The sequence below is a fragment of the Ctenocephalides felis genome, unplaced genomic scaffold (assembly GCF_003426905.1).
Source record: "Ctenocephalides felis isolate EL2017-DRISC unplaced genomic scaffold, ASM342690v1 CF-g0.4_SCAFFOLD_00845, whole genome shotgun sequence".
NCBI classification, from domain to species: Eukaryota; Metazoa; Arthropoda; class Insecta; order Siphonaptera; family Pulicidae; genus Ctenocephalides; species Ctenocephalides felis.
The window spans coordinates 45,666,042-45,810,220 of NW_020536999.1; the positions used below are offsets into that span (position 1 = coordinate 45,666,042).

Genomic DNA, 144,179 nt, shown 5'->3' on the forward strand with positions numbered 1-144,179 from the left:
AGCTTTTTGATAAGTATTTCCGCTGAAAATATCCAGTGACAAATATCAGTTTCTATTATAAGTTGAGAAAAAAAAGCATGAAGCTTTTTAAGTTAAGAATAAAGAAATTGGAGAAGAATTGTGAATGTAGAGAACGCAGTGATTTTTGTTTTAAATAAAGAAAATATATATAATAAAGAAATTATTCATTATATAATTAAAATAAATAAAACAATATATTTAGCATAAATAATTTTGCCTAAATATGCATTTTATATAAAAAATTTGAAATAAAAATAATTCTTGATAATTTTTAAAATTTTCAAATATGTCACTGGAAGGCTTTTTTATAAACATTTTTGTTTTTGTATAAAAAAACATAGAACCCCTGATCTAAATTGGAGCTAATTTGCTCCAGTCACAAAAATATAAAAATATTTGATAAACAAAATAAAAACCTTATACTACATTATAACCATATTTTGATAAAATATTTTTAAATTGTAGCCTCATAACTATTTTTTATAAGTACACAAATGTTCTAATCAAACATAAAACTTGCTATTTTCAAACTGCTGCTAATGAATAAAAATTGCAAATCACTCGCTCTAATTAAATTAATTTGTTTCTGTAAAATAATATGAGAGCTTGAAGCACTAATAATATTTTCATTAAAAAGCACATTATATTTACAAGGTTATTGTAAATATTATGTATTTTTATAGCAGTACGTTGAAAGATTTACGATACAGTATAAAAAGCACTAGGGTAGATTTTTTACATAAAATGCTTGACCAAAGCTTCGTGTTAGTACACCGGTCAGGGTCACCACCAAACAAGGTGGGTTGGGGATGGTAGCAACTGAATGGTTAATCGGAGGGCTGCAGGGGAAAAATCAGTCAAAACTGGTAGACAAGAAAATTCAAGTATTCAATTAATCTTTTGACTTTTCAATTTTTCAATATAAGGCTTAAAAAATATATATAAGCTTTCATAAAGAGTTTCTAGTTAGTTAGTATAGCTATAGTACAGTTGATTTTCAAACTGTGATAAACTTTTAATTTTGTTTTAAAAGTGTATGTTTAAACTATTTTATTCAATATGTATAGACAACAAAATTCAGCAGATATAAACAAAAATCAAGCCTATTAATCAAATAGATCACTCATAATGAGCACTAGAAATATAAGAATTTTAGCATAAAAAAGTTAATGAGTTAGCATTATTCAGTTTCAGTCGAAGAAAACAGTCAATAAAATTGCAAATACATAAAAAAATAAATGCATATCAATAAATATATCAAAATATTTATATAAACTTAATATTATTTTATAATTATTCTTGCATTTATGAATACCAATCATTATATGATGGAATTCACGTTTTGTCAACAAACGTTTCCCAAAAAGAGTTTAACAATAGCACACACGTAAAAATATGTTCATATTAATATATTTTATTAATATATTTTATTAGCTACTTTAAACACAAAGGCTAGATCGAAAGATAATACATCATTTTTTAAAAATATGTTAAATCGTTCTATTTTCTTAAAAAAATCATGATATCTAATGACAAAAATTAATAATATTAATATCAATATTATTCTTATATCAAATCGAATATTTCAAGCCATTTAGAAAACGTATAAAACATTTAACTTACAATTATCAAAGATCATTGTAAAAATTATAGAAAATAAATTAGTTAACAATAATAACCATAAGCCTAATGGGATAAAAATTGTGCTTGGAAAAACAGCTGTAACTATTTTTTTTCCAAAAATCTAATAAATAATAAAATTTATATATAAACATATATTATACATATATATATATATATATATATATATATATATATATATATATATATATATATATATGTATATACATACAGCGTGTCCCAGACCTTGACGTCAAGCCGAAACGAGGTGAAAAATCTCACGTTGTTTGGAAATTTCGAGCTTTTAAGCGCAACGTAGAGCTTTGGTGAAATTATGACCATTTTTCGGTTATTGTTATGTACTAGCAAAAATAATGTCATTTTTGGGTTTTTATTTTTTCATACAAAATTTTTCAATAGTTAAATCCTAAAAATGCATTTTACATAGCAAATTTAAAGACAAAAATATTTCTTGATTCAAAATTCAAAGATATCTATGAGAAAAGTGATATTATTAAATATGAAGACAAAAAAAAGGAGTTCTTATATATTGCTCCAACATGGTTTCTCAACTCTCCGTCTAAATTTGTGTGGGGTGAAATGTGAAACTAAAAAGCTTTGCATGCCGAAACATTCTATTTTCCAACTAATGACGCTATTGGTGTACGTCTAAGCCGAGAAATATGATTCTTCGGACCATATCGAAATCCTTGACCTTTCTGATAATCATGCGAAAATGGAGGAGAAATCAGGATATGAAGGAAAACGATAAAGGCAATTAGAAAATGATGTATGAAATAGATAAAACTGGAATTAGCTATTATGAAAATTACATCCGCTGAAAAACATGATAGTCATATAAATCAGGATTTACAGGGATACTGTTCAGTAATTTATGATGAAAAGCTAACCTATTGGTGCAATATAATCAATGATGTATAAATAAGTATTGCAATATATTTTTGACTGAAGTTATAAAATTGATTTTTTGAAAAAATTTAGTTAAACCAAAATTTTTGACAATTGAAAATAGCTCCTTCTATATATAAATATTACAGTAATTATGTAATTAATTTCATGTAGTATGTCATTAAAAATTCGTTTCTCGAATTTTAGCTTAATGTACGAACTTTGTATTAATTGCGATAACAAAAAAACATATAATTTATTTGTTTGGCGAAACTATTGTCTAATTTTGGGCATGTAAATCAAACAATCTATTCATAAGCAATGTATATAAATTAACAAATAAAAGTAAGTAAATAAAAAAATTGTTTATGAGCTATATCAAAAAATTCGTTCTGAAACAAGGACGTATTGGAAATAATTCATTATATACATTGCCAAATAAACTGTTTCAAACATAACTTTTGATAAAAAAATTTGATAATGTTTTTAACTACATTGAACTTAGTAATTGCAGTAATAATATGAAATTGCTAGAACTTCCCGTACCAAAAATTATTATTTTTTTGAAAACGATTAACATTTTTGAAAAAATTTTACTTCGAAAAAAATCAGATTTCTGAGAAACTATGAATTTGACACAAAATTACTTTTTTTGAAAAAAAAAAAATTATGGAAAAAAAATGTTTTCTTTATTTTGACATATTTTGGAAATTCTGAACTTTTTTTCAAAGCAATAAACGAATAAACCGTCTAACGGATAAACATTGGTACGGAGCCCATAGGAATGTAAACAAAATTTATACTTATTGTTAAAATCTCTATAAAATACGTGATAATTTGATGTGCATATGTCTAACGATCATTTTTGACCGCCAAATGGCATTTTTTTTACTTTTTTTTATTAGATCTCCGAAACCGCTAAACCTGCCTTTATGAAAATTTGATCAATTCTTCATCTTGTCAATACAAGTAAAACGAGACTTATTAAAATTCGACGATCCGTTCTCTTAAAAAATAAGTTACCATTTTTGGCACTTTTTGCCCCGTATCTTCGGAACGGCTAGACCTGCCTTCGCCAAAAACTAATCAGCACGTCTCCTTATCAATACAAATCGAATGTTTTTTGAATAATTCAAATCGGTTGATCGGTGTTCCCGAAATCGTCGACGAAATTTTGTATACGCACACACACACACGCAACCTTTAAAACGAAAAGATATATAAAATTTTTCATTTTCGATTTTTTGCGATTACTATAACTTACCCTACGGAAAGTTAAAAATAAAATTAGGTAAAAATAATTCATTAAAATATTATTTATAACATACAAACATAAACTTTCACATTAGTTGAAATTTAATATTGAGTCGGTTATGTTCAGTCATAAAAATAAATGCCTTTTAAATAATATATTTCTGATAACTGAACTCGAGGTTATTGCCATTGTCAAGAATCGATTGACATAAATTATTAATTTTGATATCACTATATATGAACAGCAAAGAACACAATAAATTAAGTCTAACTATGAGTCAATGTCACGATTACAGTTATTTGGAGGAAACTTTTAAAAAATGATAAAAAATCAATAAAACAAAAATGTAGAACGTATGCATAATATCGATAAAATGTTATTATCTCATTATAGAAAGGCAAATATTTCTGCAAAAGGCAAATTGCAATGAGGACAAATAAAAATCAATGATTTCATCCAGACAAAAACATTTATTATTATGCTGATAGTCTATATTTTGTACTCTATATAAATTAATGCTTTTTTTATTCAATTTTGGTCAAAATTGTCGATGCATTTTTCAGATTCGAGTGAATGGATTTTTTTTCAAAGCCCATTGCTAACAAAATATTATCTTTGTGAGTTCAAGAAAAAAAAATTAAAGGACAGGTAAATAGACCTGCTATTAAATGTAAAGCAAAAGATAAAAATGGTTAAGAATGAAACGCTGGAAACTAAAAATTCACCAATCACTTATCAAAATGAAAAAAAAAACAAAATTAAAGCTACAAATTGTAATATTTACATGCTTCATAAAATATTACATATATGATAATTAGCGTTCAATTATCGACTTGAAATTAATTTACCTGTACCTACCCTTAGAAATAATGACGCAATAAACGGTCAATTCCATTGGATAGTACGAGACATTAAAATAAATCGATTGAAGGTCAAACTAACAAACTTTGTGGGCATAAAAATCATTATCCATGCCTTTTTAATGTGTCGAATCACGAAACCCGATTGATTACCATAATGTGTTAGATCGCCTAGTGTTATCACGAAAAAATAATAGAAAGGGTAATTTCCAACATGAAAGGAAAATAAAAAAATCAACCAGTTTGTAAAGAATTTAGCTTATTCGCATTTGATAAATAAAACATTTTCCTTTCGTGATGTAGCGAGGAAAGAATCCGAAATAATGATTTTGTTTATTCAAAAATTATATATGTACATATATATATATATATATATATATATATCTACATATATATATAAAAATAAGTCGGGTTTTCCTTCCTGACGATATAACTCCAGAACGCACGAACCGATTGGTTGTTGCTAGAACTTCACGCACCGTATTAATTAAAATAGTAATTAAAAATTCGAGTAATGACATTAGTGAGAATTATTAGAATTATGCTTGCAATCAAGTCAACGATCAAAGCAGTTCCAAATCAAAGCATCAATTAAGTCAGACCAAAAGTTTTAGGTTTAGTTTTTACCAAAGAGCACTTCAATGAAACGGATAATTTGCGGATTCATTTTCATTTACTTAGAGAAGTTCAACTAAAAAACACTTTATTTATATAATCGAAATAAATTCATTACTGTTGTGTAATAAAATCAAAATTTTCTTTTTCAAATATAAAACAAACAAAAAATTTCTTCATCTTTCTCACGAAACCATTTAGTGGCAAAACGGAGTTCGTCGGGTTTGCTAATATATATACATACATACATATATATATATATATATATATATATATATATATATATAATAGCTGAATTAACACCGTTGAAGGTGGATTTATTAATATCTGACCGTGATATCAAATAATATTCAATGTTAATACTACTTGTTACCTGCAAATAGAAAATCTATAGCTAATATTCTATATAAACCTAAAAATACTTGATCATATAAAGGTTCCATATAAGAATAATAGTTTTTTTCATATAAAAATGTCAAATTGGAAACACATAAATGAATGAAACATATATGTTTTGTATTCTTCAGATAACTCTCAGTAATAAATTTGATATGCAAAGTAAAAGTAATGAATTTGCATTGCAGTATGTAAATCGACTCATTTTTGTTTGCTTTTGAATAGTGATGATTCTTCAGATATTTAAAATGTAAAATAGCGCCTTCTTGATTACATAGCAATTACACACAAATATTTACACGATTGAATTTTTTTTTAGCAGAATAACTGCTACCTTGTAAAGGGCAAGAGTTGTAAATCGTTCGGCCTTCACGTCAATCTAGTCATTCATATACACTCGAAATTCCTAATTCTTGTATCAACAGTTCAAGGCACGAATTATTTAAAGTGCAATTCAGTTCAAATGCATTTTAATGCTCTACATAAATGAGCAATGTTCTAATTTAAAGTATTGCATGCATACATTAACCTGCATAAGGCATTCTAACATTTTCCTTTTTTGACAGAAATCATTGGAAAACTTTGGAAAATTGCAAAGTTATGATAAGTCTTGCAAGTCGCAACATTGAATTATTCAAAAAATATATAATGAACCTATATTATAATAAACTAAAAGAATTGTTTATACTGTAATTCATATTTAATATTGTTCTTATTTCTTTTGAAAAGATATGGTTGAACCTCAAAAGATCTCAAACTTGCTTTCAGGATGAAATAATTTTAGTTGATTTTCGTTTAATTTCGATGAAGTGTGATACTGATTAGATTAAAAACTCAAATCAATTAAAATAAAAATGAATATAAAAATATTTTTTTGAATCATATTTCAATAAAAAAAGATCAATATCATATCTGTAAAAGGAGTATTGGCTATCGTCAAATGTTGTGATGTAAATCTGTGATATTGATTTTCTATTAGAAAAAATCACAACCGAAGTATAAGTTTCTTTTGTAATTGATGTCATTATGGGAGTTGATTCTCTTTGATTATAAAATGATTGAAGTACACGTATCTTGAAATTTTTATAAAGAAAATATTTGTAAATTTAATCGTTTATCTAGAAATGTTCAAGAAGGCAAATATACGGTAGTAACAAAGCCAAGAAATGATATGAATGAAGTTCAAATAAATTTAATTCTAATTTTATTCAATTATATTATATTATTTATACATCTGCTCCTTAGATATACATTAAAGCTTATAAAAGTTTATAGAAAAAAATATTTTATGTAGATATAACTATAACTTTAAATCACAGAATAATTCCTTTAAAAATGCATTTAACAAAGCATCGTAGTGCAACTTTTATATCTTTCACTCCAATTGATAAAATGATTCGATTTAGAATGTCGTTTTAGTCCTGTGAAGTCACGAAGCATTTAGATTCAGGACAAAGATTAGAACCAGCCAGAACACCTACTTAAAGTTTCTTATGTACTAACGTGCTTGGTAAAGTGAAAAATAACATGGCACTACTTCAGAAACTGGGCAAGGAATCTTAACCCTGACCCTGTTTTTAAGGTATAAACGAAAAAATATTATACATAGAAGATTTCACCATATAGTGTACCATAGTAAATAATTTACCTTCATCTTATAAGATGTACAAATTACAAATGTATGATGTAAATGCAACACTACTTCTTTCATGTCAATTTTTTAAAATAATATATCAATAGAGATTGTCTAGTGATTCAATAAGGAATACTTAAAAAACTTGTTACTTATTGCCTATTAATTTTCTTAAAAAAACTTAGAAAGGCTAATCATCTGATTCTTGGAATTGACAAATTTATTGTGCTTTAAATATTGTGAAAACTATTCCTAAAACTGAATATTGTTTATTGCACACACATATATATATATATATATATATATATATATATATATATATCAAGATTATTTTCATATTTAGGTCATACAATATATAGTTGATTTTTATTATCAAGAGCATTTATGGGTTAAGTACATAAAATCCTAGTATTCATTTTTTCTGTACCCATAATAAACTATGACGTGCAAATTGCATAAGAAAATGTGCAAAGAACTAGGACATTCATGTGTACCTTATATTCTTTCCTACAGGTATATGTACATAAATCATAATTACGATAAAAGAATATAGTTTGGCTGAGAAAATAAAAGTTTTCGTATTTAATTGCAATAATTTCAATTGTTATGGTATTGTAAAACATGGAAAAGTTCACGTAGCTCGTGAAACAAGTTTGAGAATTGCTGATAAATAGGATTGAATGATTTCCTATTTTAAGTTAATTTTTAGAAAAGATATTTAATTCATAATAAAATCTTTCGCATTTTATCAATTATATATACCTACACATAAATAAATATATATTATATATATATATATATACGAGTATATATATATATATATATATATATATATATATATATATATATATATATATATATGATGGTAGTTTTGTCGACGTTGATACATATTTGTAATATTTTTGCAGCTCAATCGTCGAATTAAAAAAAATAAATAACAAAATTATTTATTCTATTAAACGTTTCGACACTTGATGTGTGTCATCATTCAGTAATCTAAAAACATATAAATACAAAGTTGATGATAAATATAAATATATAAAAAAAGGAGAAAATTATGCATACCAAACCAGGAAAAACAATAGAAAAATTTAATTATGATGTAAAATTGATTGAACACTAAATTTGTGTGAAATAATAAAATACTATTATATTAGGTTGTCAAATATCTCTCTTCCGCTTTTTTGCTCTTGGTTTATAATACAAAAAGGCGGAAGGGAGATATTTGACAACCTAATATTAAAAAACGAGAAATTGAAGGAGCACATATTGCTCTCCTATGTTTTATGTTATATTTTTTGTTATATATATAGAATATAGGAGGGCAATATGTGCTCCTTCAATTTTTCGTTGGTTAATATAATAGTATTTTATCATTTATGAATGTGCATATAAGTTTTTAGCTCACCACCCTCCCCCAATCTCTCAAACATTCTAATCCAACCCGGATTTCATGCAAAAAAATATGGTCACCTTAATTTTAGTTAAAATATATTCAATATATAAATTAAAAAGAAAAACGTTTTATAAAATTCGAGTCAATCCGAGACCAAAGCTCTGAATTCGGGATAAGCAGATATAGCTTAACAAAAAATCCGGTAAGTAAGGTAGAAATCCGGGACTGTAATTGATTCTCAACGCCAATTGAAAGAATTTTCCGGTAACGTTTTACCTGAGTTTCACTCTAGCGTTGCAATTGTAAACGAACATCAACTAATGCATTTGAAATGCACGAACCAGTTCCCTTCTCTATCGGCTACCATAAATTTTCATATATTTCTGGTTATATTAGTTCAACTAAAACCCGGTAGGAAGCATTTCTGATATACGTTTTTCTAGAAAAAAGGAAAATAAATAATAAACTATTTTCTTTACGGATAATGAAATACTCTCTAATCAAAGTTTTTCCCAATACGCGTATTATAAGCAATGGTCTATTCTAATATATAGTAGTATTTTATAATAATTGGTATCTATTGTTAAACCCCCAATTGGTCATATTACGATAGCTGAATTTTCTAGGCGATCCTGGTTGAGCAATGGTCGATCAAAATATAATGTTTTACGTGAAGTTTAAAGCTCCGGTATTTTTTTTGCTTTCAAGTTAATTTAAATAATATTTTTTAATTGAAAAATATATGTATAATTGCTTGAGTTTAATACTCACAATTATACATCCGACACCTTGCCAAAGTGTTTCAATTATACCCTCTTATAAGTAGAAATAATTATTACACAACAATAAAAGTAATTGATGCATTATTATGATTTTAGCCTTCAAATAATTATTGTGCTGTTATTATGAAATCACTAAAGAAATTATTATATTGTTAATTTTATAATAATATTTATAATAAGTATTGTGAAGGTAATAAATGGTCAGACAGATCTATACAAGACCTTATAATTTCATTATTGATTGATTGACCAATACTGTGTTTATGAATGCCTTCCTTTACGTATGGAGCAATCTATTTTTACCGAAAATAAACACTTCTGTCGATTCTACGTAATATTATTCCAACACAATTTTGGGCATGTAAATCAAACGATCTATTTATAAGCAAAGTATATTGGCTAAGTCAATAAATTTATTCCTGCTTTTAAGCAACAAGGACGTACTGGAAATAATTCCTGTGATATATACATTGCCAAACAAACTGTTGAAAGATAACTTAAAAAATCAATCTAAACATAATAAAAAGAAAATTACCAACTTGAATATAGCAACTTAAATAATTGCAATGGTAATATTAAATTTATAAAGTATAATTTATTCATTATTCATTATTATAATAATGACAAAGCAAAACGATTAATGAATTATATGGATATTATTGCATCGATCCTTAGCAAAAATGTAATCAGAAAAACACCTCTTCTGATAATATTATACGAATAGAGAATGGGCAATTATGCTATGAAATATTTCCTTACTTGCTTTTCATTTGAATAAAATTCTTACATAAAGAAAATATATAAAAATAAAATATTTATAAATACCTAAGTGTTATATCAATATGATATGGGTTATATTAGATCTGGAATGGGCGATAAAGCACCCATGGTACCGATTATAATTCTGAGCCCCATAGAGAATCACGCAAATGCGAAATTATTTTTAAACATTATGGCACCGACTAAGCCTATTCGAAAAAATAACACTTTATATCACATATTTATCATGATACTTCGAAATTGTAGCCATATACTTTTTTTGATATGATTATAGCTTTAGAGTTGAGTCTTTCAAGAAAAATATACCAAACAATCTATAACAAAATTACATTTTGCCCTGCAAAATTCTATAAACACCTAAAACAAAATAAAAAACGGATTTTTAACTTCCCGTAGGGTAAGTTATTGTAATCGTCCAAAAATCGAAATTGAAAATTTTTACATTTCTTGGCGTTTTGAAGGTTTCTGAACATTTTGGCATACCTCAGAAAAATGGATGTGTGTGTGTATATACATACACTTGGATACAATTTTTCGGTCACATTTTCGGGCGCACGGATCAATCGATTTGAATGGTTCAAAAAACATTCGATTCCTATTGATAGGGAGATGTGCTGATTAGTTTTTGGCAAAGACAGGTCCAGCAGTTACGGAGATAAACAGCAAAGAGTATTCGATTTGAATGATCTAAAAAACATTAAATTAGTAATGATTGAGAGAAGTGGTTATTAGTTTTTGGCAAAGGTAGGCCCAGCCATTTCGAAGATACAGAGCTAAATGTTAAAAATATAAAAAAAATTTATACTTTTAATATACTTTAAACAAATAATCTCAACTTTGCAATTCAGTTTATATAATTCTTATAAATATTAGACAATGTTACAATATTTATAATAATCTATTTGAAAACATTCAGTATTCCTTAAGGCACGATGCCACACACCCCACTAGTAAAATTATTTGGTTGTGATGTTAATAAAGTAAGTTAAGTAATCTTCATATAAATTAATGTCATTGAATTTATAGGTAATAGGAAATAAAAAAACCTAACTAAACTTATAAGATTTGAAACGTAAGAAACAAATTCCAGGAATCCAGGTAGTAATGACACCGAAGCTTTTGCAACTGTTTTTTTTTCTAAATTGTTCTTGAACCGAAAGTTGTTGTGATGAAATCCTCCTCAACTACGAGGCTTTTTAAAAAGCTGTAAGTGATTGTCCTGCTTCTAATAGTGAGAATATATTGATAATTTTTTACTAGAAAAGGCTATTTTATTTTGAAAACATATTTTGATCTATACATAATTTCTAGTGTAAATAAATATCACAACTGCTTGATTGTCCGAAAAGCAATTGTCATATCAGCAAAATGTTTCTACATAGAATTTCAATGATACGACGATTTTATAATTATTTTTGATTACGTTTAATCAACACTAAGTTGATTAAGATTAATTAAAACGCTTATACCTATGTAGACATTATTTGAGAAAAAAAGTATGATCTATAATCTTATAAATTGCAGAACAGATTTTGATCTATACAGATTTTCTAGTGTGAATAGATATCACAACTGCTTGGTTGTTCGAAATGCAATTTTCATATCAGCAAAACGCTTCTAAATAAAATTTCAATGATACGACGATTTTATAATTATTTTTGATTACGATTAATCAAAACTAAATTGATTAAGGTTAATTAAAACACTTTTATCTATGTAGACATCATTTGAGAAAAACAGTATGATCCATAATCTTACAGATTGCAGAACAGACAAAACGGTTTATCCATGAGTCTATCGTATGAAATAGTCTTTTTAGTATTTTTATTATTAGAGGAATAGTCAAATCGTGTTTGGGTCATATTTATCATTTATTTAGTCATCTCATGTGCGTGCGACAAATTTCTGTTTAGATTAGTCACGCGTCATAGTGATTCATTTAGAACTTTATTGTTTGAAAAGTTATCGTGTCGAAGAGGTTAGAGCACTACAAACAAATTAATCGGAAAACTTAAGTAGGCATTATAGATATACCAAAGTGTTACCAATTAAGATGTTAGCAATGATTTTATGCCAATATTTGCAATTTGTTTTGACACTATAATTGATGTATTTAGAGGGTCGTTAGGAAGTACCTACGAATAGTAGTTGAGTAATACAAACCTTTATTGGTTTTAACTATCAAGCAATATCTATCTTTGTCTTATTGCTGGTTTATGCTCTAATATGTCTTAAATACTTACGAATTAATTGTCTTTTAATTTATTTATGACTTTAAAAAACATATTAATTTGTAGCGTAAAAACAATGGTGTGGCATGGATGTGCTTTTACTTATATAATATTAAATATTTTTGACCAATCACTATTTTAAACCGGCACACGCATAAATTTAAAACAATTGATGTGATTTACAATTAGTATACCTGAAACGAATAATTACAAAAAAGGATATTGTAGTTTACCTAAAAATAACAAATAAATACCAGATTAACTTTGATTAATTAATATATAACAAGCTTTGCTTAACAATTTATTTTAAGTGCTCTAATTTTATTCAGATTAAATTAAAGCTCTAATGTATAAAAGTTTTTGCTACAATAATAAATATAAGGAACAGCAATTTTCATTCCAGATACATTTTTATTGCAAGATATATATGTGTTATATGTTAGAAAAAAGGTAGCGTTCTAGACTTAAAGGTTACATCTCCTTCAATTGTTAATATGAAATTAACGAAAAGGTCAAGTTCAAAAAATACTACGATGAAAATACTAATATGTTTTCTTTTAATTAGGAAGTTACTTACTCATTGTAACAACTCGCAAATAACAAAATAATATTATACTATCTCACAATAAACTCTGATAATGCACTCACTAATTTTAAATATAGAACTTAAGAACCTTAAAGAAAACACATCATTTTCATGTTGAAAACAAGCTTGTTTTAGTGTTAGTCTATATAAATTAATAAAAATACAACTTGCATTGGCAACATTTCTTGATCAACTATTTATTTGGCCTAAAAAATTGATTGATTGATTTGATGATTATAATTCCAGTTAAACCGGATTAACCGGATCAGTCATGGATGACCACCCTGGATTTATTCAGGAGCTTTATATTTGCCTCGATTCAGATTTTTGCCCCAGAATATACAAATTTTTGAAGATAGTTTCATTATCAATATCTATTTAACTAGAATTATTTTTATAAAATTGGAGCTGAAACCAAGATCACTTAATTTACGTTTTTCCTTAAACCGTAATAATAAATTTAATCCAAGTCAAACGGATCAGTTTTGGATTTCCACCTTGCATCCTAATTTTTTTCTGGAGCTATATTTGCCCCGATTCAGATTTTTTGCCCAGATTATCCCAATTTTTTGAAAATGGTTTTATTATTTTTATTGTTTAATTGTTGACTCTGTATACATCTTTACACTTTTATTTTATTTGCTTGCATAGTGCACCATATATCCTTTTCTTCGTCAAAAATATTATAAAATTGATTGGGAGGGAGATTTTTTTCCTTACTATCTATTTGCTTGCATAGTGTACCATATATCCTTTTCTTTGTCAATAATATTAATTGGGAGGGAAATTTTTTTCCTTACTATCTATTTGCTTGCATAGTGTACCATATATCATTTTCTTTGTCAATAATATTATAAAATTGGTTGGGAGGGAGATTTTTTTCCTTACTATCTCATTCCATAGTTCTTGCCTAGACTTTTCTCATTTTTTGCACTCCATAATGGCTTTATTACAAATGGTTTAATTATCAATATGTATTCAACTGGAACTGTTTTTACAGAATTTGATCGAAAAAAGCAAGTCACTTAATTTACGTTTTCCATAAAACCGTAATAGTAAAGTTGACCGGATCAGTCCTGGATTTCCACCTTGCTTCGTGATTTTTTCTAGAAGCTCTATATTTGTTACCAATTCAGCTTTTGTCTCAGAATATACCGAATTTTCGAAAATGATATGAAAATAGACACACGGAAATCGTTATTATGCATCCCAAATAGCTAAAAAAATTCCGCTATTTTGTATAGAAGTATCAAGTTCTCGTAATCAAATTTTCCATTTCCCGAAGCAGATACAACTAATAAATCAATAAAATTTTTATAAATAGTATTACATTGTGATTTACATTAAACGGATACGTACGTCTGCTAAAAATATTAGTAATAAAATCGGCGGAATACATCGACATCTGCATAGATGAGGCACATATGTAATAGGTTTCTAAATGTCTGACGTGCTTACTATATGTATGATGCGGTCGATAGTTTGTATGCTAAAACAACTTGTAAATTTTGTCTGGGAACGGAAAACCGCAAATCCATTCATGCCTCAGTAAATTAACGAATTCGAAGTGCTTTTGATTAAGGAGGATAATTTTGTTCTGCAAAGTATTTATTCTACTTAGAACAATTTAAACAAAATTATTAGTATAGTATTTATTATAAATGGATAATAGTCAAAATTCATGTTATGTTTTTTGATATACTGTCGATTGATTGCTGATTTATATGAAAAATACAGTATATATTACACATTTAAAGAGTTACAGATTTTAATTGCGCTGGTGATAAAAATATAACCTGCTATATATAATTTCATAAAATGGAGACCACATTCCCGTAGGGTAAGTTATTGTAATGGGCCGAAAATCGAAATTGAAAATTTTTACATTGCTCGACATTTTGAAGGTTTCTGAACATTTTGGCATACCTCAGAAAAAATGGATGTTTGTGTATGTATGTATGGATACAATTTTTCGTCCACGTTTTCGGGCGCACGGATCAACCGATTTGAATGGTTCAAAAAACATTCGATACCTATTATCGAAAATGTTACAATATTTATAATAATCTATTTGAAAATATTCAATATTTCTCGAACATTTCGTTACGGTACGGGAAGTTCCAGCAATTTGCCTTAAGGCACGATGCACCCCACTAGTTTTACTTTTATTTAAACTGCCTGAGAAAATCTCATATATAGGTATTAAAAATATGTTCTGCAGACTAACAAGGGTAAAATAGAATGAATAAAAGGATTAGGAGAAGAAGAATGCAGACGGTTGACGATTTACGCAGGAAAAAAAATACAAAAAACTGAAAGCCGAAGCACAGAATCAGAAAGTTTGAAAAGGAAAATACATGAAAAAACTATGGACCTTCGAGCAGACTTCCATTTATTATTATTATTACAGACTAACTACAAAAAAGGGTTATTTGCAAAATAACACAAAAAAGATAGACATGTAGAAGCCCAAGGCCTTCTACCATAATGGTTAAAAAAACTAACTAACTGACTAATTTTATGTTTTATATACATATCTCAATTTGCTTGAAATTTATCAAGCTTTGATTAAATGTAACATACGAGTTATATAAATGTACTAGCAAACCCGACGAACTCCGTTTCGCCACCAGTTGGTTTCGAGAGAAAGATGAAGAAATTTTTTGTTTGTTTTATATTTGAAAAGAAAAAAAAAAGATTTTATTATATAACAGTAACAAATTTATTTTGATTACAAAAATGAAGTGTTTTTAGTTGAACTTCTCTAAGTAAATGAAAGTGAATCCGCAAATTATCCGTTTCATGGAAGTGATCTTTGGTAAACCACATTTTTTGTTTTTTTGGTCTGACGTTAACACAAACAAAGCGGATGCTTTTCCAACTCGTGAACAGGCAACGTATAACTGCCCGTGTGAAAAACAATGATTTTCTAAATAATCTATTTGAAACTTATCCAGCAAACATTAAGCGATTGGCCTTGCGACATGTTATTGTGAACGCAAGGCGAACTGGATATTGCAATCGTTTGAAGTCAAACGGAAGACCAGTCAGAATCTTTCGTATGTCACCAAATCGCCAGCAATTTTTGATTGAATGGTGAAATTCAGGGCGTGTACATCATTATTCTTTGCGGCAAGAATTGCTCGTTGACTTAACCAAGCATAATTCTGATAATTCTCACTAATGTCATTACTCGAATTTTTAATTACGGTGCGTGAAGTTCCAGCAGCTTGCATTAAGGCACGATGCCATGCACAACTAATTTTCTTAGCTATAAACCTTGCGGAGCCCGAGACCTTTCCAACGAATGCAAAATTGTCGAAATCGGTTCGTGCGTTCTGGCGTTATTTCGTCAGGAAGGAAAACCCGACTTATTTTTATATATATAGAAGATAATACTCGTATTTTATGATTGCAGATCTGTATAAATAGTTATCTTGATTAATGTAAAAAAAATCACACCTGGGGTTAGTCGAAACAAAACCTTGGGGCTAGTTGTACCATACAAAAATTATTGGAAGGTTAAATGTAATTTGTAAGACGTGAGCACATGTAAATTGTGTTACAAGAAACATTATATCCTTTATTTGTTTTATATTAATTGTAGTTTACGCTGATTTATGATAAAATGAATGATACGGTTATATAGTTTGTAACATAATTTGAAAAAAAATGAAAAGAATTATGCAATTAACTTGGTTATTTTTTTCAAACATATTTGTAATTTCGTTGAACATATTTGTAATAATATAGCGGCCATCTCAAATTATAAAGTTGAATAAATAATGACAATTATTTATAATTTTATAATTATAATTTTTACATGTAAATATATAATCTTTATTAAGATATATTGATTATTTAAAAAAATAATCATTTTCCAGACATGTTTCCATTAAATATTATATTTATATATATATAGCACCGCTCATATAGTTGTATTTAATAATAGCGTAAAAAATGTGTAGTTATATTTAATAGTGTTAAAACGTAATATTTTCTCAATCATGTCAATCAACTTAATTATTTAATATATATCATAATTAGCAATAATAAGAAGCTGTCAATAAATAATTATAAGAAAACAAGTCTTAGAAAATTGAGATCAATCAAACGTGTCAGGAAAACTCATAGCAACAACAATAAAAAGATTAATATTAATTGCTTCAATTATTGTAATGTACAACACAATAATGATGTACGTATTAACTTTCCAGAGACTTAATACATTCAACTTTTTATTGATTTCTTTTATTTTACGCGTGGTCAAACAAAGTCCGGCGGCCGGTATAGATTTTCCACGTGCGCCGTTCTACGCCCCAAGGAGATATACATCGAACCATGAATAATTCATAAAAGTTCTGAGAAAACATCATTAGGTTTGCCTTTGGATATTAAATGTATTTATGAGAAAAAATATTACTTTGAAAACTAACTGCAAATTTTCAAAAGTTTGGTCAAGAATGGTAGACTAAAATTGACTATGCTAGGGAAAAGTTATATAAAAATATATATTTTAAGTTTCAGAGAACTACCTATTATCAGAATAAAATTTCAAGTTTCAGATAAATCAGATAATAACTTAAACTATATATTTGCACATATTAATAACGCAGAAAATTAAAAAACTTAAAAAAATATATAATTTGAAAAAATGAAGTATTTTATGCACAGTATATTATATATTGGTAAGTATAAGCATATTAAATATATCGGTGTTTTGTTTATATTATTATTTACAAAAAACTGATAATACTATTTATTATGTTTAATCAATTTATATTATTAAAACTCTTATCTGATTTCAAAAATTATAAAGTAACTAGCAAACCGGGCGAACTCCGTTTCACCACCAGATGGTTTCATTTTATATAACATTTCGTTTGGTGATTAAAAGATGAAGAAAAAATTGACTGCTGTTGAAATTGAATAAAAATTTGCACAATAAACGTGATTGATTTAATGGTTTCCAATTGAAATGTTAGGAAACGAATAACTTATTTGTGTTACTTTTTTGCACAATTTCACAATGAACACAATGCCGGTTTGTCACATGAAATTAACTGAGCAGAGAACAATAAGTAGCTGTCAAACAAATGAGTAGCAGACAAACAAAAAATATTAGTTTTTAGTACATACTAAGTATCAGAGATGGCGCTGTATGTGAAAAAAGAAAAAAATGTATTCCGCTTTTCCGTTGAAATTTTTCTTCGATTTTCTTTGCTATAAACCTCACGGAGCCCGAGACCTTTCCAACGAATGCAAAATTGTTGAAATCAGTTCGTGCGTTCTGGAGTTATATCGTCAGGAAGGAGAACCCGACTTAATTTTATATAATAGATTAATTGCAAAAACTTGTTCTTATATGATTTTAAAATAATACAAAGTAATACAATCTTTGCTCATTGAATTATCGATACTTCAGATTAATAGAGGTCATTAATAATAACCAAAATTCCATCTTTTTCTTGACTATCCGATTTTATAAAATTGTATTAGTACGCATTCAAAATATTTATATTATTATAATCCATTATTAATATTATATAAGTTAATTAAAAATGACTAAATTTCCACTTATATGTTGACTGTCCTTTTTATTAACATTTTATCCATTTTTATTATTATAATATAGTATTATGGTAAGTCCGATAACAGCTATAGTCTCACTTAACCATATTAATATAATACTAGCCCTTTTAACGACACCTAATTTTCTATTTATCAGTATTATATTGACAAAATAGTTAAATGACAATTACCAGTATAATATAATTTCTTGACCATCTACAATATTATTTTAATTTTTTTTATTATTGTAATCCAAATTAGCCAACAGATTCAATGTAATTTGTATTTATTTTTCTTTATTTGCAAATCTCTCAAAGACTTTTTAGTTCAAAGACTTAACATTTCTTAAGAAATGTACCTAATATATTTTAAAGAAACTATTTAAATATGCATATAAATAATTTTTTTTAATGTTTTATGTGTTTTTCATAATTTCCTAAATAGCTTCTAAAAATTGTATAGTTTTTCATTGCTATTAAATTAATATTCAAGAAAATATATTATAATTAATTATATTGTAAGTCCCTTAATAGGCATAGTGTTATTTATCCAAAATAATATCCTGCTTATTCAATGACCCCTAACTTTCTTGTTATCAGTACAACCAAATTCCACCTATTTTTTAATTATCCGTTTTTATTAGTACGCATTCAAAATAATTATATTATTTTATTTGTATTGTACTTCCGTCAATAGTATCATTTACCCATAGTAATGAAATGCTATTTTAACAACGCCTAATTTTCAATTTCACAATAAAGTTCAACAATTACAACAAACATTGCATCTAATCCTTGAACATCCATTTTATAAGATTTGAGTAATATAATGCGCATTCAGAGTAATTTTATTATAATAATCCATTATATTGTAAGTCCGTTAATAGCCACAGTGTCATTGATCTACATCCCTAATTTAGTTCCCAGAATTAAGAGGGCCATTTGCCTTGAAATTTGTCCTCGCTGAGAATACTTAAAATGTTTTTGTATAATTTACAAAAGATAATTACTAGGATATTACCAGGAATTAGTAATTTGATACACAAAAACAAAAATATGAATAAATTAAACGGTAAAATAAATTTAAAATATTTGTTTGTGTATACATTATTTATACCTATGTGCAGGTGTCAGACTTAATGTAAAAATTAAAAATTCACATAATTTTAAGGTTATTCATAACTATATGCTAGAATGTATCGCATAGTTTCATTCTAATAAAGCATATTCACGCGATTTCATTTTAATAACTCTGATTTTAATGTGTTGTAAAATTCCTTCCAGTCATTATGCAGATACAACAGCGCATCAAACTTCATTCATTCAAACAATTCGCTCGAAAACGATAAACATCTAGCTGTTTATTGCTTCAATCTAAATTTAAATATCTTTGTGATATGCTGGAGTATTTTCACCAGTAATTGATGAAAAACATAAATGTATAACTATATATTTTAATAGCATAACTGCTGAGGCTAATTGCAAAATTCCTTTCAGTCAAAATAAATTAAATTGCATTGCAAAGTGTTAGAATTGATTTAAGAAAATTAATTAATAATAATAATATTTCTTCACTTGCAACAATATTGCAATAAAAACTTATATTTTTTTCGCTTCGTTCGAGATCCACAAAATAATTTTATGCAAAAAACAAGCGCATTTACGTCTTATCTTTAAAAGTTTAGAATAAATTAGTCATTCTACGTTCTACATATTTATAATTTCTTAAAGATAACGTACCTGTAAATGCCTTTTAAACAGAGTTTACGGTACACTATGAACTCATGTGACGATATATATTATTTTTTCATTAATTACAAAAACACACAATTATATTTTTTAAATTGACATACGTTTGTAGTGTAGCTTTACGAAAGTTATCATACAAGTTTGCACAGTATGATTAAAGTTAATCTAACTTTTTTTATAAAAATGTATAGGTCTCTTTAAATAATCTAGCAATAAAAAGAAAATATAAAATAATTCCCGTTTATGGTCTATTTGAAAAATAATTCGACCGAGCTTTTGGTCGCGAGCTTTAAGGACCAACTGTCGAATGGAGCTTTCCAAACCTCGTGGTCTTCGTAACCGTCAACACTGCGCGCGCGCTCCACCGGACATTGAGCTTTTTTCTCCAAATATTACTCGATTTATATGTATTTTACTAGAATTACCGATTGAAGTTCATAACATGAAGTTTAGATATGCGTAATAATGGATACAAACACGCACAAAACTTTGCAGATATTTGCATGATTATTACTACATTCAAGCACGCACATAAACAATAGTCTAGTTATGGATTATATCAGGAAATCATTAATGTAAAATATACAATATGTAATTAAAATGCTTTACTCCGACAAAAAACCTTTTTCGAAAAATAATATTAAAAGTAAGACATTTGTTCTAGATATAACGCGAGCATGTTTTTGATTTGTGATACTATAATAGTAAAACCTATTATTAAATATTGCAAAAGAATTATTTGATTTGATTGAATCGTTGCAAGTCAGGTGATCTAATATCTATTTATACGCTCATATATTAGTAGGGGGGTTTATTTATTCTTTATTGATTGAAATGTATATATTTATATATATATATATATATATATATATATATATAAGTGCTAAATATTGTTATCATAAAAATATATTATGATGAATACTCTGTACATATAAAAGACTAACTGTATTTTCTTTCAACTGTTGAAAGGTTTGGTATAATTATTATTTGAAATGCACTCATAGAAGTTTTGCCTAGTATTTATTTATTATGAAATGAAATAAAAATAGAATATCTGAGAGAAATATTAATACAGTTATATAAAAGTTTTATTATAAAAAAGTTTGTTCTCATGATACAATATTAAAAATTAAAAATATGATTTATTTATTAATATATTATGAGAGATTTAAAATACCTAATAAAACTTTACATTTAGAGATAATTTGTAACTTATGAAAACTATTCTTATAATATCAATACAACAGTTTTATGAGTAGTAAGTATAGGGTGGTAGAGCAGGCAAAACTATATTGACCTAGAATGGCCCCTGATCGCGGCCCAAAAGATATTTAGAAATATTTTTAATTTTATACTGATTTGCGCCAAATTTTTACATAGATTTCTTAAGAATCGATTCGGCATATACCTCGATAGAAAACTTAATTGGCGAACTCATATAAAAAAAAAGAGACAACAGTTTGAGATAAAAACCAAAAAGCTTTACTGGTTACTAGGAACTAAATCCAAACTAAGCGCATACAATAAGCTACTTTTATATAAAACTCTATTCAAACCAATTTGGTGTTATGGTATACAATTGTGGGGCAGTGCTCATAAGACCAATATAGATATTATACAGAAATTTCAAAACAAATTTTTGAAAATTGCCTTAGGAGCTCCAAAATATGTTCCCAACTGGTTGATTCATGCTGACACGAATACACCTACCATAAATGAAGTAATAACAAAAACAGCACAGAAGTATAGAATCAAGCTAATCAATCACCCAAATACATTAGCAAACTCATTGATAACAGAGAACTATCGTAGAAGGTTGAAAAGAAAAGCGCCACTGGATTTAAGCCTTCAACTCTCCTGAGAAATAAATGGAAATAACTTAATCATTATTTATAAGAAATTATTTAATAAGTAAATATTGTAAATTTTACATCGAAAAAACAACTACTGAGTTGTTTTTTCCAACATGTCAAAGTAGTATACAATGTACCTTTTCGGCGGACTATTGTAAATCCATCAAATTTACTGAATGTCCTATACTGGACAGTTGTAAATAAAAGAGTTAATAAAAAAAAAAAAAAGAATCGATTCTGTAAATGTGGAACGAGATCGACTTTTTTAGACTAACAATAAGAGAGGATAATTATGGCCAGAACTGGGACATAAACGACTTATAATTTAGTACGCTAAAAAGCCTCGAAGTTTATTAAAATAAAGCCAAGTACAACGTGGCGATTTTCGTTGATACGTCATGATCATGCCATAGTTATTCCACTGTTTATGAGCATCATTAAGATTATAATTTATCAGTAATTTATCATATTCCTTCAATCATAATAGTGTCAAGGCAGCTTTCCTCGAGCAATTTTCTTAACTCGATCTTATCGAAAACAAAGTGAAATTCTTGCAATATATCCAAATATATTTCGGTCTTTGATTGCATTGGGTTTTACCTTGACCCGTATACGTTAATGATACGGTCAAACTTTATTGATAAAGGTATGCACAGAAAAATTATAAAGAAACACCCAAAAATAGAGAACCTCTAGATCTCCAGATTACCAAAGGTTAGGGGTCATAATGAGAATACATGAAAGTCACAACATAATATAATTCTTTGCTAATATCAAACTTAGGTCTGTTTGATAAAATTTCGATTAGGGTTGTAACCGTTTGAATTTGCACGCGTTAGTCGATTATTATCACAAACGCAGTATTTAGGTCACGGGGTCAGTTCGGCAACATAAGGGGAAATAAAGAATAGATTTTATATTCCTTTTCTAAAACTTTGCTTTAGTATTTTTTTTAATTGCAATGCACACGCGTTTAACAGGATAATCAATATATTCTAGTAGACAAATTGATGTTGATGAATGAATAAAAATTAAAAAGAATAGTGTAATAAATTACTAACGTATCACAAATAAATTTAGATTATGTTAAATGTATAATATTATAATTATTTGTTGTTACTGTGTATATATAATATAATAATTAATATGAATTCATCATATTTGATATGAATCGCCGTTATTAGTTTTTTATATATAGCGAAGGAAATACATTTTGGCACCCATACTGGATCTTTTGTCTGGGTATGTCGGTCTCAATAGAGTCTAGGTATAATGCCGACTAAAACCTACGCTTATGTCTTGCCTCTTGTTCCCACATCCCGTTAGGCATGGGGGGAGAATCTAGAATGCCGTATGGTCACCTCATTATTAGTGATTGTTTTTATTTATCTTATATATAAAAATGGATCGCAAAATGTGTTGGTAAGCGCATAACTCAACAACGTCTGGACCAATTTGGCCAATTCTTTTTTTAAAATGTTCGTTGAAGTCCAAGGATGGTTGTTACGGCGAGAAAAAACGAATAATTGCCGGGAAAACCCTAAAAACAGCCCTTTTCTTCTTTAATCGAGTAGGCAACGCAATTTGTAAAAAAAAACAATGATCTATGTCATGACATTTTGTGTAGTTTTTGATAATCTAATTTTGAATATATTTATATAAACATAGAAATATCTTTCTATTAATCAAGCTATATTGGCAGCCAAAAACATTAATGTAAATTAATTAAATTTCAAAATTCAAGAACAAATTTCAGGCGAATCAGTTGATTCGGCAACTAACCAAGACGATCCACCGAAGTTTTTAAACTCGCTGGATTTGCTAGGATTGTCACCTCACAATCTTCAATTAAAGGTTGGATCGGCAATTACAATGTTGCAAAATATACCAACTATATTCAAAGGATAGTATAAAACAGAAGATGTTCTCGCACCATGCATCCCAATGCGTTTATGGTATCATTAAGTGTTTGTGGTATTAATTTAGAAAACCCATGTTTCTCACATGGAAAATTGTATGCTGTTTGTTCCCATATTGGAAAACCATCAGATTTGTTTGTCTATGCGCCAGGTAATCAAACAAAAAACATCGTTTATCACAAAGCACTACAATAAAAATCGAACTGATTTTTGAATTTTGATGTACATTATTAAAATTACTTACTTTTAAATGCTTATAGTGTTTTATTTAAATATTTTTAATTCACACCGAATGATTACCAGGGTGACGGTTCTGTTCAGGATAATTTTTTGCAAAGAATAGAAAGAAGGTAGGCACAAAACACCGCCATATTACAATTTTTTTTGACAGGACGAAGTCTGTCGGGCCGGCTAGTTGTAAATATATTTTTGTGTTTCATGCTTTTTGCTGTATAATTGAATATGAAATATAATATGGTGTTTGTTAGTTCAGTCATAAAATTGCATATTTGAAAATTTAGAAGATCGGTAGCATAAAAATATTAATATATCATGTTGTAAAAAAATTAATAATTAATACAAACAAAGTGCAGTGATTAATGTCTGACTCTTACAAAATCTGTCCTCAATGATCTTTTTTATGAAAAGTCGTGAAATGTTATGTATTTGTTAATAAATATTCTTTGTGAATTACTAGATTTATTTAGAATTAAGAGAATAACTTTTTATAAATACTGCGTTTTTTGGTGTTATAATCAATAACAAATATAAATGAAAACTACAACAATAAAATAATCTCGGTCATTGTACTTCGTTTATAATACAAATTCCTTTCTTACGCAATATTGCATCACGTTTACACAGATGCGATCATGACAATTCATCTTATGAGCAATGCGCACTATGTCCGGTTTTTTCGTACAAGCAAGGGGGCCCCTTCCACGAAGATTTTTAACAATGGCCTTGGAGCGTCTTTCCTTAGTCTCCGGACGTAAATATTAACATAACCAGTTGTCCACGAATAGTTGGCCAGGAAACTTTCTTTAATTGAGTTTATTATGTTGTCAAATCAGAACATAAATACGTGGAACAAAAATTTGTTCCAAAAATTTTAAGAATTTTTTAGTGTGTTCACCGTGATTTGTGATATTTGAAATATTATATTTGTTTCATATTGCATGCTGTAATTTTGTCTGATTAGTATCTGCAAGTCATGCATATCGATTATTTGACACGTCACAGTTGTTCGTTATCTTACATGGAAATTAGTGTTCATGTGTGTTAGGTACATTTTTATTGAATCAGTATTAGCCGGACGCTCAACAAGTCATGATGAATTTAACGTTATTATATAATAAAAATAAACAAGGTTAAATAAAACCGTTTGTAATACAAACAATTAAAATTTCAAAAATTTATTATGAGTGGGTGTAATTGTGTAAGTTGGTGGCTTGCCGCTACCGCTTTAGTTGTCGGATTTTTGTACTGGAAACTAAAACAAGCCTTCACGTTTTGGGAATCTAGAAACATACCCTGCGAAAAACCAACATTTATTGTTGGCAATTTCGGTGATGTGTTTCGTGGTAAAATTTCAATAGGAAATGCTGTAAAGAAAATATACAATGAGTTTAAAACCAAAGGACCTTACGCGGGATTTTACATGATGTTTACACCTAGACTGATTGTGCTAGATCCTGAAGCAATAAAAAATATATTGGTTAAAGATTTTCAATATTTCCAAAACCATGGAATGTTTTACAATGAAAAAGATGATCCCCTATCAGCTCATTTGTTCGCTATAGAAGGTGAAAAATGGAAGAGATTGCGTGTGAAATTATCCCCAACGTTCACATCAGGAAAAATGAAAATGATGTACGGAACTATGATCGAAAGTGCAGATGAATTAAAAGAATACATGCAGGAAACAGTAGCTAAGAATCCAGACCTTGAAGTTAAAGATATTTTAGCCAGATTTACCACGGACATTATTGGTTCTTGCGCCCTGGGAATCCAATGTAATACTTTGAAAAATCCAGATGCTGAATTTAGAGAAATTGGTAAAAGAATGTTCAGAGGTAGTTTATGGTTGACAATCAAGCGCGTATTTAGTGCTGCAAATCAAAACCTAGCACGTAAATTAGGAGTTGCATTCATAGACCCTATCGTGAGCAAGTTTTTCTTTAAAACAATTAGTGAAACCATGAAATATCGAGAAGAAAATAATATTAAACGTAATGACTTTTTACAACTCCTGATGCAACTAAAAAGTAAAGGATGCTTAGATGACCACGAGGAAGGAGAAATTGTAGACGACAAAACTGCGTTGACGTTAAACGAAGTTGCTGCACAAGCTTTTGTATTCTTTGTTGGAGGTTTCGAAACGTCTTCAACTACCATGAGTTTTTGTTTATATGAATTAGCTATAAATCCAGAAATTCAGAAAAAATGTAGAGAAGAAATCAATAAAGTTTTGGACAAACATGATGGGAAACTGACATATGAGTGCATACTTCAGATGGAGTATTTGGACAGAGTTATCTACGGTAAGCGCAATCACAACCAGAAAAATTCTATTTATATAGTGTATTCTATTTATAATTTATTGTATTATATTGTATTATTCTGATAGTGTGGTTATTACGAAGTAGATGAAGATATGACATCAGAATATTAACTAATTATTCAAAAATTAAAATTAATTGAAATTATTAATAATAATTATCAAACAATTGCGTTTATCTTCAATGAAACCCTTACAGTAAAACTTATTAAAATGGTATGAAGTTAATAAATTATTTGTATGATTTAATTTCCTTACAGAAACTATGCGTAAATATCCTATACTACCCGTGCTAAATCGCGAATGCAACAAAGACTATACTCTTCCGGGAACAACCACATGGATACCAAAGGGAACAGGTGTATTCATTCCTGTAAGCGGTTTGCATCACGATCCAGAAATTTACCCAGATCCAGAAAAATTCGACCCTGATAGATTCACAGAAGAAGCAAAAAGTTCACGTCACCATTTCACTTATTTGCCTTTTGGGGAAGGACCAAGAATTTGCATCGGAATGAGATTTGGTATGATGCAAACTAGATTGGGACTGATAACTATAATTAGGAATTATAAAATTGAACGAAGTGAGCAGACTCCGATACCTCTTGTGATAAATCCGCAATCGTTCCTTACAGCATCGGTTGGTGGAATACATTTGAAATTTGAGCCTTTATAATATAATTTATAATATATACTTAAGTATTAAGCTACTTAATTTATAATAAGTTATGTATTTTTTACATTTTGTTTATAAAAGTAAATTTACGACTGTTTTGGAATTTATGTTATAAATTTTATAAATCTACGTTATCTACATATGCGATATTGTTTAACTAAATTTCATTTATAATTTATTATTTTCATTTGTAATTTATTTTGTAATTATAGTTTATCAAATATTTATTCATATTCGTATTTGAAGCAATAGATACTTTTTTTATTGTGATATTTAAAGTCGATTTTGCTGTAAATATTAGTGAATGTAATTTCAACATTTCATATAATTAATCGCACCAATGAACAATACACAATCGCAACAAAAGTGCTTTTCGTAATAATATATAATTTATGTATATTTATAAATAATAATTGTTGTATAAATAAATATAAAGAATGATAATTGTTATAACAATAACAAATAAAAATATTAAAATATTTGTAACAACTATCATTTTTTTATTTCCTTGTATTTATTTATTGACTAATTTCAGTAAATATATAGGCATTACCGAAGAAAGTCATATTTAATATTTATGATGTTAATATACTTATGTATCAATTATATTTTATGAATAAATTTACAATGCATATTTATTTATTATATAATGTTTTATCAGGTATAGTCAGACAGAAGTATAAAAATAAGCTGACTAAACATTCTAATATTCCAGCAAGGAAGTTGTTTGATCAAGTTCATAAACAAAAGTTTAAAAAAAAAACTCAATGACCTATTTCAAGATTACTAATTAGGAAACATCCATTTTATCTTTTTTTTTCATTTTTTGGTACTATCATCACGGTGAGGTATTTCTCAATTAACGCAGTTATAAGATTCATTTTTTGTACTTTACCTAGTTTATATATTACATATTTTGTACATATGATTCAATATTTGCAAGTTCAAATTCTGGCATAGTTATTGATAAAACTAACATAGTTATTGATAATTATACTAAGTTGTTAAGAATTTATTATATATACTTTTGTTATAGGGTGGTCCTTCGTATGGACATTTTTGAATTTCCTTGCTCCCAATAATATCCTCTATAAGTTTTAGCTCTTAATATCGTCTTCTAGATAGTGCGCGATTCAGTCAAAGTTTTGTATGGAAATAGCATGGGAAAATTTTCAAAAATTTTAAAAACAATTTTTAGATATAACTTAGCGAACAAATAAATGAGTTTTATTGAAAATTCGACGCTCTACAAAACAAATTATAAAAAAAACTGTTTCGCAGAGCGTCGAATTTTCAATAAAAGATGACACGAATTGTTACTTTTAATTCATTTGTCGCTAAGTTATACCTAAAAAATATTTTTAAAATTTTCGAAATTTTTTCTGTGCTATTTCCACACGAAGCTTTGATTGAATTGCGCACTATCTAAACGTTAATATTAAGAGCTAAAACTTTTAGAGATTTTTTTTCTCTCTAAATAGGAGCAATAAAATTAAAAAATGACTATTAAGGACCACCCTAATATATATATATATATATATATATATATATATATATGTATGTATATATAATATTCAATTCGCAAATCACATTACCAAAGGCAAACAAACCCATTCAAACAACCCCCTGTGCGTGAGCGTTGCATTTCACACCTACTTAGATGTTACGAATACTGTAAGGTCTGAACTCGATAGGTATAAAATAGTGAAATAGAGTGTCTGATAGATCGATATCTATTAAAATAGCACCTAGCTAGGAAACCAGGGGCAACGATAATTTGTTTCACACCTTTTCGTACGCCAAAATTATTGCACACCTCAAGCAATAAGTTCATACTTCGGTCGTAAATCAAAAATTCATATTAACGCCTCTTTTAACCGCAAACAGTTGACATGTTAGAATAGAAAGGGAACGGGAGTATCGTAAGGGTAGTTTTATTTTGATAAATCGTTTTTAAATTAATATGGATGTTGAACCGGATTCCAAGAAAGGGGCGGCGAGTGACGACTCAGACCCCAGATTGGACTTTCTTGAACGTTACGTAACTAAAAGCCTCAGATTGAAATCTGATAAATGGCAGAAGATGCTGTCCATCGAAGATTATAAGGTATTATTAGAAATAATTATTCATTCAAATTATTTATAGATCTCTATTTATGCGTGATATATCTGTGCATTTTATTAGTACTTACATTTAACATTGTGCGAGGTCATACAGCTTATGTACAAACACTTATGAAATTATACACATATGTAGACACATGAGTCACATGTAATGAAATTCATAATTCCATATTACATAAGTATAATACACGATGACATACATAAATATTATTCTTGAATCATATATATGAAAAATATAAATATTAAATTACAAATTATTAATTATTATAGGAAATGATAATACAGTACTTCAGGAATCCAAAAACTCCGACTTTATTCTTTTACATTAATTCGACGGGATCATTGTGTCCCAGTTTTACTTTTCCAACTGTAAGCAGATCTAAAAGTTGCTATTTTGTTCGTGTAAACCCGGTAAAAATTTCAAGAGAAAACTATGATGAGGTAAGAGACAATAAAAATTATAAACAAATCATTGAAATGCGTGCAAGAGTCTCTAATCATTTCTTAGAAACGATTAATTATTGTAATAAAAACAAGTCATAATAATATTGCAACAAATCTAGTGGCATGTGTTGACTTTTATGACTTTGATTATATAATTGATATTATATTATTTTACACAAAAAGTAATGCACATTTTTTTTATACTGCCGAATTGTTACATTGTGTATGAAATACTTATATAGCGCCGATGGAATATAAGTAATTATTTACTTAAACAATCATTTACAGGAAACTCTATATTAAAGTAAATGAAGAATTAAATAAGATTTAATAAATTAAATTTATTCTACATATTAAAATCCATATTAAAATATATTGCAGTCTCTTGTAAAAAGTATAGAAAGAAATCACAACATTTGAATTGAATATCAGTCGTCTATGATTCATGCTTTAAACCAGCAATTATAAATAAAAGTTAATAATTGAAATTGATTAATTATTATTCAGATGATGGTTTGTGGAGATTTGAGTTCTAAACCGGTCGAACAACTTGGAGTATTCATTGAAGAAATTATAACACCATTATTAAGTAATAAACAGAATACGGAAACATGGCCTGAAGTAGTTCGAACAGATTGCAAATCGCATCTTAAAGGGATTCTGAATAGTGTTCATGAAGTAAATAAATATATTAATATTTTGTTAATTATATAATATCAAATATTACTATATTTTTCAATTTAAGTAAATTTCTATCGAAAATGCTATACAATTTTAGATTCGGGGATATGTGGAGAGCAAGACTATGTTGCCTATGCCACTTGGAGTCGAAAGTATACCCGACGATGAAAACCCTGAAGAGTATGTATAGATTGATTTATACAGAAATTTTAATTAAATATTAATAAATTAATATATATGTATAATAATATTATTATATATGATTTTTCTCTAGTTGTGATTTAAAATTGAAAGCTTCAATAGAAGGCGTCGTAATTAAATGGACACGCAGACTTGCAGATGTTATAGGTGAAGATTCTACAAAATTCTTCCAAAACTCAGCCAAATCAAGCACGATGCCTGATGAACCAGGACCTATCGCAGAACTAGAATTCTGGGATACCAGACTGGGAAATTTAGAGTATATCTACACCCAGCTTAGAGACCCCCGAATTAAAAAAATGGCAGCAATATTAGAAAAAACACAAAGTGTGTTTTATCCATGTTATATGAAAATGTTCAGAGATTGTGTTGCAGGTCAGAAATACAATCTTAATTCATTTTTTATAATATTTTTAAGTATCATTTCATCAATTATTAGCTCTTAACGAAGCACGAGAAATATGCATCTACCTTCATCCTATGCGCCCACATTACGAGAAATTCGAAGCAACACCATTTGCGGATTCTGGACCTCTTATAAAACCTATGCTTCACTGTACAACATTATTATGGGCCAATTGTCGCTATTATTGTAAAAATGCCAGAATTGTCACCTTACTTCGATTGACATGCAACATGGTGATAGAGCAGTGCTCGAAAGGTTTAGATACAAGATCACTGTTACGAGGAGAGCCGGACGATGGCCATCAGAAAATTGCGGCTGTCCTTAAGCTGCTGGATTTATTCAAGTATGTGATCATTACAATTTATATCAATTATGGATTCTATGAAACAATTATGAAATTTAAATGTGTTATAAAAACTTTAATTGAAAGTTAGTGATATATTCATATAAGTTTTCAATTAAGATCTAGTAAGGACAGTGGGTTGATAAACAATTTAAACCTGGTTTAATTTATCATCCCCTTAAAATAAAAACTTATAGCAATATTATATAAGTTTATTAACTTCCCGTAGGGCAAGTTATAGTAATCGCAAAAAAATCAAAAATAAATTTTTTTATATATCTTTACGTTTCAAAACCTTCTGAACATTGTGGCATACCTTAGAAAAAATGGATGTATGTATGTGTGTGTGTGGATACAAATTTTCATCGGCGATTTCGAGAACACGGATGAAGCGATTTGAATAATTCAAAAAAACATTCGATACGTATTGATAAGGAGACGTGCTGATTAGTTTTAGGCGAAGGCAGGTCTAGCCGTTCCGAAGATATGGGGCAAAAAGTGCCAAAAACGGTAACTCAGTTTTTAAGAGAACGGAGCGTCTGATTTGAATAATTCAAAAAACATTTTACTTGTAATAATAAGATAGAGAACTGATTTTCATGAAGGCAGGTCTAGCGGTTTCGGAGATCTAGTGACAAAAGAGAAAAAAAATGTCATTTGGCGGTCAAAAATGATCATTAGACATATGCACATCAAATTAGCAGATATTTTATAAAGATTTTAACAATAAGTATAAATTTCGTTTACATTCCTATGGGTTCCGTACCAATGTTTATCCGTTAGACGGCGACGCGGCGCTTACGCGCTTCTATATTTCGTCTCTATGCAGTTAAAGCAGTACGATTGCTTTGAAAAAAAGTTCAGAATTTCCAAAATATTTTAAAATAAATTTTTCTTCAAAAAGTTTTTTTTTTCAAAAAAAAGTAAATTTTTGTCAAAAGTTTATAGTTTCTCAAAAATCTAATTTTTTTAGAATAAATTTATCTCATTAATGTTAATCTTTATAAAAAAAAATAAACGAGAAGTTCCAGTAATTTGCTTAAGGCACGATGTAATGCGCCCCACTAGTTTTGAGCTGTAATTGTTAACTTTCATTGCTAATATGTTATTTTCTTTGAGAGGGTAACCTAGTGGTTAACTAGTCTTCTTCAATGCTCGCACAAGGCAGTTTTCACTATAGATTATATTTAAGATATATAACCTCAATTAGAAGTTAGATATCATGCTGCCTTATATAGAGCTTGACTGCGGTTGGGATCAAACTCGAGACTAGTTGGTGCTAACCCATCTTCTCACCGATTACACCACAGCTGGCTCTAATATATAATTATTATATAAGGATAAATTGTATGTTTCATAATGATTTATTTCAGGAAAACTTTCGAAGAGTATCGCGTCAACCCATGCGCCCTAGCCCGGACCCGCGACTTCAAACCGCCGAAGAGCGGCTGGACATTTCGCACAGACGCGGCATTTGAACGCTTTGACCGTTATTGTGAACGATTGCGATTACTGGACCATATCTTGGTAACAGCCATCGAGTTCTTGAAATTGGAGAAAGTGGAACTAGGAGGTGTAACAGGCCGACCGCTCGGGATGCGCATCGCTGAGGTGAGTAATCACACAGTGTCATTATGAATTTATATTTATTGTGTATATCAAATAGTAATTAAATTATGATTTTGTAACAATATTTATTTATTCGATGAATTAGTGTGGTAATTACATTTTTGGTATAAACTATTCCGTACTAATTCAGCAAACATTATTAACAATCACCCTAATTTTTTCCTTGTTATAAGATTGTTTATATAAATTTAAAAAAAAGCTCCTCAAAAAAGAATTAAAAGTAGTCAGGTTTATAGTTTTTTATTTATATATGAATTGATCCAGGCAACGTACTAGATCTATCTTGTGTTCTCTGTTGCCTAATCATGACAATTATAAAATGTGCATTCTGCCCACGTTTACCTCATCTCACCCCAATAGAAGCACTAATAAATTAAAAAACAACGTATCACTTTAAGTAGAAGAATGTGTTCTAATACATGAAATCAAAACATATTCCAAAATTCAAAACAAATCAGGATATTTATGACCATGAAACTAGACAGATAATTTATATGTTAAACAGTCGAAAGCCAAATGTAGACAAGCCAGTTTGCTGTATAACGGATAAAATAAAATGATCCATAGATTTAAATGAAATCAAAATTGAAGTAAAAAGCATATTGCAAATAAACAAAATTAATTATCGCCTTATATAAGAAAAAAATACTGTTATAGTTATTCTTTTTTTGCCTGTATTTTTGTATGTGTATATAGGCATGTGTATATTCATATCTTTATAAATAACAAATGTTAAATAAATTAGATAATCAACTATTATGAGCTATTTGTATAAATATTTACTGTGATCTCTTACCAGACTGTCAGATACAGTACGTTTCAAAATATATTTAATTAAATGGAAAAAAAAATTAAAATAATCTTATAGTTGATAAGATTCAAATTATATTATATTTATATTTCATATTTTACTTTTTCTTCCCATCCTATCGTTTATCGTTTTTTATTTTTGATTCTCCATTATAATTTTTTCAGATTTATGAAAATTTCACTACAATGTACGCGAATTTTGGGTCAGTACGTTACGATCCCTTAGATCCCGAATGTGAGAAATTCAAAGCAGATTTTGAAAATTTCCAAAGTAAATGCAGCGATTTGGATCGAAAGTTAGCCGCCACCCTCGAGCAAGCATTAGACGATATTTTTAATCTAGATAGTTTATTCAAGGTGCAATAATATAATAGACTATGTTCTTCTACTATTATATTTAACTATTTATGATTGAATTTCAGATAATATTTATTCTCGGTGGTTTACCAGAAAGGCCAATAATCCGAGAACGAATAGGCCACAAGTTCAATGATTTACTTATTATGTTTAAAGAGCAGATAGATCAAGTTCGCAAAATTTTCACAGAAGGATCCGCACTTTACGAATCTGATCCAAAGTCTTTTCCTGTTGATAAATGGCAACCTCCAATTACAGGTGCAATATCCTGGATACGAAAACTCAAAGCAAGGATAACTAAACCTAGAGCAGATTTTGATCATTTAGATGAACAGTAAGCACTGTAATTTATAATTTGTCTTCAGGTTATTTATTATTTAAACAAATATTTTACTCAGAATTTTGAAGTCTAAAAAAGGAAAGAAAGTAAGCAGAAAGTATGATGAAACAATTGCTATGTTAAATTCGTTTGAACAAAAGGTACTTGATTCGTGGAAAGTTCTTGTACCATCAATACTGGATAAAAAATTACCAAAAAATTTGATAATCAAAAAAGATAAAAAGATATTATCAGCAAATTTTGATGATGAGGTAAATGTTAGTTATTTTTTTATTTATTATAAATAACAATCACTGTTCGCGTTTTTCTTTTATTAGTTGATGGCTGTTTTACGAGAAATGCAATACTTATCAAGAATGGAAATTACAGATTTACCAGAATCTGGGAAAATTCTTTATTCCCGGAATGAAGAATTACAGGTAAGTAAATATAGAATAAATAAATAAATAAATATATATATATATCATAAAAAAAAAATAATATTATATATCTTAATTTATTATTTGTCGATGAAAGTAATATTTTTAGTACCAAAATGCACTCATTTGACATGAACAAAAACCTTTTAAAAATCAGATTTTTAAAATTATTTTAATATTAAAACCTCCCCGATCATTTATATCTATTTTATGAGAAATCTGTATCCTGTTCCTGATCCTGATCCAGAAAACTTATATTAGGAATGTTTGCATGTAGTATATATATGAGATATTTTATACAATAAGATTGTTCACCATAAGTTTTTTACGAGCAATGACTTACACGACACAAAAGTTCTCGACACTATTATCATAACTAGTTTTATGTGAATTATCAAAAGGTTGAATGATACTGATTCACGTGTTTATACAGAAACGTTAAATTGATAGAATGCAATCGTGATGCACGTGTTAATATTTTGAAATCACAGAAGTAATTTCCAGATGCCTCCTTGCAAAAAATAATTTATAAAAAACTGGCGAGACCATTTTTAGCTCTGTACGATATTATATTTATTAGTTAATAGTCAAAGTCATCAAATGACGCGGATGTTGTTCCAAGCGTTTGTGTTCGTTCTTCCAGTACGCGCCGATCATTCGGCGGAAGATAACGTGTATTTATTCGTCTATAGAAAAAAATAAGCACATAGTAGAAAATTTATAAAGTATTATTATGAGTGAGTGTAATTGTTTACGATGGTGGCTAGCCATATTGGCTTTAGTTATTGGTTTTATTTATTGGAGAACCAAAGAAGCATTCAAATTCTGGCAGTCAAGAAATATACCCCACCAAAGCCCATCATTTCCTTTTGGAAATTTTGGCAAAGTATTTTTTGGCAAAGCATCTATTGGAATGGCTGTAGAAGAAATATATAATAAATTCAAAGGCAAAGGCCCTTACGCAGGCTATTTCACCTTACTCAGTCCGACATTAGTTGTATTAGATCCAGAAGCAATAAAAAATATTATGGTTAAAGATTTTCAATATTTCCACAATCGCGGTGAATACTATAATGAAAAGGATGATCCACTATCCGCGCACTTGTTTTCCATCGAAGATGAAAAATGGAAAAGATTGCGTAAGAAATTATCCCCAACATTTACATCAGGTAAAATGAAGATGATGTATAGCACCATGATGGAGAACGTGAATGAATTGAAAGAATATATGCAAGAAACAGTTGCTGAAAAATCTACATTTGAAATTAAGGATGTTTTAGCAAGATTTACAACAGATGTTATAGGATCATGTGCATTAGGAATACAATGTAACACATTAAAAAATCCGGATGCTGAATTCAGAGAAATTGGCAGAAAAGTTTTTCAGAATAATATTTTCAGCATAGTGAAGCAATTATTTGCTTTTACATACAAATCTTTATCGCGTAGATTAGGTATCACCGTAATAGATAAAGAGGTTACGAAATTCTTTTTGGACCGAATTGATGAGACCATACAATTTCGTGAAAAAAACAATGTCAAATGCAATGACTTTCTACAATTGCTGATACAACTCAAAATTAAGGGCTATTTAGAAGACAATGAAGGAGAAGTAATAGAGGACAAATCAGCTCTCACTTTGAATGAAATTGCGGCTCAGGCATTCGTGTTTTATTTAGGAGGTTTTGAAACGTCTTCGACTACAATGAGCTTTTGTCTATACGAGTTAGCTGTTAACCCAGATATTCAAAAGAAATGTAGAGACGAGATCAATAGAATTTTGGATGAAAACGATGGCAAATTGTCTTATGATTGCATTCTTCAAATGAATTATTTGGACAAAGTCATTTATGGTTTGTATAGAATAGTATTTCTTTCTCTTCTACAAAACCTTAATAATTTCTTTTTTATATATAAATTTAATTCAATACGTTGTGCATTCATTTTCCATTAAATTTTTGATTGATCAAATGCTTTAACAACATTAAATTAGTACTACTTTCTATATATTCTAAACAATTTACAATAAAAAATAATACGAGAATAATAGTTGAGTTTGTAAGACTATATACGATTTCTTTATACGCACGTAAAATAAATGTATGTACAATTTTACGATTTAATAGCGAATAAGATACTGATTGTATTAATACTTATAGGATAATGGTACTTTCAATTTATTGAATTCTAAAAATTAATACAGCATAATAATAAAGCAAAATTACTAAAATTAATATCATAAATTTTCCAGTCGCTGGCTATTCACACAAAAGCTTTTCTGTTGTTATTTGCGAAATTAATTAATATTAAAATTCGAACATAAATTTTATCGATAGCACGCTTTACTTTATAGACCAATTATTTACATAAATATTTATTGTAAAGTAAAATATGAAATTTGTAAGCTTTTGGCAACTCATTCAGTTTGAAAGCTTTTAACAAAATTTAAATCTATTATATCAGTTTTATAAATACGACGCATCTAAATGATATTTTAAAATTACACGTATTTTAATTACGCGCACATACGTTAATTTTTTTCTTTTTTTCATAACAATTTATTTTTGTCAATCAAAATCTGAAACACTCTCATTAAACAAAATAGAGTAGAGAAAAAAAATGTAGAAGGTTCAATAAATTGAATATATAACAAAGCAAGAAAAAATAAATAAAACAACAGAAGACAAAAATAATAGAATAGTTGATGTTGATTTGAACTATAACCCGTTTCCTGGTAAATTTATTATATTAAAGATAAACATAATAAATATTTATTTCCCTAGAAACAATGCGCAAATACCCTACACTCCCTGTTCTAACACGAGAATGCAGCAAAGATTACACCCTCCCCGGAACAACATTTTGGATACCCAAAGGCACATCCGTGTTCATTCCAGTCATTGGTCTGCACAAAGATCCAGAGATATATCCGAATCCGGAAAAATTCGATCCTGAGCGATTTTCAGAAGAGGCTAAAAATTCACGTCACCAATATACTTATTTGCCATTTGGTGAAGGGCCCAGAATTTGTATCGGAATGAGGTTCGGTATGATGCAAACGAGATTGGGACTAATAACGATCATAAGAGATTATAACATTTTACCAAGCAATGAAACCAAAATACCTCTTGAATTGGACACCCGATCCTTCCTAACAGCTGCTGTGGGTGGTATAACATTGAAATTTGAATCACTTTGAAAATATATAAGTACAAAATTATTGTTATATGTATTGTATTATTAGCATGTAAAATTTAATAATTTATTATTGAATAAATATGTTAAAGTTGTTTATAACTGTTAGAACTTTGTTGTTGCATTTATTCTTTGAAAAAGATGCCGAATCCGATATAAATAAAATAATAAGTATTTAATTAGATTATCTAATAATTAGTTCATTAGAATGCTTCTGTACAATTTTTTTTTTTATTCAATTACCCCGCCGATAATCTGTTTGTCTATTTATAGATTCAATTAATGAATTGGAATTTCAATGAGAGAAATCACTTTCAAATTCACATAATTCACAATTCAAATAATTTTTATATTTCATTATGGTCACTAAACATCATGCGTGAATAGCTTTTGCATAATTATTCACTATTATTAGATCATTTTACGCATTAAACTATAATTATATTAATATATATATATATATATATATATATATATATATAGTATAATTTGTTATTTGTTGTTAAAACTATTACTGCAGTTAAATGTATTTTGCTTGATGTAATTAAAAATGTTAAAATAAAAATATTTTTTAAAAAGTCACGCTTTTACTTGATTGTGTATATGTGTTACAATAAGAAAAATTCTTCCCGATTTATATTTGTTACTAAATCACATATGAACTATATATATATATATATATATATATATATATATATATTTATACATATGGGTGTTCCATGGTGTAATGGTTAAGCTCATGGTTACTGTCTCTATTTATTATACGTGATGTATTTCTAAACACATTTCATATATTTGATTTACTGAAACTCCAGAGCACAACGATGAAAATAGATCGTATTGTGGAATGGTACAATGATTTAGTATCGAAAACCAATGAACAAGAATTCGATTTAATACGAGATGAGATTTCCGAAATTGACAAACTATTGGATCTGCCAATCAATAGCATGACATGGGAACGTGATCGTAAGCGAATTATGAATCATCATTATTATTATTGATACAAAAAAGTACAATAATAAAATATAATAACTATTAGTTAAAAATATATGAAATAATAATTAAGTTAAAAATTAATTAAAAAAATATTATATCAACTCTGTGTATGAATGTGATACCATAATTTTTCAATTCAGATACAGAACATTTGGAAGTTCTATATGAAAAACTAAAAGCATTACATAACAGAATAGTGACTTCCCAAAAAAATGTTCAAGAACTTCTTGGTAGAATGAGGCAGTGGGCTGGTTTGCCAATTTATACTCGAAAGGGCAACAAGAAGGATAAGTTATTAGCCCTCAATGACAGAAAGGATAATCTTTGTGCACAGTAATAATTATTATTAATTATTTTATTATTAATTTTCCAATTAATCATAAATTATTCTACATTTATAATTTCAGCAAAAAACTTATAAAACGATCCGTTGATGAAATTAAATTTGTCATGGACATGAATTATAGATTATTTTTAAATCTGCCTATTATAGAAAGAACAGAAAATGATGCTAGAGATCATGTGAGTAATTTTTATGCATTAATGAAAAAACAAATTTGAAATTTATCTACATAATTTATTTTCAGGAAGAGTCTCAATTGAAATTATTACCGTATAGTAAATTCTCTACAGATGTATTCGAGACTTCCATAGCAAACGATTTAAAACAAGATATAAGTGAGTTTAATTTTCTCAATTTATAAATTTATAACTAACTAAATAAATAAAAAAATAATAGAATAAGACGTAATTAAAAGTATATTGACAAACGTATAATTATATATTATTTTTGTTAGATAAAATTGTCCACAAATAAATGTTTTCAATGTTCATATTGTCACTCTGTTTATTATTTTATTTTAGGATTATTTAATACATATTTTTTTAAAAATATTAATATAAAAAACAAGCTATAATAAATATCTGATAATGCCTTTTTCCACAGGTGAATTAGATAACGCAAAAACCAAATCGACAAAATTCTCAAGTCTCACTCGAGTATTGGAAACAGTATTAGAATACCCAGGTAAACATATTAATTATATTATTCAAATTAAATTTCAATTTATTAATAATCATTGTTGTAGATCAATGCAATAAGAGAAAACAATCAAACGAAATAAGACAGAAAAACCTTGTCGAGTATCATAAAAAGTGGAGAATTTATGTGGAATATATTGACTCTTTAGTGGCAAATGAGTTAATGCATTCTATTTGTGTGAGGTATGATGTAGTTTGTCTACAATTATTATTTCCATGATATTTTTTGTAAATTCATCAAGAAATATAAAGCAACAAAATGATTATACAATGATGCAATTCTCATAAAATAATAAGATAAAACAATCTTTGTATTCAAACGAGCAACCATCGAGCAACCTTATGATTAATTGAATAAGACTCATAAACTAATATTAACGAGCAGACTTAAATATGAATTATTAAATAAAAATAAAGTCGTAAACTTAATCTGCTTTTTAATTGAAAATTAAAAAATCCAAATTAAATAACTTTATTCAATTTTATTTTTTCAGTATGTTTTATCTGAATAATGAGATGAGCGCTCTAACTAGCCAATATCCATTCTTCGAAATGGAAATGATGCTTACGGCGCCTGATATAACATTCAAACCGTCTCTAAGTTTTGAAGTCGACAATAATTTATACGAAATTTTTGAGAATTTGACAAACGATATCATGAACCAGTGCATGCTCATACCCAGAATAGCAGAACATCAGGAAGAGCCATATTATCAAAGTAAATAATAACAGAGATACTTTAAGTTCATTCTTGTAGTAAGATTATGTAGTAGTAATGCTCATATACTTCATGAATATGAAGAAGCAAGTTTTTTAAAAGATTTTTTTGACATTCTGCAACCATCAGACTTTTCATTAATATACTTCCTAATAAATTCCTTTTTGGCAGTAAACCTGATGATGGAATGTATCCAATTCCATCAGGTCCAGTCGTTAATTAAACATCTTCAAACTTTGTATTCGTATTCATGTACTAGATTCAATGTTCGTAAAACAACCATCAATATATATTTAAGTATTTTCATCTGACAATGAGTAATATTAATGTTTACTATTTTTTATTTCTCTAGAAGACCTCCAAGAAAACATCGATATCAACGAAATGCGTACACAGGTATTAGCCAAAGTAAAAAATGTAATCGCAGAAGCCTTATCATTTGCTGAATCAATGAATCAATATTCATATTTATGGTTGGACGATCGTACAGAATGTATGTTACAATTTTTGGTTTATGATCACTATCTAACCCAAGAAGAAATAGATTTATCAGATGAAGACGACGCCGCCGTTAATCAGCAGAAACCGACACTTGATATGTTTAAAACACAGGTGAAAATGATTAATAAATAAGATTGGAGTTTTGACCAATACTTATAATCAAGGATTAATATTTAATCTTAACTCTCAGAATTTCCAAAATTTTAAATGTGTATTTAATTTTGATATTTTTTTCGATATGATCAATTTTGGTACTTTTTTTTAATTCTTCTAGATCGATTACTACAACACTTATTACAATACTGTGCAAGATGAAATTCCTGACAAAAAAATTCTATGTGGTTGGCTATCTTTAGACGTGAGACCATTCAAATATGCAGTGCTGAACACAATTTGCAAATGGAGCAACATGTACCAGCAAAACCTTGTTGATCAAGTAGTAAATAGGTAAACTACATGATTCGACATTTGAAAAATAAATATTAACAAAAACTGATGATTTTAGTTTAAAAGATTTAGAAAACTTCATAAATGAAACTAATACTGTGCTGGAGAAAATTGTTGTCGAAGGAGATTTTGAAGGGCTATTATTAGTCATGGAGTATTTGCAGAAAATAAAAGATAGAGAACATCAAACTAATGAAATGTTTCAACCTCTAAAAGACATTATTGAAATGTTAAAACATTATGATGTGGAGTTCGAAGATAATATTTATTCCAAAGTATAAGTATATTGTTTAAAATATATTAGAGATAATTTATTTTATAACTTAATGATTTTTTAAGCTCGCAGAGTTGCCTGATAGATGGGACGCTTGCAAAAAATTAGCAGTCAGAGTTAAGCAGAATGTACTACCACTTCAAGCAAATGAAGTGAATTTGATTAGAAAACGCCTGGCTCTTTTTGATATACAACAAGGAATATATCGCGATACATTTCGAAAACTACCTGTACTACAATAAACAATCTTCAATCGTCACTTTACTTGAGTTATGAGAACTTTAATCTTTTTTTTCAGTTATTCAATGCAGAATGTAAAAACACATATTATTTAATCGATAAAACAAATGAAACTGTTGAAAGTTTTGAAAACCAAATGGAAAAAATCTCTTCATCAGCAACTCTGTTTGAATTGAACGTGCCGGATTTTAGGCAAATTCGACAAGTGCGACATGATTTGATATTACTCAAGGTAAATAAAAATAACACAATTTTATAACTCTTTGTTTATCATTATTAACTATATTTAATATAAATTTATTAAAATAATGTAATCTTTAAAGCAACTCTGGGACGAGTGCTTGGTGATAGCGTCACATATCGAAAACTGGAAAATGACACCATGGAAAAAAATTGACGCCGAAGATATGGATCAAGAATGCAAAAAATTTGGTAAAGAACTAAGGTCCCTCGATAAAGATGTGAGAACTTGGGCACCTTTCTTAGACGCTGAGGCCCGTTTGAAAAATTTGATGACTGCTTTGAGGGCAGTAACCGAATTGCAAAATCCGGCAATAAAAGATCGCCATTGGAAAGAGCTGATGCAATCCACCAATGTAAAAATATATATCTACATAAACTACTTTTATTTAAATAATCTATCCTCGTATATTTATTTTTAGGTGACTAATATACTTGGTCGTAAACACACGGTAACTTAATTTGATATTTTCTTATGGTTTATAAGTATAATTAAATTTATAAATTTAATTACCTTTTCATTAAGGTTAAGTTCATCACTGATGAAAATACTACATTGAGCGATTTACTAGACCTGCAGCTACATCAATATGAAGACGAAGTAAAACATATAGTAGACAAAGCTGTAAAAGAAATGGGCATGGAAAAAACATTAAAAGATCTTGAAATTGTTTGGGGTTCTATGGAATTTGATCAAGAAACCCATGAACGCACTAATATGCAAATTCTCAAAACATCAGAGGAACTTATTGAAACATTGGAGGAAAATCAAGTAACTAAAAAAATTGGTATATATTGAAATAACGTTCTGCAATGAGGAATTTTTTTAAGGTTCAACTGCAAACATTGATGACTTCAAAATTTATCGGATATTTCCTTGGACAAGTATCTAGCTGGCAAAAAAAGCTTTCATGTGCTGATCAAGTTATTACGTCTTGGTTTGAAGTGCAACGAAAATGGATGTACTTGGAATCTATATTTATAGGTTCAGAAGATATAAGAGCTCAACTTCCTAAAGACTCTCAAACGTTTGATGAAATTGACAAAGAATTTAAGGTACTTCAAATAAAAAACATATAAAAACTATGTGTTTATTAATGTATTTTATTTATATTTAGATACTGCTAGAACAAATGTTGCAAACTCCAAATGTAGTAAATGCCACAAATAAACCAGGATTAGTTGAAGTATTAGAAACTTTGATTCACAAATTGATAGTTTGTGAAAAAGCTCTGAATGATTATTTAGAAACAAAACGACTAGCTTTTCCAAGATTTTACTTTATATCCTCAGCAGATCTGTTAGATATTTTATCAAGTGGAAATAGACCTGACTTAATATCGAGGCATTTGATAAAACTTTTTGACAGTTTAGCTAAATTAGTATTCAAACCAGGAACAAAAATAGCTACTGCCATGGAGTCTAAGGAAAATGAAGAGGTTGTAACGTTTAAAAAAGAGTGCGACTGTAATGGAAAGGTATTTTGAGTTGTAGATTATAGAGTAAATAAATAAATATATTGAATATTGTATTTAATCAGGTCGAAGTATGGCTGAACCGCGTAACAGAGACTATGAGAAACACTCTTCATAAGCTATTTCACGAGGCGATAGGAACATACGAAGAACGTGCACGTGATGCCTGGGTATTCGACTGGCCAGCGCAGGTAGCCCTTTGCGGTGCTCAGATCTGGTGGACCAGTGAAACTAATGCAACATTTGCAAAACTGGAAGAGGGCCACGAAAGCGCCCTAAGAGATTATCATAAAAAACAAATATTGCAACTAAATGCTTTAATAGGATGGCTGCTAGGAGACTTGAGTCCCGGGGATAGACAAAAAGTTTGTAAACGAAAATACAATGTGATAACAATGAAACAATTTTCAAATCTAGTATGACTAACTGTAATTTAATAATTAAACTAGTTGGTATTGGTATTTTGCCTTGAGGCAAGTTACATGAACTTCCCGATTTGTGTAAATAATCGACTTAATTCATTATAGATAAATTAGTTTATGAGTAGTTAAAAGTATTCGAAGTGGATCTATTACACATTATTGAAAATCGAACACGTCAACCCGGTCGAAGTATTTTTTAAAAGCAAATTTTCAAAAATCAATAATTTTAATAATTGAGCCAGTTTTTCGTAGAACTTTAATTGCTTAGTATATTCATTAAGACCAAGCGTTTATCGTTATACCAGGTAAATCGTCTAATTTTAATTTTAACAAACGTCAACAAAACTACTCATTTTCTCAAATTTTGATGAATTTTTAAAATTAAAGTACTTGTCGTAAGTCCGTAATATTTCACTGAGTACTATAAGACCATGATATATATCGCCCAAAAAAGTTCCATGAAAATCGGTTCGAACAGTTTTTGATTTTTTAAAATCGGTTCGGTAGTATGAGCTTAAATGTGGACGAAATGTTTAACACTTTTTTACAAATTACAAAGAAACAGCTGGGCCGATCGTCGCACAAAACTGAGAAACGATAATCCTTCATCGAGATACATCAAATGGTTTTTGAATTTCTGAAATCGGTTCAGGCGTTTTTGAGAAAACGTCGATCAAAGTTCTAACTTTGACAAATGCCAAAAAAACGATAGTAATTTTTGCAAACTTTGAAGAATTCTCAAAATTAAACGGCTTGTCGCAGGGCCGTAATATTTTAGTATGATCTAGAAGACTATGGTATCTACCGTAAAAAAAAAATCATAAAAATCGTCGAATTTTCGGCAAAAAATCAGTTGGTGCACACGCACACACACACACACACATACTTTTTCCAAATTCGGTCTCATTCGATTCAGAATGGCTTGAAACGTCGAGAAAACATAAAATTAGCGAGTCGGATTTTTTTATGAAAACATAAACTTCTCCTTCGTGAAGTTAAAAAACACGTAGAAAATCATATTGCAATTTAGAATCACCTTATGGTTCATTTAAAATGAGAAAAAAAGAATCATAGAGTTATAGTTATATTCTCTGAGTTAAAATCTTCTATTATTACAAATATTTGCAAGTAACATTGAAGCGATTTTCCGGACCGTTATGTAATAATATTTTACAATGTCACACCAGATGTTCTGGCTTGAAAATTATCCAAACATAATCTATGGATCATAACAATCATAAACTGTTTGAACATTTTTATCGGTTTTCAATTCGGCATTACTTTTCGAAGAGATACTGAAAATGAGTAAAACTCTTGAAACGCACATTATATAAAAAAATTCTAAGTATGTGTATAATATATATATATATATATATATATATATATATATATATATATTACACAATACTTTATCCAGGTAATGACGGTGTGTACAATAGACGTGCATTGCCGCGATGTAATATCAAAAATGATACATGGCAAAGTGGATTCCTCAAATGCATTTCAATGGCAAAGCCAACTCAGACATAGGTGGGATACAAAACTAGACGACTGTTATGCAAATATATGTGATGCCCAATTCCGATATCAATACGAATACTTGGGTAATACGCCTAGATTAGTTATAACACCATTGACAGACCGCTGCTATATTACATTAACCCAAGTAATAATAATGTTAATAAATGAATTTGTGTTAATATTACGTATTAGTTTAGCTAAAATAAAATTTATTCAAACAGTCTCTTCATCTTGTCATGGGCGGCGCGCCAGCCGGACCGGCAGGCACCGGAAAGACAGAAACCACGAAAGACTTGGGTCGAGCATTGGGAAGTATGGTATACGTATTTAACTGCTCCGAACAAATGGATTACAGATCTTGTGGAAATATTTATAAAGGTTGTTTAATAATTTTACAAATCTGATATATAAAATCTTTGTAAATATTAATGTTACTATATTAGGATTGGCACAAACTGGCGCATGGGGATGTTTTGATGAATTCAATAGAATATCGGTAGAAGTTCTTTCAGTGATAGCAGTACAAGTGAAAACAATTCAAGATGCAATTAAAACAAAGAAACAATCTTTTAATTTCATGGGCGTCAAAATACGTTTAATTCCTACAGTCGGATTATTCATAACAATGAATCCAGGATATGCTGGTCGTACAGAATTACCAGAAAATCTGAAAGCCCTGTTTAGGTAAAATTTAATTTTATTGAGTATTAAAAGAAAATAATAATACATTTTTGTAGACCTTGTGCAATGGTAGTGCCTGATTTTGAATTGATTTGTGAGATCATGTTAGTAGCTGAAGGTTTCCAAGATGCTCGATTGTTGGCCAGAAAATTTATAACATTATATACTCTTTGCAAAGAATTGCTGTCAAATCAAGACCATTACGATTGGGGCTTGCGAGCCATAAAATCTGTATTGGTTGTTGCAGGGTCCCTTAAGGTATAATTACTTTAAATTTTTATCAATAAGATGACTTTTTGGTTTATATTTCATATATTTATCAAGCGAGGTGATCGACAACGACCTGAAGATCAAGTTCTAATGAGAGCTTTGCGAGATTTTAACATACCAAAAATTATAACCGATGATGTACCCATATTTATGGGTTTAATAGGCGACCTTTTTCCGACATTGGATGTACCCAGAAAAAGAAATGCTGAATTCGAAAAGTTAGTGAAAACATCATCTATGCAGTTAGCTTTGCAACCTGATGACAGTTTTGTTTTAAAAGTGGGTGAGGATGTGTAATAGTAATAATATAGTAAAAAAATATTACTATTGGTTTCTCCACAGATTGTGCAGCTGGAAGAATTATTCGCAGTTCGGCATTCAGTATTTGTCGTGGGTAATGCTGGTACTGGCAAAACAATGGTTTGGAAGACACTAAACAAAACTTATCAAAACCAAGGCCTGAAGCCAATATACTATGATTTAAATCCGAAAGCAGTCACTAACGATGAATTATTTGGCATCATCAACCCTTCTACAAGAGAATGGAAAGACGGTCTATTTAGTGTTTTGATGAGAGATTTAGCGAATATCACCGGAGCAGGGCCAAAATGGATAATACTAGACGGAGATATAGATCCTATGTGGATTGAAAGTCTTAACACCGTCATGGATGATAATAAAGTTTTAACTTTAGCTAGCAACGAGCGTATAGCTTTAACGCCTCAAATGAGACTACTATTTGAAATATCAAATTTACGAACCGCAACTCCAGCTACAGTGTCACGAGCAGGAATTTTATATATTAATCCAGTGGATTTGGGATGGAATTTGTGAGTTTTGGCATTTAAAATTTAAAATATTAAGGCTTCAGTTTTATAAATTTGTTTATTCTAGGTATGTGTCTTCATGGCTAGATCAACGAATAACTCAAAGTGAACGTTCACTATTGATGATCCTTTTTGATAAATATATACCGGCTTGCCTTGAATACACCAAAAAGTTGAAAAAAATTACGCCTGTAACAGATATAGCACAAATTCAACTATGTTGCTATTTATTAGATTGTTTTATCACTCCTTCGAACGTACCTAATGATTGTCCAAAAGAATGGTATGAAATATATTTTGTATTTGCTTGTATCTGGGCGTTTGGATCGGCTCTTTTTCAAGATCAACTATGTGATTGGAGAAATGAGTTTAGTAAGTGGTGGTTGAATGAATTCAAAACTGTTCGATTTCCTAATACGGGCACAGTTTTTCATTTTTGCGTTGATCAAGAAACGAAAACATTTATTCCGTGGACAAACATGGTCCAACCTTTTGAACTCGATACTGATGTACCACTTCAATCAACTTTAGTAAATACTGGAGAAACAACACGATTGAGATTTTTTATTGATGTCCTCATGAAACAACAAAAGCCCGTTATGCTCGTTGGAGCAGCTGGAACTGGTAAAAGTGTTTTAATGAAAGAAAAACTCTCTGGTTTATCTGACAATTACGCAGTTACTAATGTGCCTTTTAACTTTTATACTACATCTGAAATGCTACAACGTATATTGGAAAAGCCATTAGAGAAAAAAGCTGGTAGAAATTATGGACCACCTGGAATAAAAACAATGATATATTTCATAGATGACATGAATATGCCCGAAGTTGATGCTTATGGTACAGTACAACCTCACACATTAATAAGACAATACTTCGATTATGGTCATTGGTATGACAGAATAAAATTGACGCCAAAAGACATTCATAACTGTCAATATGTATCGTGTATGAATCCTACTGCAGGGTCATTTACTATAAATCCACGATTGCAACGGCATTTCTGTATTTTCGCACTAAGTTTTCCCACGTCTGACATTGTTAATCAAATTTACTCGCAAATTTTAACTCAGCACGTGACTAATCCGGCATCAAAATATACAACAGCTATAATCAGTTTTGTTCCGTCATTAGTAAGCGCCGCAGTTATGCTTCACGCACGAATGGCACAAAATTTTTTGCCAACTGCAATTAAGTTTCATTATCTATTTAATCTGAGAGACTTATCAAATATTTTCCAAGGCATGCTTTTTGCGACAGGAGATGCCGCACCCAACGTTAATTCTTTCATTAGACTTTGGGTTCATGAAGCCACAAGAGTTTATGGTGACAAACTTGTTGAGTCTAAAGATCAGGACGCTTATCGAAAACAAATAAATGAAATATGCAAGAAAAATTTTGAAGAAGTTGATGAGTCATTTATACACCAAAAACCATTAATTTATTGGCATTATGCTGAATCGATTGGAGATCCTAAATATTTACCTGTAAAGAATTGGGAACAATTAGCGTCATTGCTGACGGGAGCAATGAATACTTATAATGACTTAGTTGGGGCCATGAATTTAGTGTTATTCGAGGATGCTATGTGTCACATATGCAGGATAAATAGAATACTAGAATCGCCAAGAGGTAATGCATTATTGGTAGGTGTGGGAGGTTCCGGTAAACAATCATTGTCAAGGCTGGCAGCATTCATATCCTCCCTTGATGTATTTCAAATACAATTACGTAAGGGGTATTGTCTGGCAGATCTTAAAACTGATTTATCTCATCTCTATCTCAAAGCTGGACTGAAAGGTAATGGTACCGTATTTTTAATGACAGATGCTCAAGTAAATAAAGAAGAGTTTCTAGTGGTCATTAATGACCTCTTAGCATCAGGAGAAATTCCAGATTTACTAGCGGACGAAGACTTAGAAAATGTAATTAGTGCAATGAGAAATGAAGTTAAACAAGCAAATATGCAAGATACGCGTGAAAATTGTTGGAAATATTTCATAGATAGAGTAAGACGTATTCTAAAAGTTGTATTGTGCTTTTCTCCTGTCGGTTCAACCCTTAGAGTACGAGCTAGAAAATTTCCGGCAATAGTCAATTGTACAGCAATAAATTGGTTTTATGAATGGCCTCAAGAAGCTTTACAATCGGTATCTACCAGTTTTCTATCGGAAATGAAATCACTACCTACAGAAATGATAAATTCAGTATCTCTGTATATGTCTTACGTACATACAACTGTTAACGAAATATCCGCCACATACTTGGCTAACGAAAAAAGGTACAACTATACTACGCCAAAATCATTTTTGGAATTAATAGCGTTATATTCTAAGCTTTTGCTTGAGAAAACAAATTATTTGAAAGACCGCGTTAATCGTCTTCAGAACGGTTTGACAAAATTAGCTCAATGCGCCACAGAAGTTGAAGCACTTAAAAAGGTTTTAGCGTTACAAGAAGTTGAACTAGCAAGTAAAAATATAGCTGCAGACAAATTAATATTAGCAGTTGGAGCTGAAAGTGAAAAAGTTGCTAAAGAAAAAGCTTTCGCTGCAAGTGAAGAGAAAAAAGTACGGATTATTGAAGAAGATGTGACTATTCAAGCAAAAGTATGCGCTGATGATCTAGCAAGAGCAGAACCAGCACTAATAGCTGCACAAGAAGCTTTAAACACTTTGAATAAAAACAATTTAACAGAGTTAAGATCATTCGGTTCACCACCGGACGCAGTAGTCAATGTGTGTGCAGCGGTATTAGTATTATTTTCAAAAAAAGGGAAAATTCCTAAAGATCGTTCATGGAAAGCTTGTAAAATGATAATGGGAAATGCAGCGCAGTTTCTGAATGATCTGGTTAATTATGACAAAGAAAATATACATCCAGAAATCATAAAAGCTTTGCAGCCATATTTAAATGATCATCAATTTAATCCTGAGTACATTATGAGCAAATCAACTGCAGCTGCTGGTCTTTGTGCTTGGGTAATAAATATAAATAAATACTATGAAGTATTTATAGTAGTAGAACCAAAGAGAAGAGCATTACAAACAGCTAACAAGGATTTGAGTGATGCACGAAACAAACTTGAAAAATTAAAAAATCAAATATCGGTAAGTGTATCAAATTCTTAAATTCAAATATAAATTATAATTCCAGAGTTTCATATATTATTTTTATTCTAGGCGTTAGAAGCAAAACTTTCAATCCTAACATCAGAATTTGAACAAGCTCAGATGGACAAAATAAAATGTGAAGAAGAGGCTGATAGAACAGCGACTACTATCGATCTTGCAAATAGACTAGTGACAGGCTTAGCATCAGAAAATATTCGTTGGAGGCAAAATGTACAAGACCTTAAAGTATCTGGTGTTACAATACCAGGGGATGTTTTAATCGTAAGCTGTTTCATTTCTTACGTCGGATGTTTTACTCGTCCGTATAGAGTAGATTTACAAGATAAATACTGGTTGCCCTATCTGTCTAAACTAAAGGTAGTATAATGAATATTGATGTATCAAAGATATTCGAAAAATTTAATTTTATTTATTTGGCTCAAATAAATATTATAGCCTGAAATTCCTAGAAGTACTGGATTGGATACTCTTAGCTTATTAACAGACGAAGCCCAAATAGCTGTATGGAATAATGAAGGTTTACCAAGTGATAGAATGTCAGCTGAAAACGCCACAATTTTAACTAACTCAGCAAGGTGGCCACTAATGATTGATCCCCAATTGTAAGCTAAAATTTGCTTTAATATTTCAGCATTTGACTTCAAGTAATTTGTGTTGTCATTCAATTTCAGACAAGGTATAAAGTGGATAAAAAACAAATATATATCTAACCTTAAGGTGATACGTTTATCTATGAAAAATTACATGGATATTATAGAAAAGGCTATTATTAGTGGCGATGTATTATTAATAGAAAACATTTATGAAAATGTAGATGCTGTGTTAGATCCACTATTAGGACGAGCACTGTATAAAAAGGGAACATGTATTAAAATCGGCGACAAAGAAATCGATTACCATCCTTCCTTCAAATTAATACTACAAACAAAGCTAGCAAATCCACATTATAAACCTGAAATGCAAGCTCAAACCACACTTATAAATTTTACAGTAACGAAAGATGGTTTGGAGGAACAGCTACTGGCAGAAGTTGTGAAAGCTGAAAGACCTGATTTGGAAAATTTAAAATCAGAACTTACAAAACAACAAAATCATTTTAAAATAACATTAAAAACATTGGAAGATGATTTATTGACAAGATTATCGAATGCGGGTGCAAATGTTTTAGAAGATAGCGCATTAGTTATAAATTTAGAGCAAACTAAAAAGACTGCAGATGAAGTGGCGATAAAAGTATCTGAAGCAAAATCTACTTCAGCAAAAATAGATGAAGCTCGAGAACATTATAGACCAGTGGCCTGCAGAGCATCAATTTTGTACTTTATTTTGAATGATTTGTATAAAATAAACATGATTTATCAATTTTCATTAAAAGCTTTTAGCGAAGTATTTAAAGATGCTCTTAAAAGAGCCTTGCCAGCAGAAAAACTTCAAGAGCGTGTTACTAATTTATTAAATTCCATAACATTTAGAGTATTTTTATACACGAGCAGAGGGCTTTTTGAAAATGACAAATTAATTTTTCTTGCACAGATAGCACTTCAAATATTAATTAATGCAAAAGAAATACATCCTTGGGAATTGGATTTTTTATTACGGTTTCCAATCGCAGCTCCATTAAACTCTCCAGTAGATTTCCTTACAAATACACTATGGGCTGGAGTAAAATTGTTAGCTTCGTTGCAGTCTTTCAACAATTTTGACCGAGATATTGTAGCTTCAGCCAAGAGATGGAAAAAATTTGTGGAGTCAGAAACACCAGAAAAAGAAAAGTTTCCACAGGAGTGGAAAAATAAGTCGCCTTTACAGAGATTATGTATGATGCGTACATTAAGACCTGATCGCATGACGTACGCTATGGCTACATTTATCGAAGAAAATCTTGGAACCCAATTTGTAGAAACACGCACCATTGACTTTAAAACATCATTTGAAGAAAGCAATGCTGCAACACCTATATTTTTTATTTTATCACCAGGCGTAGACCCGCTTAAAGATGTTGAAAAACTTGCAAGAAACCTTAATATTGATACTGACTCACCAAATTTGCATATTGTTTCTTTAGGTCAGGGGCAAGAAAAAGTTGCGGAAAATGCAATTAATATCGCTTCAAAATGTGGTCAGTGGGTTATGTTGCAAAATATACATCTTGTAGCAAAATGGCTTGTAAAACTGGAAAAAATTATGGAAAGCATGGATGACAGTGTTCACAAAAACTACAGGTTATTTTTATCAGCAGAACCGGCTCCAGCACCAGAATTTCACATCATACCTCAAGGTATATTGGAATCGTCTATTAAAATAACAAACGAGGCACCAACAGGCATGCTTGCAAATCTTCATAAAGCACTAGATAATTTCAATCAAGAAATTCTAGAAACTTGTTCCAAAGAAGCTGAGTTTAAATCTATTTTATTTTCCTTGTGCTATTTTCATGCGGTCGTTGCTGAACGCCGAAAATTTGGACCTCAGGGGTGGAACCGAATATATCCATTCAATGCGGGAGATCTAACTATAAGCGTATATGTCTTAAGAAATTATTTAGAAAATAATAATAAAGTGCCTTGGGAAGACTTAAGATATCTCTTCGGAGAAATTATGTACGGCGGGCACATTACTGATGATTGGGATAGACGTTTATGTCTCACATATTTGAATGAATATATGCAGCCTGATCTGGTTGAAGGAGAACTTTATTTTGCACCTGGTTTCGCTGCTCCATCAAACATGGAATATCCAGGTTATCATGCCTACATAGATGAAACGCTTCCGGATGAATCGCCATATCTGTACGGATTACACCCGAATGCTGAAATTGGTTTTCTAACGTCTAAATCCGAAAATATGTTCAGAACAGTTTTCGAACTACAACCAAGGGAATCAAGTACATCTGGTGTGGTTACAATGTCAAAAGAAGAAAAGGTGAAAGTGACCCTTGATGATATTGCAGATAAATTACCAGAAGAATTCAATATGTCAGAAATCACAGCACGTGTAGAAGAACGAACACCATTTATAATTGTAGCATTTCAAGAATGTGAACGCATGAATATTTTAGTACGAGAAATCAAACGAAGCTTGAAAGAATTACATTTAGGTTTAAAGGGCGAATTGACTATAACCAAAGATATGGAAGAGTTAGAAGAATGTCTATTTTTAGATCAGGTACCGCCAAGTTGGACTAAGAGGGCATATCCAAGTCTTTTGAGTCTAGGCGGTTGGTTTAACGACTTAATTTTACGATTGAAAGAGATCGAAAGTTGGGCCAATGATTTTGTTCTACCAAATTCTGTGTGGTTGTCCGGCTTTTTTAATCCACAGTCATTTTTAACGGCAATCATGCAACAATCAGCTCGTAAAAATGAATGGCCTCTTGACAAAATGTGTTTGAACTGCGATGTTACCAAAAAGACTAGAGATGATCTTAATGCCCCTCCAAAAGAAGGTGCGTATATTCACGGAATATTCATGGAAGGAGCTCGATGGGATATTAATATTTCTAGTATAGTAGACTCTCGTCTCAAAGAACTTTTTCCAGCAATGCCCATAATTTATGTAAAAGCTATTACACAAGACAAGCAAGATCTACGTAACATATATAGATGTCCAGTCTATAAAACAAGACATCGAGGTGGAACATTTGTTTGGACTTTCAACTTGAAAACTAAAGAGAAAGCATCCAAGTGGACCATGGCCGGAGTTTGCTTACTTTTACAAATATAAAAAAATTATAGCAAACAAATTATCAATAGAAGATGTGAATATATCTCTCGTAATTAGCCAACAAATAAGTACTACTTGAATTCTATTAAGTTCATACAAATAATCAATTATATTGTATGTATATACAATATTTTTAGCATATTTTTAAAGATTTATATTCTAAATTTGAAATTATAATGAAAACATTTTATTTTTTGTTACGGATAGTAGGATCGTGCTAATAAATAATTACTTATTTATTAATGAATTTATTAACATATATTAATATATTTATTAATATATTTTAAATCATATTACTATATTGACATATTATAATGTCCATTTCATCTTAATTTTTAATAGAAGGTAAATAATTGTGGCGCTAGAGATAAATCACAAAATTAAAAATATTTATTGTTTAGTGAGTAAATAAATTTTTTAAATATTTATTATTATTTTTTTTTATTTATTTAAAGAATTAAAATATTTGTTATTGTTACTGATATATTCCTGATTTCCTCGGTTATTTACCTTTTTTAAGAGATATATGAGAGGGCAAAAAATAAATTTTATAAAAATAATTTACCTTTACTGAAGTCATAATATTTGGAGTATTTTCTTTCACAATATAGCGTCATGTTGAAACTATTATAATCAATATATTATATCATAATGATATCACTTCTAGTATGTCGGCAAACACAATAAAATCTGAATATCAATATTCCCAAAGTCACGAAGCTGTAGATTACCATTATCTTGTTAGCAATTATCATATTTATTGTAGCTAAAAAATAACATAATATATTAATATCAACTCTGATAAACATAGAATTTACTTGTAAATATTTACTACACATGTAAAAGAAAAAAATACAAAAACAAGCGCACGCTATATCCGATGTTTAATTAGTGAAACTCAAGTTTTAAAGCAGTTAATAAGTATAAAATCAAATAAATTTTAAATATTTTTCTAAATAATTATTGTATTTGAATCGTTAGTGAATAGGTTGCAAATAAAGCTCAATTCTGAAAATTGATATTATCACATTAGCGTTTTATTTTTAAGAAAACCAAATTTAATTACAATAATTTGTAAAGAATACAAAACATTATTTTGAAATCAAAATATTTTATTTAGACTTTAAACTATATCATTACGAAACCGCACTGTTCTTATTTCAACGGCATATATTTATTTGTGTATTATCTTTTTAACAGTTTGAACTACTTGATTGCCGTTTGAATGTGTGAGTGTTGGCGAATTCATGTATTGGGTTCTTCACTTAACTATTTCACATTGAAAACATTTGCTCAAGTTTATTTACTCTACACATGACGTATCGGAGATAACATGTTCTTAAATAAATTTAAAATAAATTCATCAAGTAATAAATTCTGCACATTTTAAAAAAATTAATTACCAATGGACAAGGTAGAATTTTTAATATGTATAGCAGCTATATTTATTTCTGCTTGTTTATGTAAGTGAATTCATTATTATTATGTATTTGTTACTTAATTGCATAATAGTTTTCAATACCAATGGCATATTATTTGAATAGTGGCTGCAAAAATATTAATTTTCAGGTACCGATCAGAGTGGTAACAGAAGATACTCAGATATTTTAAATGTAGGTTTTCCAAGCCCATCCAGTGTTCCCAGCAAATCAAATATTGACCCAATCAATTTAAGCTACAGTGGAAATCAAATACTTACTACCTCAACCAGCCCGCGGAGCACATTTAGCTATAGCAATGCACTCCGTGGTCAGACCACTCAACGCCCCTTTAATACAAACACAAATATACCAAATAATGACCGATTTTGGCCTCAACTACCCCAAAGAGGACCACAATCCGGTGCCAATACTCAATTTACTTCTAGCGGTGTTTCAAATATAAATCCAAGTCAAATAAATACTCACAATCAAAATGTAAGACCACAGAGTGCAAATAATAATAGACCATTCAGTTACAGTAGTATTGTGGGTGCATCTAATAATAATCCTGCCCAATCTGTTACTCCCTCAACGACTAATACTCTTGCAGTTCGAACAAACAGCCCTCCTAAACAGATCGACACAAAATCTGAACCAACAACACAGCCTGAAATAGCAACTGAGGCTGAAATTCAAGAAATAAGTGAAGCATTGCTAAGAAAAGATACTAATAATGCAGCTAAATACATAACTGTAAATTATCAAGGACGGACTACATCAGGTGCAAGAACTGATGAAGCTCCCTTACCGTAAGCTAGAATATTTATTTTTAAATTTTACATACAAATCAATTTTTTTTTTTTTTATAGATTGCTTGTTGTGAATCAGTCTGCTTTTGATATTAAAACTATAGCGCTTATGAAACCATTATTTAATAATTATGAACTAGATACTGCAGTAAATGAACATGTAACTGCACAAGAAAGAAATGAAGAAAATGCTTTGTTAGATGCAATGTTATCCACTAGCCTGATGCGGCATCTTATGAATTTTTTTATTGAAAAGGGTAATTATATTGTTACTATATGTAATATTAATATTAATAAACCTAATGTAATAAATGTGGCGTATAGGAATTGTGACTAGAGATCCCCAAACTCATAAGGACTTATTGAAAACGATTTGGTTTAATTTATACTCCAGAGGAGGTGGCAAAATCGGTAGTTCAGCATTTGAGCATGTTTTCTTAGCTGAATTAAAAAATGGTGAAGTAACAGGTCTACATAATTGGGTTTATTTCGAGGAAGAGGAAAGGGCTAATCATATCAATTACATGGGGTATACGAAAAAAATTGAGTTAGGAGAGGTAAAAAAATGTTTTTAAAACTATTAATCGTGAAAAAAGAATGAATACATAAAATTTATTTTTAGAAGGGTGCTGTGATCAAATTGAGGTTTACTCTTAATGGTGTTCATAAGCCTGTAAATTCAATATTTATTGGTACATCTCCTGAGTTTGAAATAGCGCTTTACACATTATGTTTCATGACCAAAGCTGACAAAGCATGCAATGTTTCATTGAATGGTCAGAAAGTTAATATACGAACATATACTTTTCGCTATAGGGGGAAAAAAATGATTGGAAGTGCCTTTCCTGAAATTTGAACTCCACATTCTTCAAAATCTAATGCCTTTGTGATCAATATTGGTAATATAGGTATATGCCGAAATAAATATTTTATAATCATTTATTTCAATAAAAATTTAACAAAGTTCAACATTGGAGTATTCTTCCTTAATTAGTAAAATTATTTGCCTTTGATGAATTTGAATTCAAATTGTCATTATTTTTATTAGGCATTATCTTTGGCACTTGTACTTTTTCTTTCAATATTGTCTCAGCAACAACCTGAAATTCACTAATATTTTGTTTCTTCACACTTTCGAACGCAATATCAATAGTTTCTTCATCAAGCTTTTCATAATTTACAGATTCTTCTTCTTATAGAGTCTTCTTTTCGATCAGTGTTATCAGTAAGATAATCAGAACTACTAATATTACTTATATCAAGTTTGCTAAGCATATCAAGGGACCTAATATTTTTATCTTGATTTGAATCAACTAGATCATCTTTCATGGCAGAAATGGTTTCCGTGTTTTGAAAACTAGGTTCATTGACACTTTCTTCTTTTATATTACTCTCTTCTTCAAGGAGCACTACATTTTCCATTTCATTCATCTGCTGAATTATATTTTTAATAGTTTGTTTTACACCTGCTGTTCCTTTATTGGCATATATTTTATGTTGGTCACCAATTACTGAATTCACAACCTCTTTTGGTTGTTCTGAACTAGCTGCTGTTCCTGAATTATTATGCTCAATTTCATTACTTTTAACATCATCTTCAGTATCCTTATTTATAGATTCATGAATACTTGCTGCAAATTCTTTTACATTTTTTCTAATTCTTTTATTACTTACATCCTCCTTACGTTGTAATATATAAATAGCAGGTTTTGTTTTGATTTTTATTGGAGGCAATAAATTATAATTAAATGAGATATGTGAAAATCCATCAATTACATCCAATACGTCATGAGAGGTTGAATATGGTTTTAAATTACTAGAATATTTACTTTTAGCTTCCACTAGCAAATGTGTAAATTCCATCATTTCTCTTGATCCAGGCACTAAGTGTTCAGTTTTATTATATCTGCATAATAATTTATGATTTGTGTTACATAAATATTATAATTGCAATTATTATTTTAATTTACTTACATCCAATTTGGATTTATTTGGGTAAATCTTGAAACACCAGTTTGTGCCGAAAGATTATCTATATGTACGTTCACTGTTTGCTCAAAGGGAATTAACTTATGCAACCTATATTAAGTTATTTTCTTTAATACACTTAACTAACTCTATAATTAATCTTGATATAATCACAAAATTGTTTAAAATAATTATATAATTATATATGCAAATTATGAAATATATATTTAAAACAAAGTTATGTGTAGTAAAATTTAACTGAACAAAATACTCAATAAATTATCATTGCAATCAAGAATCATTGTGAATTTGTAAAAAATTGCAACAATTGATACTTGAATAAAAACGGCATTGTATTCCTATAGTTTGCTACAGGAATACACATAATGCAATTAAATAATGAAATTGCACAGAATTATCAGATCTTTGTGAAAAAAAATTGAATTAATAATTTTGAAATTAACAGAATCATGAATCATCACATTAAAAAAATAAAATCAGAATTATTAAAAGTGCAAACCTGGATATTGCAGTTCCTCCTGGGTAATTCACACCAGCGATTAACAATAAAAATATTGTAAAACATATATTTGCGATTATGTGAATAATAGCTCCAAGAGATAGTATGAAAGTTAAAGCACTTTTTCCTCGGCAACTCCATCTAAAAGTACAGAAAAAGATGTTTTCATGTTGGAATAGATTATAAAATTGTCAAAAAAATCTTGAAAATTGTGAAGTTTTTCAATGTATTCAAAATATATGAACTTACACTTTATGGCATGCAGCTGCACTCGCTGTGTTCAGTAATGGATATGCATATATAATAAATCTGAGTTCTTTATGAGGTAAAAATGAATACAGGAAAACAAAACACAATGCACATGTAGTTAATACCCTTATTTTTCTTTCTATTAATAAACCTAATGGTACTAGAAAAATTGAAAGTCCTAAACCTCTTGGAAGAGCAGAATAGAAATACCATAAAAAGGGTGATGTCTATTTAACACAAATAAGAAAATATAAATACAAATAAATTTTTGCATACAATCTACTGAACTCTAATGAACTCAACTCAATTAATTTCTAGAAAAAAAGGATACGCCCCAGTTAGAGCTTTTATTTAAAATGGTATTGTACCACAAAACTTCTGCTTCGGGCCATACTAGTCGTCCCCAGAATAATGAATCAACTAATACAGTCAATGTGATTAAAATAGCTGCTGTTGGCAAGCATATTTTAATTAAACTGAAAATACAATGCAGGATATATAATAAAGTTTATATTCATGCAATGATAACTATAATACATATCTACATAACAAAATACCTTAAAATCTTAACTCTTCCTTGAATAAGATCATATAGCAGAAATAATCCCAGTAGAAGAGCTAACTCAGCTCGAAATATTAATATTGCAGCTGCCGAATAAATGATAAAATATTTTTCTTTACTATTCAACCAATAGTTAACTGCTAATAAGACTATAAAATTAAATTAATTAGTATTGTATCATCATTATAAGCAATTTGGATTGATTAATTAAAACTTACCAAGTGGCAGAGCTAAAATATTTGGTAAAGGCCTGCTTAAATAGAACATAAAGTGATATTGAGATAATGTTATTAAGGTGAACCATATTGAGTACTGGTATCCAAATATTTTCTCCAATGTTTTGCGCAATTCATTCCATGAATATATGACACTTGCAGCTAGAGATAAGCGTACTGCAATAAAATTTTAATATTTTAGGTTTTTTAAATTTTAAAATCTAAATTTCAATAAACATATCTTACCAATATATTGTGCCCAAAATTTACTAACATCCCAAAATTGTAGAATTAACACAATTGGCAAGGAGGCTGATGATAAGGCTAAAGGTCCTAAGAAAGTTCTTGGTACTACCCCAGGAAATTCATTGTGATCATACTAAAAACAAAACTAATAAAATTGAAGGAAAAATACTGAGTGCATACTTTCTACACCTTCCTAACCTGTGTCAAATTATTTCTGTGATATAAAATATCATGAGAAGCTTGTAAATTAAACGATTCTTCAACTTTCGTAAAGGGTGCATATACAATATGAGCACATGCAACAATGCATATAAAACGTATCATCATATATCATAAACAATGATTATCATCAAAATTTTCTTTACATAACCAAAAATTGTTTATTCTGCATTTAGACAATTCCAAAAGAAAAACATCGTTCGAAATTTTAGTGAATGAAACTAGATGGAGCTATTTATTTAATAGCTTCAAATTCTAAATAAATGCCAAATAGAATATAGAATTTGTCTATAGCAGACATGAAATAATAAAGTTATGCAAAAAAAAACTAGTATAAATATATAGCACATAATTATATTTCATTAAAATATTATATACGCTTATTATTAAAACTTAAAAACTACATTTAAGAAAAATATATCTCTCTTGACATATTTTATTTAATTGACTGAGATCGTCTAAATTTTTGTTCATAATATTTAATTACTACTTCAGGACAAAGTTCATTGGCAAGAGAAGCTTTTACAATATCTGCTTCATCAGAACCCTTCCTAAAATAATGCATATATAAAATGTAAACAAATTGAGTATTTGATTGAATGCCATTTAATTTTGGATCCATACCAAGTTATAAGAAACATTAACTCCCCTGTGCAATCTGTTGCACCAATTATTTCATCAGGTTCAAGTTTTCTATCAAATCCTCTTGGTTTAACTACTTCCTACATTAAAACATGATATTAAAACAAGTATTTAAATTATTTCAAAGTATTTGTAGACTATGTTTTCCTTACTTCAATATCTTTGCTCTTCTTTATTTCCTTACTTTTTGGCAGATCATCATGTTTTCTTTTCTTCTCATCTTTCATCATTTTTTTTCTTCGTAAATCTTCATAAGCTGCAATTAAGTGTGGACAATCTAAATTTTCTTCGGGTTCCCAAGTATTGTCATCACTAAAATTTATTATGATTATAGTAAAATGGTTTAGTTAAATACGTTTATAAAGAAATTACTTTGAATATCCTTTCCATTTAAGCAAATATTCAACTTTACTATTTTTAATTCTTTTATCTAAAATTTTTTCAACAGAAAATTCCTCAGCGGCACCGGTACTAGTCAAAGGGCCCATTTGACCATCCTCCCTTTTCATTTCTAAAATAAAAATATTTTTATTATTGTTCGTTAAACATACAAAAATATTTAACGAAATTTACTCGTTTTTTCGTTAGTATTCTTAATTATTATTAATTACAAAATATAATAACGCCAAGATCGGTGAAAGCTCTTTTTGTTAGTGATTTTGACAGCTGTCACTCATGTTGATTTACCCGTAGCGTAAAAAAATTAGTAATGAAAATTATCAGAAGGAGCTTGAAATAAATTGTTCCTTTTATAAAGTTTGATTTTAAATAAAGATATAAGTTTCATAGTCATGAAATTTAAAGAACGTAAAATAATATTTGAAAATTTTATATTTTAAATTATATTGTTGGTGTCTATGATAATTACTATCAACTATCAACTCGTTGCCAACCAGCCAAGTCAAGTATTACCAACATATTACCAATTTTTGCCAGGCGTTTTAGTAGTATTATTTTCTGAATTATTTATGATTATTTAAAAAAGATGGCAAAAACGTATGATTATTTATTTAAATTATTATTGATTGGTGATTCAGGTGTTGGAAAAACATGTGTTTTATTTAGATTCAGTGAGGATGCTTTCAATACTACATTTATTTCTACCATCGGTATGTATATGTCAAATGTCAAAAGTGATTCATAATGGAAATATACCTGTATTTTATGATAATCATCTTCAAACTGTAGACATTTAATTAAAAATCTTTTATTATATAGTTTTATTTTTAATTTATTTCAGTTCAATAAATTTAGCTTGCCCCATCTTTTTTCCTATATCTGATTGTTTGTAATATTCTATTTCAGGTATTGACTTTAAAATCCGGACAATTGAATTAGATGGAAAAAAAATTAAGCTACAAATATGGTATATAATATAAAATTCAATTCACGTAGATCATACATATTGCTCATATCTGAAATAACACTTGTACACTTAAAATTTTTCAGGGATACTGCGGGCCAAGAAAGATTTCGAACAATAACAACAGCTTATTATCGAGGTGCCATGGGTATTATGCTAGTTTATGATGTAACTAATGAAAAAAGTTTTGAGAACATTAAAAATTGGATTCGAAATATAGAAGAAAATGCATCAGCTGATGTAGAGAAAATGTTATTGGGAAATAAGTGTGAACTTGATGATAAAAGACAGGTAAATATGAGTTTAAATGATATATATTTTACTGTTTACCTTTGATAATACTAATTATTATTTGTGTTAGGTTATAAAAGAGAGAGGTGAACAGTTGGCAATTGAATATGGAATAAAATTTATGGAAACATCTGCAAAAACTAGCTATAATGTTGAAGAGGCCTTTTTTACACTTGCTAGAGATATGAAAGCAAAGTTAGAAAAAAAATTGGTAAGATTGGAAGTTGCCTTTAAATATATATATATATATATATATATATATATATATATATATATAATTTTATAAGAATTCTATAAATTTTCTCATAAACCCTTTTTTCTATGCTCCTGAAATGATATAGAAGGTAAATCTATATACATTATTTTTGTTTTTATATGTTGTTTAGAAAACATAGTTTTCTATAATATATTTGATTGAGATTTATTTTTAGTATTTTCGATTCAAAATTAGTTTTTATGCTACTAAATGCATTCAAGCATGCCATTTGTTTTCTGCATTTTTATGCATCTGAATGTGCTAATATTTTGTATGCATACATTAATCAAATCAACATGCAATGGTGTCATTAATTAATAGCAAACAGTTATAATTATTACAAAAAATTATAATTGGCAGTTTAGATTATTCTTGAGTTACGTTTTATATTTAGTTTGAGTTTTGAATACATTGCATTGATGTGTGTATTTGCGAATGTAAACTATAATATTATATACTGCTGTTTGCCATTGGTATTATTACTTCAACACTCTGAAATATATTGTGGCTTATATAATTGACAAAATTAATTATCATGCCTTTTGAGAAAAGATTCTTTGTTGCATTTGTTAAAGTTTTATTAATAATTTAATAAAAATTTTAATAAACAGGAAGGAAGTTATCCTCCGAAAAGCGGTGGCACACATATGTTGAAATCTAGTGAACCTAATCGAAAGCCACCAAGTTGGTTGTCAAAATGTTCAATACTTTGACTAATGATATGTATATATAATTGGGAAGCCTTCATTTAAAAAAAAAAACCTATTCTACACAAGGTACGTTATTATTTAAACTTTTCTTATCTGTATCAAAATTTGATAAACAAATTGTTTAATTTGATGTTTTTTATGGATTTTTACAGTACGATATAATGGCAAATCACATTTGTTAATTGAGGATTTTCAATGGGCTAGCAAATTGAAAATCATTGGGATATTATGCAAGGGTTGGGTACTGATAAATGTGTATTTTGCTATTTTAAGCACATATTTTAGACTTTTAAATGCATTTTTGATAAATAAGGTAATATATGGTGAATATTTGTTTTTGTCTAAAATAATTGATAGTATGAATGTTGTACTTTTAATAAAAAATTATTTAAGCTGCCTTCTATAATTTAGTATGCAAAAAGTATTTGCAATATTACAATTTTGATATGTATACATGAGCTATAGTAAATAGTGAAATTTTGCTTGTACCAATCATATTAATACTATTGATACTTCGTATGAAAACAATTTTTGTTCGTATATTACTTTCAGATCAGAAAGCATTTATGAGATCGTTCTTCTGATATTCTAATTAAATTTGATGCAACAGCTACTGTGAATGCAATATTTTTAATTTAAGTAATATTTAAATATTTAATTTCATTTTGTATGAAACATTTTATAATGTGAATTAATAAATACTGAAAAATATCGACCATTAACAGATTTTTTAAAATATTATATAAGAATTTCTGTTGTGATTGTAGAGTTTTATAATTACTATGGTAGTTTATATTTTATTTAAATTCATTTATAGCTCAAAAAACACAAATAAGTTTTATAATTTTATCAAGAAATATTTAGTAAATGCGGTAATAAAATAACATCAGAAAGATATAAAGCAGAAATACAATTTATAAAAATATTTATATTACATAATTAATTCTTCAAGAAACCAGCATGCTGCAATTCATCTTGCATCTGTTTAATTTGCTTATCTGATAAAATATCTAGAGGAGCTCTAGGTTGCCCAAATTCTAAGTCAGTCATTAAATTCATTGCTACTTTCATTGTGGAAACCCAAGAACCTGTAAAACAGCAAAGTTTTTATTATTTTTTTGACTCTTTCAAACTTAACTACCATAAATACAGAATTCTATAGTTAAAAATTAAAATCCATAAGCTTGAATGCATAAATTGAGACAACCAGTTTACACGAACTGTGGTTTTTATTCAGAAACTCATTTGCTTACCATTTTTAGTAATTATATCAACAGCTTCAGTAAGTTTTCTCTGGCATTTCAGAGCCATACTCGAGTTGCCATCTCTTACATGGTTCATCATATTTATACTTGGTTTAGGTATCATATTGAGAGTAGTAGCTATTACAGAATCAAATCCTAACTGAAATGCTCCTGCCATAATTGTATCAGCACCTAGAAAAACTATTGGTGTTTTTTCTAGTGTCAAGCATGCCGCACCCTCTTCTAAATTTGTTGAAGTAAATTTCATTCCACGGAGATTTTCGATTTGCATCATACCATCACGCATGAATTCGACCATATTGACTGAAAAGTGCAAAGTATTATTCAAATTGTGATAACATGTTGTCTAAGCAAATAATAAGCAATCATTAAGTTAATGTTTATCATGCATTGGTATTATGAATGGAACATAAAATATTGACGTACTTGTTACATTAGTAAACATTGGTACATGATAATAGAATATCGGAGTTTTGGGCGCAGCGGCACTGATAAGTTTGATGTAATCGATCAACTGTTGAGTTTTTGTAGGTTTAAAATACAATTCAGGCAGACACAGGATGGCATCTGCATTTAGAGACTCTGCATGCGCAGCCTGGAGTAAATAGTATATTTGTAAAGAGAAACATTGATAAAGACCTTTGATCCTTTCTGTTTTAACCGAAGTAAGAAACGCAATTGGATCATATATTATATTTAATATTAAATTTTTTGTAAAGTATTACCATTTCAAGAACGTCGGGTAATGCTGCGCCTCCTACTTGTATCATTAACGATTGTTCATTTCGTTTGCAAGCTTGAGACCATTTTTCAGCACAGATTTTCCTTTCTGCCACGGTCATACTCATAGCTTCTCCACTTGTACCATTCACTGAGATCGATATAAATTACTACATCTAGATTTTATTTCATTTTTTACTGCATCTAGACAATATTTATTTTTCTTTACCTAATATTCCGTGAATTCCACATTCTAATAAATAATCGGCGTATGTGGGTATGACATCAATGTTGATACTCCTATTACTGAAAAATAATTTTTGCATTGTATTTCTATGAATATTTAAATATTTGTTTTAGTTATAAATGATTAAAAGTGATTATATCATAAGTGTAATTAGCAAAAAAATATAGCCGAAAGTTAAATACCGATTAATTTCGTTTTTTTAATTTTGTTTATGCATTTTATGTTTAGACTATATATAAGAAATGTGAATATTACTCGTCATTGTTGAAAGCTGTAAACACCGGTGCCATAAATCCTCTGAAGTTGTATTGAGCCTGAAAACAGAGCATTTATGTTTCATAAATTCTTTCAACAGTAACTTAACTTTGTAAGATCGACGCTCATGTTTATTACGAAACCGAAACGGAATAACTTATAGTTATTTAAATTTAGCTAAATACAAAATATTCAATTATTAATTATTGCGCTAAAATTGCAATACACAGTAACTGAATATTTATAAAATACCTTTGGCACACGCCTATGAGTTGCTGGAGTTCATTTTTTTAATTGGAATTTAGATGGTAACCCAACGGTTAACCTACCTATATTTGAATCATTTATAAGAATTAATTAAAATATTAGCTATATTCATTTTATTGACCGGGCAATGACCTGGTAGGGCTACTTTCACTTAGAAACATATTTAAATATACATATTAAATATAAACATATTTAAATCCCAAGTATATATGTATATAGTACATACATACATAAAATTTTATGTTCAAATGTCGTCCTTGACATGAAATTATCTTACTTGTTAGCAGAGATATTAAAATGCTCAATGTGTGGTAAATAAATAATTAAAACCTGCATATATTAAGCAGAACTATGATATTTATAAATTTTGATACATTTTTTGAAAATATAACCGGACGTAAAGTTATACCGGCGAGCCTTACCGGAAATGACCCCATTAAATAAGTTTCAAATTTTTTGATAAAGGCGCATTTTTCAAATATAAGTAACCTGGAAGTTTTTATTTACTACTAAAATAAACTTGTAATATTTCAATGTCATGAGAATGACAAATAAAACATGACAAACATTTTAAGAGTATATAAAGAGAATGGACTATATTAAAATGCAGTATAAACAGCACTTACCATTTTGACAAAAAACTTATTGGTAGAAGTGGACTAATCACAAATATAATTAATACTTTACAAAAATGTATTTTTCCAGTGCTTATATACACTGTGCATTCTTTATCTGCTGTCAGATATGTATATTTACAAATACATATGTTTAATTTATCTCAAGATGTACCAACGTACAAAGAGAAAGGCGCGAGTTTTGATATTATATATATATATATATATATATATATATATATGAAAATTATTTATAATATTTTTTAATATTTTTATACGTTTCGACATATGTTTCTATGTCATCTTCAGGAGACTACAAATTGAAAAGAAAACAATACAAATATATACATTAAAATTAATAGAAGCGTTAAAGATAATTGAAACTAATTTAAAAACACGTAATTTTGTGAAAAAAATACATTTAAACTGGAGCCTTATTAACATGGTTTTTATTCTATTTTATTATGTAAGGATAAGCTAATTTTCCACTGAAGGAATGATACAGCCTAAATGTATGATTTATAATAAATTGAGAAAAATCACATATGTTATTGATAAAATGCCGTATTATCTAATATTGTTAATATATTACATGACTTTACTGCATTATCATTTAGTTAGAATGATGGTGCAGTGGCCAGTGTTACCGAAATTTATTTTGATTTTTTACTAAAGTTTTGAAAAAGCCGAATAATATGCCATAAGTATATGTACTTATGTAGCGGGTTGCCAACACGCATCGCGGCTTGTCAACACGCATCACATGTTACTGGACAGATTGGCCCATATATTGACAGCACAGAAAAAAAACAAAAATAAATTCAAGTGTCAGATCGTACTTGGTTTTTGTTTCTCCCTAGTCGAATTTGCCTAAAATGTATAATTCTTGAAACCTTTCTTTTCTATTATAAATAAGAAAATACCAATAACGTTTTATTAATGATCAGTATGACAACACATAGTGTCGTGGATATTAATCATATATAAAATAAACGAAATATAAATAATATTTTATGAAATTTATCATTGTCTATCATTTTGGTATTTAATATGGACCACGCTTCCATACTTATATACTAATAGAATCGTTTTTTCATTATTGTGATACAAAAATTAGGCAAAGAAACTTACGAGAAGTTTCTTTAATTTAAGGCTTTAATCGACTACTTTGAATAGATATTGACTTAGAAACTCCGTGGTGATAGGATCCGGAACACATTAATATTCTGCTGGATAAAATTGGAGTATTGAATAAAATAACTGAACTTTATTATTTCTAATCTGTTTTCAATTTGATATATATATATATATATATATATATATGTATATTATATATATATATATATTTATATATTTATATATATATATATATATATATATATATATTGTTCGAAATATTAAGTTATTTTTAAATTCCACAGCGCGTCATTGGTGGTGTCCGAGTTTGAAGGATGGCTTGTGATATATATAAAAAATTATCATCCTGTTTATGTAATTCACGCATGCTTCGATAGATTTTTGTATATTTGTATATATTTTGTCTTCCTGATGTCAGCTAATATTAGTTAATACAAGGTAATGCCGAACGGCCCATGTATCATGTATTTTTAGTTGCAACTCAAACACGCGTAAGCCAATTCGGTTCGGATGGTTTATTACTCATTGCGTGAGATTTATTTATATTTTTACTAACTACAATTTGTAAGAGATATGTAGTATATAGTAAGTAGTAGAATAGTTTCTTTCAAACTTATAATTTCGATTTATTAAATATCTCCATTATTATTAGAATGATGATGGAATTCTCATTAGCTCTATTGATATTGCCATTACTTCTATGCATTATCTTGGGATAATTTTCTCTTATAAATCATATAGTTAATGTTTTGAAAAACTTTTATATTTTTTGGTACATTTTTGTTTTATATTATACTCGTAGTAGATTCTCTACTGAACTTTCTCAATGTTGTTCACAATTTTTGCTCATTGTTTTCATTAACTGATCACAGTGAAAATGGATTAAAAAAATTTTTTTTGCTACATTATATCTTGTAAATATTGTTTCATAAATACCAAGCTCTTGGAAAACCTTAGTGACAAGGTATTGCATTCAATTAAGCTTAATTGAGTCACCTTGGTGACTCTATTTTTTATGTCCGAGATGGGGGATGATGCTAAATGACTTAAATATGATTCAACAAATACCATTCAAGGGTGCAATAAAAATAAGGATAAAATTTTTTTTAATGAATCTAGTTTTTTGTACAGAATTAATGATGTTTAGTAATAACTTTTTTATTCGATTATAAGTTATAATATTAGATTTTTTTATCTATATATTTTTTGCACTTAGGCTTTATATGAAATTTTATTCATTTTTTTTTCATAATTAACTTAGTGAAAATTAGCACTTGCGCCAAGCAGTCAAATAGTTTTTTCTCATAATTTTTGTTAATTTTTGCATAATTGAAAATGAAAGTTTGAAATTATTAATGTAGGATTCTATTTCAACCCGCCTTTGGAAATTTTTAGTTCGGTAATTTTCTCATTCATAACTTATTGTTTCATATGGGTAAGCATACTCATTGAATATATCAATTTCAGATAGTTGATGAGTAGTTCTAATTTCATTATCAAGTAATTGCAAAGATTCAATTTATGCCTAAACTTATTAAAAATCAGCCACAAAAGATCTAAATCCGGCGACATATTGCTTTTAGAGGAATCCGGCAAATCCGGGGCTGTCCCTGCCGAACCGGGACGTGACGTGGTTACTTTAATACAGCTCCATATAGAGATTACTCTATTGTTTAAAATAATGATAAACCAGCATTTGGTCTTGGTCATCTTCTAATTATTTGTTATTTAGTTAACATTTTCAATTCTTTGTTTTGAAAATAAAGTTTTCGCTTTATTTTTTAATTTGATTAGTTTTTAATCTATGCGATTGCCTTCTGATATCTTCCATACATACTTATAATATTTGTAATTGTATAACAATTGTTTCACAAACACACGCATATTGTTTCTAATTTTGGCCTCAAACGATTCTGAACGACTTGAAAACATGGATTAAGCAAGTTGTCTGCCGAAAACATAAAATTCTACTTTGTGAAGTTAGAAGGTTACGTGGTGACGATAGTTTTAAGGTGCATCTTAATTTTATTTTATTTGGAAAATTCAAGTACTGAAATGTAGGACATTCTGCCTTGCACATAACTGTGCCGAATTGATAAGAGTTGTTGGCAAATTGATAATTGCGCTTTAAAAATCTTCGATGAATAACGTGCACAAGAACGCAGTGGACACTGAAGACAGTTGCCAGAATTTGATAACAATATCGTTGCTCTGTGACAGCTGTCGTCATTAAATAAACTAAGTTTATTTTTGCATGCACCCGACTCTAGCATTATAAATTCTAGTCAATCTCTACCAAAAATAACTAAATTAAATGCTTCTAGGATATGCTTCTATGGTAACTTCTTAATTTGGCGGATAATCTGAAAAATCGATTAAAAATTGTGTCCATTGCTTTCGAAGGGGTATTTCTAAAATCTAAAGATTCATCTAATGAATAGAGCTTGGGACTACTAATAATATTTTATTGTAACCCTTTGCACCCTGCACTCTTTCGGACGTTACCTACCAAGTGAACCGAGTGAAGAATTGTAATAATTTTCTAAATTTGTCGTGGTAAATATCAAAATTTATTAAGTCCTTGAAGAAGAATATAATAACCCTTCAATAATTTCGCAAAAATCCTGAAGAGTCAATATAGAACCAATCAAATTCATTTAACATTAATAGGAAAATTAATTTGTAAATGAAATATTTAATTTAACTTTTTTGAAATTCAATTTGCAAAGTAATGAAGAACTTATTGAGTTGTTATTTTAAATTTGATTTATTAACAATGTAGCATAATGTACTAAACACTATCATTGAATTCATTAATCTTCTGTTCATTGTTTGGATCAGTAATCAAAATATTTATAATCCGGCATAAATAAACATTTCGCAATTAATTAATTAAATCACATCATTTTTAGCATAGATTCTGGCATTGACCAGTTTCCGAAATGCATGTGCGCCGCCAAGATCAGAAATAAGTAATGCATGCATATATGTTATCGTTAAAGAATTAAGATTTTTAAGCTTTTAGAATTAATCATAAGAGGAATATAATTATGAAAATATGAGCTTATTAATTATTTCTATACGGAGCATTAATAACCCTTGTGATATGAAACCAATCTAATAGCTCTTTGCTAGACAGAATTGCATCAAAGAAGATTCCTTTCAATTTAATATGACTTATTAAAATGACAATATATAGTTATTCAGATTTTTACGTTTAATTCGATCATTAGTATAATTGAATATTATTACTATAATGTAATATCTTATCTTTTATAAATTTAGTATGATTACTATGATTTCTATTTTCCAATTACTAAAACGATTAATTTTATATATACCTGTACAAATCACTAGATATCGCATAGAGATTACCTGAAATAAATTGAACATTAGTTATTTTCAATAAATGTAAAATAAGTAAGTCAGTCATTGGCATTTTATTTGATACTGTTGCGACATCTAATCTTTTTATTACGTTTGCATTTTTATGCAATAATTGCATATACAATCAAATTAATTGCAAAATTAATGATGATAATAGTAATGTAATTTCGATAATATTAATAGGTCAAAACGTAATTAATAGGTATCTTTATTCTTTCCAATTTTAAATAGTAACTGTATTTTATGGGAAAAAAATTCAAGTACCCACTGCCTTAGAGAATTGGATACACATATGTCAACATCAAAATTATTATCCAAAACTCAACTTTTAGATGCATATATATTATTATATTGTTATTTGTTATTTGTGTGTATTGTTTTTGTTTTTTTTTTTTGAAAGTTATTATTTTAAAAATTTAAAAGTTGTATTTTTTTTAAAGTAAAAGCCTCCTTTTTTGAAACACTTAGGGTCTGACTATGCACTTCTGATAGTATATTACCAAATTCAAAGCTCGTGATATTTTCAGTTATAATGATGATACTATTTTATGCATAACATTTTGTCCCGTATCTTCAGAACGGCCTTCGCCAAAAACTAATCAGCACGTCTCCTTATTAATACGAATCGATTGTTTTTTTAATTACTCAAATCGGTTGATAGGTGTTCCCGAAATCGTCGACGAAAATTTTGTATCCGCACACACACAAACATACATACATACACACATACACGCACATACATTTTTTCTAAAGTATGTCATAATATTCAGAAACCTTTGAAACGTAGAGATATATAATAATTTTCATTTTTTTTTTGCGATTACTATAACTTACCTTACGGGCAGTTAATAAAATAATACAAAATTATTATAGATAGAACTGTTATTTCAATCAGATAATTAATAATATTCTAAATACTCTAGGCTTGCATGAGTGTTTTATTAAAAAAAAATGATTGCAATAATTTAAAGCTTCTGAAGAAGGTGATATCCCATATGTTCTTATTTATGATCCAAACTGCAGATTTTATTTATTGATGAAAATTAAAATAAATATTTTTTGAGAGAAGAGGAAGCTCTTACGAATAAAATATTTGCTAGTTCTGAAAAATAAGATCATAAATATGTATACATAAATGTACATATTTTTTTTAAATCTATATTATGAATCTTTTTATAATATTCCTTATATAAATATTATTTATAATTTTGTTGGGAATATTACGTTAAAACATTAAAAATATAAGCATATATCTTTTACTAAGTGAGGTACATGCGTAGAATAATTTGGCTACATAATTTGGTCAGTTACCGTAATAACATTTGCTTACAAAGTCTCGTTTGTCATTGCGCTGTAGGTATTTCCGTATTGGCGACGTAGGATTATATTTGTGGATCAATGTCCCTGTGCGGAAACGTCATCTCTGATTGACCTTGGTTAATGAAATATTAAAAAATTATGAAAGAAAAACTGTTAATAATATTTCAACAAATTAATAAGTAATTTTTCTACTTACGGTTGCTTTTGATGCACGTTGCGTGAAGCTGGATAGTATTTATAATGGATAAATTTCTGTTTGGGGAAACCATTATGAATCTTTATAATTGTCCAGCCATTATAGTAAGTTTACTTCGGAATTCGAGATACCCAGCTGTAAGTCTGTAAATACACCTTAAAAGTTGTCTCAAAACCTACGTATGGTAGGATGTCTCAAAACCATATGTAGGTTTTGAGACATTTTGTAGGATATTTATAGAGTATTTACAGGCTTATAGCTGACTATCTGGAATTCCGAGATTTTTACCTAATTTAAGCTTAAATTACTGGACTATAAGTAGAGTATACGCAATGGGTTATCAATTAAGGGTTTACATGATTTAGTTATATTATTATGTTTTATATGAGTTTATATGAGTTGAAATATCATGCTTACATGTTTATTGTAACGATAAAAATGCATTTGTATAGATGCTAAAGTAATAAAAACTGTACTTTACAATATTAAGATTAATGAAATATTATAAAATTATTATAGACAAAACTGTTATTTCAATCAGATAATTAATAATAATCTAAATAGAAATACTCTAGGCTTGCATGGTGAATATTGATATTGTACAAGTTTTTATTTGAAATCTCCGTACCGAATCTGTAATAAAAGTATAATATAAGTAATGGGTTTCCAAGAGTTTTAACCAAGTGCAATATAAGTAATGGGTTTCCAAGAGTAATTAACCAAGAGTTTAGATGATTTTTTTATGTTTTATAATAGAGATACTTAATTCAAAGAAATGTTATTTAGTTTTTATTAAAATGCCAAAGAACACGATGAAAACTGTTCAAGAAATCACCATCATGTTCACTATCTGCGCGATAATCTTTTTATTCATAAATATGCTTATTGTAACGATAAAATTGCATTTGTATAGATGCAAAAATAATAAAAACTGTTTGCACTCTACAGTCGCCATCAATTTTTACAATGCATTTAAGGAATATATTTTCAAGCTTACAGTTTTTTCCAGTATACTTATTATTCATAAATTACCTTATATTTAGTATGAATTAAATAGATCAATCCCTGAATTGGATAATATTTTTGCGCTGTGTTATTAATATATATTGATGTGGAAATTGAGACAATTTCCTGAGGATTTACTGAGGACCACGGGCTGCAGATAGAGTGTTTAGAAGTTTTTCAAGTTTAATTTTATTTTTATATTATTTATCAATTATCTAAAAGTTAGTTTTAAAGCACTACTCCATTGAATACTTTAGAAATGCATCTTTTAAAAAACTTCTTCGACCAGTTAGAAATTATCGGTGAATAATTATCGGTGAATTTAGCACCTCAGTTTACTTAAATATAAAAAAACTAATATGTATTTGAAAAAAATGAATATATATATATATATATATATATGTGTGTGTGTGTGTGCGATAGTTTATGGGTGTGTATACAAACATATCTTCATATTTATATACATCATTCGTATATTTATATGCTTATTTTCAGGACATGTCAGTTTACACTTTATGTGCCTCTTTAGACACTGACCGTTTATTATTTTTTGCTTAAAATACTATCTGAAATATTTGTCTTCAAACATAAAACTCTATTATGAAGTCCGAAAATAAATTGATATCTCTGAGTATGACAGGAGACGAAAATTTTACATAATATTTATATAAAAGTTATTGTTTTAGGATTATTATACCAAAATAGTTTTTAATCTTCATTCATTGCTGTCTTAATTTCTCTTCCTGGAATACTGGACCGATCAGTTGGTATTTTAGTTTAAAGTTATATTTATGAATTAAGTAAAAAGCTGTATTATAAAACTAAATTTAATTTTTTTCTAACGTAATCGCTTAATTGTAAAATGATTAAAGCGTAACAACTTACGCAATTATAATATAATAGCCGATTGAATTTTATAGTTATAGGTATTTAATTATGCCATAAAATTTATATGTAATCAATATATTTTATTAATAGGTTTATATTTATGGTAATTTGTGGTTTACTTGCGGATAGTCAGGATGGTGTATTTCAAGTTTGAAAAGCTAAAATATATATAAACTTATATATATATATATATATATATATATATATATATAAATTTGAATTAAATAAATCTGTTAAAGGTACTCCGAGTTGTTAATCTTGTGCATAGATAATTACTTTATTTTGACCTACTTATTTAGGTATTCAGTTAATTAACCTAAAGTGTTTACTTGTAATTAATGTAAAAACTAGTAATGAATACATTATTCTTGCTGTCATATATTTTTTCAGTATTAATTGAACTTACCACCTTTTTCATTTTTTCAAAATTATTTGGTATGTTAATCTAATAAACTTTGTCGTCTTTACATAAACATACCACGTGCCCAATCTTAAGTGATTTTCCTAGTGATTTTCATATTTTTAATAGATTATAAGAAAAGCTGTAAAATTTGAATAAACTTGAAACAAAAAAACGTGTTGTCTCTAGGTCAATCTAAAATTAATATTGAACAGTTGCCCAACCAGGTCAATTGCAAGTGCTTAATAAATTATAAGCATATATATGTATAGTATAAATATATATATATATATATATATATATATATATATATATATATATATGACCAGTAGTTTACTTAATATTTAGTCTGTAATCCAAATTAAATACTTTGCCAGAATAAATGTAAAAAACATTCTCTTTATTGACATAGATTAATAGATCATGAATAGTTTGCTACATTTTCTTCTCTTTGAAGTTGTCATGTGCTAAAACGAGATTTCTCTAAACTTAATTAACAGAACCGTTGATAGCTCCTGTCGAATATATGTATTTATCGAAATTTAATATATATATTATATATATATATATATATATATATATATATGCATTTCAATATTATTGGTATTAAAGTGAGTAAAGATAGGAAGTTATAAATTAATTTGAAAAGAATAATATATAGAATAATAAATCATATCTCATATGACGGTAATTAATTTTGATGTTTATTATTATATCAATTAGATTGGAGCTGTACGTCATAAGTACAGCTTATTTGCCTCTTCATTTTTCCTTCAATTTTGAAATAACCATTTGCTAGAATTTTTATTTTATAAATTCAAAATGTGTTGATTAATGTGAATAATATCAGTAAGTTCATAATAAGTGTCTAAACACATTTTTATTGACTTAATGGCGTATGAAATTGCATCCATTTGATGTTGTCATTAACAGTGTCAGAAATTAGAAAAAAAGAACGTTAGTAATTGGAGAAATATATATATACCAATACATATTCTGTTCTTACCAGTTCCTTTTGAAGTTGCCTTATATAGCATTTGTAAATTTGTCATTATAAGTTTATATTTTTCAATTAGAGTTTTCACTAATTAGTTATAATCAATGTCTTTTTTTCAATCAATTATTTAATCAATTTAAGTGAATATATTTTAAATTTGTCAATTCGTGTAATTCTATTAGTTAGTGTAAGTAAATAATTATTATGAAGATAGTTTGGTTCAAATTATTGAAAAAATTCCATTGCAAAAATGATTCTATTCTAATTTTGAGCTGTTACCAGATGATCAAAGTCTTCTATTCTTTAATATGTAGATGAATTCTTTTGAAGAGCACGTAGGATTGTTAAAAATTTACGAGGTATGTTTTTTCAGTCATGTTTTCCTTTACACCGATCTAGATGATACACGGACCAGCCAGTAACAAAGATGGTATTACTATTAATATATGGGAGATCTGACATTTTTGTAGCATTGTACATTAGAATTTTGGCATGTTTGCCAAAACCGCAACGGCCAGAATAGCACTACGACAAGGTCGCTTCACAAATGATCCATAGATTAATTCTACTATCGTGTCTTTGAATTTTTTTAGTAATTATTTTGTAGGAAACTTGTATGCATCAATATCATTTTCGAACAGGAACGTGGAACACTAGTTTCATGAAAAGCTCAGCTTAATCGAAAGAGTTGAAGCCAGAATGAAGAATGACACAATGACACAAAATATATTTTAGGTGGAGATTTTTTTATGGTTTCTATTGTTTCAAAACTAATTTTTTTATCCATTGATTAAGTCGAAGTCTATCTCTTTAGTTGAATTTTTGAAGATACCTATGTTAGCCATATATAATATAATCATCAAGGTAAATTATGCTTACTGTAATTCTATAATTTTACAAAAGGTGCAATATTTGTTTTTCATGCGTGGGAAAACAAATCACTTCAGAATGAAAACTATTGGCGTCTCCACCGTATTGCCTGGACGAAAAATGTAAGTCGAACTTTTGGACCGGAATCGACATTTTAAATAATTGTTGCAAGTCAAATCAAATTAAAATTTTCTAATATGTTTATGAATACAAATAGTAAATACGCATATTGAGAACTTGCCAGATTGTTGATTAATCTTACTGTAGTGTATTAAATATGTGTTTCCCTATGTGCATTTTTTGCATTGCTGCCAATTGAAAATAAAAATATATACACTCTCGTTAGTATTTTATAATATATGTACGGTATTTTGATATCCTAACAAATTTTATTATACTATATTAATAAATTCGACTTCGTTCATAATTTATGTTCATAATCTTCGTTCATATTTTATGAAAAAAATTATTTATAAATATATAAATGGATATATATATATATATATATATATGCGTATGTGTGTGTGTGCGTAATACTATTAGATATATGACTTAAATACAAATATTTATACGGAAATTAAAATATTCACATTATAATTTTTAATAACAATTATTTGCAAAAAATTTACTATTACTATTAAAATATTTCGGATACAATATTTAGTTATATGCAATATAAAGATTTTTTATAGCTAAATTTAATTATACATGCTTTTCGATAGTTCACCCAGTTTTATTGCTATTTTATAGTACAAATACACGTTTTTAATTTTAAGATATTTTTATTTTTGCGCTCAGCTTCCTAAAAACTTTAGGGTTATTTCCGCATTTCATAAATAATTCAGACATTTTTACGAGCGATCCTGAAAGCAAGAGCGTTTACCAACTACGAAGGAAAAGCAAATTTTATGTAGTAGGTATTTATAGTGAAACGGTGACGATCTATCAGTTGAAAATAGCACCAGCCGGCGTTTTGGGGGTCAGTGCTCAATAAGACACCGATATCGCTTATTAAGTGCGTTTTACGCATGCAGATTGAATATATAATATGTTAATTAGTTTATGTAACGAGGTATCAGAATTCGGGACGATGAAATACGAAGACCTAGAAGTCATACCTACTGCAAATAATTTATTAGAGCATAAAAACCTGTGAAACCTTCTGTTCTTTAATTAATTTTATAACTTACTTTCTTTATTTTAATCTGAGAAGAATCCGATTAAAAAATGAATTTAAAAAAATATTTGCAGTAATAGCAAAAAATTGCGCCAGAAAACAGTAATATATATATATATATATATATATATATATATATATATATATATCTGTATATGTATAAATGTTTGGAAAAATAAATAATGATTTTCAACAATAAAATTTTTCGAATAATAGGTGTAAATTCGAATTGTTTATAACATTCTTTCGTCCAAATTAATACTCTCTACGGACATTGTACGCAATTATTAACTGCCTAAGTAAGGATTATAATAATGTGAATTACAGGTAAAGTCAGTAATTAAATTAATTAAAGTAAAAAAATGACGGAAATGTATATAATATCATTATAGTAACAATGATTAATGAAGAATGCCGGGCTGGTGTTCTCCTACTTTATACATTATTAATTTGTAACTATCTTTATTTTATATCTATATTTTTCTATATTACATTTTATAAGTTTACCTGCAATATGAAAGACCGTCATTTTTCAATGTCTAAAACTTTGGTATTTATTCATTCCTCATTTATTAATTCTAGTTGATATTTTTGTATAAAGAAACTAACTGTGGTATATATACGCCTACTCTATACAATGTTAATGTGTATCTATTTATATTTTTCTGTATATTTTTGCATAATAATGCAACACAGTTGCTTTATGTTGCAAATTATTTATTTTTTCATCGTTTAAAAAAATTTTACCATATTTATTAATCAAATATTATTATTCGATTAATTGTTCTTAAAAGTTTTAATTAATTGAACTCTAATAAAGCAATGAAATTATATGATGGGATTATACTATTATATTTTTATTCTGAATGATAGTTTTAGTAAATGACAGATAAAGTTCAATATATAATATTTACAGATACAGTTTTATTCCATATTTCTGTATTGTTTCTAATATATCGAGTAGATGGTCGTAATTGCATTTGTCGCAAGTACCAGAGAGTAGGTACTACTGGTGCCGCTTCATACAAGAGATCTAGAACATAAATCTAGCCGGGACAGTAAAATTGTCCTTGGCATCAAAAATACAAACAACAGTGCTTGAAATATACCGTAGTGGTATACCGCCGGGCTCAGGTTCAAAGCGCAAAACTCTTCTCTCTTAGGGCTGACTATCTATATCACATGGAAATAAAAAAAAAAGCAATTGTAATATAAAGTTTAACACCAAACCACCAAAGAAAACATTATAAACGATCATTGAAACTATTAAAATTTATTTTATTTTAAATAGTTTAGAATTCTTGATCGCTTTGAATTAAATTTAAACATTTAAATAATGAATTTTATACACCAGTTTGAATAGGCACTTTCTGTTCAAGCCATTGTTAATTATTAAATTAAAAATTAACTTTAATGATCTTTAATAGTAAAATTAAATTAGCTTTAAATATTTTGCAATGTTAGCGATTAGCATTCCCTGCTAACTATTATGGAACTTTTAATTGTAGTTTTATAATTTTTATCTAAGTCTAAGATGAGATAAAAAAAATGTTATTATATATTATATATAATTTAAAAATTTATTTCTACCGTTTTCTCATGAAAAAATCGATAGATTTTTCTGAATATTTTGTATTTTTTGTAAGAACTTTATAATGATGATATAATAAGGTTAGCAAAATTGTTAAAAATTCAAGAATAATATCATTATTAACAAAGGTTTAGCCTAAAATTTCAAACAAAGATGGGTCGGTCATCAACTGAGACAACTTGCTCTTAAAATTATTGAAAAGCAGCAATCATGAGCTTGTAAATCATTTTTTTGGCCAAATTGAATGTCCTTTTATTTTGTTTGACATTTGATTAACTCTGGAGACAATTTTTGGTACAATTTGGTAATCATAAAGGATTTGCTAAAGAAGATGGATCTAAAATTGTATTTGATTTTGGACTTGGAATCAAAGTGTTAACTTTTCTTTTTCATATATAATCCACAAAATATATTATATATTTTGTGGATTTGAACTGATTTTGAGGTGATATTTATAAATATATCTTAAAACATATATTTAATCCATATTTTGTTAATGATTTTGGGTAATTGCAAGAAATATAAATATTTGGAAGTATAAGATATGTTTGTAGTTTGTCTTAATTTTAACTTTTATTTTGTTTGTGATAAATTGTGGATTTAATATTAAGATGTGTATAAATTTAGAATAATTGTTATTTTTTAATACTTCTAATATATGTATGTGAAAAAATTGATTTATGTGTATGTATGGATATATGTAGAATGGATGTATGTATGTTTGGATATATTTTTAACTTCCCGTAGGGTAAGTTATAGTAATCGCAAAAAAATCGAAAATGAAAATTTTTATATATCTTTACGTTTCAAAGGTTTCTGAACATTTTGGCATACCTTAGAAAAAATGGATGTATGTGTGTGTGTGTGTGTGTGTATGTGTGTGTGTATGTGTGTGTGTATGTGTGTGTGTATGTATGTACGTGTGTGTATGTATGTGCGGATACAAATTTTCGTCGACGATTTCAGGAACACGGATCAACCGATTTGAATAATTCAAAAAACATTCGATTCGTATTGATAAGGAGACGTGCTGATTAGTTTTTGGCGAAGGCAGGTCTAGCCGTTCCGAAGATACGGGGCAAAAAGTGCCGAAAACGGTAACTCAGTTTTTAAGAGAACGGATCGCCCGATTTGAATAATTCAAAAAACATTTCACTTGTATTGACAAGATGAAAAATCGATGAAATTTTCATGAAGGTAGGTCTAGCGGTTTCGGAGATATGGAGGAAAAAGTTAAAAAATGAGCCATTTGGCGGTCAAAAATGATCATTAGACATATGCACATCAAATTATCAGATATTTTATAGAGATTTTAACAATAAGTATACATTTTGTCAACATTCCTATGGGTTCCGTACCAATGCTTATGCGTTAGACAGCGACGCGGCGCTTACGCGCTTTATAATTTGTGCCTATGCAGTTAAAGCAGTACGATTGCTTTGAAAAAAAGTTCAGATCTTCCACAATATGTCAAAATAAATAATTTTTTTTTTTTCAAAAAAAAAAATTAAAAAAATTTTTTTTTTTAAAAAAAATTTTTTTTTCAAAAAAAAGTTATTTTTTGTCCAATTTATAGTTTCCCAAAAATCTTATTTTTTCAAAGTAATTTTTTTTTCAAAAATGTTAATCGTTTTTAAAAAAATTATAATTTTTGGTACGGGAAGTTCCAGCAATTTGCCTTAAGGCACGATGCCTTAATTGCCTTAAGACAGAATTCCACTTACAGCTAGTTTTTAGTTACAACTCAAGTAGAGCATTGAGCCTTTCATAAATACAAAATCTTGGAAACTAGGAATGTTGGAATTTATTAGGAATATATATATATATATATATATATATACAATTTTTTATTAACATAAGATATCAATTTAAATCGAATTAATACTTGTATCTTGACATATGCGGTAGTGAGTGCCTCTTGAAATAGTATAAACGGTACTCATCCCTAGACGTTCACGTTATAGTCGGCTCGTTCAAGGTCTGCGGATCACCTGCCAAGAATCTACTGTCCGCAAAATCTATTTTCTAAACTTGCCCCCTTGGCCCTCCGCCTATGTGCCGTGCAAATTTTGATTGCATGTATTCGCGAATCTAAATTCTATGATGTAATTATTTGCATTTTTCTAATTTGTCATTGATTGGCGAGATCAAGAGTTTAGAATGTTTTAGGCAAAATGATATTGATTACATGTATTGAAGTGCCCAATTGCAATATAATATCCTTAATCCATATTTTATATTTAAAGAAAGCATAATACTGGAATTGTTCTCGTATATCCGTAATTGTAACCAGAAAGACCAAGTTCGAATATATATATATATATATATATATATATATATATATATAGTTTATTAACTACATTTCTGCCACTCAATGCTTTTATCTATCCAAATATGATTAAAATTATATTTTCCTTGAATTTATTCTAACTAAATTATATTCATATCCATATGATACGTAGTAAAGTGCTATTGAAATAAATCTTTCGATATCCCAACCAAATGCAAGTGCTTGCAGAGTATTCATTTTCAAGAATCAATTTGCTATTCTATTTTCGAATGACTTCAAATCTATGAGCTCTTCACATCTCGACTACTATTAGGTTTACAAGTTTGCTAAATATATAATTGATTTTGATAGAATGCAAATGTTACTAATCGCACTTCATCAACGTCTATCAGTTTACATGGGACTCTATACATATCTTTCCAAATCCCACGGATCGTAATAAATTTTATTTCATATGTTTTGTTTGATGGTTTGAAAATTGATCGAATTGTTGCTATCACTATTTTTATTTTGTAATTTGATTGAATTACTTCTAACATTAGTATTTGACATCAATAGTTTAAAAAATTGACTAAATCCAAATGTTTTGTAATATATTTTAAATTTTTGTTAGCTTCGATTTTCAAGAGATTCTTCTTATATTAAGAAAGAGAAATGATTCCTAAAGGACTAGTAAGGGTCCGTGACAAATTTCAAGAGAAATTGTGGGGTCCAGGTATTGGAATTGGGGGTCTAAAAAAATGTAGTCTGAATCGAAAGTTGTAATTATAAACCTTACAAAATTGATGTCAAATATCAATAATTGGATATTTACTTATTTCTTACTTTTAGTTTCAAATTCAATTGATACTTTAATATATATTCCTAATTCAAATATGTAAAAGTGAATTCACTTTTAGTACAGTTAGGGGGTCTTGGGCAAACCGCAAGGAGACCATGACACAAAATTTTAGGAATTTGTGTTCTAATCCATGTTCTATTCAACATATATGAACATAATTCCTTTCATCAATTTTACATACTTTTTGTATTCAATTCTATTTTATTGATATTTACATACTTCTTTTCATTTTTATGTCTATAATTTATATACTATATTATTCATGAATATTGTAACAAGTATGATAGTTTTCAATATTATTTTAATATTGTATATATATATATATATATATATATAATATATTAAGAAATTAAATTATTACAATTATTAAATTATTATTAAATTTAATTATAACAAAATAATTAATATTATAAATAAATCAAAAGATTTTTTTACTTATTACATTTTATGTTTATTGTCACATTATCTCAATGATAACAATCAACATAATATATAAAAGTTAAAAATATGTATTTGATTATAGATACTTTTCAATTTTTAGTTTATAATATAATATAAAATAATATATAATATTTTTGGTGAATTATAATTAATTATAGCATTATATACACTTATTACAAACTGACTCTACTAGCTCTCTGATTTTTTTAGAAATTGTACTATTAATTGTAAGTTATCAAATATACAAGTTATGGCATCATAATACATTTAAATTTTAGCCTTGAACAATATTTTTGAAAAAAAAAATAATAACAAAAATTGAGGCATCAGGTAATTATTATTATTAAGTAATATATTTGAATTTTAATCTAAACCTGAATTTGCATCTATATATTGTTTTCTTATCATCCACGCTTATTTAAATAATTTAAATTTATTTTATAATTCAATATCTAAACATCCATAATATTTTGGTATAAAAATATCTATTGAGTGATCGTATCTATACAGTTTCCCATTTAAGATCTAAATCAGCATCTATTTTGAATTGATTTACAAAGGAAAAACATTTAACATAAAGTTAACTTTAAAACGAATAAAATTTCAGAAAAAATACACATCATTAGACATCCGGCATGCGCCAGTCATGTCCTGTGTAATAAACCACCACGTGGCTTTTTCCTCAGAACTTTGACTTCAGGAATGACGTGTACAGATAAATTGATTCTGCACATAGCAAGCATGGCCAATAACTATACATCTGTCTCAAATTGATCATTTTGTTTTTTTTTTCAAAAAAAAATTAATTCATTGTAATGATTGAAGTTTTGAATGAACTTGAAAATTACAAGTTTTTTAAAAATACAAGTTATTCACAATCCTAAATATTTCTGTCCTTCCTGTCCTTCACCAGTACTTCTATAACTTCAATCATTAGTTATGCTTATATATTGGCTTGTATTTTTATATGCTTTGCTAATATGTAATTTGAGGTACTTTGTTGGATTTGTGTGATAGATAATCTGTTACATTGTACTAAGAAAACATGTATCTTCCTCTTTTATTAACTTCCCGAAGGAGAAGTTTATGTTTTCATAAAAAAATCCGATTCTCTAATTTTATGTTTTCTCGACGTTTCAAGCCATTCTGAATCGAATGAGACCAAATTTGGAAAAAGTATGTGTGTGTGTGTGTGTGTGTGTGTGTGTGTGTATGTGTGTGTGAACAGATTTTTTGCCGTAAATCGACGTTTTCTCGAAAACGGCTGGGCCGATTCTAAAAATTTAAAAGCCATTCGATGCATCTCGACGAGGACTATCGTTTGTCAGTTTTGTGGGACGATCGGCCGAGACGTTTCTTTATAAATAGCAGAAAAGTGAAAAATATTTCGTGCACGTTTTAGCCCGCAATTCTGAACCGATTAAGAAAATTCAAAAACCGTTCGAAAGATATTGATTGGGAATCGTGCTGATTAGTTTTTGGTAGAGATCGGCCGGGCCGTTTTCTTGTAATAAAGTTTTTAAAAAAAAATTTCGACGATTTTCATGATTATTTTTTTGACGGTAGATACCATAGTCTTCTAGATCATACTAAAATATTACGGCCCTACGACAACTGGTTCAGCTTTAAAAATTCGTCAAAGTTTGCAAAAATCAGTATGGTCTTTTTGGCATTTGTCAAAATTAGACTTTTGATCGACGTTTTCTCCAAAACGCCTGAACCGATTTTAGAAATTTAAAAGCCATTTGATGTATTTCTGTGAGGACTATCGTTTGTCAGTTTTGTGCAACGATCTGCCAAGCCGTTTCTTTGTAATTTGAAAAAAACTTTTTGTCCACATTTAAGCTCATCCTACCGAACGATTTTAAAAAATCAAAAACTGTTCGAAAGATATTAGTTGGGAATGATACTGATTAATTTTAGGTGAAAATCTACCGAGCCTTTTTCTTGTAATTAACTGTTGAAAAAAAGTGTTAAATTTTCGTCGACATTTAAGCTCATCCTACCGAACCGATTTTAAAATATCGAAAACTGTTCGGAAGATATTAGTTGGGAATGATACTGATTAATTTTAGGTGAAAATCTACCGAGCCGTTTTCTTGTAATTAACTGTTGAAAAAAAGTGTTAAATTTTCGTCGACATTTAAGCTCACCCTACCGAACCGATTTAAAAATATCAAAAGATATTAGTTGGGAATGATACTGATTAATTTTAGGTGAAAATCTATCGAGCCGTTTTCTTGTAATTAACTGTTGAAAAAAAGTGTTAAATTTTCGTCGACATTTAAGCTCATCCTACCGAACCGATTTTAAAATATCGAAAACTGTTCGGAAGATATGGTTAGTTAGTTGGGAATGATACTGATTAATTTTAGGTGAAAATCTACCGAGCTGTTTTCTTGTAATTAACTGTTGAAAAAAAGTGTTAAATTTTCGTCGACATTTAAGCTCATCCTACCGAACCGATTTAAAAATATCAAAAACTGTTCGAAAGATATTAGTTGGGAATGATACTGATTAATTTTAGGTGAAAATCTATCGAGCCGTTTTCTTGTAATTAACTGTTGAAAAAAAGTGTTAAATTTTCGTCGACATTTAAGCTCATCCTACCGAACCGATTTTAAAATATCGAAAACTGTTCGGAAGATATTAGTTGGGAATGATACTAATTAATTTTAGGTGAAAATCTACCGAGCCGTTTTCTTGTAATTAACTGTTGAAAAAAAGTGTTAAATTTTCGTCGACATTTAAGCTCATCCTACCGAACCGATTTTAAAATATCGAAAACTGTTCGGAAGATATTAGTTGGGAATGATACTAATTAATTTTAGGTGAAAATCTACCGAGCCGTTTTCTTGTAATTAACTGTTGAAAAAAAGTGTTAAATTTTCGTCGACATTTAAGCTCACCCTACCGAACCGATTTAAAAATATCAAAAACTGTTCGAAAGATATTAGTTGGGAATGATACTGATTAATTTTAGGTGAAAATCTATCGAGCCGTTTTCTTGTAATTAACTGTTGAAAAAAGTGTTAAATTTTCGTCGACATTTAAGCTCATCCTACCGAACCGATTTTAAAATATCGAAAACTGTTCGGAAGATATTAGTTGGGAATGATACTGATTAATTTTAGGTGAAAATCTACCGAGCTGTTTTCTTGTAATTAACTGTTGAAAAAAAGTGTTAAATTTTCGTCGACATTTAAGCTCATCCTACCGAACCGATTTTAAAATATCAAAAACTGTTCGAAAGATATTAGTTGGGAATGGTACTGATTAATTTTAGGTGAAAATCTACCGAGCCGTTTTCTTGTAATTAACTGTTGAAAAAAAAATTTAAGCCGATTTTCATGGAAATTTTTTTGGCGATATACATCATGGTCTTATAGAACTTACTGTAATATTACGGCCTAACGACAAGTAGTTTAATTTTAAAAATTCGTCAAAGTTTGCTAAAATTATTATCGTTTTTTTTAAAGTAGGATTAATGAAGTATATTATTTACACATTTTTTTTGATTAAGTCGATTATTTACACATTTCGGGAAGTTCATGTAACTTGCCTCAAGGCTAAATACCAAACCAACTAGTTTTCAATTGATTCAATGAAACAAAGGATTAATCTTTCTACAAGAAACGATTAACTTATGAATGAATTTAAATAAATAAATAAAGATGTCAGTTTAAATCTTCTTCAAAACAAATCTGTCCATAACTGATCAATGTTCTGTATTGAAGTTTATGATGTTGTTCCAAATATACTTTACGATCGATATATATAGATAAAAGCTGTGAAGAAGTATATGATCATTATCTAAAATTGTGTAAAGAAAATTGGACTTAAAAATGAGTGGATTATGTACAACATTCGTATGTGTAACGCCAATCTTTACAGCATATAAGACAAATATTTAGAAAATAATATTGGTCAGCACTTTTTTTTAGTTTTATTTTTGATCTGCGGTTTAACGAGCTAATTTGATCGTTTGCAATAAAGTTTGAAATTATATAGCTCCTAAATATTGCAGCTTGTTTTATGAATTATGTCGAAGCTTAGAAAATAATTAAATATATTTAGAACACTAAACGTAAATCTTAATTAATTGTGCTGTAAAATTATTTTCTGATTTGACTAATTCTGAATGTTATTACCTCATTATTTACAATAATTTGACAATCAACTAGGTAATAAAAACTAATATATATATATATATATATATATATATATATATATAAATGTTTGTATGTATTACACATATTAATCTTTGTTATATATTTTTTTCAAACATAGGAGAGCAATTGCCAATATTATTATCCACGATAACAACATTTAAAAATAGAGAACAATTGGGACTTCTACAAAAACATCGTAAAATTCGTAATATATGATAACATTTGAAATTGCCGAGTAAAACAATGACACGTGCATTGGGCAGTATATAAGACTTAAAAATAATTTAAAGCCATAGATTTAATACATATTATTTTGTAAATTTGTTCAAAAGTTAATGGATTTATAATATAATTACTATAGTATAATTTATAAGATTTAAATATCTTAAATATAATAAATACTCTATTTGAAAATATTTCAGAAACTGCAGAAGATAATAGAGACATATAAGTTTGAATGTGCGCAAAATTTATTCATATTTGCTAAAATTTAATTATTTGCTTATTTGTTTCTAACTATTAGTCTTATGCAGCTAAATGATCAATAAATAAAAATATGAGAAAAATAATGTTTTCTTTGCTTAAGTAACTTTGAAATTAGTAAATTTAATTAAATTGCAAAAAATATAGTATGAAAAATATCATTTTGAACTACGGACTTTGGCATTTCTATTTATAACAACATTCTACTTATTTTCATTCAATAAAAAAAAATATTTTAATTCTTTGATTTTTCACAAAAAATATATTTTTTATTCACACGATTAATGCATCGTTTTCTTTAGGCATTAGAGCTTTTTTATGTGGTTTTGATTTGTATATAATTTAAAAAAAAATTGCTAGGTAATATATAGTCAAAAAAATACTGTTTATTTACTTACCTACTGATAGTGCATGAAACGTGATCATATTTGATATCATAGATATTTTCAAATTTTTATTTGAAAGTTAGGAAAATTTAATATTGGCTGTTATATTAACAAAATTAATAATAATTTGAATATATTTGTAACGAATGCATCCAAACCATAACAAATTGATCAGAACTCTACTAGAACTTGGAAGAGTGAATGACCTTATCCTGTTGTAGACTAAATATAAATATTATTTATGGAAGAGCGGGGCACAAAGGTCCAATTTGACTAACCAGGTGTAATTTTTATAGAGGTTATATAAAAAAATGTTGAATCTAACTTAAAATTAACAATACATCTTATAAAACAATTAAGTATCGCATACTTAAAGTTATATCAAGGTCTCGTAAACTTTGCAACAGTCCTTACAATCAAAAAATCATACAATGAAAGAAAATACTTTTGTTATGGATTTACAAACATTACCGTTTTTCTCCTGATAGCAACGCCACAATTGTGAAAACAAACCAGAAAAGATAGGAATTTTTTAAAAACAATATTTGCAAGTAGAGGTAAAAAGATCTAAAGCCAGCCATCAACTTGATTTTTAAGAATCAAGGTGATGGCTGGCTTTAGATCTTTTTACCTCTACTTGCAAATATTGTTTTTAAAAAGTTCTTATTTTTTCTCGTTTTTGAGATATCGGTGGTGGACCCTTATACCCGCAAACCTTATGCCCCGTTCTATCCCACTGCAATTTCTTCTGGATTCCAGTCTTGAATGATTTTTGTTTGAGATGATTTATCTACATAGAGTATACTATAGTATGTATATTGTATAAGTTAAATGTGCGATTTACATAATAATCATCGCGGTGCAAGGAGCATTTGTAGTATTCGGTATTGAGTTTTGGCAGTGGGCCATCTCTCTCGCTAACCGCCACCACATGGTAAGCTTATAAAAGGAACTGTTCAAGTTCATTTATCGTCCGTCCCTTAGCAACCGACGCTGGCGTCGTTTGAACAAGACGGTTTTAAACGATTTTTATATTCACCTAAAGATTTCTATAAACCATTCTATGAATGGTTAGTAAAGCAACCACATTCCAAAATTCAAGTACAGCCGAACGAAGTTTGATTTGTTAATTAGTGTTTTTGTGCACATTGATTGGATTGAAAAGAACGGTAAGTCTCTTGCATTTTTACTCACTGTAATTTTCAAAAAATCATCCCAAAAGTATTGTGTAACCCAGTGAAAATTTACTCCATAATCAGTGTTGACAAACAGTGTTCTTTATCTGAAGTGTTCTTCTTTGGATGTGCCAACATGGATATTTGGTTACGTGCAGAATGTTCATTTCATTTTCGTTATGTGTCAGTTATGGCCTATGAGTGTCAAACAGATCTCGTTTCAAAAGAATCGGAATATTGGTTTAAATATCGTCCTAGATTCAGGCTAACACGTGGATAAGCGCATTTGCGCCCAGTTTACAAAATAACAAGCGTGAAAAATCTCGAGCCAAATTATAATCAACTACAGAATGATACTATTTATGGAAACAAAAAAAAACTTGTCAATAATAATTTTAATTATAAATATTGAAAAATCTGGAAAAAATCATAATTTATCTGATATAGTCAACATATCTTAATTCGTTTTCCACAAGATATAGTAAATGCAAAATTTATTATAGATTATATTATTTCTTCATGTTATATTAATTATATTTCAATAGTCAGTAATAAACACTAATTAAACATTTGCAAAATAAAATTGCATAAAAAATATCATTTTGAACTATGAGTCGGAAGATTTAATTTTTAAGGATGTTCTTATTTTCACTAATTACAAAAAAATAATTTATTTCGTTGAATATAAGACATAAGAGATTTTTTGTTTTAAAGTTGAGTATTTTTTTCTATTCTTTATCTTATTTTTTATTCTATATCAATATAATACTTTTCTATATTAACTTGAAACAATAATGTTGTTGAAGATATAATAAAAATTAAAGGTGTAATATATTATATTTCATTTTTTACAAAACTATTTTGCAGAACCAAATTTATTACTTCTTTGATTCTCATATATTGCATTAAACTAACTTAAATATATATAGTGAAAATAATTATTTTCACTCATTACAAAGAATTAATTTATTTTGTTAATTTTTTATGAAAAGAACATATTTTTGTATCACTTTAGACACCAAAGCTTTTTTGTTTTAAAGTTGAGTATATTTTTTCTATTCTTCATTCTATGTTTTATTTTATTTCAATATTATACGTATTCATATCAAGTTGTTGCATTAATATTATTGAAGGTATAATAAAAATTAAAGGTGTAATATATTATATTTTGCAGAACCATTTTAGAAAAATTTATTACTTTTCTGATTCCCATATATTGTACTAAAATATCAACTTATTTTCACTCATAACAAAGAATTAATTTATTTCATTGATTTTTCATGAAAAGAACATATTTTTGAATTACTTTAGACATGAGAGCTTTTTTGTTTCAAAGTTGAATATATTTTCTCTATTCTTTATTCAATTTTTTCTTCTATTTCAATATTATACGTATTCATATTAAGTTGTAGCAATAATATTATTGAAGATGTAATAAAAATTAAAGCTGTAATATATTATATTTTTCAGGACCATTTTTTACAAATTTATTACTTCTCTGATACCCATATATTGCATTAAAATATTACATTAAATGCATAAAATATTATATTAAATATAAATATATTAAATATTTCATTTCAACAACACTTTACTATTTTATGTTTTGTGTTCAATTCCACGTTAATAATTGAAATTGATGATCTTTATTCGTTAAATAAGATTTTTTTCGGTTTTAATATATTCTTTGGATTTATTACTTAGGCATTTAAACAATCTCATGTATAATTTATTATTATCACTCAATTTTTAAGTAATACTCTTTTAAAGATCACATAGATGTCTATTTAAATTTTTATTTTTAAATTTTGTCATTATCATTTCATTTTATTTTAAACAATATACGGCCAATTCTATTATAGATATTTTAATGTAGAGGAATATATTATGTTGATGAATTATTTTGCTATTGTCAAGAGGTAACATTTCTTTTTTTGTAAATTGTTAATTATTTGAAATTTAACATACATCATACTCAAAGTAACTGTTGTCAGCTTAAATTATTCTTGAATAATCAAATAATTGACTTTTTTCTAATCGGGTTTTAATAATATTTTACAAATAAAAATTTTATATAATTTATATATTTGTATATTAATTTAAAATGATCTAGCAATCCTCAATTTACCTTGAAACTATTTGATCTTGGAACAACATTTCTGCTACTAAAATTAAATATTTCTAATATTACTTCCGTCTAGAGTGCAGTCAATTTATTTATTTATTTAATACTATTTATAAAAACATAAATACGAAATTGAAGTAAATTTATTAAAAGTACATTAAACGTTCTGTTTGGTTTATTCGAATCGTTATTTAAGTTTTGTTGATTCTTGCATTTAAAATTTAAAGTTTTGGATATGTGCCCAATCATATAATATCATACTATGTATAAGATTAACCGATTTTATGAGTCTATCTATTGCACAAACATATTAAATGTATTAAATCTATTTTAAAACTATAGACTGTAAAGCAAAAGCAAATTGTTGCTACGAAGGAAATAATTCGATTTTTAAGGAAAAGTTTAAGTATTTTACTCATATACCTCAAAGAACAAAAATCGACCCATGTAGTAGATGCATTTAAGTCATATATGTAGCTCTAAATATCTACAGAACATATATTTTAGTGCACAGCTAAAACCTATTACAAATAATTCTAAATGCATTTCCGGATACTAGAATTGCAACGAATATTTAATTCTTTTTATCGTACCACCTAAAACGATCCAACATACTTGAAATTAAATTTTTTAAATAGATATTAAATTTTGTGTATGAATTTATGTCTCATCTTAAATTTTAGAAAATAATTCTAAATTTAATAGAGTTTTATGAACATCTTTGATTTATTTCTATTTTAAATTTGTAGTGACGTAAATATCGTTACCTCGCAATCAAGAATAGTTTTGTAATAACTCATATTAATGTCAGCAAAAAACACTTTACTATTTTGTATTTCATATTTGTGTTAATAATTGAAATTGATGATTGTTATTCAATAAAAATTTTTTCGAATAACATTTGTTATAACTTTTGACAATTTTCCACAGTACACTGACACAGTTATTCTCAAATATCGAATAATTGTTACTAATCAATATGAGATTACCCAATAAAAATATCATACAAGAAAAAAAATGCTTCTTACAATTATTCAAATTTGCGAATCCACTATCATTTCTCTCTGAAAAATTATTTTTTGTATAACTTGAACTGTTTTATTTTAACAATTTTATCGGAGACAAAATTTATAGGATTCAAATTATAGGATTTAACTTTACAATATTTTTACGTTACCAGTAAAATATTTTTATTTTTATTTATAGTCATTTTAATTTATCCAAGATACATAAAAGGAATTCACTTGTTTTTTTCTTGTTTCCATATAATTACAATCTGCCTGGTAAGGCATTCAGTAATTTTGGTGACAAATGTGATAATATAAGATTTTAAAATGCTACCCTGTGGTAGTCATTTTAGGGTTGAAAATGGATGAATTAATAGAACAGTAATTACTTTACATCATATGTTATTTTTTAAATTTAGAGTAGGTTCTTTTAAGTCTTTTGGATATATTTGATGAGAACAAGTCTTTGGAGAGTTGGTTCGGATGATCCTCTAGTTTGGTTTTGTGAATTTATTTGGTTAATTTATTTTTTGTAATAGATATATTTGAAATATTTAATTATATTTCTATATCATAATCTTTTTTCAAATTCACGAGTTTTTACGTCGTTTATGTAATTTCTCTCAATTTTGGCACGGTGTTTTTATTTGGATTGGAAGCAAATACCGAGACGAATTGTGCATGCGAATTGAAACAAAATTGTGAATACGAGTGGCGTCAAACATTTCTTAATATATTGTGGTAATAATATAGAAACAAATTTAGAATTTCTTTATAGTTGTTTACTAGTGTTTTTAATGATCACAAAATTATCAACGTTAATAATTTTTAATATAAAATACAGGTATACTTTGTATAATTTGTAAAACTATACATTCAAATTAAATTAGAATCAAAAAAGTGAAAAAGCAATAGTTTATTGGATAATATACAGAAATATAAAAAATATTGATTAAATACATTTTCATTTTCAAAAAAATGAAAAAAACTTGTTTTTCCACCAGTTTACAAACATTTTACGAATTCTAATTATCGTATGTGTTTATAATTTGAATATATTTTCACGTAATATAATACTGTACGTTATCGGTTTTTCTTTGTTTTAAAGATTTTTGTTTCATTTATAAATTTTAATGGATATTTTTTTTCCAATTTTTAAAAAAAAGTTCAAGTCTCTTTGAGATATAAAATCCTAAATGTATATTGAAATTCTAACGATTAAATATTAAATTTATAAATATATAATTCTATCCATGGTAAAAATAATCGCCAAAAAAACTATAACATCGTGCGCTAAAGGTAGTATCAGTAAAAGTTGTAAGCACTATTAGGTTAAATTATATTTCAGAAAGTATATTGTAGAGAAAGTATAGTAAATTTTCTATAAATACTTTTTATTAATTTATATTTTGAATGCATCATTCATTAAATCTAAATATATGGTAATATATTATGTAGTATCAGGAAGAGTTGTAGTAACATCAGCAGCATCAATGCACTACCAGATCAGATTAAATTTTAATCAATAATATAAATTTTTACTAAATATTTTTTTATTAATTTATATTTTGCAATGCATTATTCATTAAATCTGAAATAGTTTAATATATTATGTAGTATCATCAGTAAGAGTTGTAGTAACATATCAGCTCAGCATAGATGCACTACTGGATCAGATCATATTTTACTAATACATACAATATTAAAAATGTACTAAATATTTTTGTTAATTAATATTTTGAATGCATTTTTTCTAAATCTAAATAAATGTTATGCAAACCTTAATATTTAATATAGTACAGCAGTACTCTTTCAAACTGACTCTAAATTTTATTGAAATATGCATGAAGATTGTTCTATTGCTTCACTAAATGTTTGGCTAATTAAATATTTATAATTCTCAAAAATATATAGTCAAATTGATTATTCTCAAAAATGACATGATAACAGAAACGTTGATGTTAAAATTTTAAAATCATTCCAATTTTTTTGAGAGTAGAGTAATTTTTAAGACGAGTATAAGAATGGATTAGTGGGGCGCATGGCATCTAGCCTTAAGGCTATTATTATTTTTTTAAAAACGATTAACATTTTTGAAAAAAATTTACTTCAAAAAAATTAGATTTTTGAGAAAATTTTTGAGGAATTTGACAAAAAATTACTTTTTTTTATTTATCTTGACATATTTTGGAAATTCTGAACTTTTTTTCAAAGCAATCGTACTGCTTTAACTGCATAGAGACAAAATGTCAAAGCGCGTAAGCGCCGCGTTGCAAACAAAAATGCAAACAAAAATTATACTTATTGTTAAAATCTCTGTAAAGTATCTGATAATTTGATGTGCATATGTCTAACGATCATTTTTGACCGCCAAATGGCATTTTTTTTTTACTTTTTTCATTTTCGCTAGACCTGCCTTTATGAAAATTTGATCAGTTCTTCATCTTGTCGATACAAGTAAAATGTTTTTTGAATTATTAAAATCGGACGCTCCGTTTTCTTAAAAACTGAGTTACCGTTTTTGGCACTTTTTGCCCCGTATCTTCGGAACGGCTAGACCTGCCTTTGCCAAAAACTAATCAGCACGTCTCCTTATCAATATGAATCGAATGTTTTTAGAATTATTTCCGAAATCGTCGACGAAAATTTGTATCCGCACAAACACACACGCACACACACATACATCCATTTTTTCTAAGGTATGCCAAAATGTTCAGAAACCTTTGAAACGTAAAGATATATAAGTTAATAAAGTTAATAAAGTTCAATACACGCTTGCAAAAGTCCTAGATGATTTTGTGAACACGCTTTAAAATTGATGAATGATTTAAAAGACATGCAGCATTGTTTTGGCGGTAGGATTAGATTTGAGGTAATTAATCAGACGTGGCCGATACCGAATCTTAAAATCACAAATTTTGTTATAAATGCATCAGCCAGTGGCGTCCAGGCCCGCATTACCCCGTTCGACAAGGCGAGGGTTTAGTGGTCTAAAATTAGCCGCGCGCTCCTGAATTTCGGTTGTGCCATCGTTTGCTTATCCTTGCCAAATAATTAGGAAAGTCGCTTCGCTCTTTTCTGATGTGTTGCTAAAAGTGTCCGCTCTGGCGGGGTACCTACCGGTTGCGCGGGCACCCAGTTCTTTGGCAGCCCGTACCATTGGCGGGATTAGTTTGTGATTTTAGTTTGAACGGTTTAGTTCTTGTTGCTACTTACGTTGCTATTGGTGGACAAATCGACATAATACGAGTAAGTTTTTGCAATAATAATAAAAATACAAAGTAAATTCAAAATATTATTAATAATATTTTTAATTTTGCTGAAAATTGTTTTTCAAATATTTGGAATTTTGTCTGGATTTGTGTTGCGGATTGTGAACTACAATAAAGGAAAGTTAAAACACACGTGAAACTACAAACAAATATTACAAACAACGTTTGGTATAAAATATTGTGCATAAATTATTATTAAATATAAATTGGCAAAATAAAATAAATATTTCAATCCGGTATTGCATAATCATAAAGTAGATTCTGCTGGCTTAGTTTAAAAATACCGCACGCCTTCTTATACGCGATGCCAACAAAAAATTATGATCATAGACCAATAGCAAAATTCCACATATGAATTCATAAAGCGCGCCGAATTTCAAAATAAATTTCTTTGATGTTCGGCTTTTGATTTACGTTTTCAACCAATGAATTTTTATTTTATTTATTAAGCCTTTGGAGAGATTTTTACCTATTCACAATATAAATACTAAATATTTCTTTATGATTTTATTTGCAGTATCATAAATTTCTTTTTCTAATGTTGGCTATAGTAGTATGAGATCGCAGTTCGTGCGTCGGTCTATTCTTCGGTTCGGTAGCGTTGCCAGGCATTTCAGTTCACTGTTGTCATTGGCTAGTGAGATTCAGAATATCTAAATGTGTAGAATCAGACAATGACGTATAAAATTACACAAAAAGAATTTATTTTATGATATTCATTTATCGAAATCGCTAGTTTCTATTTTAGATTATAAGATAATATTCTTGGTGTTAATTATTGCAATTAGTGTTAACCTGCATGTGTACACGTAGATAACGTAAGTTCAGTGATTTTAGTGAAAAGTTGAGTGTATGAAACCGTTATTTTTTGCAACGTAATTGGAAATAATGTTCTTTTCGAGTTAAATTTACTTGAAAGCTCAGTAAATAAATAATAAATAGCAGGACTATTTATAATTATCTCGTGTGTAGATGCCGGATATATTGCATTTCATGTGGATTAGATATTAATTATATGTACGTTGTCTTGTTGCACAACAGTTTTGTCGTTTAGGTAAAAAAAAATAATGAAATATATCATATTCCATCAATCCAATTATTTATAATGCCGGAAATTATACATTTCATGTTCGTGGTTTTTATTAATTCAATTAAACTTGTGCCACATTTTGGGTTATGCTTGGTTAGAATCATCTGCAGTCCCTAACTTTATACATAACCAAACATAAATCAATTACAGATTATATATTTCACAGCATTTATTTTAACTCAATCAGGCTTATATTTAATATAAATATACCACTCGATATCCCTTCTAGATAACCTAAAATACAAATTCATCTCTCAAGCATTTTATAAACTATCGGTGGAATAAATATTTTATTCAAGCTTCTCATATTATATTCTATTTCAGCCGCCAAGAGCGTAAGAAGCAATCATGGAGGACGCACATGCGAAATCCGTGGACGAAGTCTTAGGATATTTCAGTACAGATCCTGAAAGGGGATTGTCTACTGATCAAATTAAAAGGAATCAAGCTAAATATGGACCTAATGGTGAGATTTTACGAATGCTTATTTACCACAGTTTTAGTATCTTATTAAGAACTAATCGAAGGTTGTTTTAAAATGTATTTGACGGTTGTTGTAAAATGTATTTAAGGTTAATTTTGCTTTCGTGAGTATATAAGTTAAAGAGGTATTAGTATTCGGTACAATTGTTATTGTACAGGCTATTATAGCGATATTAATTTTCTATTTACAAACATTACATTATTGAAAATGTTGATAATGTAAAACCAATAGTATTGGATAACCTATTTTTTTCTGAGACTCTTTCAAACCTTACGTTAATTACATCTCGTAATGAACAAATTAAATTGGTAATAATATACTCATTCATATTGCAAAATAGTAATAGGAAATAATTTATTAGTTCTATTAGTTCAATATTACTATCAGAAAACATTAAACATCATTAATTGTTGCAGATTAGTGCATGTGAATTGAAATCTCAATTAAACTTCATTCAGATTAAAGTTCTCTTTACTTTAGTAATTTGCCACACTTGGGAAATGTTATTCATAACAACTTCTGATATAGCATAGTTTTACTTTTAGATTTTCTCTGATCTGAGTAATAGGAAATAATCTATTAGTTCTATTAGTTCAATATTACTATCAGAAAATATTCAACATCATTAATTGTTGCAGATTAGTGCATGTGAATTGAAATCTCAATTAAACTTCGTTCAGATTAAAGTTCTCTTTACTTTAGTAATTTGCCACACTTGGAAAATGTTATTTATAACAACTTCTGATATAGCATAGTTTTACTTTTAGATTTTCTGTGATCAGATTGTTTGCGTTTATAATTCAAGACTTGAGACTTCCTGAAGCTCATTTACCTTTTTACATTTTATCTTCAAAATTTTAGTTTCATTATTGAAATTCTTACATTTTTATTGTCTATCCTGCATTATGGATAACGTTTAGAAATGATTTTAAGTTGTTGTTTGTTATTCGTTCTCTTTCATAGTGCCAACTAATCTTGCATTACGGTATTTTTTATAGTTTTAATTTAATGTATTTTTCTTAGTTATGGTAATCATTGAACTAGACCTTGAAGTAGCATTAGTTTTATATACATTAGATATTTTATGAGAATATAATCTTTTAATAAACCAAAGTTTATAACTGGACCTTAACGGATTGATTCATGATCAATCTCAGTGAGTTTGAAATAAGTAAGGGCTATCACAAGTTTGTGAGACAAATTTCTTCTGTGAACAGTAAATGATACCTGTAGCCTCTTATTGTTTCAATAATGTGTTGGTTTGAGTTCTCATCTTTTTCTACATTAGTTTGGAAGTATATTACTCTTCTACTCAACTGTTTTCAGAGTACATGTCTTCATTGTATCTATGTCAATCTTATTTCAAATCGTGTTCATTTCGGGTTCTTGTGCGGTTTGGCGCACCACGTGCTGCTGCTCGTTTTGTAATAACAAACAATAGAACGATATCGCATTAGCATTGACGTCATAATGTGCGGCCAGCGAGGTTTTGCGGACACTCGCACATTCTTTCTAGAATTTACTTTGACTTTTGGCTTGGTTTTGAGACTTCACAAGATGATCAAAATTTGGCAGGATTTTCTGTGAGCTCAGGAATGTAGGAAATTGAATTGTTTGCCATGTGGATATTCGTAGACCCAAAAGAAAATGCAATAATCTTAATAAACCTTAAAGTGTAATCACACTTTTTAAAATACTTATTTGCTAATCTTTTGCATTGTACATTTGTAAGATTTTTCCTAATTATGATATTTTTAATTTATTTGAGAATGCCAAAATGTTTTAATATATTTGCTAAACATTAGACGATTTTTTTCTAATTGTTAAATACCAGTTTAGTGAATTTTAGGAGTAACTAGACCTGCTCCTAGAACAACTAGCAGATGATATAGCTAAATCCAATTTGGAACCTGAACATATTTTGTCATTTTTTCGTCCATGTTTCCGGGCGCACGGATTAACCAATTTGAATAGTTCAAAAAACATTGGATTTCTATTGATAGGGATGTGTGCTGATTAGTTTTTGGCAATGGAAGGTCCAGTCATTTCGACGATACAGAGTTAAATGTGCAAAAATGGCAGTTTTTGAGAGAACTAAGCGTCCGATTTGAATGATTCAAAGAACTTTCTGCTTGTTTTAACAAAATAATTGCTTTTGAAAAAAAAAAATTGTTTCAATTTTTTATGAAATTTTTTTTTCTGATTTTTTTGTATATCGAAAATATATCAGGTTTTAATTTTAATTCTTTATTTCGTTCCACAAGCAATATTTTCTAAATCAATGATTGATCAGTCCATTCAATCAATTTGGATCGACAGACGATTTCTAAGTAGTCTTTAGCAATAATCATATTAGTTACATGATGTAATAGACTCTCGCAAATCTTCAAATCTTCTGGTTTGAATACTAATGCAAAATTAAAATTTTGATTCGGATTTGCATGTCATTCAATTCGCCTTTTTGATATATTATTTTGGCACACTTTCAAATCGATTAAATCAATCATTTCTAGAGTCTACGAAAATCATTTATAGTATGATTTGAAAAATATTTATTTTCGCGGAAAAGCTTACGAGTTGTGTTATAACGTGGAAGATATTTGATACCAAATTGCATTTGACGAATTGTACTAGCGTTTTATGTACAGATGTTTTTGCTGTAATCTTTTTGTTGCATTTTATTTTTTATATATTAAGCATTATTACTCTTGTGATTAAACATTTATTTGACCTTTATTTATGCAAATTTTTTGTTTCTATTCATATATACTACACATACGTATTCCATGGCGCTGTTGCCGAGTATATCCATATTTGTTTTGCGCATGAAGTTTAACATATCGAATGAAGATTTCATGAAGGGATAAAAGACTTATCGAAACTTGAAATGTGCAGATTTTTTAACCAATAATATATTTTTACTCGTGCATAGGAAGAGGCATTTGATTTCATCATATTATTATATATAAGAAAATGCAATAATCTTAATATATCTTAACGTGTAATCACACTTCTTGAAATATTTATTCGTTAATCTTTTGCATTATACATTTGTAAGATTTCTCCTAATTATGACATTTTTAATTTATTTGAGAATGCCAAATTGTTTTAATATATTTGCTAAACATGACTCACAAGACGTCTACACACTTGATTATATTTACAAACTTTAATGAAGATGGTTTACATACTTTACAATAACATTATCAAGCTAGTCAAAATCTTCATACAAAAGTGTATAAGTTTAAGAATGCTTTGGAAATTGTACTGAAGGCAAGGTTTTATCCAAGTTTTCAACTAGTTAGTCTTATCTTAATACATTTTGAGCATACCTGTACGATGCTTTTTGTTTACTTAAGTTGATTAGGTGTAAACATGAAATAATTATCTGGCGGTTCATGTAACATGAAAATGTTTAGAAAATGTGGTTCGATGCTTAATTTCGAAAAACGAGAAACATTGTAATATTTTATGTTGTAAGTGTTTTGGTAAACTTTTCGGGACAGATCGGTAGGCCACGTTGCAAAATATTTTAAACAAAATTTAAACTTGTTTCTTTAATTTAATTAGTTTAATTGTATTTTATACCGAATGCAAGCGATTATATGGTTTTCAGACTTATACAGAATTTCATAAACTTTTTTCTTGCATAAGTGGCATTTAATGAAAATAACCATTTTTTTTTTATCAAACTAGCTATAAAATGATTCATGCTTTGCATTAAAACGTAAAAATGATCGCGAAGTTAGCGATTTGCGCTTTATGGAAAAAGTGTAAAACTATGAAATATCATAAAATACAGTAGAACAATGCATGAGATAAAATTAATTGTCGCAAATAAAATTATTTTAATGTCACCATGCATTTTCTCGATGTTGATTTTCCATTTTACATGCGTCATAAAATCTTTTATTTTAATTGTTTGAATTTTAAACGCATATGAATGTAATAACAGCCGTAACTTTGGGGCGGTCCTGTTTACAGACGTCAATGTTAGACAATAATATTTGTTAAATATTAATTATTTTAAATCTGATTATTTAATTAAATAGGAAACATGTTTCTTTGGAATTCAATAACGTTTTGATTCAGCATGATTACACGACTAAATATTTTTTAATTAAGTTCAAATGCTGTAAATGTAAATGACATTCTACATTTATAAATATTTGTATAATAATTTTCCCACGATTTGTATTGCCAACGGGATTATATTTAATTGTGTATTTTATTATATTTACGCCAAATATTTGTTTATAATTATTCACTTTTTTGAATATATCATGAAAATGATTAACAAAAATTTAATTCCACTGTCTAGACACCATCCATGTAATTAAAAAAAATCTGGATTTTGTACGTTATTATTTTTTCTTTGTTCTAGATAGATAATACTTATATTGAAATAAATGGTTATCAGCATTTAATTACCTTGCAATAAACTTTGTTATGAGATTTTACTAGCTTAATTGATTTTCTTTGTTGCCTTTTGCATATTTGGAAAGTGATCTTAAATGAAAAATTGCATATTTAGAGCAATAATTTTTAATAGCAGGTGGTAATTCAATTTTCTGAAGAGAATTTAAATCAATTACATTTGGCCAATTATTTTTAAATCGCTAGATCATACACTGTATGCTATAACTGGTTAGTAATGTCGCTCTCTTAAAATAAATCACAAGATCTACATAATTCTAAGCCAGTGGGGAATTGGCCAGAAAGACCATCCTGCGCTATCGATCAAATTTGAAAGAAGTCAAAACTTTGGTCTTCCATATCCGATCGTTTACCAAATTTATCATTTCATGTGTTACTATTTTGGTTTCAAGGCCATTTCGTTAAACTAAAAATAATTTGTCGGATTGCATTTTCGTTTGTCAGTGCATGAGAAATGAGCACCATATGTTCTATCACCATCGTTAGAAGTTTGTTTCGTTTGTTGATGAGAAATATTTTAGTATACTGGATTGGCATGTTGTTTATTCTGGACGAATGTCGATTAAGTCTCATGGAAAACAAATTGATTTCCTCAATCTGGGTTTATCAATGTTTTTGTATTATAATAAGATTTTATGCATTATGGTATCCAAAAGCCGAATTACATAGGCACTTCTATATTCTTCTGATCTCATTTCAAATACGTACATTTTATAGTTTTTAGCTTTCGTAATTGTCCTTTTGATTGTTTTGAATTTTAAAGCCAGGTCTCTGTAAAATATCTTGCTGCTTTTATTAATAATATTCAAATTTTTCTTCACAATAATTTCTTCTTTTTTTCTAATTTTTATTTTATATATATTGTATTATATTATATTATGCTTATTTTAAGTGAAGAGTTCATTGTTATTCAACGATGGTTTATACAAAATTTTAGAGACAATGTTCATTGCTCATTTTGGTCATAGAGAGGCTATGAATTTCATTTTGTATTCACTGAACACGAAATTTGTATCTTCTTTATTAGTGTTTATTTATGCGAACCAGTTCGTTAATTAGTTAATTAAATATCATAAAACTGTTGTATGCAGAGCTATAAAGAATGCAGATGAAAATATTGATTTCTATTTATTACGCTTCTATGAGCATAAGCTAATCATACAATTACCATGTGAAATCTAATAAAGAGTATATAGTTTTGACTCGATTTCTTTATCAAAGTCCAGTTTGCAATAGAACTAAAATCTGCCTTTAATTGCTTTTTGTTCAGTCGATGACTATCTCTTTGACTCACAAATTATCATAATATTTAAAGTAAATTGTTATAAATACATTAGCTACTTCATTTAGATAAATCGATCTAATTCCAAGAATTAAACCCAATATCGAAAATAGAATTAATTTGTATATAATAGCCTATTCGCACAGAATTACTATTTTAAATGCTTAGTAAATTTGAGCAAAATGTATTTCATGTAATTCTAAACATTTTTACAGATGGTACCGTTCTATATTTAAATTTATATTTTTATCATTGTTTTTTCTATTGTATTTTTTTTTTCAGATTAACCGATTTTATCTTAGGTCTTTTCTTGAACAAGTTATCACAGATTTTATTGTTGTTTTAATTGCTAATGTGAATTTTTTATAATATTAATATTATTATTTAGCAACCTTCGATTTTGAGAGATGAATATGTTTGCATGTTGAATTGTATGTTCAATTAAGAGTTAAGAACTTAGATTTGATTTATTCTTATTTATATGATTGAATTTATAATGTATATTAATTTATTTTTTTCTTTATTTCAGAACTTCCAACGGAAGAGGGTAAGTTTCAATCTAGAGGCAGCTCTTTATTATAATTACCTTTTACTTCTACTGATTGCATAAAGCAATTACCTACAAAATTTACCGAGTTTGTTAGCTTTTAATTTGTATTGTCGTTAAAGGATAATTAAATTCAATGTCATGATTTTGATAATTTTGATTTTATTGTAAAATGATTGACTTAGATAATCATTAATTCGACCAAGCGCTTGTATAGCGTGTTGCGAGCTTTGGGTTGACGACCTTTTAGAATCGTGCGAAAATGTATGCAGTTTACTATATTTATACATATGCATGTCATATGCATATTTGTATATATATATATATATATATATATATATCCATATCCATAAATAAATTCATAGTTCTCGTCGCGTTCACATAGATCCGCCTAAATGTAAATCCCATATGCTTACTCGTCTTTATTTCCTTTTCCTTGTACTGCTTCGTATATGCCAAAATGTAATGAATATCTTGCTTATTTTATTATATAAAAGTGTTATAATATGCGATGTAATTTTATCTTTGCTATGTCTGTTTTTTCGCCAGAACTTTTGTTTGCGAATTTCTCAATGTTTTTAGACGCCATATGACTTAACAATCTCTCATTTGTAATATTATGCAATGCTTCAGATTCATTTTTTATTTTAGTTACTGAATGAAGACTCCTATTTAATCGACTCTCAATTCAATCTACGCTTTATCGATTTTTGAATATTTAATTATCATCACTTAACTATATTTTTAATATTTTTTCATCAAGTTCGTCGTAATAGGGAAATCATTAACTTAATGCATACGTTTGTTGAACTAGAATGATTAACCCATATCTAAAGCCATTGTGTCGTCGAATAATTTATTTCTATCATTTTTGTATCAAATGCGGGTTTCCAAGTATCTGTCATATCAGCACAATTTAATACGTGTTAATAAGTCATATGTCGAGTTCTATATTGTATTTATTCAATGTTGCCCACTCTACGTGTCTATACAACGAAGCACGCAATGCACTTGAATTACATTCATAATTAATCACCCATTACTTGTTTTCACACATTAAATATTTACACCAAGCGGTTTACCTTCTTTGTAATTGTAATTGATTTTACATTAATATTGGTTACATGTTTTTTTTTTTATTTAACGTTTTTGGATTTCCATGAATTGTCATTTACTGGTCTCAATTCATAATTTTTAAACTGGAACAGTTTTAAAAAAATCTGAAAAAGAACTACTTACAGGTATTCCTGAATCCAAAAATTATTTCATTTATATTTCACACCTTATGAAACAAAATTGTATAAAAGTGTTAAGTCATTTTAATATATAGGTCTTTACAAACCTTTCTATTCTAAATTAAGGGAAATCCATTATTTCTTTTATTATCTATCATGCTTCTATTAATATTCTATCTGACTATAATACATGCAATAGGAATGTATGTCTGGTTTGTCTGTTCATTTAAATTTATTTTTGTAATCAAAAATATACTAGTGGGTTTTACAAAGGAAACATATAATGTATAAGCTTCTATTTGCCAGCTGATGCAACTGTAATATATTAAAATGCAAGATTTATATATTCGTCGGCATGCTACGTCTAACTTTGAAATATGATTTAATTTAATTTACCGCGTTGATGGTTTTATTTCTAGACACTTACATAAAACAGATTATATCAAGTTTCATGCCAAGACACCTGTTGATTCATTAATGTTTCAAGAAATGTTTTAAGTCGATTTTAAAATTTAGAATGAGCGAGAATTTGCTGATTCATGTTTCACTAGAGACAAAGGATGTACAATATTATTATCAGAAGTATCATCTCACGCGATGATAAGAAGTGAAATCGGTATGTTCTAGTTCCGATCTCTCTCATAAAAGCATATTTTTACGATGATGCAATATTTTATCTATACATACAAAGCCTTTTTTTGTTTTAATTGATCTGGTGGCGTGTTTGATTATTTGTGACGTGTTATTATTACATTTGATGACGCACTACTTTTAATTTCGGTTAACTTTTTTAACAAATTTCGAATGGTAACATTTATAGCTGTTACCATTACGCATTCAATGCCAATTACATTTAAGGGGCACAACTAGTGTAACCGCCTAAAAAAAGGTGATTTTTGGGAATTTATATTAACAAAAATACTTTATCAATCATTTCAAAATTTTAAGAATATATTTACACATGTTTTAAGAATACATAGTAAAATTTTTGAAGAAAAAAATTAAATATTTTTTAAGTTATCGTCGATCTCCAACGGCGCGAAAAAAAGACCCTACACTGCTGCAGTGATTCCGGCCTTCTACGTGGATGAAATTTAAAAATTAAAAATTCTCATTAAACTAGATAATATTGTCTGTAAAATGAACTACGATAAAAAAATAATCAAAAAATGACAAAATGGCGGACTTTTTAAAAAAAAGTCGAATTTTACCCAAAATTTTGGTCCTTTTTGGACTGCCAAAATTCGATTTTTGATCCGATCAAAAAATCGATAGTTCATTTTACGGAGAACTATATATAGAACATGTGAAAAAATGATAGTGATCGGATTATTTGTTTTTGAGTAATCGCTGCAGCAAATTCGGAAAATGCCGTTTCGAGAAAAACGCGTTTAAAGATAAAATGATCGTTATACTCAGTGGCGTCGGAACCGTGTGGGCTGTGTGGGCTTGAGCCCACCCATGAATTTTGATGGGGGGGCTCAGCCCACCCATCAATTTCAAAAAATTATATGGGCTAATATCTCAAAAAAAACGAGACCACTGGCTGCCTATATGAAAAAAAAAACGAGCCCACCCATCAAAAATTTGGTTCCGACGCCACTGGTTATACTATATACTATATGTATACTCTTTAAATGGCTGTAACTCAAAAACTATTTAAGATACCAATTCAAAATTTTGGTATGTTATTTTTAAAGGTATAACCTATCGAAACATGGAAAAATTGAAAATTCGATTTTTTGAAAATTTCACACTAGTTGTGCCCCTTAACACTGAAATATTGTCTTGAATTGATCGATTAATTTTGACCAATTATTTTGTTCTTTCCCAATCATATTAATAATACTATTATTTCACGTCAAACTCAAAATTATAATTGCTAATTTATAACAGTTACCTTTCAATACCTATCAATTTTAGATGTAATTGAAATAAAATTCCGTGAATACTACAGAGCAAGGAAAACACCGTTTAGTTATATATTAAGAGCCAGCCAGCTGTGCAAATTTCTCTGAAAAGAGAGGGGTGTGGATTTCACAAAAAGATATCACGTCTATTGTGTATTTATTTTTCAACAGAATTGAGAAATAAATCCAAAATTTGCCAATGTTTTTTCCAAAATTATTACGATTTTTTGTAGGTATTCAAGAATTACGTGATATTGGTTGGGGAATGGGGTTAATTTTAAATATCCAGAGGAGGGGTCCAAAAATCCTTGCAAATCCATTGCGTCACTTGAAACATGTAGATTTACCGGTTACAATTTTTCACAGAACATCCTTCTAAATTACGTTGCTCATTTAACATTGTTCTTTCTCTTCACATACAAAACAATTCGTAAACATTCCTGATTTCCAATTCAGTTTCGTTATCTTAATGCAATTCGCTCGCGCACTTGCCTGCCCATAGCTTAGCAAAGCGATCAACTCTAGCCGGGTGATTACCGTTTGCAAGTGATTGACGTCACTTGGTACCAGTACCCAGGGTACACGTGTTCGTGAACGTGACGTCATTCATTTCATCGGCAGTTTAGTCAGAGATGACCTCGTCGTCACGCTTTACTCATCATTGAAACATCATACAGAAGAAGAATCTTTACATTAGATGAAATTGGTGAACTGATTAGCAATGAATTGATACATAGTTTCATTAACATACTCCCTCGATTATAGAGCATATTGCATAAATAAATGTCTTTGCGACGACGAATATCAATGAAACCGTATAAATAACTAGAGATTAATGTTAGTCAAAATAACTACTAAGTATGATCAAAAAACTTACATTTTTACCAAAAAACACACACACATATATATATATATATATATATTAGAGATGGTAACTCACTCCGGAGTTATCACTCGGATACAACTCCTCCCTCGGAGTGAATCCGATTGGAGTTCTTTCACAGGATTTGTCATATCCGACTTCCTTAAACTGCTATTAAATCTGTACGAGGCATTTAGTGTTTTTGTCGTTTTTAATATGGGAAGGAAGCGGTCACTTTCTTGTCTCGCAGGCAGTTTTATGACCTTTTTTAGGTATAAAAGTCAAAATAAATACCATTGTGTATTTTCCAGAAATGTTGTTTTAAAATGTTACTTTAAAGATACAGAACAATGAAATTGTATTCAAGTGTGAATAGGTCAAATGTATAATTTATTGAATAGTAAAAGGTCATATTTTTAACTACGACAATCCTTGGCCGTAAATGACGGCAATCAGGAATATAAACACCGAAAAATATACGAAACGAAATACATTTATTTAATCTTGTTTTTCCATAGCCTGAAATAACAACGCTTTAGAGTACAAAATTCATCAGTGATATCATTAGCATTTAAGCAGTAAAAAATATTCAGTATTATATTATTACTTTTACACAATTATATAATTCGAACTACGCGATATAATATTAATTTTCAAATGGAAATAGCAGAAGGAAAATTTTGAAAGCATAGGTATTATGTTTTTCTTTTATTACAAAGTTTACTACATAATTTTTATATAAAATTAATCCAAAAATTCAATTATTTTCTCATCAAAAGGAAATCATTAAATTAAATTTGATTCTCAAGTTTTGCGTTTTTACTTTGGTCAACACTGCTAAAAATACGAGTCACTGAGTCGATCATCTGGTCGCCAGAAAAATTTTACAATCCGTTATTTATTCGTGAATTTTTTAGAAAAATTATTTTATTGATAATTATTCATAAATTTTTATTTCAAATAATTAATGGGATTTGACAAATCCTTAGATACATAAACAGCGTACTATAGAACACATTTGTTTCGAGTATTTCGGTTTCAAAATTGTCGGAGTCGTGGAGTTGTTTAGCGGATATAACTCCACCATAAAGCGGAGTCAAATCCGAGTCGATCCAGCTTCGGATATAATAAGCCCATATCTAATATATATATATTTATATATATATATATATATATATATATATATATATATATAAAATATATCGTATACAAAATATATATTGTATATCAAAATCATGATATGGAGGGGGGATGGTCGTATCCTATTTTATATATTTAATACTCATAAGGAAATCTTCATATCCTATTACAAATCATATATTATCAAAATCATGATACGGGAATCATCATATCCTATATTCGATCGAAGTGTTGATTTACAAAGAATTATGTTGAAAAAATTCTAATTAATAGATTAAATATTCCTTATACTCTTTATAATGCTTCTTTTTATATTTAGAATAATATAAATATGTATAAAATTTTAAAATTTGAATCATTGTGCTTTATTTATGACGGAACAAAATATGATATAAAAATATTACATGTACATATTATTTTTTCTAATTGTAATGTGTTCACTCTTATATCAACTTCTTAATTACTTCTCTTTTTTGTAAACCTATCTTAACATAGCACAGCTCTTGAATTTTATTTCTTAAACATGTCGCTCAAAATAACTCTAAGATATGCAATTTTCTTTGTTTCTGCCAGTATTTTATTCTATATACAAACATATGTAGAAATCTTAACACTTATGCTATCATTTAGGTTTAACATGTGATATGCAACACGTTACTTACGCTGGCTTGTTTACATGTTCTGTGCACCTTATCTATTTTTAATCTTTAAGTTTTTCTCGGATGTATACTAGATTTTTAATGTAGTTTTCCACGCTCTACTGTCGCATTTCTTAATGGGATATTAAGGTGTTCGACAGAAATTGTTGGAGATAAATGTTTAGCTTTATGTGCAAATATGTAGATTTTTCGAATCACATTATATTTTGAAATTTATGATTTGAAAAGACTATAAAAATGTAGATATTTTGAAACTTTAGAATATTACAAAATTAAACATTAATAGACTAAAACAAAGATTTTAGAATTTATTTTATCAAACGTATTGTGTTTTTAAAAATTTACTATTAAATAAAATCAAATACTTTTCTTGTTATAAACCACGTCTAGCTTCTAAGTAGATTATAATCAATTAATCTTTTGCGTTAATGTGAAAGTTTTTGTGATATATCACATTACTTATCTTTATCAAAGTTTAACTTTATCAAATGTTCCCACGCCAATGTTTCTTATCTTTATCTGGATAATGATTATTATTTTTCGTTACAGGTAAATCCATCTGGCAATTAGTACTTGAACAATTCGATGATCTTCTAGTTAAAATTTTACTGTTAGCTGCTATTATATCTTTCGTAAGTAAATTGTTATTTTAAATTCAAGCAAAGGAAAAGTACATATTTTTAACCGAAGATTCATAGATGTTTTATTAATTATTACTTCGTGTTGATTACTTATGCATTTGATTGTTTGTGCATTATTATTTTTCTTTGTGATGTACATAATCATTTTTTATTATTTTATAGTTATAAAATTAAATATCAGAACCAACAAAAAAAAGCAATTATTGTACGACTATCATAAATCGTTTTTAAAATAAACTGGAAAGCAGAAGATTTATGAAGGTCGGTCGCGCGAATATAACGACCAAAGCAGGATTGAATAATTGGCAAACATGTCGCATCTGTTGGATAACACTTATTTATCTGGTACTAATTGTGACCCTGTTAAAAATCTTTTTCGAACTCGATGTGCATCAGTACTTCCGTAAACAAACTTTTGGCACTGCATTCTGAATTGTTTGGCTCATTAGTGTCGCATAATTCTGAGTGTCTAAATTATATAAGATGTATTCGTTCTCAATGTCAAATTCAAAATATAAAAAGTTTGTTGTAGAATTATATTCAAGTCAGCTTTTATAAAATATCTAATTTTTAAGCAATCTATTTGAGGAAAGTGTTTGTGGTCTCCTAATTTGTGCCTACAATTTGTAATCTGGCACTGATGTTTTGCTCTGGTTTCTATTTTTATTCACATGTTTACGCTCTATTCGCTATACGCGATGTCCTACGTTTGCAAGACTTTTTAAACGGCGTGAAATCGCGGCGTTAATTTAGCTTATCTAGAAAATATTTCTTCAATATTTTATAGTTACATAATGTGCGTTATTAGATAATTTGTGAGTTCTTCAAACATCCTAAAATATTATACTAAATTATGAGAGCTTCATTAATTAATCATTTTTTCTTACAGGTTCTCGCCCTTTTTGAAGAGCACGAAGATTCTTTCACTGCCTTCGTTGAACCTTTCGTCATTTTACTGATTTTAATCGCTAACGCTATTGTCGGTGTTTGGCAGGTAAGAACTTCGATCATCAAAATCTGATGATCTCAACAAAGATCTGAAGTATTTATTATTAATCTACTATTACAGGAAAGAAACGCTGAATCGGCTATTGAAGCTCTTAAGGAATATGAACCAGAAATGGGAAAAGTCGTCCGTGGCGATAAGGCCGGTGTACAAAAAGTACGCGCGAAGGAAATCGTTCCCGGAGACATCGTTGAAGTATCCGTCGGAGACAAAATTCCCGCCGACATCCGTCTCATAAAAATTTTCTCCACGACAATTCGTATCGATCAATCTATTTTGACTGGTGAATCAGTCTCTGTAATAAAACACACCGATCCCATCCCAGACCCACGGGCGGTCAATCAGGACAAAAAGAATATTTTGTTTTCTGGCACAAACGTAGCTGCTGGAAAAGCTCGTGGTATTGTTATCGGCACTGGCTTGAACACTGCTATTGGTAAAATTCGTACTGAAATGTCAGAAACTGAAGAAATCAAGACCCCACTTCAGCAAAAGCTTGATGAATTTGGTGAACAATTGTCTAAAGTAATCACCGTTATTTGCATTGCCGTGTGGGCTATTAATATTGGACATTTCAATGACCCTGCTCACGGAGGTTCATGGATCAAGGGTGCCGTCTACTACTTCAAAATCGCAGTTGCTCTCGCTGTAGCCGCCATTCCAGAAGGTTTACCTGCTGTCATCACAACTTGTTTGGCCTTAGGTACCCGTCGTATGGCCAAGAAAAATGCTATCGTACGTTCTTTGCCTTCAGTAGAAACCTTGGGTTGCACATCAGTAATTTGCTCTGATAAGACTGGTACTTTGACCACTAATCAGATGTCTGTATCTCGTATGTTTGTCTTTGACAAAATTGAAGGTAGCGATAGCAGTTTCACTGAATTCGAAATCACTGGATCCACTTATGAACCAATTGGTGATGTATACTTGAAAGGTGCTAAAGTTAAGGCCAGCGAATTTGACACCCTGCATGAATTAGGAACAATCTGTATCATGTGCAATGATTCCGCTATTGATTTCAACGAATTCAAACAAGCTTTCGAAAAAGTCGGTGAAGCTACCGAAACCGCCTTGATTGTATTGGCTGAAAAAATGAATCCATTCAATGTTTCTAAACAAGGACTAGACCGTCGTTCTGCTGCCATCGCCGTCCGCCAGGAAATTGAAACCAAATGGAAAAAAGAGTTCACTCTCGAATTCTCTCGCGATCGTAAATCTATGTCTTCCTATTGTACTCCACTGAAAGCTTCTCGTCTAGGTACTGGACCTAAATTATTCTGTAAGGGTGCCCCAGAAGGTGTATTGGAACGTTGCACACACGCTCGTGTAGGAACCACCAAGGTACCACTGAATGCAACTCTTAAGAACCGCATTCTTGACTTGACTCGTCAATACGGTACTGGACGTGATACTCTTCGTTGCTTGGCTTTGGCTACCGCTGATAACCCAATGAAACCAGAAGATATGGATCTTGGAGACTCCACTAAATTCTACACCTATGAAGTGAATCTAACCTTTGTTGGAGTCGTCGGTATGTTGGATCCCCCACGTAAAGAAGTATTTGATTCCATTGTTCGCTGCCGCGCTGCCGGTATCCGCGTAATTGTTATCACTGGTGACAACAAGGCTACCGCCGAAGCTATTTGCAGACGTATTGGTGTGTTTACAGAAGATGAGGATACAACCGGAAAATCATACTCTGGACGTGAATTCGATGATCTACCAATTTCCGAACAGAGGAATGCTTGTGCTCATGCTCGCCTGTTCTCACGTGTGGAACCCGCTCACAAATCAAAGATTGTAGAATATTTGCAGAGCATGAACGAAATTTCTGCTATGGTATAATCAATTAATAAAACATTGTAATTTTATTCAAATATTTATGTACTTAATGTTTTCTTCATAGACTGGTGATGGTGTAAATGACGCTCCTGCCTTAAAGAAAGCCGAAATTGGTATTGCCATGGGCTCTGGTACTGCTGTAGCTAAATCTGCTTCTGAAATGGTGTTAGCTGATGATAACTTCTCTTCTATTGTCGCTGCTGTTGAAGAAGGTCGCGCTATTTATAACAACATGAAACAATTCATCCGATACTTGATTTCTTCCAACGTTGGTGAGGTTAGTATTTAAATTCAAAAAAATGTATTAAAAAATAACTTGTTACTTTTTACTATTTCTATTAACCTTTTTAATTGCTTAGGTTGTTTCAATCTTCTTGACTGCGGCTCTTGGTCTTCCTGAAGCTTTAATCCCTGTACAATTGTTGTGGGTCAACTTGGTCACTGATGGTTTACCAGCTACTGCCTTAGGTTTCAACCCACCGGACTTGGACATTATGGACAAACCACCACGTAAAGCTGATGAAGGTCTTATCTCTGGATGGTTGTTCTTCAGGTATAATTATTGATACAACTGTTAATTATTAGTTTTTTTCAATACAACTGTTTAATTATTTAATTATGTAAATATTTTTTATGAAATACCATTTTCATTTCAGATACATGGCTATTGGAGGGTATGTAGGTGCTGCCACTGTTGGAGCTGCCAGTTGGTGGTTCATGTATTCTCCATATGGTCCACAAATGAGCTACTGGCAACTTGTATGTGATATTTATGACGTAACAATTTATGATTAATTGGAATAACACGTATTATGTTTATTTCTAGACTCATCACTTGCAATGTCTTGGTGGTGGTGACGAATTTAAGGGAGTCGATTGTGGTATTTTCACTGATCCTCATCCAATGACCATGGCTTTGTCTGTACTTGTAACAATTGAGATGTTAAACGCAATGAACAGGTAAACTTAAGATTTTTTCTGTAATATGCACAAAATATATAATACAGATTTATAATATGAAATTATTGTAGTTTGTCTGAAAATCAATCTCTTCTTGCTATGCCCCCATGGCAAAACATGTGGTTGGTAGGATCCATGGCTCTCTCCTTCACTCTTCACTTCGTCATTTTACATGTAGAAGTTTTATCAGTAAGTAAAATAACACAACTTAATTTTTTTTATTTTTTTGAAGTTTCTGAATACTAGTTCATGAGATTTCAGTCGCTTTAAGTTAGATTCTCACTGATCAATGTCATTTTATTGTGCAGGCTGTTTTCCAAGTAACTCCATTGTCTCCTGATGAATGGATCACTGTGATGAAATTCTCTATTCCTGTTATATTGCTTGATGAAGTACTGAAGTTTGTTGCGCGAAAGATCACTGATGGTGAGAGCATCTTCTATAAATGCCATTGGCTAGTTCTAACATGGGCCATTTGGTTTGGTTTGTTGATTTATGGTCCAATTTAAATACGACTTACCAGTCCCTGCTAACCAAGCACCCAATTGTCACCACTTTCTGTAGTGTGCAGTGATTATAACTGGACTACATATGAGTGCAGAATCCTCCTCAATTAACAGTTAATTTGATGGTGAACTTACCTGACCCATGAGGTACAGGCAATGAGTGAAATACTAATATAAAAAGTTTACAGCATAATTCTGCATTGTGTTATTACGTGATGTATTTTCCATCATAAACTGTTTGTATAAATTAACTTAATTAATAATTTTTGATAACATAAATATAAATATATGTATATGTATATATATATATATATATATATATATATATATATATATAATTTGAATATAGAATTTAACAAGGGTTACGAGTGTGCAACATGTTATAAAATATGTATGACTGTATAAAACATTTTTTAAGCATTTACAATTATGAGGTGACAAATCTACTTATATAATTAGGTAATATTAGTAAAACTTAAAAACATCAAGCCCACAATGGGAAAATCTAAGTTTATATTTATTATGTTCTTTTAGTTAAACGCTCAGTGATCGTTTTTCTATGTGCAATAAGTTTGAGCTCTATATTAATACTACACTAGATATTTTCTTAATCTGCTAGTTTTTAAAGTAAATATTATACTGTGACTTCTCATATTTCTGCTGTTCGGGTTGGATTTGTTTATTTAATCAACTTAGCATATAATATATCCAAAAACCATATATTGAATACGCTTATTTTTTTTTATCATTTTATCAACTTAAAATTGCTATATGAATGTCATACCTGCATCTATTATTCAAAGCTAGCACAGATTCCTAAGCTCATACTTATAAGTAGTAAATTTTTAATTTATGAATATATAATTGTAAATATATTTTTTCAACAGTAAAGTGATGTTTTTAATTTTCAATTTAATGTATACAAATATTTTAAAATTATTTTTGATTTTTACTAATTGTGATATATTAAATATGTAATTTAATATACATTTCTATTAAAACTTACGATTTTGAGGCATTTTATAATGGAAGATGTGTGCCGTCACAAATTACTATTGTAAAGCATATTTGTAATATATAAGCAAGGATTAGTCTTAATTTGTTTTTTGTGAGCACTTTAACTAACTATTCAGTAGCAACTCATGCTGAGAACTATGAAGCTGGTGTTGTTTCAGTTTGAATTAATGGCATGAAATATGTAAGTATCAATTTTTTTGCATTTATTTTGTAGCTTTTTTTTTATAACTAATTCTAATGAATATCAAATCATATATTGTGAAAATTATTCATATATTTTTTCTCTTATAATAGTGGCCGAACCAGTAGTAGTATCCCATTAAATGGGAGGAAATCATGTGTGCATCAACACCCCTTCACACATATCACAATGAATGCAGATCCAACACAATTCCAATCTGTTGGAATATACACCCACCCTGAGTAACATGGAAAATTGGCAAAGATTCAAAATTAAAATCAATCCATTTCAAAATTATTATTATACATATGACAGCAAATGTAAACTAAATCAAGTTACATCCCAAATTAAAAGCAATAATGTGTTTTTAAATCAGCTGGTCCTGATATTAAAATCACATTTTTCCTTTCATATTCAATAGCATGTATAAATTAATTATGATACAAAAATTCCTTATTTTAATTAAACATCACGCATGAGTTTTTTTTTATCAAACATTCAATTATTGAAATGTTACGAACTAAACTGACAATTTTATTTTAGTGGGAGAAGAAGTCGACAAAACAAAGTGGTAAACTTTCAACAAGGAATACATTACCAACAAAATTATAAAAGTCATGAATAAATTAATATGTAAATATTATGATAAGGATTATATACATTTGATTTCTTTTTGTAAATAAAGATTAGGGATTTAAATTGTACACTATTGTTTATATGTATATAAGAATAATAATATATGCATATGCAATTGTGTGTTAGGTTTACTTTACTCTGTTTAGTAAACTACCACACATAACAATAATTTGTACAATTTGTAACTTTATCAACTTTTTACAACATTTATTGTAAGTTGTAACAAACACTTCATTTATCCGTAAGGATAATGTGAATTAAATCATAATTCGTTTTAGTATTATAAGTCCGTGCTATTGTTAGTTAATTATCGATAGGATTTTTGTGTTATTCATTTGAGGAAAAATAGGCGGAGGCTGATATCATCAAATTGCTGTGTTGCCTTCAAGGATTTACCAACTTATAATAAATAATAGAAGTCCAAATCATTTATTAATTAAGAATGCGTCATCTTGTCAATTTGATTACTCTGTGATAAGAGTAACGAGTAAAAGTTACATATACAATTAAACAGTACTGTAATATGCGATTACTTATTTTTCTTTATTTATACAAAGTAAAATAAGTTTTAGACTATGATTACATATTGTATATTTTAATTTTATCTGTAAATATCTTACAATAAAAGATAACAAACGATTTACTTTGTTTCTTATTATTTACTTTTTATACTTTTTTTTTATAGATGATCTGTTGGCTAAAAAGATATTGTTTTTGCAAATATTTTGTCGTTTTTATCTACAGATAATCATAATTTAATTACCATTCATATAGATGAAAGAAGAGTATATAATTTAGAGCTTACACTATATTAATTATACTTCTTGCAGTACAATGAAAGTGTGAGGAATTATTTTTTAAAAATCATTTTCGCTGGGCATTAAATAGCAAAATGTGAATGAATGTCAGTTTTAATCATTTTCAAATAAATATTAAACAAGGGACATATTTTTCTTAAATGTTGGTGCACCCTTATCAAAAAATAGTAGGTGTGAGTAGGTGTCTTCTTGAACCATCTGGCAAGGTTTTGTACTACTTCCGTTTTTTCATAAAAAGAAATTGATAAGTGATCGTTGTTAATTATTGAAGGTAAGTTTTTGTGTTTCTCTTGTCAAATTTCTTATATTCATAAAGGAATACATAACATCTATGGGTTTAAACGCTTTTATCTTTTGATAATATATGTTAACGATAAAATAACTTACATTACTCTCTAATTGCACAAATATTTTTAAGTAGACACAAAATGGAGGGCAATGCAGAATGGATAAATGAACGCGATGAAAGACTAAAGCAGCTTCAAAAAATAGTTTCTGAAGATAATTTTGGTGGCGATTCGAGAAATTTAAAATTATCCGAAGAATTGAGAATTTGTAGAGATGTGAAAACTGATGCTGAAACTACGTTTATAGAATATCTAGAGAAGGTTATATCATGTCAAACTTTGCAGGTGAGAATTGAAAAAAACAAACGACTTAATGAAAAACAAGATAAGGAAATAAACCGTTTAATGAACCGGCTATCGATTGAATCAAACCGAAATAAAGATTTGAAAAATTCTATAGAGATTATAGAGAAAGCTACTCAAACTTTTCGTACGGTATTTACGCAAATGATAGTTAATCATAATAATTATATTTTTGGGCAAAACAGTCTGCAACAAGATCAAGATAATTTAAGCCATTTGAAAGCTGAAGTTTCTAAAAAAGTTGAGTTGATAGAAAATTCATCAATGACAAAATTGAATTTACCAGAATTACGAAAAAAAATGTTGAAGAATAACATTGAACTTATGCAGTTACAAACACAAAAACTTGATACACTACATATGATATCAACGTTTAAAAAAATTAATACAATGCAACAAAATTTAAAAATGATCAAATTTGCTTCGAATATGATTGAAATAAAGAAATTTCGGGAAAAGTTTCAATCACTAGTTACTGAGCAGAAAGATTTGAACCTTATTATTTTGAATTTGAAAAAACGTTTGCAATGTCTTTCTTCCGACAAATGTGATATCGATTCTTATGATAAATCTACTCCCAATTGTTTAGAAAGCGATGTAGTAATAATAGATAAGGGGATACCGGAAAAGACATCTGCAATATTTGATAAATTTAATTTGCCTACACTAATTGTGACTCCCCTGAGAAATGCGGACCATTTAAATTATCAAACGGCGGTTGTTGAGAAAGATATACCCAGCCTATACTATCAAAAAAATATTGTAGATAAATCTGTCAACAAGGAATCCTCTGCTAGCTTGAAATTGAACAATTTAGCAAATAATAATACGAAAGAAGCATTTACACCGGCTCAGTTACAAACACAGACCCTTGATAGGCAAAACGCAAAACCCCAAGTGGTAACAGAATTGACTACAAATAAAGAAGATAAATCGCAATCTGCTGAGCTTTTGAAAAGAAGGAAAACTTCAAATACAGCAGATGAAAATCTTGATCAAAATAAAAAAACAATCATACAAGTAATATCTGATACAACATATCAAGATAATGTGGTCGTATCTCAATATTTTACAAAGCAAAAAATAATAACAAATGATAGTTTAAATAAAAAATCGGATACAGCTCTTGGGAATAAATCATTTACTCAACCGCATAATATGGCAAAACCCCAAAAGCGTTTGGGACCTTCGCAGCGAAATGTGGCGTCTCAACCAAATAAGAAACCAAAAAGGATAGATAATATGCAATTTGTCAAGCCTATTATTTCAGAGCCTTTGAAACAGACCGAAATCAATAAATCTGGATTTAAAAACCCAGATAAGAAAACTCAAGGAAACAATAAGACTATTAAATCAGTTCATTTCAGTGAACAGATATCACAAGATATATCTGAAAAACAACCACAATTATCAAAACGCAAGGAAGATACATTTGAATCAGAAAAGTTAGGTATCAGTCGGCGCAATAATGAAGCTCAGATGCAAACTCAAACTCATTCCAACCAAATTTTTGGGCCAAAAAATCTACAGAGAGATGCAAACGATGCTGGCTTTTCTAATAAATCTGCATTTGAAAATAGCTTTCTGGATGGATTCAATACTACTAGCGAAAGTGATCGAGAGGATACTAATGATAATTTAAGTTTTGGTCATTTTAAATGCAATATATCTGAGGAGTCTTCCAAATCAACGAATTCTAATGATTTTAACTTCATTACTGATAATGTATCAAAACCGAGTTCTACTGATTATACAGATTTATTTGGTCTTTTTTAAGAAACTGTGTAAAATTCAAGTTATTTTTAATTTTGTAGAACTATTTTAAATAAAATAATACTCTGTCATAGAACAATAAGTTTATAATAAATGTATCAAAATAGAAATACTCTAGTTTATATATGCATTGTTTTTATAATTATATATAGATAAATAATAGCTTACGATAATGCTGCACAAAAAGGAGGCATCTAACTGCTTTTAAATGGAATTTATAAACTATGATTTACACATATATATATTAATATAAAATATCAAACAAATTATTTTTTTGGAAACGAAGAAATAATCAAATATTTAAAAATAAAGTTTCGAATCAAATTTTATGAGATCTCGCCATAGACCTAATATTACATGTAAATAAGGTCTATGGATCTCGCATACATCTCGCACTTCATGTCAGATGTCTTTTGCGTATCTGTCACTGTCATTTTAACACTGTCAAAACATGATTTCAATTCGTTTTCATTTGAAATGTATTATTTGATTTTGTAATACGTTTGTTGTCATAAATTGTGAAAAATATGAATTATGAATTACTTTTATTTCCATATATATAACATATTGTATTTATCAATACAATAATGTGTTCTTTACTGACTTGGTAATTGTAGGTAGAAATGAGCCAACATTCAAGTTATAATAATTATATTGAAGCTAAAAGTTATGGTAAACATTTAAGCTTTTTAAAAGCATACATACTTTTACCCTCTATTGAATTACCTTGTTTGTCTAATTGATTGATTCATTTAGAATACTATTATGTCTGCAATTTTATCTTCAAGTACCTATTCAAGTAAAAGTGTTGTAGACAAACAAAAATTACTTGCAAATCTCCATAATGCTGTAAAAACTTGCCAAAATAAGTATGGAGGAAGGACAGAATTAGCTACAGAATCTGATAATAGGTATTCATCGAAATTATAAAATTACATTTATATATACATATATATTTCTCACTTTGTTATTCTTTTAAGTATTGTTATTTTGTGTCATTGTTTCGAAGCTGTTTTAAATCATGGTCTTCGACAACAGCCTTCTTCAGCCCTGAAACAAATGGCAGAATTGATTGCGGGTCCTGAAACACCCACATTTTGGAATTATGTTGAAAGTCAACTTACTAGTCATGAAAAGGAGAGATACACATCGTTGCGACTAGTAAATACATTGAATTTAAATTGCCTGAACTTAGAAATTGGGATGCAATGCTTTATCTTTCATTTCTAGGTTTGGACTGATAGGGGCCGAGCAAGATCTCTTTTACGAGCTGCAATAAATGAAAGGTCTTTAGAGAGATATTTACACTGCTGGCTTGGTCATTCATCTTTAGAACAATATTATGAAGAATGGGCAATAATGAGAGATCCAGAAGCTAGTGCCATGTTGCCTAACTTAGCTGCAGGTTTAATATCTATTTTATTTGCTATTACTATTGATAGTTTGGATCTTAACTCGTCAAAAGATCTAAATTTAGAAATATTGCATCGATCAGAACCTATAATAGCAGTACCACCACCAACTATTCCAAAAAGAAAATCTGGAAATCATCATGTGAATATACTGAAATACTGTTTTATATTTTGCTTATTATTTTTAATTTATTATTTATAATATAGGTAATATCATTTGATGATGATGATGAGAATGCATTAATATCCAAAACTGATCCCACAAGTCACCCTGTTGAAAAAGTATTCAGTCAACCTTCAAAGAGTTCCGAAATAAAACTAGATTCAAATAACGTAGAACAAGAAGTAATCAACTCTGAAAAAGTTGAAATAATTACTTCTGCAAAAGAAAATGAAAGCACAAGTATTGTAAGTATTGGTAAAAATAAAATATAATTGCACACATTTGCATCTAGCAAAAAATAATGGGCAATAATTTTTTTTGTAAGCTAACTGATGAACTGAATCATGACAAGAGTCAAGTTGTTCAGGTACGCTATCAGAATATTCCACAACATTCTACTAAGGAGAATGTATCAGATCAAGTATCGAATTTAAGTGATTCAGGCTTAGGGGAAGGGCCTTTTCCTTTAGTTGAAAGCTATACATCAAGTACAATTTCATTAAAAGGTTCTGTGGATTCAACAGAATCAAACACTTTTCAAACTGATATTGAAATATTACAATTAAAATTAGAAGAAAAGGAAGAACGTTGCAACTGGTTAGAGGCTCGTGTAGCTGAATTAAGCAGGTGCAAAGTACAAAAACATTATTTATGCTCTCTTCTTGCAAGCAAATGAAAAAAATAAGATTATAAATCATTCATTTCAGAGAAAACCAACAATTAAAACAAGCTAATAATTTAGTTTCTGGTCCATCATTTACAATAAGCATACCAAAAGTGCATAAAATTGGATCACACTACGAATATGAAATTTTAATATCATCAAATGTAAGGTTGAAAAATATTTGTATATTTTAATTTACAAGTAACATTCAATTACTTTCTACAGCATCATAATGAATCATGGAGGTTACTCAGAAGATATAATATATTTTATAATTTGCATAAGGAACTATGCAAGAAAAATCCATCACTTAACAAGCTGGATTTTCCTCCAAAAAAGGCTATAGGAAATATGGTAGTGTATAGATAACTAGAAATGTATTCACACAATAATATTTTAAAACCTGCATTTTCACAGAGTAATGTTGTTATTGAAGAACGAAGACAGAGATTGCAGGCATACCTAAGACAACTTATTAATTTGTTGCCTCAATTAGGTTGCTGTACAACCAGAACTCAACTGGAAAGAACTTTAACATTTTTTAGAACAGAGCAAGAAATATAAGTACGTTAAGAAAATATCAAAGTATTTAATATATATTTTAAAACATAAATATTTTAATTATGATATAATCATTTATAATACACATTTACAATAATTTTATATGTGCTGCAGTTTGTAAATAATTAATATAAAATATATTAAATTATTTGAAAACAAAAATATGAAGTCTATATTATATTATATAAATAAATTGATTAATTCATCTTTTTCTGAATTACATTGCAATAACATAAAATGGCAGAATAGCTATTCTGCCTAAATAATCTAGATTATTTAACCACTAATCTTTTATTGAATTGAAAAGACCATAATATTAAGAATTGTGTCAAAGATAAAACTTAAAACAAAAGAAAATTTAAAGTATGAAGTATAAAAATATACAAAAATATTTAAAAAAATAGTTTATAGAAGTTGTACAAGATAATTTTAAAGTTTCCGCCCAAAGGTATTTCTTCAAAAAGCGATCCTTATCGATGTCAGGCGACTTCATACGAAGTCACAACCGTAAAGAACAATGGCCGACATTTTGCTTTAGGCTGTCACAAAAGCGCTTATTGGTACTTATGTCCAATTAAAGAAAGGTTTAGCCGCATTCATGCACGGTTTTATGTTTCAAAAGTGTATTTTGAAATTATTTTTAGTGAAAATAGTGTAATTTAGTTTAATTATGTCGGGGGAAAGAGAAATAGCCGCTGAGGATAGTATTCGAGTCGTATGCAGGTTCCGGCCCCTGAATGATTCAGAGGAAAAGGCTGGTTCGAAGTTTATTGTCAAGTTTCCAAGTGGAAATGAGGATAATTGCATCACAATCGGGGTAAGAATTAATAGTATTGATTATTTTTTTAAATTAGTTTACATGTCATCGATTGACATAAGGTAGGGTGGGGATGATTTTGCCTACGGGTATTACGATATTACGGAATCAAGATGTTGTACTGGTAATGCATAGATGGCCGCTTTGGCGTTTTTATTAATTTATTTTTGTTATTATTTAAAAGACTTCATTATATGATTTCTGATAAAAACCTTGTTGCACAAATTTACAACGTTTTATACGCGGTAGCCCTCTATGTTTGAGATTGTCATTATTCTAGTATGATTCCAATGATTTGATTCTATTTTTTGATAACAATGATTATTATCATAATTAGTCTATTTACACGTATCAAAACTCATTTTTCTTATACTGTTGCATCGTACTTTCTACAAAATGTGCGTGATATGCAATAAAAATAGATAACTGCATAACATTGCTTTTCCTAAATCATATTTTTGGTATTAAATAAAAATCTAATTAGATTCCTATTGCATATATTGTAATAGGATTTTCTAGTTATGCTTAATGTTTGTGATATTGATAATGATTTACATCAATTTTGATCATATCTTATTATTTGTGAAGTTATTTTATTTATTTTTACAGGGATTTTATACATATAAAAGATTTCTTTTTCAAGTATCTATTTCCCTTCATTTTCAGTTGCAAGAAATCTTGCGTCAACATTAATTTGTTTAAAATTGTGTATAATTCAACTAGCCGGAGAAAAGTTGAACGAACTGCATTTATTGTTTTTTTCTATGATTCATATAATATGGCTTCCACTATGATTTTAAAAATGATTTAGTTTCATACATACAATTCAATTAGCACCTTTTTACTCCGCAATCATTTTCATATCTCAACCTGCATGAAAAAAAAATAGTTTTGAAACTTTCGGAAAGTAAAATTCAAAGAATGAAATTTTTGAATTTAAAGCTTTCAACAAACATGCTATTTATTTCATTACAAAAAACTATGAAAACACTAGAGAATCAATATCAATTAAAATTGTTTTTAGTTTTTCCAAATTATACAGGTATCGTTTCATTCATTTCTGAATACTAGACTTTAATACATACTTTATAAATGGCAATGAAGAATAGGAACAGACAATCGAGAAAAAATTTGAACAGTTTCTAAATTTTGAACAGTTTCTAAAACATTACATAACCGTTTTAATCTAATGTTTTAATGTAGTATTTCTCCATATCTTCTTTCTGAAGAACCACTTATTCAAAAATAATATACGTAAGTGCGTTTGTATGGTGCTGTAATAAAAAACGATAATTGGAACATTCATTTCTCTGTTATTGTAGTACATACTAGTTGAAATCGGTACACTTTCACTTATAGATTTATGTTTTATGCGCCTTTAAAGCGATCATGACTATGCTATACATGTACATATTTGCATTAAATATGTATTAATTTTCTTTAATAATGGTTTACTTATCATTATTAATAATTTACCACTCAGTCACATCTATATATTCCTATATTATATTGCACAATGCAGTTTGAGGAGTTATTTATATGTCATACTTTAAATGTTACTTTATCGATTTTGCATTCATAGCGAACATTGTAATCACAACGAAGAGCAGTGATAATATCCACTTTGTCTACTATATTTATCACAATTTATAATAACATATATTATTTATAAACAAATATTTATTTTTACTCGTGTTTGTAAGCCTTGTTTTGTGATGTTCTTGATTTCTTTTTTAGTTTAAATCAAATTAATCCGTAAGAAAATTGTTTAAATTTTCTTCAAATGAGTTAGTTGCCTTAAGGGGTTATTCTAGTCATTTTCAAATCATCATAAAAATAGGGCATTTATTATTTTACTATCATTTATTTCTTTATCACCGTTACAAAGGTACAGAAAAAAGTAAAAAAAAAAGAAATTAATAATTTTAGAAATTAGCAGTTGTTGAAATGGGGGTTTTCAAAAAATTGACTTGTGACCATGCCCCCGATTGCACCCCCCTCTAAAAATCTGAAAAGATAGAAGAAAAAAGATTATTAATCTAGAATGATGTTTCAATGGCATATACTAGGATTAATTAAAAAATGGAGTATTTTGGTGCAGAAATTCAAAAAAAAAATTCTGAATGACGACTATTTGAAAAAAAGAACTGATTTTCTTACCACTTTTTTAGGTTCTCGATTTTTTTTAAATAGTTAAAATTTAAATTTGGGGATGATGCTAGTATATACTTGGGAGAAGTCTATAAAGAAGATTTTCTGAAAATTTCAAATAAATGAGCCCATTAAAACTCTAGAAATCGTGGGCGTCGTATTCAAAAGGACAATTTTGAGAAAAACGCGTTTGAAGTTTTGCAAAAGGAAGGAAACATAAGAGGATTATCATGGTCAAAAACCTGTATCTCTGAAAATAATTTAAATTTTAAAAAATCCTCTCATACACATAGTCTTAAATAGCTGATTGAGCTTCGAAAATATAGAACAGAAAAAAACGATTTTTTGAATTTCTGCACTAGAATACCCCCTTAACTATTTATACTGCACTTTACGACAGGGCAAGATATTATTTCGACAACCCGCATTGCGTGTTATATATATATATATATATATATATATATATTAGGGTGGTCCTTAATGTGGACATTTTCGAATTTCTTTGCTCCCATGGGCTCAAATGGTTTCAAATTGATAACTATTTGAGCCTTTGGGAGCAAGGAAATTCGAAAATGTCCATATTAAGGACCACCCTAATATATATTTATATATTAATTTTTTTTTCTTTTAAATCCATTAACTATATCTATGACTGGATAGAGAATTCACTTCTCAATTTGAGATATAAATTGAATGTTCTTACGTTTGCTCTGCTGTTGCAAAATGCAGTCAGCTGACTCATCAGTCTTTAGCGAAACCGCTTTCGATAGTATTTACTCATTTGCAATTGCCAAGTGGAAGAATATAGGAGGAAACATACAGTACCTACAATTTCTTGCTTAATTACTCCCAAACAAATAATTATGGACAGCTTTTGATATCGTAGGAAAAAACTAGAGAGTATAAATAAATAGTTTTATACACACCTAATATTTTTGGACATGTTTGTAACAGTTATTGATGTCTTGAAATTAATCGTTATTTATCATATTCTATTTTCTCAATACAATTTATATTTAATTTGAATTGTTATCATAATATACCCAGTTTATATTAGTAAGGTATCTTAGTACTTTGGTACCAATAATAATATATGAGCATAGTTTAAATTAATTTTTGCTCATGGTCTTTGCTTAGTCATTGGCATTTGGAACGCTATAAAATCAGAGTTCGTCATAACATATATTCATAAATATAAAATTAATACTCCTGAGAAATAGCGTTAAAAATACATAGTATGAAATATACGCAGATCACAACTTATCTGACTATTCGCTCTAAATGTATAAAGTATAAAAGATAAAATATTATTTATAAGCAAGGAGCCTAATTAAATAATCCAGAAACATATTTTTGAATTGCCTCAGTTGTATATAAATTAAGAGACAATTGCGCATTTTTTTCTGGGAAATTTAATGAGTAAATTCTATTTTGCTCATGTATCTAATCTTTCTTGAATTGGCCATCATACGTTTTGAAACTAGATGTGGATTATATAAATTCTGTTCTACAATTTCATAAAGGGTTTTGCTTTGAATGCGGAAATGCAATAATAAAATCTTTATCCAAGGTAAAAGTTTTCAGATTTTTGAATTTATGAAAAATTAATGAGATTTAATTTCATAGTACATCCAATTATTTGTGATTTTTTACTATGTTGGTTCTATTTTTAGAAATTAGTATTTCGGTACCTAACATTTCTCATACTCTGGACTCTGATTAGGCGAGACGCGTGCGCGGATCAATAATCCTTTGACGTCGAATCTCTTGTATTATTTATAATAGAGAATATTTACCGATTTTGGTATCATATTAGAGATTCGAATTAAATAAATTAAAAGATTCAGTTTGCTTCTCCAAATGAATGCTACGTTATTTGGAAATATTGCGGTTAATTTAGAAATATTTGCGGTTACAGAATTGTTCCATATCTCGTTAGCTTGATGAAAGGCGCGTGGAAAAATTCAAAACATTTTTTTTGCAAGTGATTGTCAGATTTAAAGTCTCAGATAGTAAAAAAAAATTAAAATATTTAGGTTAAACATAACTCAAAATCAAAGCCCTTATTTGATTCAAAAGTGTTATTATTACAAAGATTATTTTTATCATTTTCTTATACTTATTACTAATTCTCCACGGAACGTATTTGATTTCAATTAATTTTTAATTTACGAACTTTTACTTTTGCACCTGATGATTTATTGTTGGCCAGACTCTACTATAGAGTAAACGCTTTCTTTTTTTAATTCCATTAACTTAGATCATTATTTAATTGCGTTTTACACATTTTCAAACAGGTATATTGAATCTATCGTGTACAATTTTTTGTGGATGTCAGAAAAATGATAAAGTTGGCGATAATATTTTACATTCGGTTCCTAACGTTTTCTCACTTTTGATTTTTAGATTTATACCTCAATTAACGAAAAAGTAAGAAAGGGATGGCCGTCGAATAAAATGTGGTGCTTTTACACCATAAAATTGCTACTTTGGAGTATCAATAATAATACTAACACAATTGATGTCAATGTCTGTAATATTATATAATAAGATGATTCTTCTTCAAGGCACTGTTTTTGCGACGTGACTAGATCTTACCTTTCATAATAATTTTTACCTTTAATTAACTCGCCAATTTTGAATTATTTATATTTCTTTCAAACGCTGTTTTTACTTTTATTTTTGGGTAAGGTATTGTAACTGAAGTAACTATTTATTGAGTAAAATATTGTAAACGGTATGTTTATTCGTTTTATTGAAATAATTTACAAAATAATTCTGGCTAAAGGCGTGATCATCGGAGCGTGATGGCTGCTGAAAGTTTACAACTCAAATCAGTAGTAATACTTACACAGAAATATTTTGAAAATTACATTATTGGCTATCTTTAACAATTGAATATATGGTTACTTTAAATTATAAAAACGTTGATTTGAAATAGCAATTCATATTTTGAAGTTGTTGGATTCATTTATAGTTTATAAAATTTTTATGATAAATTATATTACATCATTTTTTTATTTTTTTTGTTCTATTTTTTTATTTATATTATATTTATGGAGAGTACTTTATTTCTTTAATATTATAAAATGCATGTGAAGCTTGATAATAAGTTAATTCAGAATTAAAAATCTGTGAAAGTTCCTTATTCTGCATGTGTTACCAATAAGAAGGAAAATACTAAGATATCACAAACTAGAACTCGCGGAGTTGCAATCTGTAAAATCGATTTTTGTATTGCAATCAAGGCGTTGGCTTTCTTCCATAGGTAGCATGTTTTAGTATTGACAAAAAGCTGCAATTTTTCTGACTTTCGTGATTTTTGGTTAGAAATATATACCAATATTGAATTCAAATGTTATGCGAAATTTGCATTCCCTTGCTAAAAATTCATCTGTATATATGGTCTCATTGCTGTGTGTTAAATTATATTCTATAAAAAAAATGCATGACGTTCCTCGTGGTTTACCGCAAGCTAAACTAAATTTTATTTTTGTTATTTCTTTCTATGAGAAGTACATGCATTCAAAGTACATTAATATAGATTGGTAATATTATATGCAGTCACCTTAAGTTGTATATATTTTTTTGTATTAAATCATCTGTAATAAATTAGTTACATTATGAGACTTTTAAACCTATAATGATTCATAGTCAGTATTGGTTCGAGTACTTTCATTTTTATAAATTCAAGTACCGCATTGACGCAATTATGATTCAAATTATGAGGTTTCTAATAAGACAAATGAAGCATTTGATTGAACTAAATATTGTATATTTATATAAGCAATAAGCAGAATAATTTCTAAGTTCTAATCTTGTTATTGGTGTATGTATTACATAATTATATTATTAACTTCCCGTAGGGTAAGTTATAGTAATCGCAAAAAAATCGAAAATGAAGATTTTTATATATTTTTACGTTTCAGAGGTTTCTGAATCTTTTGGCATACCTTAAAAAAAATGGATGTATGTGTGTGTGTGCGTGTGCGTATGTGTGTGCGGATACAAATTTTCGTCGACGATTTCGGGAACACGGATGAAGCGATTTGAATAACACAAAAAACATTCAATTCGTATTGATAAGGAGACGTGCTGTTTAGTTTTTGGCAAATGCAGGTCTAGCCGTTCCGAAGATATGGGGCAAAAAGTGCAAAAACGGTAACTCAGTTTTTAAGAAAACGGAGCGTCCGATTTTAATAATTCAACATTTTACTTGTATTAATACGATGAAGAACTGATCAAATTTTCATGAAGGCAGGTCTAGCGGTTTCGGAGATCTAGTGAAAAAAGAAAAAAAAGCCATTTGACGGTCAAAAATGATCATTAGACATATGCACACCAAATTATCAGATATTTTTTAGAGATTTTAACAATAAGTATAAATTTTGTTTACATTCCTATGGGTTTCGTACCAATGCTTATCCGTTAGACGGCGACGCGGCGCTTAAGCGCTTCGATATTTCGTCTCTATGCAGTTCAAGCAGTACGATTGCTTTGAAAAAAAGTTCAGAATTTCCAAAATATTTCAAAATAAATGTTTCATCAAAAAGTTTTTATTTTAAAAAAAAAAGTAAATATTTGTCAAAAATTTATAGTTTCTCAAAAATCTAATTTTTCAGAGTAAATTTTTTTCAAATATGTTAATCTTTAAAAAAAAAAAAAAATGGTACGGGAAGTTCCAGCAATTTGCCTTAAGGCACGATGCCATGCGCCCCACTAGTTCAATATCATATTCTAATTTTCTTGAATTATCTAATTCATTAATTTTATTTACATTTATAGGATTTTTGTTATGTTTTTCTCCTTTGTTATTCCATGCGTATTACGCCGTTGCATCCCTGCGGCGTCGGACTTTTCGCGTCTGCGCCAAAAGGTCGGAACAGCCAGACTTTTCTCCGCATGTTCGATCCGCCTCGTAAAACCTCGCCCGCTCGATAAAAATATGCCAATGTTTCAATAACTTTCTTTATATAGAATAAAATGTATGTGTAAGCTATAAAGCCACTATAAGCCTTTTGTATTTTGATACTATTCTTCAGTTAATTGAAGATCATATTTTTTTATACGACCTGCGATTTATTTTTCTTTTTATATTTTCCTCTTACTTACTCATTTATTTTCACTTAATTAAACGTACCTACTAACAATACCTAAAATTTCCATACAACGCCTGAAAGGTATATCACATTTTTATTTGGATCATGTCTATCCTTTAAAATGTCTTTAAGATTCATTAAAAAATCTTACAAATTTATGCCATCACATTTTTACCGTTCATACTTTTATTAAATAAGAAATTCCACCATGCAACAAGCATGCGATGAGATCATTTTTTAAAAACTTGATTATATGTTTGTACATATATTATATACGTCGATGATTGTATGACTAAGTAGATAATACCAAAATACATGATATATAATTAGCCAAGACTACTTTTTGTTTCATTACGAATATTGAATAGTCAAGGAACTTACGTTTTTATATATTTTTTGTGCCCATCTTAAGATATAGGGTCTTATGGTCTGTAACCTTCATCAATCTTGGGTTGTATTCAGACTTGTATTCCTCCTCCCGCTGCTCCAGCCTCTCTATATTCCTAATTTCAATAAGGGAGTATATCAACACAATGTACAAAATGTATAGATGGTAGATACGAATCTTCACAAACTCGAAACAAGGTCAAGGCTTAAGGTTTCAAGGGCTTTTCTGTGTAATTCTATAGGGCTGCTTAATGTGCTGGGAATTTCCAAACAGAGATGAAAGTTTTACTTTACATCAATATTCTTAATATAGGTACGTCATTTAATCTATGTTGTTGATTTTAATCGTTATTGTTTAATAGAAAGATAAATCATTATGAATATTTCCATTATTAGAATGTCGACCAACTACAAATATGATCAATTTATGTTTTATAAGAAAATCAGATAAAGGATAATTCTAATGTCTTTATTTTCTTCTAGGATTTAAAAAGTTTTATTGCAATCTGCAAATGAAATACATTTTTAAAAGTTTTTTACAAAAAACTAGACTTTATTTCTTTCTCCCCATTATTTGGTGCAGTGTAGTTCCAGAAAGTGAAATTGTTACTAAATATCAGGATAACGCAATCTTCCTACAATCACTTTGAGAAAGATTTTATGATTGCGTACTACTATGATTCATACTTTATTAATAAATCATATACGTTAATATGTGTAGTTCACATATAAAACTTGTATCCCATAATTATAAAAAAAATTGAGAAATTTTGTAGTACTCGGTTAATTTTTTTTAGATTAATAAAGGTTTGAAATATTAACGTGACAGATTTTTTGCTATGTTAATTCGATCTAAATACTTTATCAATATCTATATAATCTTACAATTTGAAATAAATTATATATTTCATTTTAAATTTAATTAGAATTTATTTATTTATGGTTTAAATGTTAAATGATAAAATCAATGTTTCGTTGATAAAAAAAATCTTATAATATAATCGATTTATTAATAAACCATGACCGTATTTTATTAATGTATTTTGTATTACATAATTTATTTATTCAAATTTCTTATTTTGTTATGTACATTATATTTAATATGGTTACTTATGCAAAAAAAAATTTATAAAAGTACATATGTAGCTCATATTTTCTGGTTGACTAATTGTATGCAATGAAATTTTTAAAATTTAAACTAAATATGCAATGTATTTGAATATAACTATTAACGTGATTCATATTAAGTAAGTATGAATATTACAAGAATATAACAAGTAGCAAACCTTATTATACATTTGATACATTTATAAATTAAACTGGAGTAATTAAACTGGATAATAATATTATTTATTATCTAGTATCTCGAAGGTTTATGGATTCGTCGTTTATGCTCATCGCTTTTGTCCTGATCGACTTGTAGAAATATATTTAGGTTTTGGGACGAGATGCTAAATTATATCACGAAAAGTTAACGTTTTAGAAAATATTTCAAGAAAGAACTTACAATTAAGCATGTGGTTTACTAATAATTATGTACTATGTTGCATTTGCTCCATTTCACACACATGTGCTCTTCTTGATTCAATGTATGTAAATTAATAACTGCTAACACTATACAAAATAATTTGATGTTTATCGAATAACGGTGATTTTCTTCGACTATAATTTACTGTTGTTGCGACTATTAAATTATATTTTTTTTAATTCTATGGCTATTTTATTAAATTTTCTGTGTGAGATTCAAAATCAGTACTCATCTTTTTCCTTTACAGGGCAAAGTATACCTATTCGATAAAGTATTTAAGCCCAATGCAACACAAGAAAAGGTATACAATGAGGCTGCCAAGAGCATCGTCTCAGATGTATTGGCTGGATACAATGGAACTATTTTTGCATACGGTCAAACTTCCTCCGGAAAAACACATACCATGGAAGGTGTCATAGGTACTTGATCAATAATATATTGAAAACTTTTTTTTATTTAAAAAGTAATGCTCTGGATTGAACTCAATTAATGTTTTGCAGGCGATCCTGGTAAGCAAGGTATCATCCCCCGCATTGTCAACGATATCTTCAACCATATATATGCGATGGAGGAAAATTTAGAATTTCATATAAAAGTTTCATATTTTGAAATTTACATGGATAAAATAAGAGATCTATTAGATGGTAAGTTTATTGAATTTAATAATGTTTATAAAAAACATTGATATTATGAAAGATTGCTACAAATATGTCGGTTGTTTTTCAGTATCAAAAGTAAATTTGAGCGTGCATGAAGACAAAAACAGAGTTCCTTTTGTGAAGGGTGCCACTGAGAGATTTGTTTCAAGTCCCGATGAAGTTTTCGAAGTAATTGAGGAAGGAAAATCAAATCGTCACATTGCAGTCACAAGTAAATAATATTCATTAGCAAATATTATTTTATGTCCTCATTTTTTATTATGATGTATCTTTGTAGACATGAACGAACACTCCTCTAGATCACATTCGGTGTTTTTAATTAACGTTAAACAAGAAAATTTAGAAAATCAAAAGAAGCTATCTGGAAAACTATATCTGGTAGATTTAGCCGGTTCCGAAAAAGTTTCAAAAACCGGAGCCGAGGGTACCGTTTTGGACGAAGCTAAAAATATTAACAAATCACTATCAGCCCTCGGAAATGTTATATCTGCTTTGGCCGATGGCAATAAAACGCACATTCCTTATCGAGATTCGAAACTGACCAGGATTCTTCAAGAGTCTCTCGGAGGTAACGCTAGGACGACCATTGTGATCTGCTGTTCGCCGGCTAGTTTTAACGAATCCGAAACTAAGTCGACATTAGATTTCGGAAAGAGGTACATATATTAAAAATGAGTGTAAATTTTTAAAACTGCATTTCAATTAAATTTACTTTTTTCAGAGCCAAGACTGTGAAGAACGTTGTATGTGTGAACGAAGAATTGACTGCTGAAGAATGGAAGCGTAGGTACGAGCGCGAAAAAGAAAAGGTCGTCCGACTCAAAGGCAAGGTTGAAAAACTTGAAGAAGAATTGGCACGTTGGCGTGCTGGTGAAACGGTTAATCCTGACGAACAAATCAATTTACAAGATGTTATGGAAGCATCCACGCCAGGAACTGGTTTAGATGCCAATGCAGCCGCGGCTGGTGATCTTCCTGTGCCCGCCACTCCAGCCGGAGTCGTACTGGTAATTATTTTTAAAATAGAATCACTAATTTTCTTATCAAATTTAATAGTTTGAAGGTCTTCATTTCTAATAAACTTTTCTAAATCTATTCAATGAGTTAATTTACTAGATTAAAAATGGTTTAATTTGCTACAGGGACAAACTGTGATGAATATGAGTATAACTAATGAGGAACGAGCTCGATTTGAGTCAGAAAGAGAACGTCTGTATCAACAACTTGATGATAAAGATGAAGAAATTAACCAGCATTCACAATATGTTGAGAAGCTTAAGGAACAAATTTTGGAGCAAGAGGATCTCATTGCCTGCACGAGGTAGGATTTTTGTATTATCAGCATTATTATGTGAGGTTGAATATTAATATGGATCATAATTGTAGACAAACATTATGGACCATAATTGTAGGCAAACTCATGCTAGTATTTTGTTAATGTTAGGTTCACGAGCTATTCTGTCTTTTATTTTAGGCGAGATTATGAATCTCTTCAAGGTGAAATGAATAGGATTCAGCAAGAAAATGAAAGCGCGAAAGAAGAAGTCAAAGAAGTATTACAAGCTCTTGAAGAGTTGGCTGTGAACTATGATCAAAAAAGCCAAGAAGTTGATTCTAAAAACAAAGAATTTGAATCAATCACCGAAGAATTATTACAAAAACAATCAGTACTAAACACAACATCTACAGAACTGCAACAATTAAAAGATATGTCAGCTCATCAGAAACGTAGAATTACTGAAATGTTGACAAATCTTTTACGAGATTTGAGCGAAGTTGGTGTAGCTATCGGCGGAGAAGGGGCTGATATGAAGGTGGGACAGAGCTTATGTTGTTTGGTTTATTAACAATTTACAATTCTAAACATCGTACTTTAATTTGTAAATATAAAAATATGTTGTAATTTTTTCCTTGTGTTGTATTTATATATTGGGATGTGGTCACTAGTTTATCTTAATATATTCATAATTATATTTCTGTTTACTTATTTTTATTTTAATCATGCATTAATACTATTTAATTTTTTATAAGAATGTTATTCATGAATATTTGCTTGAATCTGGATCAGTACTGATGTGATTGATTGAATGGTATGATTGTGGATAAAAGCAAGGTAAATCATTTTATTTGTCATTATTATTATCTCATTAAGCATTATATTATTGCATAAGATAATATTTAAATATATTACTGAAGATACTAAAGTTAATTAGTTAACTAAAGATTTTTTTATATTCTATTCTTTTTTATATTCTAAACCAAATTAATTACAGATAAATGCAGATAGCGCCGGAAAACTTGAAGAAGAATTTACTGTAGCGCGTCTTTTTATTAGCAAAATGAAATCAGAAGCTAAGAATCTCTCCCAGAGATGCCAGGGTCTCGAGACCACTCAACTGGACTCAAACAAGAAAATTACAGAATATGAAAGAGATTTGGCTGACTGCAGGTTGTTGATAAGTCAACATGAGGCAAGAATGAAAAGTTTGCAAGAATCGATGAGAGAAGCAGAAAACAAAAAGAGAACTTTAGAGGAGAACTTGGATGCTCTAAGAGAAGAATGTGCAAAGTTGAAGGCTGCAGAACAAGTGTCTGCGGTTAGTGTAGAAGAGAAAGAAAAGGCAGCACAACTAAGAGAAGCCTTGGAAGGTCAGATGGATCATTTAAGAGATGCCCATCAAAAGCAGGTGGCTATGTTAAGAGATGAGATTTCAGAGAAGCAAGAGATGATCAATGAATTGAAAGAGTAAGTATCAATTATTATCTCTATAATGAGATGAATTTTAATATTTGTTTTTATACTTGCAGTTCCAACCAAAAACTTACTTTGGCTCACCAGCAGATGACCGCTGATTATGAGAAGCTTCGACAAGAGGAAGCCGATAAATCAACGCGACTTCAAGAATTAATGTCAGTAAAAAATAATTTTATTTCATCATCTCTTCCATGCTCACCTAATCGTAATCTTATAAAAAAATCTAAACTGCCCTATTTTAATATCCCCTTGACAAAATCTTGCAAAAATGTTCTAAATTCTACGACCAAGGTTACACAAACAAATTCTGCCTGTGTGCCTGTTTCCAACAGCAATTATAATAAGACCTACAGCTATTACATAAATACCTTACATTTGCATTTACTATTATCAATTACCATGATTTTGGTCACAAAAGATTGTCCACATTACTTGATAGAGTTCTAAGAAGCTTTTATTAGTAAATGAAACAGTATTTTACGCATATTAAGTATATTGCTTATAAATTTAAAAAACTGATATGCAACAATATTAACGTTTTCTTTAAGTAATTATTTTTATACATATTTTCTAATGTGATATTTTTATAGTATAATTGCTTTTAACCATGAGCCGTTGAAAGTTTAGTGCAATAAATTATATAATGTAGTGAACATTTTATGAGCAATGAAGTTCATAAAGTACTTTAAAATTTGATACAAAAATGTGCCTAGTCTTCGCTAATAATATTTGAATGTAATTTAAATTTTCGGTGTATAAGGAACAAGAAGTATTTTAAGAAACTGTCACATATCATTGAGTGGCAATATTGTTTTAACGCTCAATCATTACAAATTTAATTATATTGTAAATGATATAGCTAAGTATTATGCTTTTATTTGTGATATTTTTTGTTACGTAGACGCTCTGTATGTCATTATCTTGCTCATTATACTTAACAAAAAGTAGCAGTACCTGTAAGATAAAAAAAATTAGTAGATTGAACAAAATAGTAACTATTGTGCTAGAAATAGTGTGCAAGAACGCAATATCGGCATACAAAGTGTCAATTTAAACTTTATGTCTGTACTGCTGTGTTAATTTCAAAGTGATTTTAGCTTTAATATTTCTAAATGTGATGTTCTATATTCAATACCATACATTACAGAATAATATGTAATTCTGTTTTAGGCGACTGTCACGGGTTGTCATTAATATGCTGTAAAGCCAGTTTTGCTTTTAGATTCTTTAGCAAAATTTATTTTTTATTTTTATTTGCAATTAGATTAATTTTTATTTTGTGATAATGATCGCCATTCTTATTGTATTTTTATCACGTGGACGCGACAGTTTGTAAGTCGATTAATGTTAAACAGACAACCTATGACAAATTTTTATATAAATGCTAAATAATATTTTTATATTACTATTAGTTTGCGATGTTGTTTTATGCCGAGATTATTTTTATTACACGCATTTTTGTAAATATACTTTTGCAAATTCTTCCATGTGCAATTTTTAAATAAAATTGTTGATAGATATAAGCTGTACTAAGAGTGGTAAAATAAAATGAAATGACTAATTAGAAAATTATGCAAGCAATGACAATACACACCAAATGTTAAAATAGCGAATTGCGATCGTTTTTTATTGTTCATTTAATTTTTGTTTTCAATTTTTTTTATTTTGATTTATTTCTTATCGCTTATTTTTATTATAATCATAAGCATATGAAAATTGGTTTCTAACGATAAACAAATTTAAAACTAATTGAAAAATGTAAATAACAAATAATAAATAATTCACTATATATTTTATAATACATAAGTCTATATAAATATATTTATAAAAAAGTGTATTTTAAATTTAAATTGTTAATTGCTTGTATAGTATTATTCTCATGTGTACATAATTGTAAATTAAAAAATTGTTGAGTATTGATATAAAATATTGTTTATTTTACCACTTTTTAGTTAACAGTTTTAACATCTATCAAGTAAGTCGTAATTCATGTACTATTTCATTTGAAACAAAAATTTCTTAACTATGTTTATATTTTATAGATTAACAAACGAGCGCAGAGAACAGGCCAGAAAGGATTTGAAGGGGCTTGAAGATACTGTTGCAAAAGAATTGCAAACTTTGCATAATTTACGAAAGTTGTTTGTTCAAGATTTACAGGTATGAAACTTATAGTTTGTACAAATTGAAATGAAAATGATAGATATATTTGAATTACATTAATAAATTTTGAGGTGAGAAAATATTATAAGAGCTGAAATATATTTTCTAAATATTGCATATCATTTTGAAGCTCTATGAACTTTAGTATTCACGCAAGCTAAGCTCCAACACATTAGAGAACTTTATTTTCTATTGATCTCTATCAATTTTGATATTATATTAATATTTTATTAGATTCATTTCTTACAAAGAAACATTGGCTTATTTTTCATGTTTTAGTGGATATATAATTTTTTTTTTTTTTTACTTGAAATAGAGGAATCCATATTTATTATGACTGTCTCTTCTGCTCTTAATAACTTTGTTTAAAATGTGACTTTAATTTGCAGTCGCGAATCAAGAAATCGGTATCTGCTGAAGATAATGAAGAAGATGGTGGATCTTTGGCTCAGAAGCAGAAGATCTCATTCTTAGAAAATAATCTTGATCAACTTACCAAAGTGCACAAACAATTGGTGCGCGATAACGCAGATCTGCGATGCGAGTTGCCCAAACTGGAAAAACGTTTAAGAGCTACCATGGAAAGAGTGAAGGCTTTGGAAACTGCTTTGAAGGTACATACTTAGAAAACAGATATTAATATTTGAATTTTTTAATACTGAAGTATATTTTTTTGTATTTGTTTTAAAGCAAATATTATTAATAGTTTTGTTTGTGTATTGCAGGAGGCCAAAGAAGGTGCGATGCGTGATCGCAAACGATATCAGTTTGAAGTTGATAGAATTAAGGAAGCTGTCCGCCAAAAGAACTTGGCGCGCCGTGGACCAAGTGCCCAAATCGGTATGTGTGGAATAAATTGTAGATCAACTTTAATTCAATATAATAATTTATTAAACTGTTAATATAATAGTTAGTAAACAAATGGCAGTAATTAAATTTTATTTTAGCCAAACCAATCCGAGCTGGACAAGGTCATATTACAGGTCAGGGCATTCGACCTATTATTCCAAATAACATGACTGATCCGGCAAAACGCAAGATGGTCCATGTTGGACGTGGAGGTAAGAATCCTAACTATATTTTTAAATTATATCTCTTACTAATGTATGAATAATTAAAATATTTTTTATAATGTTGCAGATGAGAGCTGAATCTTAGAACTTAGAAATAAGATCATTATTTAAATATACATATGACAAATTAAAAAATTACTGTCATACTATATTCTTATAAATAGGCATATAAATTTATTTGAATGTATGCACTCGAAAAGGATTTTGTTAAGTGCAATATAAACAATATATCTAGCTTGATGTGGCGTTGCAAAACTACTGTTAGCATGCATTGCTATAATTAAGTCGGATGCTTGGAAATAGTGCTATAGTCTAATTCTTGGATGGAGTTTGCACTATAAATTGCTAATATTCAAGATTTCTCAAACCTCTGCAGTTCTATATTTCTTATTTTCTATGTTATTATCTATTAGTTTGTTAACTTGGTTTTGAGTTCTGAACTTGAGGCAGTTAATTAGTGCACCTAAGATGATTCGGTTAGTAGTTATAGAATTGTATAAATAAGTTATTTTTAGAGATGATTTTAATTATTATGGAGTATTAAGCATTATATTTATATAAGGTATTTATTTTAATGTTTTTATAAGCATTTCAGTGATTTTTATGTACTTTGGAAATATTTTACATAAATGTTTCACTTCATTTTACAAGATTTTAATGTGAATTTTATTATTTTATGTAAATTTTAATAAAACAAATCAACATCTAAATAGGTTAATTTTAAAGAAATTGCTAATAGATATGCGCAGCATTCATTTTGTTTTAGAAATTCATTTAAAAATGAACTATTTTGCGATGTAAAATGATAAACTAAAACCAAAGCTTGTATATATTTAAATGTCTCTAAATAAAAGGAATACAATCATTTATTTATATCAATCATTGATTTTTATACATTGACTTAGCTTTGCTGTTATAAAATTATTGTGTTTGAACTATTTACATGTTTGTATGTGAATTAACAAAGATATAGACATAAATCTTGACAAAAACCTGGTGCTTTTGCTCAAAGAATTTATGTCATAATATATCAATACCTTAATTTTATTTATGGACAAGGCAAATTTGTTGTCAATTAGTTTTTTAAGTATTCATTGATGAATTGTCAAATATACATTGCAATGTGATAAAAAGCTTTTTAAAATATTTTTCATAATTATATTTAGCAAGGCAATTGATGATAATAAATAGGTATTTTCTTTAAAAAATATGTATTATAACTAGCTTGACTTTAATAAATTCAGTATGGGCAAAATATTGTGTTTTTCTTATTATTAATTTTTCTTGTTTGAAGCTTTTAATTAATTTTTAGTAATTTCAAATCAGTATTTTTCAGTTATCTACATAGTATTCAAAAGAGGCGAGCACGGATAATTTGAAGAATTCTGTAGAATATATATTTTTAAAACCATATTTATAGAAAGTATTTAAATATTAAATGTAGTTTTGAAACTTTACTGATTCGGCCCTGTTTTCAATATTTACATTATGTCAGTGATACCTTATTTGGTCGTTATGTTTGTATTTCAGCATGTGCTATGTGCGTTGGCGCTTTGAATGTGTGAGTTACGAAATATAGGTGAAAACCATGTAAAACACATTAAGAGTGACTCAATGTTCGAGTGATTACTGTTATTACTCATGTTCACATTTGATTTTTTTAAAGCTTTATTTATACATTTTTCTTTAAATCACTATACTTATAAAGTAATATTTAGTAGTGGAGTCTAAACATTTGAAAACGACTTTGTTACATCAAGACTATAGTCTAATGGTTTCAAGAGTTTAAAATCGAAATTAAAAGTTTCATTGTACCAATAAAGAGGATAATAATGAATTATGAATTTTTTCTAAACAAGATAAAATTAGCGAAAAGAGATATTTGTGAAACTGGAGATGAAGTGGGTTCATTGGAACACATCATTTTTATCTGTAAACATTATGAAACAAATAAATATTATTATATAATTATGAAAAAATAAATATGTTAATTTTAAATAAAAATAATTAATTAAGTTAAGTTAATTAGAAATATTATCAGCTATATAATCATCTATTAATTTTTTATTTAAATCAAAAAATGAAATAAAATAATATAAATTATTTTATTTTATATAGGAAAATAATTTTGTTTTAGTTGTATTTTGTGTACACATTTGATGTAACTAGTTTTATAAATAACTAATGCCCATAAATGAATACATATAAAAATTATTATAACTCTTTCTTTCTTTTATCTATGTGTTTAACTTTAATTGTAAATATATTTTATTATTTTTGAAAACTTCTCTTAAATTATTTGTCTACTAAAACTGAATAGAAAAAGTGATAGTCTCAAAACGTTCAAAAAATAAACATTTACTTAATATTGAATTATTTTTTAGTGGTTGAAATAAATCAAAAACTATATTATTTAGTATTGGTTCTTAAACATAAGACGACATTTTCAAACAAAAGCTTCCAAACTTCTACTTACATGCTTTCTTGTCTTGTATCATGGCTTTTTAATCTTCATTATTTTTATTATCTATTATTTTTCTTGTTAATAATGTACATCATTTCAGTATTGTTAATATTAAACGAGTAGGGTAAGTTATAATAATGGGCCGAAAATCACGTTTCTGAACATTTTGGCATACCTCGGATGTGTGATTTGAATGGTTTAAAAAACATTCTATTCCTATTGATAGAGAGATGTGCTGATTAGTTTTTGACAAAGGCCGGTCTAGCGGTTACGGAGATACGGAGCAAAGAGTGCAGAAAATAGAAATCGAGTTTTTTAGTGAACGAAGTATCGTTTGATCCAAATAACATTAAATTCGTAATGATTGGAAAAAGTGTTGATTAGTTTTTGGCAAAGCAGATACAGCCATTTCGAAGATACAAAGGTAAATGCACAAAAAATGGCAGTTTTTGAGAGAAATAAACATCCGATTTGAACAGTGCTGGATTACCCCATAGGCCCGTGAGACCCGGGCCTAGGGCGGCACAATTTGGGGGGCGGCAAATTTTTCCGATTTTTTTTTGTCACGGCAATTTATTTTAAGGATTGATCTTGATCTAGATAAGTCTCTATGAAATAGAATGTTATTCGTTTTCTAATCAAACTTATTCAAGGGCGCCTCATTAATATTTTTAGTGATGTATCATGTTTAAAATAAAAATTATCAAATTAATAAGCTTTTTTGTGAGAAATGAAATAAAATAAAACTAGTGGGGTGTATGGCATTGTGCCTTAAGGCAAATTGCTGGAACTTCTCGTACCGTAACGAAATGTATATATAATCAAATACAACGTATTTATACAAATAATACTTCACAATCCAATCAAATATATGAATCAAACAGAACTAGATGCAAATATTAGCAGTAATAATTTCGACCATCTCGCCACGAAGGTTGAATTATGACTGATTGTGGGGTACAATAAACTTTTCGTATTGCACCCTCTATGGTTCCGAACCCGAAACTATTCAATTAGATAACAATTTTTGAATTTTAGTATCATCTGGTAACAATTCATAGTTTTGTCCCTTTCTGACCCCAATAAAAGAAGTGCGTAATAACAACTAAAATCATTCTGTATTTGGACCTCACGGTGGACAATGCAGTCAGTGGTAAGTCTTTCAAAAAATATTTATGTATTATGTAATCATTTCGTGCATTCAGTTTCAAATACGTGTCATGGAACTTGTGTTTTGGTTAATTCGATTTGACTTGATTTTCTGTTGAATTATAATTATAAGAATGTAAATAAATTGAAGTAAAAATTCGTCTCTTTAATATTAAACGATTTGCGTTACATTTTCTAATTCAAAATATTTGTGCTGAAGTGTCGCCTCAGTGTTTATTGTTGTGAAAATATTTAATTTTATCCTTTGAGTTAACATAAATAATTCAATGCAATCTTTAGATTAATAAATTTAAATATAATTAAATAATATTAAATTCTAATATAAATGTTAAGGTTCAAATATTTACGATTGACTACATTTATTTTGTTTCAGATTTCATACAGTGTTTTGGGCAGTGGCGGATTGCTTTAGGAATTTATTGTGCATGAATTCTTTTTTATTTATTCACATTGACAATTTTTAATTATTTTTTATAATTTTGAGTTATTTGCGTCCACATTTTTTTGTTCGTGCGAGGACTTATTCGTAATTTTAATATTGTTTGAAACGATTTCCGCGTTTAAA

General features: G+C 28.6%; 11 protein-coding genes across 18 annotated transcripts; 8 read left to right on the forward strand and 3 right to left on the reverse strand.

Moving 5' to 3' along the window:
* The first annotated feature begins 25,207 nt into the window (after positions 1–25,207).
* On the forward strand, positions 25,208–27,460 carry LOC113372902 (probable cytochrome P450 6a14). Its single transcript, XM_026613241.1, has 2 exons — positions 25,208–26,718; positions 26,996–27,460. The coding sequence occupies exons 1-2, from the start codon at positions 25,596–25,598 to the stop codon at positions 27,409–27,411; spliced, it is 1,539 nt and encodes a 512-aa protein (XP_026469026.1). The 5' UTR covers positions 25,208–25,595; the 3' UTR covers positions 27,412–27,460.
* Positions 27,461–29,374: 1,914 nt separating this feature from the next.
* LOC113384007 (dynein beta chain, ciliary-like) lies at positions 29,375–54,873 on the forward strand. Its single transcript, XM_026622078.1, has 40 exons — positions 29,375–29,518; positions 29,806–29,976; positions 30,487–30,657; positions 30,758–30,840; positions 30,935–31,236; positions 31,301–31,610; positions 32,984–33,221; positions 34,215–34,406; positions 34,472–34,740; positions 34,805–34,997; positions 35,064–35,165; positions 35,998–37,018; positions 37,949–38,328; positions 39,176–39,329; positions 39,500–39,692; positions 39,767–39,881; positions 39,947–40,037; positions 40,306–40,386; positions 40,448–40,583; positions 40,895–41,118; positions 41,471–41,730; positions 41,894–42,066; positions 42,125–42,341; positions 42,406–42,570; positions 42,639–42,812; positions 42,904–43,176; positions 43,347–43,592; positions 43,652–43,876; positions 43,939–44,298; positions 44,361–44,660; positions 46,135–46,383; positions 46,460–46,616; positions 46,682–46,922; positions 46,976–47,177; positions 47,244–47,468; positions 47,532–48,019; positions 48,084–51,126; positions 51,199–51,510; positions 51,586–51,752; positions 51,822–54,873. The coding sequence occupies exons 1-40, from the start codon at positions 29,375–29,377 to the stop codon at positions 54,871–54,873; spliced, it is 15,099 nt and encodes a 5,032-aa protein (XP_026477863.1).
* LOC113372923 (probable cytochrome P450 6a14) lies at positions 35,991–38,418 on the forward strand. The gene is made up of 3 exons (XM_026613261.1): positions 35,991–36,751; positions 36,785–37,018; positions 37,949–38,418. Exons 1-3 carry the CDS (start codon positions 36,079–36,081, stop codon positions 38,362–38,364), a joined length of 1,323 nt encoding a protein of 440 aa, XP_026469046.1. The 5' UTR covers positions 35,991–36,078; the 3' UTR covers positions 38,365–38,418.
* Positions 54,874–56,144: 1,271 nt separating the features above from the next.
* On the forward strand, positions 56,145–57,960 carry LOC113372912 (poly(U)-specific endoribonuclease homolog). The gene is made up of 5 exons (XM_026613251.1): positions 56,145–56,336; positions 56,443–57,103; positions 57,164–57,360; positions 57,428–57,660; positions 57,726–57,960. Exons 1-5 carry the CDS (start codon positions 56,279–56,281, stop codon positions 57,957–57,959), a joined length of 1,383 nt encoding a protein of 460 aa, XP_026469036.1. The 5' UTR covers positions 56,145–56,278; the 3' UTR covers position 57,960.
* A 130-nt stretch (positions 57,961–58,090) lies between these two features.
* Positions 58,091–61,239, reverse strand: LOC113372891 (dol-P-Man:Man(7)GlcNAc(2)-PP-Dol alpha-1,6-mannosyltransferase). Its single transcript, XM_026613231.1, has 9 exons — positions 61,062–61,239; positions 60,864–60,996; positions 60,621–60,794; positions 60,398–60,551; positions 60,172–60,316; positions 59,841–60,067; positions 59,592–59,732; positions 59,078–59,182; positions 58,091–59,009 (listed from the first exon to the last, which is right to left on the reverse strand). The coding sequence occupies exons 1-9, from the start codon at positions 61,188–61,190 to the stop codon at positions 58,274–58,276; spliced, it is 1,944 nt and encodes a 647-aa protein (XP_026469016.1). The 5' UTR covers positions 61,191–61,239; the 3' UTR covers positions 58,091–58,273.
* A 263-nt stretch (positions 61,240–61,502) lies between these two features.
* Positions 61,503–62,516, reverse strand: LOC113372944 (chromobox protein homolog 1-like). Its single transcript, XM_026613280.1, has 5 exons — positions 62,298–62,516; positions 62,097–62,235; positions 61,877–62,036; positions 61,707–61,804; positions 61,503–61,633 (listed from the first exon to the last, which is right to left on the reverse strand). The coding sequence occupies exons 2-5, from the start codon at positions 62,231–62,233 to the stop codon at positions 61,519–61,521; spliced, it is 510 nt and encodes a 169-aa protein (XP_026469065.1). The 5' UTR covers positions 62,234–62,235; positions 62,298–62,516; the 3' UTR covers positions 61,503–61,518.
* A 102-nt stretch (positions 62,517–62,618) lies between these two features.
* Positions 62,619–64,736, forward strand: LOC113372934 (ras-related protein Rab-8A). The gene is made up of 6 exons (XM_026613271.1): positions 62,619–62,833; positions 63,030–63,090; positions 63,174–63,378; positions 63,449–63,589; positions 64,246–64,410; positions 64,497–64,736. The coding sequence occupies exons 1-5, from the start codon at positions 62,710–62,712 to the stop codon at positions 64,345–64,347; spliced, it is 633 nt and encodes a 210-aa protein (XP_026469056.1). The 5' UTR covers positions 62,619–62,709; the 3' UTR covers positions 64,348–64,410; positions 64,497–64,736.
* Positions 64,737–65,218: 482 nt separating this feature from the next.
* On the reverse strand, positions 65,219–67,835 carry LOC113363468 (N-acetylneuraminate lyase-like). Of its 2 annotated transcripts, none has more exons than XM_026605970.1 (7): positions 67,725–67,835; positions 66,832–66,890; positions 66,559–66,635; positions 66,335–66,480; positions 66,036–66,204; positions 65,598–65,912; positions 65,219–65,432 (listed from the first exon to the last, which is right to left on the reverse strand). In XM_026605970.1, the coding sequence occupies exons 1-7, from the start codon at positions 67,725–67,727 to the stop codon at positions 65,284–65,286; spliced, it is 918 nt and encodes a 305-aa protein (XP_026461755.1). In that variant the 5' UTR covers positions 67,728–67,835; the 3' UTR covers positions 65,219–65,283. The 2 variants fall into 2 exon arrangements, with proteins under 2 accessions (XP_026461755.1, XP_026461754.1); XM_026605969.1 differs by lacking the exon at positions 67,725–67,835 and adding an exon at positions 67,521–67,584.
* A 22,483-nt stretch (positions 67,836–90,318) lies between these two features.
* Positions 90,319–117,384, forward strand: LOC113370072 (calcium-transporting ATPase sarcoplasmic/endoplasmic reticulum type). 7 transcript variants are annotated; one of them, XM_026610772.1, is made up of 13 exons: positions 96,751–96,849; positions 98,287–98,428; positions 104,695–104,712; positions 111,068–111,150; positions 112,049–112,153; positions 112,229–114,004; positions 114,072–114,284; positions 114,367–114,560; positions 114,664–114,766; positions 114,834–114,967; positions 115,039–115,156; positions 115,276–115,393; positions 117,215–117,384. In XM_026610772.1, the coding sequence occupies exons 2-13, from the start codon at positions 98,311–98,313 to the stop codon at positions 117,244–117,246; spliced, it is 3,012 nt and encodes a 1,003-aa protein (XP_026466557.1). In that variant the 5' UTR covers positions 96,751–96,849; positions 98,287–98,310; the 3' UTR covers positions 117,247–117,384. The 7 variants fall into 7 exon arrangements, with proteins under 7 accessions (XP_026466542.1, XP_026466557.1, XP_026466564.1 ...); XM_026610779.1 differs by lacking the exon at positions 117,215–117,384 and adding an exon at positions 116,785–117,194; XM_026610757.1 differs by lacking the exons at positions 96,751–96,849; positions 117,215–117,384 and adding an exon at positions 90,319–90,462 and having other exon boundaries at positions 115,276–115,724.
* A 3,706-nt stretch (positions 117,385–121,090) lies between these two features.
* On the forward strand, positions 121,091–123,351 carry LOC113384023. Its single transcript, XM_026622079.1, has 9 exons — positions 121,091–121,220; positions 121,305–121,459; positions 121,529–121,709; positions 121,779–122,102; positions 122,168–122,368; positions 122,449–122,750; positions 122,831–122,951; positions 123,013–123,141; positions 123,205–123,351. Exons 1-9 carry the CDS (start codon positions 121,218–121,220, stop codon positions 123,349–123,351), a joined length of 1,563 nt encoding a protein of 520 aa, XP_026477864.1. The 5' UTR covers positions 121,091–121,217.
* A 526-nt stretch (positions 123,352–123,877) lies between these two features.
* Positions 123,878–140,464, forward strand: LOC113374995 (kinesin heavy chain-like). The gene is made up of 15 exons (XM_026614953.1): positions 123,878–124,165; positions 133,578–133,749; positions 133,831–133,974; positions 134,057–134,200; positions 134,267–134,645; positions 134,711–134,996; positions 135,132–135,310; positions 135,464–135,803; positions 136,263–136,735; positions 136,798–136,899; positions 138,787–138,904; positions 139,297–139,521; positions 139,633–139,747; positions 139,855–139,968; positions 140,048–140,464. The coding sequence occupies exons 1-15, from the start codon at positions 124,019–124,021 to the stop codon at positions 140,056–140,058; spliced, it is 2,949 nt and encodes a 982-aa protein (XP_026470738.1). The 5' UTR covers positions 123,878–124,018; the 3' UTR covers positions 140,059–140,464.
* The last annotated feature ends 3,715 nt before the right edge of the window (positions 140,465–144,179 follow it).

Bases quoted from the DNA above. Each gene is read 5' to 3' on its own strand.
- LOC113372902 (XM_026613241.1), top strand. From the start codon at position 25,596: ATGAGTGGGTGTAATTGTGTAAGTTGGTGGCTTGCCGCTACCGCTTTA. The intron at 26,719-26,995 runs GTAAGCGCAATC...ATTTCCTTACAG, and splicing joins TTTGGACAGAGTTATCTACG to AAACTATGCGTAAATATCCT.
- LOC113384007 (XM_026622078.1), top strand. From the start codon at position 29,375: ATGGATGTTGAACCGGATTCCAAGAAAGGGGCGGCGAGTGACGACTCA. The intron at 31,611-32,983 runs GTATGTGATCAT...GATTTATTTCAG, and splicing joins AAGCTGCTGGATTTATTCAA to GAAAACTTTCGAAGAGTATC. The intron at 51,753-51,821 runs GTAAGCTAAAAT...ATTCAATTTCAG, and splicing joins CTAATGATTGATCCCCAATT to ACAAGGTATAAAGTGGATAA.
- LOC113372923 (XM_026613261.1), top strand. From the start codon at position 36,079: ATGGCTGTAGAAGAAATATATAATAAATTCAAAGGCAAAGGCCCTTAC. The intron at 36,752-36,784 runs GCTATTTAGAAG...GAGAAGTAATAG, and splicing joins GATACAACTCAAAATTAAGG to AGGACAAATCAGCTCTCACT. The intron at 37,019-37,948 runs GTTTGTATAGAA...TTATTTCCCTAG, and splicing joins TTTGGACAAAGTCATTTATG to AAACAATGCGCAAATACCCT.
- LOC113372912 (XM_026613251.1), top strand. From the start codon at position 56,279: ATGGACAAGGTAGAATTTTTAATATGTATAGCAGCTATATTTATTTCT. The intron at 57,104-57,163 runs GTAAGCTAGAAT...TTTTTTTTATAG, and splicing joins ACTGATGAAGCTCCCTTACC to ATTGCTTGTTGTGAATCAGT. The intron at 57,361-57,427 runs GTAATTATATTG...TGTGGCGTATAG, and splicing joins GAATTTTTTTATTGAAAAGG to GAATTGTGACTAGAGATCCC.
- LOC113372891 (XM_026613231.1), bottom strand. From the start codon at position 61,190: ATGATGATACGTTTTATATGCATTGTTGCATGTGCTCATATTGTATAT. The intron at 60,795-60,863 runs GTAAGATATGTT...ATTTTATTGCAG, and splicing joins ATTTTGGGCACAATATATTG to TACGCTTATCTCTAGCTGCA. The intron at 59,733-59,840 runs GTAAGTTCATAT...CTGTACTTTTAG, and splicing joins GCAGCTGCATGCCATAAAGT to ATGGAGTTGCCGAGGAAAAA.
- LOC113372944 (XM_026613280.1), bottom strand. From the start codon at position 62,233: ATGAAAAGGGAGGATGGTCAAATGGGCCCTTTGACTAGTACCGGTGCC. The intron at 62,037-62,096 runs GTAATTTCTTTA...AATAAATTTTAG, and splicing joins AAATGGAAAGGATATTCAAA to TGATGACAATACTTGGGAAC. The intron at 61,634-61,706 runs GTATGGATCCAA...GCATTATTTTAG, and splicing joins TTAATGTTTCTTATAACTTG to GAAGGGTTCTGATGAAGCAG.
- LOC113372934 (XM_026613271.1), top strand. From the start codon at position 62,710: ATGGCAAAAACGTATGATTATTTATTTAAATTATTATTGATTGGTGAT. The intron at 63,379-63,448 runs GTAAATATGAGT...TATTTGTGTTAG, and splicing joins AACTTGATGATAAAAGACAG to GTTATAAAAGAGAGAGGTGA. The intron at 63,590-64,245 runs GTAAGATTGGAA...TTTAATAAACAG, and splicing joins CAAAGTTAGAAAAAAAATTG to GAAGGAAGTTATCCTCCGAA.
- LOC113363468 (XM_026605969.1), bottom strand. The intron at 66,636-66,831 runs GTAATATTCACA...ATTATTTTTCAG, and splicing joins ACAGCTTTCAACAATGACGA to TAATAGGAGTATCAACATTG. The intron at 65,913-66,035 runs GTACGTCAATAT...TGCACTTTTCAG, and splicing joins AATGTTTACTAATGTAACAA to TCAATATGGTCGAATTCATG.
- LOC113370072 (XM_026610757.1), top strand. From the start codon at position 98,311: ATGGAGGACGCACATGCGAAATCCGTGGACGAAGTCTTAGGATATTTC. The intron at 114,561-114,663 runs GTATAATTATTG...TTTTCATTTCAG, and splicing joins TCTGGATGGTTGTTCTTCAG to ATACATGGCTATTGGAGGGT. The intron at 114,767-114,833 runs GTATGTGATATT...GTTTATTTCTAG, and splicing joins AAATGAGCTACTGGCAACTT to ACTCATCACTTGCAATGTCT.
- LOC113384023 (XM_026622079.1), top strand. The intron at 121,460-121,528 runs GTATTCATCGAA...TATTCTTTTAAG, and splicing joins GCTACAGAATCTGATAATAG to TATTGTTATTTTGTGTCATT. The intron at 123,142-123,204 runs GTAGTGTATAGA...GCATTTTCACAG, and splicing joins AAAAGGCTATAGGAAATATG to AGTAATGTTGTTATTGAAGA.
- LOC113374995 (XM_026614953.1), top strand. From the start codon at position 124,019: ATGTCGGGGGAAAGAGAAATAGCCGCTGAGGATAGTATTCGAGTCGTA. The intron at 124,166-133,577 runs GTAAGAATTAAT...TTTCCTTTACAG, and splicing joins ATAATTGCATCACAATCGGG to GGCAAAGTATACCTATTCGA. The intron at 139,748-139,854 runs GTATGTGTGGAA...ATTTTATTTTAG, and splicing joins TGGACCAAGTGCCCAAATCG to CCAAACCAATCCGAGCTGGA.